The sequence below is a fragment of the Schistocerca americana genome, chromosome 7 (genome assembly GCF_021461395.2).
Source record: "Schistocerca americana isolate TAMUIC-IGC-003095 chromosome 7, iqSchAmer2.1, whole genome shotgun sequence".
Classification (NCBI taxonomy): domain Eukaryota; kingdom Metazoa; phylum Arthropoda; class Insecta; order Orthoptera; family Acrididae; genus Schistocerca; species Schistocerca americana.
The window spans coordinates 376,336,219-376,480,397 of NC_060125.1; the positions used below are offsets into that span (position 1 = coordinate 376,336,219).

Below are 144,179 nucleotides of genomic sequence, written 5' to 3' on the forward strand. Positions count from 1 at the left end.
TAGAATGATGCCTGTTGCGTTAAACAACTGTGATATATGTTTCTTTCTTTTTTTTTCTTTTCCTTTAACATGGCTGCGTTTCAGCAACTGTGCATGCAGGAGATTCAGTGGATTGAAAATAACAGCAAACTAGTTGCAAAATAAAGGTTTATTAAACATTGAGCATGGTTTCGACAGTTTAAAAGGGTCTTCTTCAGAACGTGTTATATGTAGGATCACATATGTGGAAGTCGTTGGCTCTGTCTAGTACATGTGGATGTTATTTAGGCCTGCTTAATCAACATTTAAAATACTCGATTTAATAGTAGTCTCTCTCTCTTGTAAAGCTTTGTCTGAAAACTTTTTAAATTACCACACACTGGACAATGGATCCAACAACGTGTAGTGGGCCACTTGAAAGATATGTACATATATGATATTTGAATATAAAACATGCCATTGGATCCTACAGAGAATAAGTGTGTCACGTACGCAGGTAGTGACATGCACCGACTGGCTAGAGAGTAGAAGCACTAGCCTCTGGTAGGTGACGTTTTTGCACGTTCTGTATGCACGTAGCTGCAATGGGCAGCCAGCATGTGTTATTTCACAAGCACACATTCACTACTCCAGTTAAACCTCGTTTGCAAGTCCGCCTTTCAACTTTTTAGCTAATATGTTAACTCTAGTAATGAACGTGTACTTGTGAAATAACACGCGCTAACCATTGCAGCGACGTGGATACAGAACATGTAAGAAGGTCACCTACCAGAGCCGACCTAAGGCTAGTGCTTCTACTCGCTAGCCAATCGGCGCATGTCACTTCCTCTGTACGTGACGTACGTACGCTCTGTAGGACCCAATAGCACGTTTTATATCCAAATATTATATATACATATCTTTCAAGTGGCACACAACACGTTGTTAAATCCATTGTCCGATGTATGTTAATTTAAAAAGATTTAAGGCAAAGCTCTAAGTCGGCAGACTTGCCAACACTACGCACACTAAATGAAAGAGGCGGCCAAGATGCACGCGCTAACTCACGGAGGCGGGCGTTAGGTCTGAAACAGGATACGTGATGAATGCTATAAAGAAATGTACGTAGCTGCTGGAATACTTAACTTTAATCCATCATTTGTATACAGCGTTCTTGATGACACAAGTGAGACTCTCTCTAGATAAATGCAATGTAATGCTAATGGCGCCTTGCTAGGTCGTAGCCATTGACTTAGCTGAAGGCTATGCTAACTAGCTGCTCGGCTAATGAGCGATGCTTCGTCCGTGTAGTCGCTAGCAAAGTCGTCCGTACAACTGGGGCGAGTGCTAGTCCGTCTCTCGAGACCTCCCGTGTGGTGGCGCTCGGTCTGCGATCACTGACAGTGGCGACACGCGGGTCCGACATGTACTAATGGACCGCGGCCGATTTAAAGCTACCACCTAGCAAGTGTGGTGTCTGGCGGTGACACCACACTCTACAACATAAAGATACTACTTTTAAATCGTGTACTTTACATGTTGATAAAGTAAATGACATGCACATGTCCTAGACAGAGTCAACAACATCCACATTGGTTACAGATGATATGTGATATTCTACGTTGTTGGTTGGTTGGTTGTTTTTGGGGGAAGAGACCAAACTGCGAGGTCATCGGTCTCATCGGATTAGGGAAGGACGGGAAAGGAAGTCGGCCGTGCCCTTGCAAAGGAACCATCCCGGCATTTGCCTGGAGCGATTTAGGGAAATCACGGAAAACCTAAATCAGGACGGCCGGACGCGGGATTGAACCGTCGTCCTCCCGAATGCGAGTCCAGTGTCTAACCACTGCGCCACCTCGCTCGGTAATATTCTACGTACAATACCTTCTGAAGAAGACACTTTTAAAACTGTCGAAACCATCGTCAAGGTTGATAAACCTGTATTTTGTAACTGGGTAGCTATTATTCATTGAAGTATGTGTTCATCAAAAGACTGCCAGTTTAGCCCGTGTAAATTGCTTGGGGTCTGTATGATGCTAGTGGTACTCAGAGAGAAAAAAGTCTGGTAGCAGGAGCGTTAAATAATACAGGCTTTTTCAACTCATATTTCTCAGTTATTTCAAATTTGCTAGAACAAATAGCCCCCAAACGGTACCATCGTCATCAAACGGCTACAGGGGGAAGCGGCTTCAGACTTTTCCGCACAGTGTTGGTACTGTTAGCGCAGTGGTACCAACTTTCGCTGCCGGCAGAAAAGAGGCGCAGGCCGCGGCAGGAGGAGGCCGAGCGGGGACGACAAAAGCAGAGCGCAATCCGGCCGCGACAATGCGCCCATCCAATCTGTTAATTGCGTTCCCCACTGACGCACTTCCCGGCAATTAATCAGCTGAACCCTAAAACTGTTAAGTGGATTTCCTGCGGTCACAAGGAAGGGATTGGGGACGGCCTGCAAATGAAACGGGGAAATTGCATGGGTCGCGAAATGCCGGCCTGCGGGAACGAGTGGAAATGCTCAATTTGTGACGTCACCGTGTGGCTTGCCGTGGGCTAGCGGCTGCTTTTACTTTCGTATTACAGAGTGCTTTATCGTCCGCAGAAACCTACCAAACCAGTACTCTTTTAATATCACGTCTCCTAACGCGATATCAATACCACGATAGTCGGTCTGACTGCTGCGTAATTGTTTGTCCAGAATCCAAATGGAAACGATGAGAATTAAGAATTAAAATAAAATAAAACGTATGTCACGTACGGTATCTTATTAGCTGTATTTTTTTAATCAGTGATTTCGTTGACATACACAGACGATACGTTTGGCATTGCGTTTGATCATAACATTAGACAAACCTGCAAACACTGACATCTAATAGAGTCTGTTGAGTGCATTATCACGACAGTGCTCTACAAGTATATATACAAACTATGTCCTGCAGCAATTCAGTGTTTCACTTTAGTACTATAAAGATTTGCAGAACAACACTGTCACTAAGAGGATGCTAGTGATCTGGTAGAAAGTGGGTGAGGTTAGTGGAAAGATGCTGAGCACATTAAACCCATAACGTAATTTAACGTCCTTTATTAAAACATCAGTTAAAGTATATTTGATCAAAAACAATACAGAATTAATCAAGATAGAAAAATTTTAAAAATTCCTATATAGCTTGCATCAATATTGAAATCTTGGAAATAATTATTACATAACTGATTGCTCAAAAGAGTAATTACATTGTTAAGGTATAGATTCAAGACAATAATTTTTCTATAACATTCACTGTCATACAACTCTGCCTCTATATCGATTGAAGTTCATCAAATTTTAAATTTAATACCATGACAATTAATCAAACTCAGATTCAAACTCGTGAAAATGGCAAGTTTGCGTAGCGCAGTTACACCGCTGCTCCCACGGCTCGCATTGAAGATATGTCAGCAATAAAAAAAAAAAAAAGTGATTCAGTTAAGAGATAATATACACTACTGGCCATTAAAATTGCTACACCACGAAGATGACGTGCTACAGACGCGATATTTAACCGACAGGAAGAAGATGTTGTGATATCCAAATGATTAGCTTTTCAGAGCGTTCAATAAGGTTGGCGCCGGTGGCGACACTTACAACGTGCTGACATGAGGAAAGTTTCCAACCGATTTCTCATACACAACCAGCAGTAGACCGGCGTTGCCTGGTGAAACGTTGTTGTGATGCCTCGTGTAAGGAGGAGAAATGCGTTTCCGACAGTTGAGCCTATCGCGATTGTAGCCTATCACGATTGCGGTTTATTGTATCGTGACATTGCTGCTCGCGTTGGTCGAGATCCAATGACTGTTAGCAGAACATGAATCGGTGGGTTCAGGAGGGTAATACGGAACGCCGTGCTGGATCCCAACGGCCTCTTATCACTAGCAGTCGAGATGACAGGCATCCGCGTGGCTGTAACGGATCATGCAGCCACGTCTCGATCCCCGAGTCAACAGATGGGGACGTTTGCAAGACAACAACCATCTGCACGAACAGTTCAAAAAATGGCTCGGAGCACTAGGGGACATAACTTCTGAGCTATCAGTCCCCTAGAACTTAGAACTACTTAAACCTAACTAACCTAAGGACGTCACACACATCCATGGCCGAGGCAGGATTCGAACCTGCGATTGTAGCGGTCGCGCGGTTCCAGACTGTAGCGCGTAGAACTGCTCGGTCACCTCGGCCGGCCACGAACAGTTCGACAACGTTTGCAGCAGCATGGACTATCAGCTCGGAGACCATGGCTACGGTTACCCTTGACCCTGCCACACAGACAGCAGCGCCTGCGATGGTGTACTCCACGTCGAACTTGGGTGCACGAATGGCAAAACGTCATTTTTTCGGAAGATATCCAGGTTCTGTTTACAGCATCATGATGGTCGCATCCGTGTTTGATGACATCGCGGTGAACACACAATGGAAGTGTGTATTCGTTCAAAAAAATGGTTCAAATTGCTCTGAGCACTATGGGACTTAACATCTATGGTCATCAGTCCCCTAGAACTTAACTACTTAAACCTAACTAACCTAAGGACATCACACCCAATCATCACGAGGCAGAGAAAATCCCTGACGCCGCCGGGAGTCGAAGCCGGGAACCCGCGCGCGGGAAGCGAGAACGCTACCGCACGACCACGAGCTGCGGACGCGTGAATTCGTCATCGCCATACTGGGGTATCACGTGGCGTGATGGTATGGGGTGCCATTGGTTACACGTCTCGGTCACCTCTTATTCGCATTGACGGCAGTTGAGCAGTGGACGTTACATTTCAAATTTGTTACGACCCGTGGCTCTACCCTTCATTCGATCCCTGCGAAACCCTACATTTCAGCAGGATAATGCATAACCGCTTGTTGCAGGTCCTGTACGGGCCTTTGTGGGTACAGAAAATGTTCGACTCCTGTCCTGGCCAGCACATTCTCCAGATCTCTCAACAATTGAAAACGTCTGGTCAATGGTGGCCGAGCAACTGGCTCGTCACAATACGCCAGTCACTATTCTTGATGAACTGTGGTATCGTGTTGAAGCTGCATGGGCAGCTGTACCTGTACACGCCATCCAAGCTCTGTTCAACTCAATGCCCAGGCGTATCAAGGCCGTTATTACGGCCAGAGGCGGTTGTTCCGGGTACTGATTTCTTAGGATCTATGCACCTAAATTGCGTGAAAATGTAATCACATGTCAGTTCTAGTATAATATATTTGTCCAATGAATACCCGTTTATCGTCTGCATTTCTTCATGGTGTAGCAATTTTAATGGCCAGTAGTGTACTTCCAGACAAGTATAGCTTACTGATTGATTATTTATTTCACATAAAGGGCCCTTTGGCCGTTATTGTAAGTGCATTAGTCACCCGGCGCCTCAGCTGTTTACACTCACCTCGTGCCTCCGATGCAACAACCAGCTGTCCTCAAACGGTTCAAATGGGTCTGAGCACTATGGGACTCAACATCCGTGGTCATCACTCCCCTAGAACTTAGAACTACTTAAACCTAACTAACCTAAGGACATCACATACATCCATGCCCGAGGCAGGATTCGAACCTGAGACCGTAGCAGTCGCGCGGTTCCGGACTGAGCGCCTAGAACCGCTAGACCACCGCGGCCGGCAACCAGCTGTCCTCTCTCGGCCTACGCAGCCGAGCTTAAAATCTTATTTTTCCCTCTACTGTACTGACCCCTTCGGCTGGCCATTTACCGCAGATATTCCAGCCTGCCGGAAGAAATTCCAGGAGAAGTAACCATTGTTAAAACAAATACTGAATTTGCTTACTTAATGTAAATTCCAAACGTGACTGAGCCTTAAATGTGGTGCTAGTCACTTGAGGCAGTAATACAGTAGACAGGTAGCAGTGCGTAATAGTGATTTACAATAACGGTCAAAGGGCCCTGTATGGTTCAAATGGCTCTGAGCACTATGGGACTCGACTGCTGAGGTCATTAGTCCCCTAGAACTTAGAACTAGTTAAACCTAACTAACCTAAGGACATCACAAACATCCATGCCCGAGGCAGGATTCGAACCCGCGACCGTAGCGGTCTTGCGGTTCCAGACTGCAGCGCCTTTAACCGCACGGCCACTTCGGCCGGCTGGGCCCTGTATGTGAAGTAAATAATCAATCAGTAAGTTATACTTATTAACACTATTTGAGGGAAAACGGTATAGAATTTTAATTTTTGGAGGCAACAGCTAAACGAAGATCATAACGCTGGTTACGTTGAAGAGAGGAAATTTTCAATCACGTAAATCCTTATTCACAGTAACGGCTAACTGCCAGTTTTAGGTTTGAGACAAGCGGGTGACTCATTATCGTAGGTAACAACAGGACCGGTTACAACTATAAAGTAATAGACCACAGTTAATGATGTGCTCAGTAAGATTTCAGTAGACAACTGCGCTAACACAAAACCAAGAATTTCGAGAAGCTATTTACAACGAAATAAATCTCGGGTGAACAGCTTAGTATGAGTGTGCATAGGACACAATGTTTTCGGTAATCGACGACGTTGCCAGCATCAGGTGCGCCTGGAGAAGTTGAAGAATCACAAGCTATTTACAGTCAACCTTTGAAATGAATGGAGGACAATAGTATGTGAATAAGTCAGATGACGGAAAATGTGACTCCGCAAGCAAGTAGTAGGGAAGACAGCAAACACATTTAATAATAATAATAATAATAATAATAATAATAATAATAATCGTATAGCGCCTACATATAAAAACACAATCCCTGAGGGTCAGGTCCTGGGGGAATAGCAGCGCAGTCTCAGGCGCCTTGTCACGGTCCGTGCGGCTCCCCCCATCGGAGGTTCGAGTCCTCCCTCGGGCATGGGTGTGTTTGTTGTCCTTAGCGTAAGTTAGTTTAAGTGAGATTATGTAGTGTGTAGGTTTAGGGACCGATGACATCAGCGGTTTGGTCCCATAAGACCTTACCACAAATTTCCAATTTCCTGAGGGTCGCACAGTGTAGTCACGTAAATCAGCTAATAATTTACATTAAACCCTACCTAAAGACTGCCCTAAACATATTGTTGTTGTGGTCTTCAGCCCAAAGGCTGGTTTGATGTAGCTCTCCATGCTACTCTGTTCTGTGCAAGCCTCTTCATCTTCGAGTAACTACTGCAACCTGTTTCCTTCGGAATCTGCTTTCTGTATCTATCTCTTGTTTCACTTCTACGTTTTTTACCCTCCACGATTCCCTCCTGTACTAAACTGGAGATCTCCTGATGTCTCAGAACGTGTCCGAGCAACCCATCCCCTCTTTTAGTCAAGTTGTGCCACAAATTCCTCATCTGATCAATTCTATTCCGTACCGCCTCCTCATTAGTTACATGATCTACCCATCTGATCTTCAGCATTCTTCTGTAGCACCGCATTTCAAAAGCTTCTATTCTCTTCTTGTCTAAACTGTTTATCGTCTATGATTCACTTCCATACATGGTTAAACTCCATAAAAATACTTTCAGGAAAGATTTCCTGACACTTAAATCTATATTCGATGTTAACAAATTTCTCTTCTTCAGAAACACTTTTGTTGCCATCTCCAGTATCCCTCCTACATCGACCATCATCAGTTATTTTGCTGCCCCAAATAACAACACTCATACACTACTTTAGGTGTCTCATTTCCTAATCTAATTCCCTCAGCATCAACTGTTTTGTTCGACTGCATACCATTATCCTCGCTTTGCTATTATTGATGTTCATCTTATATCCTCCTTTCAAGACAATGTCCATTCCGTTCAACTGCTCTTCCAAGTCCTTTGCTGTCTCTGACGGAATTACGATGTCATCGGCAGACCACAAGGTTATTATATCTTCTCCCTGGATTTTAATTCCTACTTCAAATTTTTCTTTGGTTTCCATTACTGCTTGGGCAATGTATAGATTGAATAACATCGGGGATAGGCTACAACCCTGTCTCACTCCCTTTTCAACCACTGCTTGCGTTTCATGCCCCTCGACTCTTATAACTGCCTTCTGGTTTCTGTACAAATTGTAAATAGCTTTTCTCTCGCTGTATTTTATCCCTTCCACGTTCAGAATTTTGAAAGAGAGTTTTCCAATCAGTATTGTCAAAAGCTTTCTCTACGTCTACAAATGCTGTAAACGTGTGTGTGCCTTTTCTTAACGTATCTTCTAAGATAAGTCGTAGAGTTAGTATCGCCTCGCGTGTTCTTACATTTCTCCGGAACCCAAACTGATCCTCCCCGAGGTAGGCTTCTACCAGTGATTCGAACGGGACTGCCTTCCAGATCAATGCTCTTACAGGTCACCTTCGTTTCTAGTGATTACTAGTATCCCTCTCCTGCTTTCCAAACCGCACAGAAGGATTCTAGCATAATCTTCTCGTCTATTTCTCTTGGAAGAAAGAGTAAGATGGAGAATGATATTACTCATGAAGGGCAAGGGTCTGGGTTCGAGCCTCGGTATGGGGTACTGTTTCGATCCGTCTGGAAATTTATTTCCAGTATTTTCTGTCTCTTCCTCTCTGTAAGTTTCGTTCGTTACCAGCGAGAAACTCGCTTATATTCATTCATCTTTTAATATTCTTGTACATTAAGTATAGAGTATCTGCAACGTGAAGATGCGTCACTTTTTTGAGACTTTACTGACATCTTGAAAATAGCTGTCTCGAGCACATTCTTCTAAATACCGAAGCCGGATGGTCACTTTCGCGTGAGTGTTCGGCCTTATAGTAATGTTACTAGGCCTTTGTACAAATGATTTCGGGAATGGAGAAATCTGTCGGTAGAATCTTCGTGGCGCCATCAGACGGACGGTCAAGTTCTAAGGCACTGGCGTTATGGGCGGAAACTGGTGGGTGCCTCTCACGGAATTGACTGGTCGATGGGTAGCAGTGGACAGCCGTTACCAGCATTGGTGAACAAGTAAACTGCTCGCCGCTCTGTGCATGCTATTTGTCGGAAAGCTTGTTTCAATATCTTCAAGGTTTCAGCAATATTTGTGGATATGTTAAGAGACTCAGCATTTACATTCTAGGTAGTCGGCGCCCAAGCTTGTTTCGAAAGCATCATCATTGGTTGCCGTCTGCAGTACTCGCTTATTGTTTTGTAACGTATATAACCCGTTGCAGGTAAATCTGCGTAGTACTACTCAGGCTTCAAGTTAATTACATTTGCTTTCATTTCATGATCTTGTACGTCGGGCCCACTCTCTGCAGATGTGGATGTTTCTTTTCGTGTCATCAGTCTTCTGACTGGTTAGTTGCGGACCGGCACGAACTCCTCTCTTGCGCCAACGTCTTCATCTACGAGTAGTACTCGTAACCTACTTCCTCAGTTACCTGCTGTAAGTATTCCAATCTCTGTCTTCCTCTACTATTTTTACCCTCTACAGCTTCATCTGATACCGTGGAAGTCATTCCGTGATGTAATAACAGATTTCCTATCATCTTGTCCCTTCTTCCTGTCTGTGTTTTCCATATATTCCTTTCCTCGTCTATTCTCCAGAGAAGTTCCTCGTTGCATACTTTATCAGGCCACCTAATTTTCAACATTCCTCTGTACACCACATCACAAATGTGGATACAAAAGACTAATATCTAGCCCATCCGGAATTCCCCGGAATGGTGTGTACTAACGATACTGTGCACTCACAGCAGAATTCCTAGATAAAATCTGAACATGGCCTTCCCCATCAAAGAAGTGGTGGGGAGTGGAGTGGGCAGAGGGGAGAGGCGGCAAGTAAAGTAGATTTCAAAACGTCGCAACTATCGGGCCATATCAGAAATCTTATTTCCTTTGACTTCGATTACACTATTTTACTGTTGATGTAGATATGGGGTTTTCACAGGTTGCCTTGTAAAGTATGGGAAATGATAAACTTGAGTGATGTTAAAAGCTCTTGGAAACATTTTACTGAGTCGAACCAACAAGAGCTGATTCCTCTTATCTGCAACGTACAACTCAGGCCAGTGCCGCTAAGATTACGTTGGGAATTTACGTGCTATGAAATTGAACACATGGTTCCTCTGCTTCCGTCCTTCGCAATTTGCTGAGAGATCTGTTCGATGAACACAGCGTAGACAGCTGAGTACTAACCTGGTCACAGTTGTCAGCCAAACTATTTTATCGACGAAAACTAAGATGTATCGTCGAGTATAAGGCCATTAGAGACGGTCAGTCCTACTGAGCTGCTGCTGTTGTGGTCCTCAGTCCGAAGGTTGGTTTGATGCAATTCTCCAGCAACACGGGCTAAGTAAATATATATAGCGGTGCCGGAGGCGCTCAGCCAGCGCTGAATACTCTAAGTCCAGTGATCAGACAAAAGTGTCGAAGACTCTTCATTTCTGCTGCTTTCTCATTCATTATTATCCCTACTTTTCGTTACACCTTCATGGTTTTGTGTTAATAACCCTGTACTCACCTGAATAGAAGTTCTGTTCCTCCTGCCAGAGTACGAAACCAACTGCCACTGTAACTAAGTTCAACCTATCAATTTGTATCTATACACTGCTTGACAATCGCTAAGGAACAGAGACATTGATAGGCAGGAATAATCACAGGCAATCATGGCCGACGCCAGACGAAGCACTTACGTGAAAGAGTTGGAGCGGTGTGTTTAACGAAAAATGGTACAAATTCCACCACATAGGAAAACAGGATAACAGACATGAATAACGTTCCGCATTCGGGAGGACGACGGTTCAATCCCGCGTCCGGCCATTCTGATTTAGGTTTTCCGTGATTTCGCTAAATCGCTACAGGCAAATGCTGGGATGGTTCCTTTGAAAGGGCACGGCCGACTCACTTCCCTAATCCGATGAGACCGATGACCTCGCTGTTTGGTCTCTTCCCCCAAACAACCCAACCCAACCCTACGCCAATGAACTCTTTCTCGATTATGGCGTGGGTGAAGTGGTATACATTCAAGAAGTTTCCGAGCACACAAAGCAGCCTGATTTAATCGCAGCGAAATATTCTGTCAGCGACAACCGTCTACTCCTGGTGCCTTTTTTCGACTTGCGTCTTTTAGTGGTTTGTCAACTTCTTCTGCCACTACCGTATTGTTTACCTCATCTTCACTTACTCTCTCTTTCCTTTCCATAATATTGTCTTGAAGGCTGATTTTTTTAATATAGTACTCCTATAAATCCCTCCCAAGTTTCAACCTTTCTTTATTTGCTTGCAGTACAGGCAAGTCGCCGAACTGGTGTCCAATTGAGTCCTGCACCAGGTCTTCGAAACACTCGTAATTAATGTTCTTATACTTAGTACTGCGTTTCTACCGGAGATCTTGACATTCATATAGCACATCGATATTAAGGTTATTGGACAAGATTTTCTCAGAATTAATCGATCGGAAAATTACGCAGAAACCGCGTGTATTGTAATTTTTAATAAAACAATATATAGATTATAAAGTACACTGTAGGACAACATTCACTTGTCTGACAGTAACCGATTCTGGGAGGTATATTTACCGATAAACGTGTTCGTTTCAAGCTCCATACGCATTTGCACAGCCCAGTCACATTAACATGACCACCGCCTGCATTCAAGGTCAACGGACACCTAACCACTCAGAGACGCTCTAGCGGTGGAGATTGTATGAAGCGCGTCGGGAGGGCGTGGAAAATAGTGCAGCCGTTGTGGTAATTCGGGAATAGAGCGATTTATCGGACGTCCAAAAGGGCATGATCATTGTCTTTCGAGCCAAGGATGGAATCATTTCCTAAACGGCTTAGTCTGCAATATGTTCGCGTGCCACCGTAGTTAAAGTACAGGGTGTCCCAAAAAGAATGACCTGATATTAACTTGTAATAATATTGAGACAAATGTCACTAGACGTAATCGGCATGGTCTAGAGTTTCAGAAAATATCCGCTTTATGTCGCTACGAGCGCTGACCTGGAGCGTGCAGCCAGTCTCGCGCAATATGGCGCCCGCACAACAGAAGGCGTATTGGGAGATTTAGTCGTACTCAGTGATCAGTTCAGCGGGCGTTTCATATTAGATTTCGTGCTAAACCACCGTCACCAAAGAACATTCGACGGTCGTATTAACAGTTTGAAGGAAGAGGGTGCCTCAGTAAAGGCAAAAGGCGTGGCCAGTCACGCGTTCGTGAACAAACAATGGAACAAATCCAACGACCATTTGAGCGGAGCCCCCGCAAGTCTACGCGTCGTGCTAGCCGAGAAGTTGCGTTACCGCGCATGACAGTGTGGCGTGTGTTAGGGCGTCGTGTAGCCCTCAAACCATACCAACTACAACTGGTACAAGCTCATCGATATACTGACAAAGCGAAGCGAGTAGACTTTAGCAATGCTATTCTAGAGGACATGGAAGACGACACTTTTATGTTATGGTTGATATTGAGCGATGAGGCAACTTTCCATACTAGCGGTAAGGTTCACCGTCATAATGTGCGTATATGGGGGCTCTAAAATCCTCATGAAAAAATTGACCATGAACGTGATTCAGCAAAAGTGAATTTTTTTGTGCTGTTTCGCAAAGCAAGGTTTCTGGACCCTACTTTTCTGAGGAAGAAACCATAACAGGACAATCATATCTTGCAATGCTATGGAACTGGTTATTCCCAGAACTTGACTCTGACAATTTCATCTGTCAGCAAGATGGGGCACCACTGCACTGCCACAACAACGTTCCAACGTGCCTCAACGTTGTGATTTCTTCCTGTGGGGATGTGTTAAACGATGTGTTTACGTTCCTCCCTTACCTAGTGACATTGATGAACTAAAAACCAGAATATCAGCTTCTGTAGCTTCAGTGACAGAAGACACCTTACACTCAGTTTGGCTAGATGTCGTCCATGCAGCTAATGGAGGACATATTGATGATTTATGACGGATTTTTATAAACTTCTATCTTTTCTGAGTAATTTAGTATGCAATTTGTTGGTGTAAAGCCCTTCTTCCTAGTAAATAATTCTACTTAAAATTGGGTCACTCTTTTTGGGACACCCTGTATACTGTGGATGGGGAAATGGCGCTATCCAAAACCGGCACCGAGGTAACTGTGGGGCACCAAGGCTCGAAGATGACCCGGGTGAACGATGGCTGTGGAGATGTGTGCAGGCGAACAGATGTGCAACTGTTGAGAAACGGACCACCCAGATGAACCAAGGGGCTTCCAACAATGTCATCTCAACGACCGTCCAGCGAACATTACTGCGTAGGGGCCTTTGCTGCAGCCACCTGGTTCATGCTCCCTTGCTGACTGCTGTTCATCGGCGATGAAGGCTGAGATTTGCACGCCAGTATCGCAGCTGGACGTCCAGTGAATGGCAACAAGTGGCCTTTAAAGATGAATCACGTTTCATGCTCTGTCGAACAGATGGCCATTGGCGTGTACAGTATGAAACGTATGGAAGCAAACAGTCAGGACAGAAGGCATTTCCTGGGTGATCTCGTTATTCTGGATGAGAAATTGGAGCAACACAAGTTGGGGACCATGTCAGAACCTATATCCAGTTTGTTTTCCCTTGGCACGATACTGCACCATACTTCCAGCAGGACATTGCAAATTTTCATACAGCTCGAAAAACACTAGGATGAGTTTACTGTACTCTCCTGGCCACCAAAGTTCGCAGATTTCAACCTGTCGAGGATGTGTGTGACGACCTCAACCGTGCTATTCGCGCCCATGGATCCTCAACGTACCGCAGTTGGCCACGGCACTGGAGTCAGTATGGCTCCACATCCCTGACGGCACCTTTCAGAACCTCACTGACTTTCTCCCAGCATATACCGCAGCTGTCTGCGCTGCAAAGGATGGTTCCTCAGGCTTGTGACCGATGGTCACACTATGTGATTGGACCGTGTATAAAGCTTACAATTATGCACTGCAGAAACCTTTGCATCTTAATGTGTACCCACCTTGTGTCTGGCGAGGAAAATATTGTGCTATAAATACAAGAACAAACCTCGTAGATGTGGTGTATATATAATAAACCAAAATGCCAAAGGTAAAATTAAGAAATATTGCAGGTCATTATGATCTCGGAAGAGCAGAGTGACCCTGTATGAATAAATACTCTATCTTCTTATGATAACTATCGTCAAAAGAGACACAAGTTTACCAATGAAAAACGGATTTTGCTAACAGTTTATTAGAAAGCGTTTGACACTGGAGAAGTACAAACTAAATGAAGGAAGTGTTATCCTACAGTATTTGACTTCAGTATGTGCATCGATAAAAATGCATACAGAAAAAGATAAGAGACAGTCATATCTAACATGGGATAAGACAAGGGTGCTCTTACTGTTCACTTTTGTGCAATCAATAATTTCCTTCCAAGTGATAAGCTACCCCAGAAAATTATTTCATGAGACATTATACCGAGTGAAAATATGCAAAATATGTCAGGACGTTGGTTAGTTTGTTTCCAAGATGAGATACAGTCAAATCTAACATGGGATAAGACAAGGGTAGTTTATCATAACCTCTTTTTTTAAATTATATCTTGAGAATTTTAAATAAGTAATTTCAAAGTTCCAAATTTTTATACAGAAATCGTGGTAAGTCGTTTTGTTCCCACCTTTGTGTTTGAATTTGGTCGAACTGTCATACCAAACCAAGACGCTAAATTGTAGCGATGACTTTATGCATTGCGTCAACTTACAGAAACATTTAATCTCGACCTGTTCGTACTTGCACATAACGTGCTGTCTGTCCGAAGTTCCTCACCAATAATCCAAAGAACCTATTCCATTATGAAGTTAATTAATTAAATCTTCCAGGTTTCTAGATATCTTATATCGAAGAAGTAGATATTGAATCGAAGATTCAGGCATTGACTGCAGGTTGGAGGATTTCAACTATTGGCATGAGACGCTTAGGAGAACCTAGGGCAGAAGAAATAATACAAAACAGCGGCAATAACGAGTTGGCTTTACCTTCATGACAGATTTGTATTAACGAGGTCAAAAATAGAATCGAAAGGGTTTAAAAGACGTTTTTGAGGCCCGCAGTGGCAGTCACAAGAAGATATAGAATGAAAGATAGCAGGAGCTAAATATCTAGGACTTAGAAATGACAAAATTATAGTTGGAAGAAATGAGCAAAGGAAGCACATAAAGAAGTTTTAATTAAATAAATTAAAAGAATACTCTAATACAGACCAGTGGAAAAAGAGTTGTTCGCAGACCAAATAGAACATCCAACTCATAGATACAATGAAATGTATTCGCAGTTTCGAATATAGACAGCCTCCAGCTGTGCAATGGAATGACGACAATGAAAATTTGTGCCGGACCGGGACACGAACCCGGATTTCCTTCTTTACGGTAGCCTTCGCTTTAACCGCCATGGCTATCCGAACTGGAGATACAGCCAGAGCCAAACTTTCATATATCGTCATCCCTGTGTCTACAACTTGTACTCGTACACGTCATGTAATGTGTACATGTGCGAAGTACCATAGCATCATATTTCTTACCAACACAGGTGCTGCAATATCGTATCGTATTACAGATAAAAAATTAAGCTCGCAACGTATCATGAGATATACTGTTTGGTGCAAGAAAAACAATAAGAGCAATGAAATTGAAGAAAAGACTGCCACATGTGAAATAAGATTTCCTCAACAATACACGACGACAGTTGTCAAATGCGGCTTATAAAACGTGAGAAAATTGAGGATCTGGACGTTTGGAGAGCAGGATTACAATACACCATATTGTTCTCCAGTCTTTTGGCTACGAAACCCTATTTTTCAACATAATCTCCATTCAATGCAACGGTCTCACGTCACATTATTGGAAGGGTCTGTATGCCCGCCGGGTATCACTCTACTGGTCGACTTCCAACCAATGTGTTGGTGCTTCATTAACCTTCCCATCATCCAAGTACTGCTTCCTGTGGAGTGCATCCTTCATTGGGCAAAACTTCCTTTGCAGACGCCATTTTGAAGGCTACTTATAGCGCCGCCATCTATCGGAACTTCATGAGACTATAGGAGCTGAAGCGGGAATACTCCACGATGTCGCACAACGAATTCCGCATTTCTTCAACCGAAATTGGCCGAAAAAAGTATTGCATTATTTATTGAATGCCCCTAGTACTAATCCAACCGTTAGACCAAGAACTAAAAAAAAGAAAATACGGAGATTTTGCAGCTGTAACGGCCGAACAAGATATAGTCAGGGCAAAAGCAGCACAGGCGCAAACATGCGAGCTGGTGCCAGTGTCATAGAGACTCGCTACTTGCGCCAGTTCCACAGCGCCACGGGTTGCCCTGAGGATGAAGATATCACCTTCACCTTGGCCAGTTGGTGGTCAAGTACAATCCGCCAATGACTGGACAACAGATGGAAGCCTACTCGGAAGATAGGAAAGCAGCTCTCGCCCACTTAGTTATAGGCCATCGTCCAGGGCTGACTTAGACAGGGAACGTCGTTTAGGGAACTCTTAGAAGCGGACTGACAGTTGCTGTAAATTGCATTTGCTATGTTCTGTGAAGTTTACCTACGAATATTTGCACTTAGACATCGAGGGCCTTTTTAGTGTTATATTACACGTAGTTCAAATGTTCAAATGTGTGTGAATTCCTAAGGGACCAAACTGCTTAGGTCATCGATCCCTAGACTTACACACTACTCAAACTAACTTAAACTAACTTATGCTTAGAACAACACATACACCCATGCCCGAGGGAGGACTGAACCTCCGTCGAAAGGGGCCGCGCAGTCTGTGACACGGCATCTTAAACCGCGCGGCGTATTACACGGAGTGTTGCAGACTTCATCATTCGACAAGTTACAAAGATAAGTAAATCTTTTTAACTGATTTGTCTGACTTTTTTACTAATTTTTTGGTTGTAGAGCCTACGTTCTTCTATCCCATTACCTGACCGTGGGGTATAGGTGTGTAATAATGGCAGGGAGAAATTGTCTTAGCGGTGTACCGCACCAGAAGCCGTTTCACGAACTCACAAACTCGGCCTACCGTAACAACAGTGGCATCTCGGCCTCCCCAGCAGTAGCGACGCGGCCTTTACAAAACTGGTGACGAGGGTTTCCCAAAGCTACAGTTGTAGATTGCTGCTTAATGTCGCCAAGGGCATCAACTTACCTCAGGGCAATTCGACCTTGACTACAGCCTTTATCAGCGCTGTCAGTAGATACGGCGTAGAATGCTTTGAGTACTCCACTGATAAAACCGGCTCATGGGCTATAACTTCCTCAGACGTTATAATTCCGACCATGAATGTTTCTATTCAGTCTGACTTGTGACACTGCCAACACAATATTACTAGGATGATCTCGTCGTTAGTAGCACTGGTGTGTGTGGCCACTATTTCGTCCTCACTGGTGAGCACCTTTTTCTCTCCTATTACTTCCAGTCTTTATTAGATGACTATTACCACATGTTACACTACTCTCAGGACACTGGCGTCAGAACAATTTCGGGCTTACAAGTATTCGTAACGACAGACTTATCTTTAAATGAAGAAATGAGGGATACTTTAGCTATCTTCAAACATACCAATTTCACATGAATGTGCTTAATATTTCGTGTACCAGTTCCATATTATACGATTAAAATCGTTGTTTTCCCATAGTTGACTAGCGTAACTGCCTCTCGATGTTTTGTTTTGTGTGGTGTTGCCAACAGTCGAATGTTATTGCCAAAGATCGAATGTTATTGCTAACTATTCAATGTATTTTTGTGATATCTGTGTTCTGTTTGTGTGTGCATGTATTATGTGTGTGTGTGTGTGTGTGTGTGTGTGTGTGTGTGTGTGTGTGTGTGTGTGTATATGTGTGAGTGTGTGTGTGAGTGTGTGTGTGAGTGTAATCGTATTTGTTTTGATATTTGATATGATTAGGTGATGGTATATGTAGTTTTTTCAGAGTATGTGTTAGTGTGTGTGTGAACAGCTCTTATTCATGTGCCAGAATGTATTTAATTTCCATATATTGGTTTAACCTGCTTTTGGTGCAGTGTTTCAACTCTTTTTCCAAACGATTTTTTCCCTTTTTCTTGTAGTTCTGACACTGTCAGGTTTAGAGGGAAACTTGGGTGAAATGTGTGTTGATGTTCTTGTGGTTTCATATTACTTCTGCAAATGTATGTCTGTGCCTTTTTTATTGTTAGTTACATTATTTTTTGTTTAAGCTTATTTTGTAAAGGTTTCACTGCCGTGTATGTGTTGTCTTCGGTTTTTTCTGTCAGTGCCATGAGGAGTGCGGGGTTTCCTATGTGCTGTGTTAACTCTAAATGTGTCTCAGTTGTTTTAACGTGTAATTAGACATTCCAAAAATAAAAATTATCAACGTACCGTAGTATTGTACGCAACTGAGTACGACAGGACTTCAAAAGTTGCAGATATTTGCTCGGAATTAATAAGTAAACACTCTGTTGATTACACTGAAGTTGTAACATACTTTATATATTACAACCAACAATCAACAAATAAGGTTAATTAATTAGTAGCGTGGCTGTAGTCGGTAGTTGGTCCACAACAAAACTACCTTTACTGTCTTTGACATCCTCATCTTAACGATTTTAGAACGTATTCTGAGCTTGCACATAATGAGATATCTCGGACAATAGGACCTTTTCCGCAAACATCGGCCATCTGCATTTCTCACAAGACATTCCGAATCCATTGATCGAGATAGTCATGTGGATACAGTATTTCTTGACTTTCGAACGGCATTTGACGCAGTATATCACCAATGTTTACTGACGAAAATACAATCACATGGGACATCAAAAGCAAACTGTGATTGGATTGAGGATTTCTTGTTAGGGGGAAAGCAACATCTCATCGATGACAGAGAGTCATCGTTAGATGTAGAAGTAACTTCGGGCGTACCCCAGGAGAGTATATTGGGACCCTTGCTCTTCATGTTGTGTATTAATGGCATGGCAGACAATATTAGTAATAACCTTAAACTTTTTGCTGACGACGAAATTATCTATAATAGCGAACAGTCAGAAAAAAGCTGCACAAATATTTATTTAGAGCTTGATAAGATTTCGAAGTGTTGTAAAGATTAGGAACTTGATTTAAATCTTCAGAAATGTAAATTTGTGCAGTTTACAAAACGCTAAAACGAAGCAACTTGTGACTACAGTGTAAACGAATCACTATTGGAAGCAGTCACCTGATACAGTTAAAATGGTTCAAATGGGTCTGAGCACTATGGGACTTAACATCTATGGTCATCAGTCCCCTAGAATTTAGAACTACTTAAACCTCATTAACCTAAGGACAGCACACAACACCCAGTCATCACGAGGGAGAGAAAATCCCTGACTCCGCCGTGAATCGAACCTGAGAACCCTGGCTCGGGAAGCGAGACTGCGGACTGATACAGTTACCTGGTTGTAACAGTTTTTAGGGATTTTAAATCGAACGATCCCATAAGTACAGTCGTAGATAATGCACATGGTTGGTTAGTTGCTAGGGTACTGAGATAAAGCAATGAACCTACAAAGGAGATTGCTTACAAAACACCGGCAAGAGTCAATATAATGTATTACTCAAGTGTACAAGACCCGTACCAAATAAGACTAACGGGAGATTTTGAAAGTGTACAAAGAAGGACAGAACGAAATGTTACAGGTCTGTTTGACCCACGACAGAGTGTCAGTGCAACGTTGAAAGCTGTGAACTGGCAGACGCTTGAAGACGGGCGCCAACAATATCGCGAAATCATTCCTCCAAAGTTTGTAAAAACGTTATTGAGGAATCTACAGCTCCCTAAGCATCGCTCTCGAAGGGACCGCGAAGACAAGATTAGACGCAATTAAACCATCATTCTTTCCACGATCCACATGCGAATCGATAGGGAAGCGACCTATCTACGTGGTCCAGTGGGAAGTGCCCTTAACTGTGCTCTTCATAGTGGTTTGCTGGGTATAGATTATGGTGCAGATTTAGATGGTAATATTGGGCCAGTTTCAGTAATTCTTCGCCCTAACCGTGTTTTTGTCAGGACGCGTAGTTTCTGAATGAAACCGAGGCGTAATGCAGAACGATGGTAAGAATGGAATGGAGCAATGTACGAACGTGAAATTTTATTTTAAAGTGGGGAAGGCAATGTCGCAACATGATGCGCCCGGTATATGGAAACAATTATTTGTTGAAAAAGTATGTGGACGAATGATACAAATACTTCCTCACGGCTGAAACTGAATGGAAAACTCGCATCGGCGAGGCAGCCTTTTGACGCGCACCTTAAACAGGACGGCATACGAAAATTCGTCAGCTCTTGACCGAAAATCATCGACGAATATTTCGAATTTTGGCGTAATTTACAGGAATGCCGCACGGGAATGCTTATACAACTGCCGTGAGAACACTGGATAACCGTTACTGTGTTCGCTGTTGTTGCATACAGACTGACTCAAAGACAGGAACAAGCCAGGATAAGACGGACAGTGACACCATTTTTCCGGATCCCCCACGCAACGTCACAGGCAAGCAGTCGTAGTTCCTGAAGCACGATCTGGTATCGACAAGTGAAATTGTCGGGTGATGTGGTCCAGGTAAGACGAATCTAGAGAAGTTGGGTGCGAGAAGTTGCACATTAAGTGCATTTTCTCCTGTATACCGAAAAACATTGAAGATTTTAGAGGGTTCCAGGAGAAAAATAAAACTGCGAATGGAAACCTGTGTCATAAACCGTCATTCATCAAGGCAACAGGGCATCAAATTCATAGGAGAAAAGGCCTGTCTACGCAGCAGCTAGCTCTATCTTCTCCACCGGCAATCGTGGCAATTAGCCGCGATCCTCACCGTCAGCGTACAAAGGGGTGGCCTAGTTGTAGGCACCGAAACCTATAAGTTAAACGCCCTGTAGCGTCAATGGGTTCCTATCCTCGATCTGTTCCGCAAGACCCCTCGAAGTTAATCGCAACATTTCTGGGACACCCTGTATAAAGAATACCTGCCACAAGGGATGACTATTAATCCAGCCACCTAGTAGAAGAATATCAATCAGGTCCTGAAGATCAGACATATGCATCGAGAATAGTTCGCGAATGATTCGTGTTGTCTTCTGCACGACAATGCACAGTCTCACCACCGTATCCCTGCAGCTGTTACGATACTTAAAGAGAGGTGGGTGGGTCTTATTATTATCCAAATGTTTCTCCTGCCCATCATTTCCGTTATCCTCTCATGATAAATGCTTATTAAGAAAAAAATTTTCGCAAAATTATTGATATTCAACCCAGTTGGAACGCTGCACTCAGTCGACTCCATCTGCATGTGTTGTCCGAAGTGTATATCCAGGAGAGGCGATAGTTTTGAACATTAATAATATACTATCTGATCAAAAGTGTTTAGACAGCTGTATGTAATGAGGAATTGACCACTAGATATCAGGAGAGGCGAATCTGCCGGTATATATGGAGGCTGGAAATACGGTTATGTCAGCAGAGAAACGTAACAGCGGAACTGATCTGTCAGGAGGGCTTAGAGTCTTCTAACATCGACTGTTCGTTGAGTAATAGATCTATCAGGGAAATTTCAACTCTTCTAAAACTGCATGTGTCGCTGGTTAGTGATACGACTGTGAAATGAAAATGCAGAGGAACAATCATACATAAATCAACACCAGATAGACCACATGACAGAGATCGTCAAGCATTGCGAGGGTGACTAAAAAAATCACATGAAATCAATGGAAGGGATGACTCGTGGGTTCCAAATTGCCACCATCAGAACAACTAACACAATGACTGCATGTAGGGAGTTAAAATGAATGGGGACAATGGTCGACTACCTCCTCACAAGTCATACGTTTCTGTAGTCAGTGATAAGAGACGCTTGAGCTGCTGTAAGGAGCGAGGCCTATGGACGATGGATAACAGGAAATGAGTGATTTGGAGTGATGTCACACTATGTTCTGTGCCACTTCCACAGAAGGTTTTGGGTTTGGTGAATGCTTGCCTTCATCTGAGTGCCAACACTGAAGTACAGAGCAGGTGGTGTTTCGATATTGGTGTCTTTTCATGGTTAGGGGGTTGGGTTGGGGTTGTTTTGGGGAAGGAGACCAGACAGCGAGGTCATCGGTCTCATCGGATTAGGGAAGGATGGGGAAGGGAGTCGGCCGTGCCCTTTGAAAGGAACCATCCCGGCATTTGCCTGGAGCGATTTAGGGAAATCACGGAAAACCTAAATCAGGATGGCCGGACGCGGGATTGAACCGTCGTCCTCCCGAATGCGAGTCCAGTGTCTAACCACTGCGCCACCTCGCTCGGTCATGGTTAGGGGGTGGGCCTCTTATTACACTTAAAAAAAACGCTAAAATGGAAAGGATACGAACAGACTTTACAACATTATACACTGCGTACGTTAGAGGAACTGTTCAGAGACGATGAGTGTTAGTATCAGCATTCCATGAAGCAGGATCTGTGAGGCGATGATTTGTGGAAAATAACGTCCCTTAAATGCACTGGCCTCCTGGCCTGAACCAAATGGAACATCTTTGGAATGTATTAAAACATCGACTTCGCTCCAAACCACAGCATCCGAAATAGCCACCTTCTCTGGTGTTGGTTCATGAGGAAGAATGGGCTGCCATTCCTCCACAGACATTCAGACACCTCATTGAAGCTGTCGCCAGTGGAGGTCGAGCTATCATAGAGGCTAAGAGTGGACACATTCCATAATAATGTCCACTAATAGGCAAATAAAGTCGTGTGGCATGAATGGCTGGTAGACCCGAAAAGGGATGTTCAGACGCCTGATTGAAAAGGTTTCACGCCCACAGGCACGTCTCCGTGTCGAACTATGAGATCTTGGGGGGGGGGGGGGTATGTTAAGTGTAGATGACTGGATTAGTGTGTGAATAGTCGAAGATTACCGTCAAACCTCCTTGCCTGGGGATACCAGATGGAAGTTGATGTCGTCAAGACCTGAATGAAAATTGCGCAACGGATAACTGGGGAGGGGAGCTTGAGAGCGCTACCGAGAGAGCGTGCCCTTTCTATGCGATACTAGGCAAGGGGCTGGAGGGCTCACACGCTGATGTGTGGATCCCTGCATTCTGTATCTTTTATATTAAATGAATTCCTTTAACTTGACTCCTTTGTGATTTTTAGGGTATGTTAAAGATTGATGACAATTGACTATTTATTTATTTTAAACATTATCACTCGAGTTTACAGCGATTGCAGCAATTGATCCAGTTTACAGATATTACAGTTTTACAACTTATAGCTTGGGTATATTATATACTAATCTGCACGCACATTTCTACGGGCAAGACGACTTGCGTTGGCCAAATGTATACCACCAAAGTCTCCCAATATTTTACATGGGACATCCACAATGTGAGGAGGATAACAGGCAAACTGGGGACCAGATACATTAACACAGGGGGTCAAATTTCCGAAATTAAAAGAGAACATTCATTTCCTTACACAGTCCGAAGCTGGAAATAAAAGAATTAGTGCAAATATTCAAATACCTCTCTTCCATGCGTGAACACCGAAACAGACGCATTGAGGGCACGTCTGCTCACTTACCCGTCTTCTGTAACACTCCCAGAATATCGCTGGCACCCGGAGGTCTTTCTGGACCCCGGTGGAGGGGATGGTCGAACCACTTGGCCGTATCCAACTTCTCCACCCCAAATCTTGTGACACTGGAACCTCTTTGACTTTGGCCTGCCTGTAATGTCTCTCTGATCCCCTAACCATGAGTAAGGTTGGCACTACTATACTACAGAACTACTTCCCAACTAAGATTTGGCTACGCTTTATGGGGAGGTGTGAGAAGGCTTAGGAAAGCTCATGTGCAGATTCACATTCACGTACAAGAAATGCATAATACACGACACATATAAATATGTTTTATGAAGCCTGACACATTTCTTTCCGCCCGTCCACATGGGTTCTGTTGCACCCGCGGCCGGCCACGTCGTGCAATATGGAGCGGAAACTACTGTACCGTTTCAATAGTACAGTGTGAGGTTCGTATTGGAGGTGACGGGAGAGGGGCAAAGCCAGTGATGGCACGCAGCCCATCCAATGGACAGATCAGTATCAACATTGCCGCTTGCCCCCACTTCATGAAAGGCTGCGAAGAGGTTTGGAATTTAATCCAGGAGAGTGGCGCGAAGACTGACGATCAGGGACTTCACGTCACTACTCCTCCTGTTCCCTCTGCTATAAAGGCAAAGGGGGAATGTTAACAGTGCTCGGTGAACCCAGACAGTCACCCATCCAAGTGCTAAAAGCGCCCAGCGGTGCTTAACATAGGTGATCTGACGGAACTGGTGTATCCACCTCGGCACAGCCGTTGACCAGTAATCGGTGTCCGGATACTTTTGATCAGATAGTTTATGCGGTCCTGCATAAATACTACCTTGTCTTCGACTACTGCATTAATAATTAGTTGTTAAGGATAATAAATACTTCAACTGGGCATCAAAATTGCAACAACTTGATGGCTGTGTGCAACAAAAATTAAATTCTTACGAAATTTGCTATATGCACGGATATGGACATCGTTAGCGTTTTAGTACAATTGCATAAAGCAGTTAGCACGCAATCTACAGACTGTAAGTAAGGAAAGCATACATAGCGGATTTATCATTCAGAAGTTGCATTTTGTGGAGGTTGTTGAAAGACTGTTTTACACCACGTGTAAGGGGATGAAACGTCTACCAGCACGTGTTCGAGAGGTGGCCTATTGAGAGTGCAATATTGCTATATTACAGCAGCTCTCGTCCGTTGCAATCCCGAACTGGCATGCGAGTATGCAGTCGATGGTTTTAGGCGAGCCATGCTCAAAGCTATGCAGAATCTCAACGACCACATGTGACTATCGCCTGAGAGGATATACATTTTGCTCACTTGTCCTTGCAGGATCGTTCAACCACGTAGCTCACTTGACTCAGGAAGTGGACCTACTTGCAGCAAGACAAGTATCCACTGGGACAACAGGACGCCACCTGGAGCACCACTGTCTGTCAGCTGAGTGACCATTGTTGTGCCTTTCCTGTAGGTGGCAGCAAAGAGGGGCGGCTCAACAGCAGTGCGCTGAGCCATGGGCGTATACAGAAGTTTATTTGGGGAGGGGCGGGGGGAGGGAGGAGAGGCGGGAGGACGAGACGTTAAATCTTCATTTTTAAAATAAATTAGTTGATTTGTTTCGAGACTTGTCCTACCAGAAGAACAGAATTTTACGGGGTCACAAAAAACTTATCATATCCTAGAGAAATTATTGTTAGCTACTCGCGGGAAATCAGTCCTGGAAGTGTATGATACCATAATTATGAAATAAATTAAAAATATTGTATTCCAGATTACACGACGGGTACGAGGGTGGGGGAGGGGGGGGGAGGGGGGAGGAGACACGTTGACTTCTCAAATAAGTTCCGTTTCTGGATTCTGTACATCAGTGGTCACATCGATGTTTAGAGGCTCTGAGGAAAACGAATGTTGTCGTATTGCATTCGTCACCGCCACAGGAGCCCACTAACTAACGTGATGCTATGGGAAGCCGTTAATACCACAACGCGATCTCCTCTGACTTGCATAGTTGGTAATTTGGGCAATGAGGGCTACGTTTATGTGTTATGGCTGGTGGCTGCGCCCTATATTTAAGGTCTTTGTGATGTAATATTTCAACAAGATAACGCAACACCCTAATTGTACCCGTGCTACCACGACCTACTTCGATACAAAGGATGTTCTACTATTGCTGTGATATGTCTCACCCTTGGAAATATCTGGTCACGGGTTGCCGACATCACTCACCACCCAGTACGACTGAGTGCTCTAACACAGGATTGTGTCTTTCAAGCTCAGATCGATTTCGTGCACTGCTTCGCAGAGCCGTTGTTACTGCCAGAAGTGAAGGTTTGTTGCTAAATTTCGCACTCAGTTTCTCCTCAAATCACCTATAAATTTAGTCACGTATTCTTGATACGTACAATATGTAAAAAAATTTTATTCGCTACGGTAAATTTGCAGAAACTTCAGTGACTGTGGAGAGTAGCGGTAAAAATTATTTACGTAGCAGAGATGTCTCCCGTTCTGCAACGGCATCACACCAATCATTTTGTAATTTGCTTCCAGGCTCAAGACGTGTATGTCACCGTGGAGCAGGGCACCCTCAGGGGTGCCGTGGTGACCAGCGCTCTGGGCACGCAGTACGCGAGCTTCAAGGGAGTGCCGTATGCACGACCTCCGACGGGGGAGCTGCGGTTCCAGGTGAGATTACTCACACGATCAAGCAGCGGCACTAGCTGCGGTGTTCTGACACCTCTTATTCAACCTTGACTGTGTAGTTATTTTTGTTGAGGAGTTAAAATACTTTTATGTAGCAAAATTTAAATTCATTGTCGAAATTTGCATTAGAAAGCTTGGATCCTTCACGAAGGACAGCCATTCTTTTCGTAAGTGAAGCAGGGAAGGCGATGGGTTAAGGGAAAAGGTGACTAAGGGTTACCACACCTACATATTAAATGCTGAAACACACATTATCATTGTTTCACTGTTAACATTTATTTTACATCTTGTTGAGGCTTGCGGCTTGCTAGGCTGTTGTAAGACAACTTAAGACTGAACAGACAGTCCGCACAACCATAGGGAGAGCTTCTAGCTGTACAAAGATTGTTATTTCCAAAGATATGTTTAGAGATTATTTATGCATACTAAAAAAACAAAGCTGGGAAAGCTTCATTTGACACAGAGACAGTACGAGAAATATTATGCAATGATATATTTAATGTTTAAGAATCTGAGGATACGAGTATAAAACTGAAAATACAATGTTTATCTACCCTAAACGAAAACGAAAAATTGCAGTGCTTTAATTTGACATTAGCACAAAACAAAAATAATGCAAAGACTTACTTAATGTTTTAGAATCTAAAGATATGAGTATACATCCGTGAACCCAATGTTCGACAAATCTAAACACGCAACTACTCAATTTATACAAATATTGTTTAGTATGCTCAACCTTTGCAAACTAATATTGATGTAACAGATAAAGAGTGTTTACCAAGAAACGTTATATTAAACTGTACTTAGACATTAAAAGTTCTTGGGAAGACAGGTCAAAGAAGTACAGAAAGACTACTATGGTGTATTATGCACAAAAATGTGATGGACTGGGAAAGTGGTGGGGAGAGAGGCAGAGGAGAGCAAGGAGACAAATCGAAGTGGAGAGAACGAAACAGTCACAAAATTTACTGCGAGAATGTCGTCTTGACGTGAGAAGATTATTAACCGCTGTTGATACTTCAGCAAGGCTGAATCATGGGACTGTATTTGATCATTAACTATTGCGTCAGGATTCTCTGTTGTTTATTGATAGCCAAAATTTCCATTAACGTTGATTTACTGCTTTCATTCGATCTATGGAGAACTTGATATTTAATGTCAAGCAAATGGCATTCACTCATGGCGTACTCGGCAAAGATGTAATCACTTCGTTTTAGCCTCCAATTTCTTTCACATTCAGTCAGCTTCGTAGGTACAACCCTGACTGATCTATATATGCTTTGCCATACAAACTGCAGGAAAACGTATAAAATGAACTCTATTCTGAGTATTCCTGGTGTAGAAAGCTAGTGTATATTTTCTAGATTTTAATTTGTTAACTATTGCCTGTGAAGTCCTGCCCTTATATTACTTGGGGACCCAATTCTGGGTAGGATTTAGTGCCTTCTCAGAAGAATACACAAGTGCTGTTATCCTCTGTCTACTCATTCTCTTAACTAAACCATCAGTTCGGTAGGATTACAATCATTACTGTATGTAATGTCTTTAATTATTTTCAATTAGCTTTAAATATCTGATATGGTTGAGTATCTCGATAAATCGGCTTTAGAGTAAGGGATAATAATAGAGGATTTTCTTTTAAACATAGCTGCTTAGTTCAGTGACCGTTTACAAATTAAAGTTAAAGCAATTACAGCCCTAGGTCACAAAATTTAAGCCTTTTGACCAGGTTTCAACACTTCTATGAGCAACAGACTGTTGCTACCTGTGGCTTTATTGGTGTGAAAAGCCAAAAGTGGCTCGCCTTCCATGTATTTATAAATTTTTGTGACTAAAGCCTTTCTCGCTTGATATCTATCTTATACGTGACATGTAAGTACTGTTTCTTTCTTGTACTCTTAGCCAGTACTTACACTCTTATATAAAAGTTTTTTCTCATAAATTTGTGCTTATGTTATAGGCCAATTTGAATATTCAATTTCTGATGAAGGCACTCATAGAATTGAAACCTGGTCAAAAGACATAAATTTCATGACCGAGGGCTGTAATAGCTTTAAATTTAATTATAGAGGATATTATGCTACAAATATGTACCAGCCCCGCAAATTACACCCTTTCCTGATCTATATAAATGACCTGGGTACAATCTGAGCAGTTCTCTTAGGTTGTTCGCAGTTGATGCTGCAATTTACCGTCTAGTAAGGTCATCCGAAGACCAGTATCAGTTGCAAAGCGATTTAGAAAAGATTGCTGTATGGTGTGGCAGGTGGCAGTTGACGCTAAATAACGAAAAGTGTGAGGTGATCAACATGAGTTCCAAAAGAAATCTGTTGGAATTCGATTATTCGATAAATAGCACAATTCTCAAGGCTGTCAGTTCAAATAAGTATCTGGGTGTAAAAATTACGAACAACTTCAGTTGGAAAGACCACATAGATAATATTGTGGGGAAGGCGAGCCAAAGGTTGCGTTTCATTGGCAGGACACTTAGAAGATGCAACAAGTCCACTAGTGAGACAGCTTACACTACACTCGTTCGTTCTCTGTTAGAATATTGCTGGGCGGCGTGGGATCTTTACCAGGTGGGATTGACGGACGACATCGAAAGGGTGCAAAAAATGGCAGCTCGTTTTGTATTATCACGTAATAGGGGAGAGAGTGTGGCAGATATGATAAGCGAGTGGGATGGAAGTCATTAAAGCAAAGACGTTTTTCGTCGCGGCGAGATCTATTTGCGAAATTTCAGGCACCAACTTTCTCTTCTGAATGCAAAAACATTTTGTTGAGCCCAACCTACATAGGTAGGAATGAACATCAAAATAAAATAAGAGAAATCAGAGCTCGAACAGAAAGGTTTAGGTGTTCGTTTTTCCCGCGCGCTGTTCGGGAGTGGAATGGTAGAGAGATAGTATGATTGTGATTCGATGAACCCTCTGCCAAGCACTTAAATGTGAAATGCAGAGTACTCATGTAGATGTAGATGTATTTGCCGGGAAGTGGCTAGACTAAATGTTTAGTGGCTGCAAGTTCATAGCTGATGAAAAAGCAACACTGGCATACTCCAGTCGAAAATTAAACTAAACTAAACTCCATCCGAACATGCCTCGAAAGACTCTTACGGTACTGACCTTAGCCTATAGGTGTCAGCGGATGCGGATATGTGGGGGGGGGGGGGGGGGGGGGAGGGGGGCGGGGTGGTCAGCACACAGCTCTCCTGGGCGTTGTCAGTTTTCGTGACCGGGGCCGCTACTTTTCAATCAAGTACCTCCTCAATTTGCCTCACAAGGACTGAGTACACTCCGCTTGCTAACAGCGTTCAGCAGACCGAGCGGTCACTCATCCAAGTCTAGCCGAGCCCGATCACTTCGGTGATCTGACGGAAACCTGTGTTACCACTGCGGCAAGGCCGTTTGCGTAATGATAATGAAAGTTTCCCTAAGCCAATTACAATACGTACTATGCGCCTGACACAGAGCGGCCCACTAATGAGCTCGACAAGTCTTTCCTCTACGACGGCGGCGATAAAGAGTGATTGTTCTAACAAAAGCGCTTACCTGCATTTTCAGAGGCTGATGCTGATATCACGTTCCCGACTTAAACATACCACGAAGTAGGCCATGTGGCTGAACTAAAGCCCCAAAAACATTCCGGTGTTACAAGAGATCGATTGTGAGGGAAGCAACGATCTGTTTCATCTTCAGACATTGGTACATTAGCGTGAACTGTAAACAGTGATGGTATGACGCTCATGTGGAGATATATTTTCAAATAGACCGTATTCATAATCCAAAACCGGCAGTGTCCACCTGAGACAAAGTTAACGTAGAAGCAGATCAAAAGGAATTTTAATGTATCGTCGACGAAAGCGTCGGTAGAGACGGAGTACAGGCTTCGACTGGGGAAAGAATTCCCCATGTCCTTTTAAAAGAAACGTTTCCCATATTTACATGAAAGTAACTTCGGAGTCTTGAAGGATCATTATGAGAGTTATACGACCATTACTTTTCGGTATGTACACTGGTGTCCAAAATTAAATTAATAAAAGGACATTTTGTAAGGTTGCGCTTCTATTGCCACAAAACAGTATAAACAGGTGATAGTAAAGTAGAAACAATGTAAAGAATACAGAATGTAATCAACTGCAATATACATAACGATACACAAAAGTGTTCTTCGCTTTTTTTCAACTTAACGGATTTGCACACACAGTCTGGCAGCTGATTAATGTTCTCAGTATGGGGTGTGACCACCTCTGGTACGAATACAGGATTGACAACGACAAGACATGCTGTGAATGATGTCATCAATCTCATGTTGAGGCAATAGCGTCCATTTTTCCTGCAGAGCTGCTCACAAGTCTTGGAGAGTGGTTGGTGGATGCCGACGTGGTGCAAGCCATGTCCCTAGTGCATCCCAGACATGCTCTACGGGATTCAAATCAGGAGAGCGAGCAGACCACGCCATGCGTACAATATTTCCAGTTCCCAACAAAACATCGATCATCCGTGCTCTATGAGGTCGAGCATTATCGTCCATCAATACGAAGTCTGGGCCCACAGCACCTCGCAACAACCACGCATGAGATCCCAAGATCTCTCCACGGTACCTGAAAGCAGTTAAATCTCGCTGATTCACCCGTACAATTTCCTGAAGAGGTGTTCGAGTGGTCAACATAATTCCTGTCCTCACCATTAGGGATATCCCTCGATATCGTTCCATCCAGATGCGAATCCGCCGAGTATCACTCTACAGACTAAATACGGACTCATCTGTGAAAAGAACATCGGCCCACAGTTCGACCGTCCAGGTGGCATCTTGATGGCTCCACTCTAGACGTTCCCTTCTGTGAAGACACGCCAGACGTAAACAGATAGCAGCTCTCCAACTATTGAGGCCACTCTGCTGAAGCCTACTGTACACCTTTTGCCTCGATGCTGCGAGGTCAGATGCCAGTTGCAGTGCCCTTAGAGCCAAATAACGGTCCAGTCTTTCTGATGTCACACGTGGCCCGGCCCTGTCCTGGTCTCCAGGATACAGTTTCGGTTTCTACAGACTGTCGCCTCATCTGAGAAACAACAGAACGATTCACATTAAGCCATCGGGTCACAACAGTTTGCTACTCTCCTGCTTCCTACCTTCCTACGGCCCTCCACAGCAGAGAGTGTATGTGCGTCTTCTCTGTGCCATTTAGCACCGTATGTGACTGTGTACATGTCTATTGTGGATGTGGGGCTATCCTACAAACCTCCTGCCCTGCTTGATAGGCGCCATGACGTCATTTCTGGCGTGGTTGTCTATTGATCGGAATGTCATCTTCCGCGCAGAACACCATCGTAACGTCATCTGTTGACAGTTTGTATGATTATGTCGTGAATTAGAAACAGGACGGGGAAATAGCAGTTTGTTTCTTCAGTTATGGGCTTATGAGTTCATTTTAACTGAAGAAATTGAGATATCTCGAAAATAACACATCGGATAAGAAAGTTATAATTCCAATTTTTTTGTCTCGGAGGGACCCGCACTCTCTATAGCAGATTACGATTCTACGGCAAAATCTACATACGTTTTGTCTGGAGCATTTTCCTCATTTCGCCACATAGGGCGCTTAATCGATGGAATAGAAATAGCTACACAATTATACTTTACGACATTCTACTCAATGGCCCTTGAATATCCAGTGGCACATTGGGCCCCAAGTCCATGCTGCAGGGATAGAACATTTCATAACTTCTATTTACAACTCCCATTCGTAACGTTGTATTCCTTCAAAATAGCGAACAGGTGACTACTCGACGCCCCACGTGGCCGTTGGCGAACAACGACGTATCATATCAGACAGTACTCTGCGACTGAACCTCACGTATCGTGCAGACGTAGAACTGATAGCAACTGTAAATATTACAACACTTTCACAGTGTTTATTGACTGCACACATACCTACTATTTGGAAAACAGATTTGCAAGTGGACGAATGAATGCTACAATCACAGAATAAAAAACTGAAATGGTCCTGATTTACGGAGAACGTAAGGTCGAGACTGTTGTTGCCCTGTATGCTGAGCGCTTTCCAGAGAAAGCTCTGATGCTACATGTGAAAATGAACCGAAAATGTCCCGTGAACATTTGTCCGATTTTCGATCGTGATGGACAGAATATTGGTGGGACAGAGACCATATCCATCTTGCAAGAGGTGTTCAGAAAGTTCTCCACTCACCTCAATACATTTGTCAACGCTTTGGAGGGCTTTAATGCGGCGACAGCAAGGGTGATGCGAGCGATCGGCGACGCGAGCGAAAATTTCTTCATGTGTATCCACCCTCGTAGCGTACGCTTCCTCCTATAACCAGACGCATAAACAAAACTTTAATGGAGTTACCGCCTGTGATCTGGGATGCCAGTTAATGGGTCCACCGCGGCCAATCCACGGCTGAGGAAATTTGTTATTCGGATACTGGGATACTTGTTTGGTACCGGTGATTCAACGTGTTGCTGTCGTTGCTCTAATGTCACGTCTTCCAAAAGTGAAAGAAGATCTTCTATTGGCAAATGTGCATATGCTGTGGCTGTCATGCAGTTTGATAGGACCACAGGCATTATCAACAGGTCATCAATCATACCACACCAGACGTTCGCTGAGAATCTAACATGGAATTTCGTTTCTCTAGTGCCATGTGGGTTCTCCATCGCCCATGTACGAGAATTGTGGGTGTTCTTGATAGCACTGCGTCTAAATGTGGCCTCATCTGTAAATAAAAAGCAATCAAAGAATTGTTGTCTGCTTACTGAGTCTCCTAGAGGCATATGTTTCATGGGTTACAAATGGAATGCGTACAGGCCCTCCGAATTTAACGTACGCCACACTCGCGTTTTTTGGAATATTGAGCTGACGGCTAACGTACCGTGTTGGTGTTGGGACTCCATTGTACGAGGTGCATTCAAGTTCTAAGGCCTCCGATTTTTTTTCTCTGGACTGGAAAGAGATAGAAACATGCGCATTGTTTTAAAATGAGGCCGCGTTCATTGTCAATACTTCCCAGAGATGGCACCACCGTACGGCAGATGGAATTTTACCGCCAGCGGCGAGAATGAGAACTGTTTTAAATACTTAAAATGGCGACGTTTTCCTTACTTGAACAGCGTGCAATCATTCGTTTTCTGAATTTGCGTGGTGTGAAACCAATTGAAATTCATCGACAGTTGAAGGAGACACGTGGTGATGAAGTTATGGATGTGCTGAAAGTGCGTTCGTGGGTGCGACAGTTTAATGAAGGCAGAACATCGTGTGACAACAAACTGAAACAACTTCGGGCTCCCACAAGCCGGTCTGACGACATGATCGAGAAAGTGGAGAGAATTGTTTTGGGGGATCGCCGAATGACTGTTGAACAGATCGCCTCCAGAGTTGGCATTTCTGTGGGTTCTGTGCACACAATCCTGCATGACGACCTGAAAATGCGAAAAGTGTCATCCAGGTGGGTGCCACGAATGCTGACGGACGACCACATGGCTGCCCGTGTGGCATGTTGCCAAGCAATGTTGATGCGCAACGACAGTATGAATGGGACTTTCTTTTCGTCGGTTGTGACAATGGATGAGACGTGGATGCCATTTTTCAATCCAGAAACAAAGCGCCAGTCAGGTCAATGGAAGCACACAGATTCACTGACACCAAAAAAATTTCGGGTAACCAGTGCTGAGAAAATGATGGTGTCCATGTTCTGGGGCAGCGAGGGCATAATCCTTACCCATTGCGTTCCAAAGGGCACTACGGTAACAGGTGCATCCTACGAAAATGTTTTGAAGAACAAATTCCTTCCTGCACTGCATGGGAAGGGCTGCGCGTGTGCTGTTTCACCAACACAACGCACCCGCACATCGAGCTAACGTTACGCAACAGTTTCTTCGTGATAACAACTTTGAAGTGATTCCTCATACTCCCTACTCACCTGACCTGGCTCCTAGTGACTCTTGGCTTTTTCCAACAATGATAGACACTCTCCGTGGCCGCACATTCACCAGCCGTGCTGCTATTGCCTCAGCGATTTTCCAGTGGTCAAAACAGACTCCTAAGGAAGCCTTCGCGGCTGCCATGGAATCATGGCGTCAGCGTTGTGAAAAATGTGTACGTCTGCAGGGCGATTACGTCGAGAAGTAACGCCAGTTTCATCGATTTCGGGTGATTAGTTAATTAGAAAAAAAAAATCGGAGGCCTTAGAACTTGAATGCACCTTGTACTATTGTAATAATGTCTTCCCTTTCCTCAACTGATTCAACTGCCTCACGTTCTGATGCTATATATACGCTGGGTAGTGTAATGTTTGAAAAACCCTGGGAAACACCTCGGTGCAGGGAGTTTGTCGATTAGGTAAACGTCTCCGGTATTCTCTCACAGTCACAAGGGCGCTGCGATTACAATACCTGTACAAAAACAACATGTCTGAGTGTTCCGCTTGGGTGACTGTATGCGGCATGTTGGTACTCACGTGCATAATGGAGTTGCTCAGTTAAACAACACCCAAGCACGACGCGCACATGACCCCACGACAGCGCTTAGCTTCGGTGATCTGATGGGAACCGATGTTATCACTGCGGGAAGGCCGTTGGCGCTTGAGGTGCATGTATCCTGTATCCGTGGAATTAACTAAGTGATGTGAGCTCTACTCCCGAAAAGCTTTTCTGCGGTTTATGTTACTAACATTAATGGTTGTACCCTAAAGTATTTATAACCGCTGCTTCCAGCCCCCTGGGACGGACAACATTAGAAGTATCGAGTACGTTGCGACGTTTGAGGGGCTGTTGCGCAACGGCCGCGATGTCTGCAGGCTCCGCAGGCGGCCGACAGCTGGGAAGGCGTGCGCGACGCCCTGGAGGAGGGGTCGGCCTGCGTGCAGGAGCCGGGAGGCCCCGAGGCGGGCTCCGAGGACTGCCTCTACCTGAACGTGCACGTGCCCCTCAACAGCTCCGCGCCCTTCGCCGTCTACGTGCTGATCCCCGGCGGCGGCTTCACGGGGGGCAGCGGCGCCACCCGCATCTACGGGCCAGACTTGTTCATCGAAGAGGGCGTGGCCGTCGTTGCCATCAACTATCGCCTGGGACCTCTCGGTAAAGCCCCTCTTACTCGAGCGACTTGCTTGTCTCAATCGACTACTCGTGGCAGGTTATGTCTACTGTGGAGCAAATAAGTGGCGCGTTGTTCCTGTACCGAGGCTCTCTATCACGAGTGGTTGTTTGTGTTTACACGTTGATGCCAAAATTGCACAGGTTCTCAAAGTCCTGTACGATATAAGTCAGGTTATAAAGGACCGATCTTCTTATAAAAGGTGCCCCCCCCCCCCCCCAGAGCCCCCCTTTTCCTTTCCCCTCCTTCTCCCAGAGCGAATTTTCTTCCCTTGCCTCCCCCCCCCCCCCTCTCTGAGTTCCTGTACCCCATCCTCAACTCTTTCCCTCCCACGACCTTCCCTCCTGGCCCACTTTGGCGCGCCCCCCACCCGTCTCCCCCCTCTCCCTTCTTCCTCATCTCCATCCGCCTGGCAGATCCTCGGTTTGCTCATCATCATCAGTGTGCTACGTCAAATGGTTCAAATGGCTCTGAGCACTATGGGACTTAACATTTATGGTCATCAGTCCCCTAGAACTTAGAACTACTTAAACCTAACTAACCTAAGGACATCACAAAACACCCAGTCATCACGAGGCAGAGAAAATCCCTGACCCCGCCGGGAATCGAACCCGGGAACGCGGGCGCGCGAAGTGAGAACGCTACCGCACGACCACGAGCTGCGGACTGTGCTACGTCAGTGTTGTGTTTGGTGCTGTTCTCCTGTGCGTCGAGAGCTGTGACTTTAATTGTGTGCTGGACTTGTACATAGTGTTACTATCAGTGATCGTTATGTGCTACGCCCTCCATCGATAATTTTACGCTGAAGCCATACTTCACCTTCTGTTCTTTTAATTGTCCCAGTGTGTGGTTTTTTGTGCTCAATACTTTTTAAGGTTTTTGTCTCCATTTTACAGTCGCCCCCTGCTTGTCTGTTCTCGTCCATTATGTTCCTCCTTTTTTATATTTTTGTCCGTCATATTTTCTCCTTTGTAATTTTAAATGTCTTCTGTTGTATCATATTGTCTTTTGGCTGAAGAACAGCGCATATGCTGCTGCCAGCCCGCCCCGTTGGGGAATTGAAATTCAATAAAGAAAAAAAATATAAAAAAATGTCAAAATGTGTGTGAAAACTTATAGGACTTCACTGGTTGGTTGGTTTTGGGGAAGGAGACCAGACAGCGTGGTCATCGGTCTCATCGGATTAGGGAAGGATGGGGAAGGAAGTCGGCCGTGCCCTTTCAGAGGAACCATCCCGGCATTTGCCTGGAGTGATTTAGGGAAATCACGGAAAACCTAAATCAGGATGGCCGGACGCGGGATTGAACCGTCGTCCTCCCGAATGCGAGTCCAGTGTCGAACCACTGCGCCACCTCGCTCGGTAGGACTTAACTGCTAAGGTCATCAGTCCCTACGCCTACACACTACTTAACCTACATTATCCTAAGGTCAGACACACACACCCATGCCCGAGGGAGGACTCGAACCTCCGCTGGCATCAGCTGCACAGTCCATGACTACAGCGCTTTAGTCCGCTCGGCTAATACCGTGCGGCAAAATTATAAAAAGTCGCAATATACACTGACGGGAAAAAAGTTGCAGCACCAAAAAATAATTGGTGTAGAGTAATGAAATTTCGGGAATACATTTGTCTAGGTAACATATGCAAATGATTAAAATTACGAGATCACAGGTTAATGTACGTGCGAGATAAGCCATTACAAATTTGAGATGCTGGTACATTAATAACCCGTGTAACCGTCACAATACTGAATGCAAACGTGTGTTCCACAGATGCCGGATGTCAGTTTGTGGAATGGTGATCCATGCTGTTGCACTTGGTCGGTCAGTATAGGGACGATTAATGCTGTTTGCGGATGACTCAGGACTTGTCGTCCGCTGACGCCCCATATGTACTCGATTGGGGTCAGGGCTAGTAATCGACCAGGCTAAGGTAACATGTCGACACTGTGGAGCATGCTGGGTTACAACGACGGTATGTGGGCGAGCGTTATCCTATTGGAAAATACCATATGGTGTGCTGTTAATGAACGGCAGGTCGCATCACCAGATTGACGTTCAGGTTTTCAGTTAGGGTGCTTGGAATAACCACTAGAGCGCTCTGATTTCTTACGAAATCGCACCAGAGACCATAAATCTAGGTGTAGTTCGCCGGCTGGAGTGGCAGAGCGGTTCTAGGCGCTTCAGTCTGGAACAGCACGACCGCTACGGTCGCAGGTTCGAATCCTGCCTCGGGGATGGATGTATGTGATGTCCTTAGGTTAGTTAGGTTTAAGTAGTTGTAAGTTCTAGGGGACTGATGCCCTCAGATGTTAAGTCCCATAGTGCTCAGAGCTAGTTCAGTTCAACCAGGTGTAGTTCCAGTGTGAATAACACGCAGACAAGTTGATTGCAGCCCCTCAACTGGCCACCTGCTAACCAATACACGGCCATCACTGACACAATCGCGAGACCAGTTTCCAATGGGCTCTCCTTTGACACCACTTTGGTCGCAAACGGCAGTATTTTGGGGTCAGTGGAATGCACGCTACAAGGCTTCTAGCTCAGAGCTGTCCTTGAAGTAACTGATTTGTAACAGTTTGTTGTGTCACTTCGGTGCCAACTGCTGCTTAGCTTGCTGTTGCAGAAGTAGTACGATGTGCCAGAGCCGCACGTCGAACACGATGGTCATTCCTCTCGGTTGTCTCACATGGCTGTCCGCAGTCCGGTCTTCTTGCGACCGTACATTTTCGTAACCCTTGCTGCCAGCAATCACGTACAGTGGTTGCATATCAGCCAAGTCTTTCTGCAATATCGCAGAGTGAACTTCCAGCTTCTCGTAGCCCTATTACACGACCTCGTTCAGACTCAGTGAGGTGCTGAAGAGTGTCTTTGTCACCTTTTGGCATTCTTGACAAATACACTCCTGGAAATGGAAAAAAGAACACATTGACACCGGTGTGTCAGACCCACCATACTTGCTCCGGACACTGCGAGAGGGCTGTACAAGCAATGATCACCCGCACGGCACAGCGGACACACCAGGGACCGCGGTGTTGGCTGTCGAATGGCGCTAGCTGCGCAGCATTTGTGCACCGCCGCCGTCAGTGTCAGCCAGTTTGCCGTGGCATACGGAGCTCCATCGCAGTCTTTAACACTGGTAGCATGCCGCGACAGCGTGGACGTGAACCGTATGTGCAGTTGACGGACTTTGAGCGAGGGCGTATAGTGGGCATACGGAAGGCCGGGTGGACGTACCGCCGAATTGCTCAACATGTGGGGCGTGAGGTCTCCACAGTACATCGATGTTGTCGCCAGTGGTCGGCGGAAGGTGCACGTGCCCGTCGACCTGGGACCGGACCGCAGCGACGCACGGATGCACGCCAAGACCGTAGGATCCTACGCAGTGCCGTAGGGGACCGCACCGCCACTTCCCAGCAAATTAGGGACACTGTTGCTCCTGGGGTATCGGCGAGGACCATTCGCAACCGTCTCCATGAAGCTGGGCTACGGTCCCGCACACCGTTAGGCCGTCTTCCGCTCACGCCCCAACATCGTGCAGCCCGCCTCCAGTGGTGTCGCGACAGGCGTGAATGGAGGGACAAATGGAGACGTGTCGTCTTCAGCGATGAGAGTCGCTTCTGCCTTGGTGCCAATGATGGTCGTATGCGTGTTTGGCGCCGTGCAGGTGAGCGCCACAATCAGGACTGCATGCGACCGAGGCACACAGGGCCAACACCCGGCATCATGGTGTGGGGAGCGATCTCCTACACCGGCCGTACACCACAGGTGATCGTCGAGGGGACACTGAATAGTGCACGGTACATTCAAACCGTCATCGAACCCATCGTTCTACCATTCCTAGACCGGCAAGGGAACTTGCTGTTCCAACAGGACAATGCACGTCCGCATGTATCCCGTGCCACCCAACGTGCTCTAGAAGGTGTAAGTCAACTACCCTGGCCAGCAAGATCTCCGGATCTGTCCCCCATTGAGCATGTTTGGGACTGGATGAAGCGTCGTCTCACGCGGTCTGCACGTCCAGCACGAACGCTGGTCCAACTGAGGCGCCAGGTGGAAATGGCATGGCAAGCCGTTCCACAGGACTACATCCAGCATCTCTACGATCGTCTCCATGGGAGAATAGCAGCCTGCAGTGCTGCGAAAGGTGGATATACACTGTACTAGTGCCGACATTGTGCATGCTCTATTGCCTGTGTCTATGTGCCTGTGGTTCTGTCAGTGTGATCATGTGATGTATCTGACCCCAGGAATGTGTCAATAAAGTTTCCCCTTCCTGGGACAATGAATTCACGGTGTTCTTATTTCAATTTCCAGGAGTGTATCATCTCAACATGCCCAATATCAAATCTGACTAACGTTCACGACAGTTGCAACGTATGTTTACAGAAATCTTGATTTGCATCCTTATAGAGGTGCTACTAGGTGCATTCTTTTGTGACTAGTGTGAAATTTTAAAAGGCATCATCTTTAATATATAGGAACTATCCTACCAATTGTCGTTTACGTCGCACAACTCCTTTTTGGTGTTGCGATGTTTTCCCCGTCAGTGAAATATCAGAATTAAGAAACTAGCCATTACTAGGGGTATTCGTAAACTTTCTTTAAAAAAATCTAACTAGTGCTAGCCCTTCTCTGCACAATCACCCATCAGTGAGACAGATTAATCTAAGTCCCGTACGAGTTGGGCGATAGCGTGTGCGTTCGCACAAGAAGGTCAATAACCGGGTAGCCATGTTTTAACTATATATGAAGGTAGTATCGTTGGGGACATGTTGAAAATGTGTGTCCCGACCGTGTCTCGAACCAGGAATCTCCTGCTTACATGGCAGACGCTCTATCCAACTGAGCCACCGAGGGCACAGAGGATAGTGCGTCTGCAGGGACTTATCCCTTGCACGCTCCCCGTGAGACCCCACATTCCCAACATGTCCACACCACTACATTCGTAGTGCGCCTAACAGATGTTTGCCCATCAAACTCATTACTCGTGGCTCAGTTGGATAGAGCGTCTGCCATGTAAGGAGGAGATCCAGGGTTCGAGTCCCGGTCGGGGCACACATTTTCAATATATCCCCAATGATGTATATCAACGCATGTTTGCAGCTAGGGTGTCGATTTAATTATCATTTCATTCTAGAGAAGCTGCACGGTCATCAATGGTATCTGTTCTATCGGGAACAGATACTACCTTCATATATAGTTTCCGCTAGTTTAAGTAGCGTGTAAGTTTAAGGACCGATGACCTCAGCAGTTTGGTCTCTTTGGAATTCACACGCATTTGAAACATTTGCAACTCGAAAATCATCTCGTTGTTTTTCTGCAAATACCTGCCACGCAATAGCCTCTTCATCCGAGGAGCAAAATACGGGAGGCCATATAGGAGGAGGGAGAAGGTGAGAGGGGGTTGCTACATTTGATAGTCCAAAAAATGAGCATGTGTTAACATGTCGTGTGCTGAATTATATGCGGTGTTGTCGTGGAGGAAAAAAACACTCCCTGCCTTGGACATCTTCCAACAACTCCATCTGATGCATGTGGACGCACTGCAATGTCTGCCAACACATCTCACGCGTGCTCGTTAGGATTAAGTCGGGGAAGCAGGAAGGCCAGTCCATTCGCCAAAAATCCTCTCGTTCCAAGAGTTCCTTGACCTGCGTGGTTCTATGCGGTCGCGCATTATCATTCATAAAAATGAAGTCAGGGCCGAATGAACCCCTGGAAAGACTCACCTGACGAAGAAGTACAGTGCGGCAACAACGTTTATTGGTGGGAGTATCGTGTTCAAAGACATGAACGTCAGTACAACCATGCAACATTACCGTCCTCACACCATAACACCTGGCCCACCAAATGATCTTCATGGGTGCATTACGTGTTCCCATCTCTCGCCAAATGAGGGCACGTCCACCACAAGAACTCCTTATCAGCTTTGTAGGGGCAGGTTGCAGGGCATGCACTGCCGTCCGTAGTGCCACATACCCTATTAAGAACCATGTCCTGCCAGTTTGTAATGACTAGGGGACCATCATAGACAGCAGTGACTTCAGTGTAATTATTTTCTTTGAATAAAAGTATCATTTCTGTTCGTATCATTCTTATTTCTTTGAGCTATCTTCTGTATTATATTGCAAAAGTTCTTTCTATGTAAGGTCCAAGAGTCATCGAGCTATGTTACTTGGCAGTGACACATCATGCGAAAGTTGTTTCGTCCTTAAGTTTTGCAAAAAATGGTTCAAATGGCTCTGAGCACTATGCGACTTAACTTCTGAGCTCATCAGTCGCCTAGAACTTAGAACTAATTAAACCTAACTAACCTAGGGACATCACACACATCCATGCTCGAGGCAAGATTCGAACCTCCGACTGTAGCGGTCGCTCGGCTCCAGACTGTAGTGCCTAGAACCGCACGGCCACTCCGGCCGGCTAAGTTTTGTACACTGGTGTTTTAGTATAATATGTGATACTACTCTATGAACTTTGCAATATTAACTGTAGAGAGAGTATATAAAATGGTGATTAGATTTACAAGATCAAATGACAGCTCTAATCCACCAGATAAAATCAATGCAGCAATAAGAGAATATTGTTGTCAGTGGTCACATTCGTATAACCGGTCTCCGTATTTTAAAATAGTTCTTTCTAATATTGTCCTGTCCGTAAGAGGAAGTTACGTTTTACTCTCCTTCTTATGAAGTTTCACCACGGGATTTATGTTCTGCTTTTACACAACGAACAGGATTTCTGTTGGATACCTCTAGTAGATTTATGACGGATACGCCATCTACAGCGGATGCCGAAAATTTAATTTCATTGCTAGATTACTTTCATTAACACAATGTTAGTAGGACCCATAGTGTTCACTCCTATTCACTCATTACCAGTCCTAGTATCTGAGATCGCTAAAGTGCGCAAGTGCTCCACAAGATACATACAAACTTGTTTCACTGGATAATAGTTCTATGGAACCCACGTGCAGTAAATCCTTTTCCAGTACCTTCCTCTTGCTCATGAATGCCACATTGTCTTCATCTCCCAGTGAGAAATGTAGACCTGACTATGTCTTTGATTAGTTACACGATTATGTATATAAAATTTCTTGCTTTTTCCAGGTTATCTAAGCACACAAGATGAAGTGATCCCAGGAAACGCGGGTATGAAGGACCAGGTGATGGCTCTGCGTTGGGTAAATCAGAACATCGCAGCCTTCGGTGGAGACCCTGAGAGAATAACTGCCGGTGGTTCTAGTGCTGGCGGCTGTTCAGTGTCGCACCACCTCTTGTCGCCCAGCTCTGCAGGTGAGCAGCTGCCGATGTGGACAACAGTGTCTCAATTCTGTGTTGAATGTTTTCTCAGCGCTGCAGTAAATGGTAGTGACAATTGTGACCTGCGACTATAAATGACCAAGTCATAAAAAGCGTTCACAATAACTATTACACTAAATAAGGTAATACTCTCTCTTGGTTCCTTTTAATTGTATAAACCTTTACAATTTTATCTTCGTACATCCATATTTAAATTGGACGATGGTGGAACATCAGCTGGTATAATTTTTATTAAAAATTAAACTCCTCCAGCTGTACTTAAGATTTCACATTTGTTTGGCTACTAGTTTCGACGTTGCGTCAATGCCATCTTCAGGCTCGTACACTTTGATGATATCAATTGTGTGTCGCTAAGTACTAGAAGTACGCGGTGAGACCAATACGTGCTTCACATGGATGGCGGGCAGTAACTTCAGACAGTATTGCCCGCCATCCATGTGGAACACGTGTTGGTATCACCGCGGACTTCTAGTACTCAGCCACACGCAGTTGATATCATCAAAGAGCCTGAAGATGGCCTTGACGTAATGTCGAAAGTAGTAGCCAAATAAATGTGAAATCTTAAGTACAACTGGAGGACTTCCGTTTTTAATTAAAATTTTCAATTTTACTCGTTTCGGCTTTAAACCACCTTCAGAATCACTTATGTAGTGAAACACAAATGAAAAATAGTTATCTTACAAAGTACTAAATGTCACAGCACATATACATAAAACCGATACATACCGTATTAAGAGGACACAGTATCTTGTCAAAAATTCCACTGTATAAAAGTGCCATGAGTACTTATACTGACAGTCACAGAGGTTGCCTGAAGTAACATAAGCAGTGGCAATTAGGTGCAGGCACGCTTTAGAATATGGTATCAGTAACTTTTAGTAATATAAATAAAGTAATTTTCTACGAAAGAAACAAAATCTATAAACGTAAATAAAATGTAATATACTCTAGTGTAACGACGGAACCGCTTTCCACACTAATATACGAGGGTTGGAACTTAAATAGTGGCAACTAATTATTCACAAATGATAAAAAAGAGTTACATGTTTGCACCTGTTACTGTCCTTCAAAGTAGTCACCAGCGTTGTGTAGAACCCGTTGCCACCGATGTGGAAGGCATAGTATACACTTAGCAGAGGTTGTTCTGTTGATGGTGCGAATGGAGCGGTCTAAAGTTATGGTAAATCTCGTGTACGACTGTGATGGTGTTATCCTAACTCATTACGTTTCTCCACGGCAGACTGTCAATGCACAGAATTACTGTTCGTTTTGGAGCATCACCTGCGACCGGCTTCGCGAAAGAAGCGGCGACACTTTCTGCGCAACCCACCCATCATTTTGCACGACAATGCGCGGGCGCATATGGCGCAAGCTGTGGCTGCTCTGTTCGGTCGATGGGACTGGGAAGTACTGTACCATCCACTATACTCCCCGGACTTAAGTCCTTGTGACTTTGATTTGATTCCGAAGATGAAGGAACCACTTCATGGCATTCGCTTCAGAACTGTTCCAGAGATTCGACAGGCAGTAGACCGCTCCATTCGCACCATCAATAGAACAGGCTCTGATAACGGTATACTACGCCTTCCACATCACTGGCAACGTGTTCTACACAAAGCTGGTGACTACTTTGAAGGACAGTAACAGATGTAAACATGTGACTCTTTTGTATCGGTTGTGAATAAATAGTTGCCACTATTTAAGTTCCAAGCCTCGTGTAAGCTGGAAACTTACAAAAGGGGACTCTACTTTTTCAGATCTACCTACTTAAAGAAAGCCATAATTATAAATTGCAACATGAAGTATTACAACATATCGATAAAGGACGGAAGATGAACCTTCTTGAGACAGTGGAAATTAATGAACATACGACCATCTCTCCAACCTTAGTACTGAATGATCGCAGTTACCTTACTCGCCACTTATAACTGCAGATACTACTCAAAGTCCCATCTAGACCATGCTGTAAATTACCCCCTCATACTGACATGACCCATTTCTTCTTTATTTCAGTTACTATAATTTCTCTAGTCGTGATAAAAATTGCTATGTACAGACATAGCTGCTTTACTTACCGGCTTAATCTTATCTATTTTTAATTTTGGACCTATTAAAGGCAAAATTATTTTGTGCAGCCACACCCTTAGAACATGTTACCAAAGTTTACCGTTAAATTTATTTTCTTCTATGGTCAGTTTTTGTCATTTGTATATAGTTCATCAGTTAATGACTCACATATTTTATGTTAGTTATACATGGTTTTTCAGGAGTGATGGTCAATGACAGGAATGATTATTCGAAACAAGAAAGTCAAGTAAACATAGGCTCAAAACGCAAACCCTAAGAGCTTTGAGCAATTCTTGATCTTTGGTACTGTGAAAAAAATCTCTTCTACTGCAAGCTCTTTGCGTTCCATATTTTGGGAAGTTGTAGTATGGACCAAAACAAAAAAAATATGTACAGTAAAAATGTGCTCTAAAATGCATACCTTGAAATTTATGACCACTTGTTTATTAGAAGAGTGGTGTTTCAAAGGAGAGAAAATGAACAAGTGTTCATAGTTCTGCAGTTACTGTGTATGTGCACTAGCTTAAAATCTTTGACCCAAAAAAATTTCACTGCACCACATGTGTATCTTTGTACCTGATGATGGCTTAACAGTCAAAACCAGTTTCTGAAATAAATAATAAATATTGTAGAATATTACACCCACGTTGTGTGTGTTTTGATTCATAATGCATTTTAAACATACTTAAAAGTTAAATTTTCGTAAAATAAGGTTGATGTAATATAATGGTAACTTTATTAGTGCGTTATACAGCAAAGACTTTAAAACAACAAAATTAAAATAGGTTGGACGTTGATATTGTCGCCATTTCGCCCCCGTTGTGTTTACTGAAGATGTCGTCACCGGCCAGACAAGCTCCGTCTTTTGGCAGACGTGAACATGCTGGGGGGACAGCTATATATCGACTACGTCCTGGTCCGCCGCACTCGCCGTATTCCTACAGTAAAAGGGCTTGAACGAAATACCTTTTTAGTAGTAATTATGGTACATGAAACAAAAGATGCGTAAATTTAGCGTTTATCTACCGTAAAAAAAAAAAAAAACTTACGCTTGTTTTTCTAATATTGTCACACACTGCCGGAAGAAAATCCCAGCGCCAAAAAACATGAATGTAGAGGAAGTTTCGGGTGTACGTTTGTCTGGGTAACGTATGTAAGTGTGTAGGTTCACAGGTTAATGCAAGCGCGAGAAAAGCCATTGGAAATTTGAACTGCTGGTACATAAATAACCAGTGTAATCACCGGAACGTTGAATGCAAGCATGCATTGCGTTGTACAGGTGGCGGATGTCAGTTTGTAAGTTCCATGCATGTTACACTTGGTCAGTCAATACAGGAACGGTTAATGCTGGTTGCAGATGAAGCTGGATTTATCGTCCGATGTTGTCCCATATGTGCTCGATTGGGAAAGATCTGACGATTGAGCGGGCCGACACTGCATAGAGCATGTTGGGTTACAACAGTGGCATGTGGGCGAGCGTTATCCTTTTGGAAAGCATGCCCTGGATACTGTTCAAGAATCACAGCACAACAGGTCGGATCACCAGCCTGACGTGCAAATTGTCAGTCGGGAGCATGGGATAACAACGAAACTGCTCCTGCTGTCATACGAAATCGCAACCCAGACCATAACTCCAATGAGCCCTCTCTAGACACCGCTGAGGTCACAAACTGCGTTGGTTTAGGGTCATTGGGATGCACGCTGCAGGGCGTCTGGCTCAGACCTGTTCTTGAAGTAACCGATTTTTAACAGTTTTTTGTGTCACTATGATGCCAACAGCTGCTCGCGTGACTGCTGCAGACGGGCTACAGTCGTATTCCGTACATGACGGTCTTCCCTCTCGGTAGTTCAAAAATAGCTCTGAGCACTATGGGACTTAACATCTGAGGTCATCAGTCCCCTAGAACTTAGAACTACTTAAACCGAACTAACCTAAGGACATCACACACATCGATGCCCGAGGCAGGATTCGAACCTGCGACCGTAGCAGTCGTGCGGTTCCGTACTGAAGCGCCTAGACCCGCTCGGCCACAGCGGCCGGCCCCTCTCCGTAGTGACACGTAGAGCCTGGTCTTCTTGCGTCCGTACATTCCTGTGACCGCCGCTGCCAGCAATCATGTACCGCGCCTACATTCCTGCCAAGTCTTTCTGCGATGTCGCGGAAGGAACATCCACCTTTTCGTAGTCCTGTTACAAGACTTCTTTCAAAGTCGGTGAGCTGTTGATAATGGCGTCTTCGTAGCCTTAAAGGCTTTTTTAACTAACATCAACTTGTTGTTGTTGTTGTTGTGGTCTTCAGTCCTGAGACTGGTTTGATGCAGCTCTCCATGCTACTCTATCCTGTGCAAGCTTCTTCATCTCCCAGTACCTACTGCGACCTACATCCTTCTGAATCTGCTTAGTGTATTCATCTCTTGGTCTCCCCCTATGATTTTTACCCTCCATGCTGCCCTCCAACACTAAATTGGTGATCCCTTGATGCCTCAGAACATGTCCTACCAACCGATCCCTTCTTCTGATCAAGTTGTGCCACAAACTTCTCTTCTCCCCAATCCTATTCAATACTTCATCATTAGTTATGTGATCTACCCATCTAATCTTCAGCATTCTTCTGTAGCACCACATTTGGAAAGCTTCTATTCTCTTCTTGTCCAAACTATTTACCGTCCATGTTTCACTTCCATACATGGCTACACTCCATACAAATACTTTCAGAAATAACTTCCTAACACTTAAATCTATACTCGATGTTAACAAATTTCTCTTCTTCAGAAACGCTTTCCTTACCATTGCCAGTCTACATTTTATATCCTCTCTACTTCGTCCATCATCAGTTATTTTGCTCCCCAAATAGCAAAACTCCTTTACTACTTTAAGTGTCTCATTTCCTAATCTAATACCCTCAGCATCACCCGACTTGACTACATTCCATTATCCTCGTTTTGCTTTTGTTGATGTTCATCTTATATCCTCCCTTCAAGACACCATCCATTCCGTTCCACTGCTCTTCCAAGTCCTTTGCTGTCTCTGACAGAATTACAATGTCATCGGCGAACCTCAAAGTTTTTATTTCTTCTCCATGGATTTTAATACCTACTCCAAATTTTTCTTTTGTTTCCTTTACTGCTTGCTCAATATAGAGATTGAATAACATCGGGAAGAGGCTACAACCCTGTCTTACTCCCTTCCCAACCACTGCTTCCCTTTCATGTCCCTCAACTCTTATAACTGCCATCTGGTTTCTGTACAAGTTGTAAATAGCCTTTCGCTCCCTGTATTTTACCCCTGCCACCTTTAGAATTTGAAAGAGAGTATTCCAGTCAACATTGTCAAAAGCTTTCTCTAAGGCCACAAATGCTAGAAACGTAGGTTTGCCTTTCCTTAATCTTTCTTCAACTTACCACATCCAATCTCAGACCGTCATATCGCTTATTTAAAGCAAAGCTTATTAGCATCCTCATGTCGGCGCTACTAGCACTACTCTCATGCGACTGGCGCAAAATTTGGATAGACGTCATCTTTCAGATGTAGAAACACGCCTACCAACTTCCGTTTATCTCACACTATTCCTTCTTGGTATTGAGACTTTTTTCGTCAGTGTATGTTAAAGTAGTTCAACTATCAAGCAAGTGTATCTCATTACTTATTTAGTAGAAAATGACTGTATACAAACTGAAACTTTTAGATGGTGTATAGGAAAGTGTGTTTGCACTAATGTCACCTAAGTGCCTCAGATTGCATACCTACGTGACTAAACAGTACCAGTAGTCCATGGCACTTGTGCAATGGAATTTTTGACGGGATGGTGTTGATGCTCTCGAATATGATATCTGTTGCTTTTGTAGATAAATACTGTAACAGTTTGCGCTCTGTTAGATAACTACTTCTCATCTCTTTCTTTTAATATGACAAATTCTAGTCACGAATTAAAGTCAAAATGTGTAAATTTGTAAAGTCTGTGCTACAAAAAAAAGCGATAGCGACGGAATATTACATTGTCTATGCGTGATGTCCAAAATCTAAACCAAATTTCTATAATTTTTTTACGATTTATGCTAGTTAATCTGAGTACCGCGGTAATGGTGAAGCACAAAGCATTCTACTTTTATTTTCACATGTCCGTCTTGATCACACAGATTTCCTTACACTTTATAACCGGTTTCGGCTTATCGCAATCTTCAGATCGTTAAAATATTCTGATGTAAAACATCGTCAAGTTAAACATGTTTAATTGACGATGATTTATAACAGAATATTTTAACGATCTGAAGATGACGATAAGCCGAAAATGGTAATAAAGTTAAAGAAATCTATGTGATCAAGACGGACATGTGAAAATAAAAGTGCTCAAAATAAAATGATCGCGGATTCATATACAGACTTTATTTCTTCAGTTGATAACAAAGCAATCCATCGATGTGACATAGTGTTGCTATCTTCAGCCATGTGCGTCGTCTTCGTCAAAAAAGTCAACTGCTCCCTAACATAGTCGACTGATTTTGTTTTCACTGTTAATTCTGAATTTCATATTTTCTGGCTGTGTTGCATTAAATCGATGTTGAGGCAAATACGTGTTGTGTACGACTTTGTACACAACGGAGAGGAGAGGTGGGCTGCAGAGCGGTGCGGCAACTCTCAAAAATTCAAATGGCTCTAAGCACTATGGGCATTAACATCTGAGGTCATCAGTCCCCTAGACTCAGAACTACTTAAACCTAACTAACCTAAGGACATCACAAACATCCATGCCCGAGGCAAGATTCGAACCTGCGACCGTAGCAGTCGCGCAGTTCCGGACTGAAGCGCCTAGAACCGCTCGACCACGGAACTCTCGTCGTAGGAAAGTTTGAGAGGAGTGGGAGTGTTTAGCGAACAAGTTAACACACTAAATAGAAGATTGATTTAACTTCTGTTACTCCAAGCGTATGAGGCCTCTTTGCAAATAATGGAGCAACCGAGTCCAGCTCATATAATAGCAGCATGGATGATGCTCTCAAAAGTAATGCACGAACGATGGTGCCGCAGCCGCGACTTGGCGGCGTCTGCCTAGCATCGTATAGCGAAGCAGTTCCAAGTCTGAGACGGCTATGTGGCTGCCGCTGGCCGTCCTACATCGCAGCGGCAGAGGGCACTCGTAGTCCAGAGCTGATGGAAACATGGCTCAGGGGGCGTGCACCATTGGGTCTGCCAGATCCTGCGTCTGACCAAAACTAGGAATTCCATTGACAGCTTAAAGACGCCGGTAGGGCAGTATCGAAATGTGACACCACAATATGAAGATCTAAAACCAACACTCGAATAGAAATAAATGGTTGGAGTAGTTCAATAGACTATGATAACTATTAAAACAAGAAAGGCTGAAGGTAATATGTAAAAAGTTATAAACTCGTGTTTGATCGGGTTGGTATCTGATAAATGTATAAAACTTTTTCTGCTATTGAAATACGTAAGTCTAAGTGCAGGGCAATAGAGCTGTGTTAAAACCACATTTTGGACGGAGTATGTGAAGCATACGCTGCACGATGCTAAGTCCAGGCTAGCCAGTGCATCAAACAAATCGCCTGCGAGAGATAAATCCGTTTTCAATGAAATTTACGTATGATGTTTGACTGAGAAACAAAATGATTCAAATTAAAATGTTGGACCTTAATACAGCTAATCTTTATCATCGTACCAGCATTGACTGAGGGAGGTGGCGCAGTGGTTAGCACACTGGAGTCTCATTCGAGAGGACGACGGTTCAATCCCGCGTCTGGCCATCCTAATTTAGATTTTCCGTGATTTCCCTAAACCGCTTTATGCAAATGCCGGAATGGTTTCTTTAACAAGGCACGGCCGACTTCCTTCGCCATCCTTCCCTAATCCGTTGAGACCGATGACCTCTCTGTCACAACAAATGAACACAAAATATACCGCATCTGACAAAACGACTTGAAAATTCACAAGGTAGCATTTTACCGAAATCATCTGCTGCTATTAAGCCTCTATACTGATACGATATTTTCACAATTGCATTCTCACAATCACTGTGCCTCACAATGGCATGATGTTTGATAATTAAATTCATTGGTCTATCTCTGCGCACGGAACGCTCATGTGTTCTGCAACCTGTTAGTATTAGGAATACTGATCTGACTGTCCAAAACCAAATTTCATTTTCGATGCTTGTGATGGGCAATGTAAGATGGTACCTTACTTATTTTCTCAAAATGCTTCTGCAGCACACAACTCGCGATGCGTAATGCGAGTATACAAACACATTGATAAACGTAAAACACATTGACTAAAAAATAAGGAATTAAACTTAACGACTGATAAATCAAAACAAACTATGCCTCATTAACAACAATACAGCCTTTCCTAAAGTTCTCACAATTAAAAAAGTTAGCAAACATCTTTCTCATCAATTTTACTGTTTACAATTACTTTCCTTGACACTTATTTCAATTATAAGACAAATTCATGTGCTCAACTATAAAACTTGTTACAGTAAACTTTGACCACACACAATGTTCTAACAATAAGATTGACTCACACACACTGACTGCCACTCTGACGTAGTAAAACTAACTTCTCTGACCAAGATCTGTGGTCTGAGGAATAGACTTAGAAAGAATATGATTATATCGATATATATTGATTTATCAAATCCACACATTCTTTCACATTTATGGCCAAAACTTGCTGAAGATCGACGTGGCAAATAAGACAGTCCACTTTCAAGGCTCTTATTTAAGTCGGAGTACAGCCGTATTGCACAATAATGGCAAATCCTGTACAATACTGATAAAATGGAAGAGAAAGAAAGTTATCGCTATTACCTGCTCTCAAATCGTACTGACATCAGGTGGTAAGACACACTATCAGAGTGAATGAGACAGACTTGGGAAGTAAGGGGAGATTAAACAAAATTTCTGGGAAGTGAAAAGTAAGGTTTTTAATGTGAGAAGTGTAAATGGGAAACCTATGTTGATGCAAAATGTTGGTCAGTTTGATGGCAGGAGGAATAGAAAGTCTGTACGATAGATAATATCTGTCCGTCTTTATGAGTTTCTGCAAGAGGAAGAGGTATAGGATATAGGAGGTATTTTTGTCTGGTGGGGTAAACCGTTTACACGTTGAAATAAACGACCAAGCGGAATGCCGTTAAGTGAGTTTTAGGCAAGAACTTGCACACCTGACGTACCCATAGGAACTGCAGGATGGACAATAGCGGCCGATCACACCTCCAGCGGCTGGCAACTGATCTGGTCCTACAGACGTGTATCATCAACTGACTGTCCTTCGGCTGTGTAGCATCGATCATCCTCAGTATAGTAGATCCATAACCCATTCGGGATATCACGAAGGTTTTATGAAACTGGAGAACATAATCTCCTACCCACCTCTCTGACTGTTAGCTATGATTTTAATTCCCATTGGTGTACTAACCAGTGGAACCACCACCTACAGACCGATCACTATCTCGTAATGAAATGAAGCACTCCAGTGTCAATTTATGTTTCTTGGATGCTGAACACAGCGACTGGGGTTAAAATAACGGATGATTTGTATTGAAACTGCGACCAGTAACTCTTATTTTACCACTGGCCAGCCTTCGAGACCACGTCTAGGGTACTCCAAAGTCCGTTCAGAACAGCTTTAGGACCGACACTTCACCAAGCGCTGAGGAGAGCAGAGCAAGGCTGACACATCCGGCACGGGACACAGTCGCAATCTCACATTTCATTCGACTCGCTCAAACTCGCAAACTATTCATAGTAAAAATTTGGAACTGGAATCAGTGTATTCTGGAGAAGGAGTACTAAGCCTTCATTTTAATGCTATTTACGGTATCAAAATTGTAAGATGATAGACGGGAAGAATATGAAAATGCATTTCCTGATAACGTTACGTGTTTACGACAAGGAGAAAATTTTTTTTAAGGTTAGCTGTACATACTGTGCGAACGAGGTCTTAAGAAAATATCATTTATTTATTCGATCCAAACCAGAACCCTTTGATGGATCTAAAACGAGATGCCGGAGTCAAATGCGACGCATTATGTTCCGCTCGCTCGCACGTCAACAGCGAAGCGATCGCTCTTTCGGTTTCATTACGAGAAACATATCTCTGTGTTTATTAACCTGTCACTAGAAGTGTAGTACGTTTCCTGATCAGCCACGCAGTTAAGTCTTCTCTATCCATCAGTAGCTTAGAGCCAAATGAATGTACTTAGCGAGAGCCCAGGTTGCGCAGAACTGAAAATAACTATTTGCAGGATCGTTGGAAAATAAAAGTACTTACTTCCTTAACGATGATCAATAATTTGTTGAGTGCTGGATATTTGTATCTTCAAACTATGAATAGATTTAGCTCATCCGCTTATGCATAAAGCGCTTTTCCGCAAAGCTTCCATCTTACTCTTCTTTCCTAACATGTTTGCAAATCTCCACAAAAGAGCATATCTTAATATTGAGAGCTACAGCAGTTCTTTCGATCTAATTGTTAACTAATAGAAGCGGACTACTAGCAAGTTTTTCTTTCTCAAAACAGACACGTAAATGCAAACCATTTGTCTCGTCCAAACTTGTACGGAACTTTCATGACCAAGAGAGCGACTTTGAACTTTTCCACTCATAACATTTGACGAACTAGCTTCCGACTTTGTTCAGTATGAAAAACACACAACAAATGAATGGAGGATGCCACGTTTACTTACACTGACGGCTCCAAGACCACCTTTGGTGTCGGGAGTGCCTATACTGTTGGAAACACCTCTATTAGATTTCGGCTTCCTGACCAGTGCTCCGTTTTTACTGTGGAGTTTTAAGGTGTCCCCCAGGCTCTCCAATACATCCGTCGCCATAAGCAGATACAGTATATTATATGGGCAGATTCGCTTGGCTCTCTTCTCAACCTCCTAGCTCTTTATCCCGTCTACCCTCTGGTCCATCGGATTCAGTACTGCCTCCACATGCTCCACTTGGGGGGGGGGGGGCATCTCTGTGGCATTCCCCAGAATCCCAGGGCATGTTGGTATCTGCGGAAACGAGGCAGCCGATATAGGGGCAAAGGCTGCAGTCTCTCTCCCTTGGCCCACTGTTGGCATGGTTCCCTTTGCCGATCTACAGAGAACTTTATGCCGTCCTGTACCTCTTTATGGCGCTCACATTGGTCTGCACTTCGAGATAATAAATTACGGGACATAAAACCTCTTCCATGTGCTCGGACCTCTTCTTCCCGGCCTCGTCATCGGGAGGAGGTAACTAAACTCCGGATTGGGCACTGTCTTTTTAGCCGCTGACATCTTTTAAGTAGCGATCCTCCCCCGCTTTGCCCCACTGCTCAGAATCGTGAATGGTGATACGCCTGTTACTTCAGTGCCCCTGGTTTCAATTTCGGTTTTTTTCCCTTCACTAAGCCACACAATCAGAAAGACAGCAAGGGAAAGTTGCAAATTGTACTTTTTTTATTCACTCGATGACTAGATCCGGGCCGAGACCTTTTTTCAAATCATTGTAACATTGCCAAAAATGGTATTTCCGAAAACGTGAAAACCACGCCAAAAATGTGCAATGAACAGTTGCAGCGCATACATTTAACTATCATCTGTGATGTGAAGTCATACCTGATGACCCCACACTATTACGCTAGGAGTAACTCCGCAGCACGTCTCCAAAACTTTGTAGTAATGGGACTTTGCCCATGGTGAATGCCACACTCACTGACGATACTGAGAGTAATGCAGAATGACGATTCCTTTTTGAACGCAGTATGACGCCATTCATGCTTCCCGGTCACAGTACCACTCAAAACGCAGCCGTTTCTCTTGTAGCAGTCTAGGCTTGTGATGGTAGTTCCCTACATTGGCTGCCGTTAGTGCCAGACCAAATGCGCAGGATGATACAGGACGATGCAGGGGCTCTATTATTTGTTCTCTGATGACAGACACAGATGTCAAGGGTTGTGAGGTAAGTGCACAATACGACATCCTCCTTTGTAGTGGTCAGACGTGGTCAACTGGAACGATGATGGCGATTAAGCCTGCCCTCACGTTCCCTTGTACTATATCGTTGGCCACTGTCACATCTGTACGCCTCCCAAATCCAAATGCTGTTCGATTCGACCAGCTGGCCAAATGTAAATCCAAACTCTGTCAGGTGCTGTTAATGGTGTCTGATATGAGTACACAGCATCCCCATGTCCTTCACAGTGATCAACATCCAATTCTGTTCATGCTGCTTACATACCCTACCAGACCTGGTTATAACAGTAAATATGAACAACGCTAATGCATTCTGGTGGATGTTCTGCCTCTCACAGAGAATTGCTGCTCTAATCATTTACATTCCCTCTGATGGTGTGTACATGTATGACATCCGACCATGTCTTCTGGGTGCTTGTTCTCTTTTTCCAGGCAGTTTAATTAGGAGTGACTGGAAGGCTCCTGATCGCCGTTGTGCCTGCAGGCCTGTTTCAGGGACTGACAATCCAGAGCGGAGACGCCATTAGCCCGTGGGGCATCATGGCGGACGCGAGGAAGAAGGCCTTCAGGCTGGGGGAGGTTCTCGGCCTCTCCACCAACGACTCCCGACAGCTGCTCGACTTCCTGCTGGCACAGGACGCGGCCGACCTCGTAAGCCACAACGACGACGTCATTACAGATGCGGTGGGTTCCGTCTGCAGCTGATGGATATCGTTTGCATTTATTACTAATTTCGAATTTGTTACGAGACTCGAGGTACCGTTTAGTTACTGCCTGGAACGTTTCGTTACTCATATGTTTCCTTCCCCGCTCGCTGTTCGTACCCAACTCGGACCGAGTCGGCTGTTTTCGTATTCCTCCAATTTCTTTTCGTCAGCAGACCCTGAGTAAAGTCAGTCCGGAACCGCGCTGTTGCTACGGCCGCAGGTTCGAATCCTACCTCGAGCATGGATGTGTGTGATGTCCGTAGGTTGGTTAGGTTTAAGTAGTACTAAGTCTCGGGACTGATGACCTCAGATGTTAAGTTCCATAGCGCTTGGAGCCATTTGAACCTGAGTAAAGGATACGTTTTGTTACTTGCATGATTTCCTTCCTAGAGCACAGCTGGTGTCTACTCGCTAGGTTTCGTATTCCTCAGATTTTTTATTCCCAGCTGACCAAGTCGTTATTGACAAGGAGTACCGAACACATTTTGTCACTCCCTACGTTTTCTTTCCGCATGCAGTTCGTGTCCGGTCCGGGTCGAGTCGAAAGTATTCGTTTCGTTACTCATGTAATTCAAACACCGTGCGTAAACAGCATATGGCTTGAGTCACTTGTGTGGCACTGTTAGGCCACAGACAGCAATTAGTTCCAGCTACCTTCGATTGTAAAATTAATTTGTGACCCGCACTGTGAGAAGAGATTAGTTATATTGTACAACGACTCATTATACAATTCATATGAGTTCACATTGACGATAATTTAATACACATTCTCATCGTTCAGTGAACTCACCATGCACTGGAAAAGAAGCTAACAGTGATTTTTTAATTTTGTCCAGAGAAGATGCATGCAATAAAGGAAATGCGATTTGTGTCGACTGTCATGCTCCGTCATGGGAGTGTCCGGAACAAATTAATATATACATAATGAGATTCAATATCGAAAGTAACGAGTAAGGAATACTTTGTAAGGGTATGCGCCTCGACGGTACCGAGTACATATGGTACAAAATTTAATCATCTATTTTACAACATTAGTTTTCTCTCACTGGATTTCCAAAATCCGTTTTCGTAGGCAATTGTGATGAAAAGTACCGGCAAAGCGCGGGAAAACGTAATTCTTTATGCGGTGACAAAACTCGTTGTGTGTAGGTGAACATGGATTTTGTTGGAATGTAGATGGATATTTCGTTTCACAGTTTCTGCTGAAGGGAACGAGTGGAACGAGAGATATCATCCATGTGTTCGAAGGTTAAGGGATGTCTTCAGATCTGGTTGTCTATAGAAAACGTACAGCCATTTTACTTAGTGCTGGAGCAGTCTTTGAAGAGTTCTGGACAGGGTTTGTGAGTCCGACAAGCATGTAATCTCTTCCAGTTCGAGACACTCAGCAACATGGTTTGGATATGCTAAGATGACATAAGGAGTGATTTCATAATGGATGTACCTTGAGGTGGGTATAGGGTTGCGAGGTATCCCGATTTTCACGGGATTGTCCAGAATTTCCAGCTGAAAATCCAATTCCCGACTACACCTTGCCGGTATAGATAAATATCTCGACCACACAAAAATTGACAATATTTCATATAATATTGCGATCTCTGCTTTAACTTTTTCATTTTGGGTTTACAAGTGAGGGACAATCTTATAAAAGTTGTTGAAACTGAAAATTCTTCTTAAGTTTTAGTCACAGAGTTAAGTTGACAAACCCGACTCAACAGCCGTTGTTTTTGAGGAGCGAGTCAGAAATAACACTGCTTAATCGTTCTGTGCAAGAACAACTGAGTAGTATTGTGCAGTTTCCTTCATGATAATATGGATTCATGACACAGTGAAAGCAAAGAAGTGTCATTGCCGAAAGAGAAGCAAATGAGGAAAACTAGGTTCCGTGGAGTATGGTATAAAGTTTACTCGTGGCTTCGACAATATAAAGATGATCATAATACTTACTGTACTGTGTGCCCCTCATATTTCGATGTTTGTCATGGATGCGAAAATAACTTTAGAAAACACCCAAACCCAAACATTAGCCACCAAAACGAAGACGAAAGCTGCGGAAGCATCCTTTGTGTTCACTCAGTTAAAAACAGCCGTAGTTATGTTTTTGTGGACTGATGCAGCAGTTTGTTCTTGCTCACTTTTTTCAAGATTCTAAAATATCTGATAAATATTCTGGATGCACGAATCTTCGGATAGTACATTATTTTTCTCTCGAAGAAAGTGTATGTACAAAACTTATTTTATATTGGTGATGATGAAACGTTTGACTCAGTTGCGCCAGGAACAAAAAGTGAGCTAACCACAGCATCTTTACCACTGAAGAATATCAGCAGCTTTTCCTGCTGATAACGCCTCTGTTAATTTTGGAAAAAACTAAAAATATATACTTCGAGTTACGCAAAGAAAATCGAAACTTGATTGCAACAGCATGTAAATATCATCTTTTGAATAATTCCGCAAAGCGAGCAGCATATGCTCTTTGAATTGATGTAGAAGACGTTGTTATTAAGATATATAATTACTTAATATAATCGGTAAGATTCAACGAACAAAAGGAACTTTTTGCTTGGATGTATATTGAACAGCAGGAAATTTTGAAATACTCTGGTCGTGAAAGGAAGAGTGAAAAACTTCGAACCAATTAAATCATACGCGCGAAAGACGCTCAGAGACATTTTCGAGTATCTGGACTTTATAATGAACATTAGTGGTTATTTCTCATCCTCAAATGCAAAACTTTGATCTGCTGATGCACTTATAACAGACTTATTTGATTTAAAAACACTTTAAAATCTCTCTGAAACAAAGAAAATATCAGTTTTATGGCTCGGTGGCATCCCCAGACATCTTGAAGTCAGTAAATGATGGCTTATGGTTTCAAACATTCAAAAGAGAAACTTCCGATTACTTACTGCACGGTATAGACTTTCTTGATAAAAGATTTGACTTTGAAAAGAGTGCGTACAAAGCTTTCATACCGTTTACATTAACATGGAACAGTGCTCAGTTTTAGAATTCATATAAGTGACTTCCCTGTATGGACTTCTTGTAGACGAGGATTTGCGCAATTAAACACCTTTCTCAAGGAAGAGGAGATAATTGTAAAGTTGAAGTTTGATAATAAGCGGATGAAATTTTTTCGTCCGTGTGAAAACTGTGGAAACCTGTCCAAAGTTGTTTGTTTCGTGTTTTCTATACCTCATTCCAATATTGGCCCAAAAAGAATTGTCAGCATCATGAGGAACACCTGGCGAAGAAACTGTTTGTCAATGGCTATGGTTACACTGGAAGCTGAATTACTGATGAAGATGAATTACTCATTTACGTGCTTAGAGTTTCGTAATTTTCTCGATGGGGAAGAAGGGAAGACCCTACTAACGACATTGAAAAGCGAGCAGGAATATCAACAAAATGAAATACAGTGCTTTCTTACATTGCATTTTGATTTTGGGCCTAAGTGTATTTTGTCTAAGTTCCGTAAAAAATCCCGATTTTGTTCGGACAAAACCTGGCAACCCTGGATGGTGACGACGTCTTTTTTGGAAACTGTCATTAAACGTCAGGCATCGAGCCCGAAGACTTTTGCGAAGTAACACTTCTGCAAAGCATGCTCCAGTCCACCACAGGTATTACTGGGAATTGGTTTTAATAAATGTTGCAAGGTTGGAAAAACGGCAATCAGTCACTTATTAATGCTAATTTATTTTGCCCTTATCTGTATCAGGCTGGTTTGCCTATTGAATGTGGGGGTATTGTTTGTGAGTTGGTGAATTTAACGAATACGGAAGAAAAAAAAAAAAAAAAAAAAAAAGGTCGATCGTTCAAATCTGCATCCGACCATCCAGATTTAGGTTTTCTGTGATTTCTTTCAAAAGGGCATGGTCGAACTCGTTCCTCATCCTTGAATTATTCCGATCTCGTACTCCATTTCTAATGACTAAGGTATGGACGGTACGTTTAACCATAATCTTCCCTGTTTCTGGACAACTGTCACAAACTCCTCAGCCATAGCCGGAATTCAGGGAATCGTCTATAGCTATCTAGGCAATTTTGTAGCTAAAAATGTATGCATATACGGATGACAAGGTCCTAAGGTTTCAAGAAAAGAATGCCGGATGGGGCGCGTGGAGTAGCCGCGCGTCTAAGGCATATACGGATGACAAGGTCCTAAGGTTTCTAGAAAAGAATGCCGGATGGGGCGCGTGGGGTAGCCGCACGCCTAAGGCATATACAGATGACAAGGTCCTAAGGTTTCAAGAAAAGAATGCTGGATGGGGCGCGTGGGGTAGTCGCGCGTCTAAGGCATATACGGATGACAAGGTCCTAAGGTTTCAAGAAAAGAATGCTGGATGGGGCGCGTGGGGTAGCCGCGCGTCTAAGGCATATACGGGTGACAAGGTCCTAAGGTTTCAAGAAAAGAATGCTGGATGGGGTGCGTGGGGTAGCCGCGCGTCTAAGGCATATATGGATGACAAGGTCCTAAGGTTTCAAGAAAAGAATGCTGGATGGGGCGCGTGGGGTAGCCGCGCGTCTAAGGCATATACGGGTGACAAGGTCCTAAGGTTTCAAGAAAAGAATGCTGGATGGGGTGCGTGGGGTAGCCGCGCGTCTAAGGCATATACGGATGACAAGGTCCTAAGGTTTCAAGAAAAGAATGCTGGATGGGGCGCGTGGGGTAGCCACGCGTCTAAGGCATATACGGGTGACAAGGTCCTAAGGTTTCAAGAAAAGAATGCTGGATGGGGTGCGTGGGGTAGCCGCGCGTATAAGGCATATACGGATGACAAGGTCCTAAGGTTTCAAGAAAAGAATGCTGAATGGGGCGTGTGGGGTAGCCGCGCATCTAAGGCATATACGGATGACAAGGTCCTAAGGTTTCAAGAAAAGAATGCCGGATGGGGCGCGTGGGGTAGCCGCGCGTCTAAGGCATATACGGGTGACAAGGTCCTAAGGTTTCAAGAAAAGAATGCTGGATGGGGTGCGTGGGGTAGCCGCGCGTCTAAGGCATATACGGATGACAAGGTCCTAAGGTTTCAAGAAAAGAATGCTGGATGGGGCGCGTGGGGTAGCCGCGCGTCTAAGGCATATACGGACGACAAGGTCCTAAGGTTTCAAGAAAAGAATGCTGGATGGGGCGCGTGGGGTAGCCGCGCGTCTAAGGCATATACGGATGACAAGGTCCTAAGGTTTCAAGAAAAGAATGCTGGATGGGGCGCGTGGGGTAGCCGCGCGTCTAAGGCATATACAGATGACAAGGTCCGAAGGTTTGAAGAAAAGAATGCTGGATGGGGCGCGTGGGGTAGCCGCGCGTCTAAAGCATATATACGGATGACAAGGTCCTAAGGTTTCAAGAAAGAATGCTAGATGGGGCGCTTGGGGTAGCCGCGCGTCTAAGGCATATACGGATTACAAGGTCCTAAGGTTTCAAGAAAGAATGCTGGATGGGGCGCGTGGGGTAGCCACGCGTCTAAGGCATATACGGGTGACAAGGTCCTAAGGTTTCAAGAAAAGAATGCTGGATGGGGTGCGTGGGGTAGCCGCGCGTATAAGGCATATACGGATGACAAGGTCCTAAGGTTTCAAGAAAAGAATGCTGGATGGGGCGTGTGGGGTAGCCGCGCATCTAAGGCATATACGGATGACAAGGTCCTAAGGTTTCAAGAAAAGAATGCCGGATGGGGCGCGTGGGGTAGCCGCGCGTCTAAGGCATATACGGGTGACAAGGTCCTAAGGTTTCAAGAAAAGAATGCTGGATGGGGTGCGTGGGGTAGCCGCGCGTCTAAGGCATATACGGATGACAAGGTCCTAAGGTTTCAAGAAAAGAATGCTGGATGGGGCGCGTGGGGTAGCCGCGCGTCTAAGGCATATACGGACGACAAGGTCCTAAGGTTTCAAGAAAAGAATGCTGGATGGGGCGCGTGGGGTAGCCGCGCGTCTAAGGCATATACGGATGACAAGGTCCTAAGGTTTCAAGAAAAGAATGCTGGATGGGGCGCGTGGGGTAGCCGCGCGTCTAAGGCATATACAGATGACAAGGTCCGAAGGTTTGAAGAAAAGAATGCTGGATGGGGCGCGTGGGGTAGCCGCGCGTCTAAAGCATATATACGGATGACAAGGTCCTAAGGTTTCAAGAAAGAATGCTAGATGGGGCGCGTGGGGTAGCCGCGCGTCTAAGGCATATACGGATGACAAGGTCCTAAGGTTTCAAGAAAGAATGCTGGATGGGGCGCGTGAGGTAGCCGCGCGTCTAAGGCATATACGGATGACAAGGTCCTAAGGTTTCAAGAAAAGAATGCTGGATGGGGCGCGTGGGGTAGCCGCGCGTCTAAGGCATATACGGGTGACAAGGTCCTAAGGTTTCAAGAAAAGAATGCTGGATGGGGCACGTGGGGTAGCCGCGCGTCTAAGGCATATACGGATGACAAGGTCCTAAGGTTTCAAGAGAAGAATGCTGGATGGGGCGCGTGGGGTAGCCGCGCGTCTAAGGCATATACGGATGACAAGGTCCTACGGTTTCAAGAAAAGAATGCTGGATGGGGCGCGTGGGGTAGCCGCGCGTCTAAGGCATATACAGATGACAAGGTCCTAAGGTTTCAAGAAAAGAATGCTGCATGGGGCGCGTGGGGTAGCCGCGCGTCTAAGGCATATATATGGATGACAAGGTCCTAAGGTTTCAAGAAAGAATGCTGGATGGGGCGCGTGGGGTAGCCACGCGTCTAAGGCATATACGGATGACAAGGTCCTAAGGTTTCAAGAAAGAATGCTGGATGGGGCGCGTGGGGTAGCTGCGCGTCTAAGGCATATACGGATGACAAGGTCCTAAGGTTTCAAGAAAAGAATGCAGGATGTGGCGCGTGGGGTAGCCGCGCGTCTAAGGCATATACGGATGACAAGGTCCTAAGGTTTCAAGAAAAGAATGCTGGATGGGGCACGTGGGGTAGCCGCGCGTCTAAGGCATATACGGATGACAAGGTCCTAAGGTTTCAAGAAAGAATGCTGGATGGGGCGCGTGGGGTAGCCGCGCGTCTAAGGCATATACGGATGACAAGGTCCTAAGGTTTCAAGAAAAGAATGCAGGATGTGGCGCGTGGGGTAGCCGCGCGTCTAAGGCATATACGGATGACAAGGTCCTAAGGTTTCAAGAAAAGAATGCTGGATGGGGCACGTGGGGTAGCCGCGCGTCTAAGGCATATACGGATGACAAGGTCCTAAGGTTTCAAGAGAAGAATGCTGGATGGGGCGCGTGGGGTAGCCGCGCGTCTAAGGCATATATACGGATGACAAGGTCCTAAGGTTTCAAGAAAAGAATGCCGGATGGGGCGCGTGGAGTAGCCGGGCGTCTAAGGCATATACGGATGACAAGGTCCTAAGGTTTCTAGAAAAGAATGCCGGATGGGGCGCGTGGGGTAGCCGCGCGCCTAAGGCATATACAGATGACAAGGTCCTAAGGTTTCAAGAAAAGAATGCTGGATGGGGCGCGTGGGGTAGCCGCGCGTCTAAGGCATATACGGATGACAAGGTCCTAAGGTTTCAAGAAAAGAATGCTGGATGGGGCGCGTGGGGTAGCCGCGCGTCTAAGGCATATACGGGTGACAAGGTCCTAAGGTTTCAAGAAAAGAATGCTGGATGGGGTGCGTGGGGTAGCCGCGCGTCTAAGGCATATACGGATGACAAGGTCCTAAGGTTTCAAGAAAAGAATGCTGGATGGGGCGCGTGGGGTAGCCGCACGTCTAAGGCATATACGGGTGACAAGGTCCTAAGGTTTCAAGAAAAGAATGCTGGATGGGGTGCGTGGGGTAGCCGCGCGTCTAAGGCATATACGGATGACAAGGTCCTAAGGTTTCAAGAAAAGAATGCTGGATGGGGCGCGTGGGGTAGCCGCGCGTCTAAGGCATATACGGATGACAAGGTCCTAAGGTTTCAAGAAAAGAATACTGGATGGGGCGCGTGGGGTAGCCGCGCGTCTAAGGCATGTACGGATGACAAGGTCCTAAGGTTTCAAGAAAAGAATGCCGGATGGGGCGCGTGGAGTAGCCGCGCGTCTAAGGCATATACGGATGACAAGGTCCTAAGGTTTCAAGAAAAGAATGCCGGATGGGGCACGTGGGGTAGCCGCGCGTCTAAGGCATATACGGATGACAAGGTCCTACGGTTTCAAGAAAAGAATGCTGGATGGGGCGCGTGGGGTAGCCGCGCGTCTAAGGCATATACGGATGACAAGGTCCTAAGGTTTCAAGAAAAGAATGCTGGATGGGGCGCGTGGGGTAGCCGCGCGTCTAAGGCATATACAGATGACAAGGTCCTAAGGTTTCAAGAAAAGAATGCTGGATGGGGCGCGTGGGGTAGCCGCGCGTCTAAGGCATATATACGGATGACAAGGTCCTAAGGTTTCAAGAAAGAATGCTGGATGCGGCGCGTGGGGTAGCCGCGCGTCTAAGGCATATACGGATGACAAGGTCCTAAGGTTTCAAGAAAGAATGCTGGATGGGGCGCGTGGGGTAGCCGCGCGTCTAAGGCATATACGGATGACAAGGTCCTAAGGTTTCAAGAAAAGAATGCAGGATGTGGCGCGTGGGGTAGCCGCGCGTCTAAGGCATATACGGATGACAAGGTCCTAAGGTTTCAAGAAAAGAATGCTGGATGGGGCACGTGGGGTAGCCGCGCGTCTAAGGCATATACGGATGACAAGGTCCTAAGGTTTCAAGAGAAGAATGCTGGATGGGGCGCGTGGGGTAGCCGCGCGTCTAAGGCATATACGGATGACAAGGTCCTAAGGTTTCAAGAAAGAATGCTGGATGGGGCGCGTGGGGTAGCCGCGCGTCTAAGGCATATACGGATGACAAGGTCCTAGGATTTCAAAAAAAGAATGCAGGATGTGGCGCGTGGGGTAGCCGCGCGTCTAAGGCATATACGGATGACAAGGTCCTAAGGTTTCAAGAAAAGAATGCAGGGTGTGGCGCGTGGGGTAGCCGCGCGTCTAAGGCATATACGGATGACAAGGTCCTAAGGTTTCAAGAAAAGAATGCTGGATGGGGCACGTGGGGTAGCCGCGCGTCTAAGGCATATACGGATGACAAGGTCCTAAGGTTTCAAGAAAGAACGCTGGATGGGGCACGTGGGGTAGCCGCGCGTCTAAGGCATATACGGATGACAAGGTCCTAAGGTTTCAAGAAAAGAATGCAGGATGTGGCGCGTGGGGTAGCCGCGCGTCTAAGGCATATACGGATGACAAGGTCCTAAGGTTTCAAGAAAAGAATGCTGGATGGGGCACGTGGGGTAGCCGCGTGTCTAAGGCATATACGGATGACAAGGTCCTAAGGTTTCAAGAGAAGAATGCTGGATGGGGCGCGTGGGGTAGCCGCGCGTCTAAGGCATATACAGATGACAAGGTCCTAAGGTTTCAAGAAAAGAATGCTGGATGGGGCGCGTGGGGTAGCTGCGCGTCTAAGGTATATATACGGATGACAAGGTCCTAAGGTTTCAAGAAAGAATGCTGGATGGGGCGCGTGGGGTAGCCGCGCGTCTAAGGCATATACGGATGACAAGGTCCTAAGGTTTCAAGAAAAGAATGCTGGATGGGGCGCGTGGGGTAGCCGCGCGTCTAAGGCATATACAGATAACAAGGTCCTAAGGTTTCAAGAAAAGAATGCTGGATGGGGCGCGTGGGGTAGCCGCGCGTCTAAGGCATATATACGGATGACAAGGTCCTAAGGTTTCAAGAAAGAATGCTGGATGGGGCGCGTGGGGTAGCCGCGCGTCTAAGGCATATATACGGATGACAAGGTCCTAAGGTTTCAAGAAAGAATGCTGGATGGGGCGCGTGGGGTAGCCGCGCGTCTAAGGCATATACGGATGACAAGGTCCTAAGGTTTCAAGAAAAGAATGCTGGATGGGGCACGTGGGGTAGCCGCGCGTCTAAGGCATATACGGATGACAAGGTCCTAAGGTTTCAAGAAAGAATGCTGGATGGGGCGCGTGGGGTAGCCGCGCGTCTAAGGCATATACGGATGACAAGGTCCTAAGGTTTCAAGAAAAGAATGCAGGATGTGGCGCGTGGGGTAGCCGCGCGTCTAAGGCATATACGGATGACAAGGTCCTAAGGTTTCAAGAAAAGAATGCTGGATGGGGCACGTGGGGTAGCCGCGCGTCTAAGGCATATACGGATGACAAGGTCCTAAGGTTTCAAGAGAAGAATGCTGGATGGGGCGCGTGGGGTAGCCGCGCGTCTAAGGCATATATACGGATGACAAGGTCCTAAGGTTTCAAGAAAAGAATGCCGGATGGGGCGCGTGGAGTAGCCGGGCGTCTAAGGCATATACGGATGACAAGGTCCTAAGGTTTCTAGAAAAGAATGCCGGATGGGGCGCGTGGGGTAGCCGCGCGCCTAAGGCATATACAGATGACAAGGTCCTAAGGTTTCAAGAAAAGAATGCTGGATGGGGCGCGTGGGGTAGCCGCGCGTCTAAGGCATATACGGATGACAAGGTCCTAAGGTTTCAAGAAAAGAATGCTGGATGGGGCGCGTGGGGTAGCCGCGCGTCTAAGGCATATACGGGTGACAAGGTCCTAAGGTTTCAAGAAAAGAATGCTGGATGGGGTGCGTGGGGTAGCCGCGCGTCTAAGGCATATACGGATGACAAGGTCCTAAGGTTTCAAGAAAAGAATGCTGGATGGGGCGCGTGGGGTAGCCGCACGTCTAAGGCATATACGGGTGACAAGGTCCTAAGGTTTCAAGAAAAGAATGCTGGATGGGGTGCGTGGGGTAGCCGCGCGTCTAAGGCATATACGGATGACAAGGTCCTAAGGTTTCAAGAAAAGAATGCTGGATGGGGCGCGTGGGGTAGCCGCGCGTCTAAGGCATATACGGATGACAAGGTCCTAAGGTTTCAAGAAAAGAATACTGGATGGGGCGCGTGGGGTAGCCGCGCGTCTAAGGCATGTACGGATGACAAGGTCCTAAGGTTTCAAGAAAAGAATGCCGGATGGGGCGCGTGGAGTAGCCGCGCGTCTAAGGCATATACGGATGACAAGGTCCTAAGGTTTCAAGAAAAGAATGCCGGATGGGGCACGTGGGGTAGCCGCGCGTCTAAGGCATATACGGATGACAAGGTCCTACGGTTTCAAGAAAAGAATGCTGGATGGGGCGCGTGGGGTAGCCGCGCGTCTAAGGCATATACGGATGACAAGGTCCTAAGGTTTCAAGAAAAGAATGCTGGATGGGGCGCGTGGGGTAGCCGCGCGTCTAAGGCATATACAGATGACAAGGTCCTAAGGTTTCAAGAAAAGAATGCTGGATGGGGCGCGTGGGGTAGCCGCGCGTCTAAGGCATATATACGGATGACAAGGTCCTAAGGTTTCAAGAAAGAATGCTGGATGCGGCGCGTGGGGTAGCCGCGCGTCTAAGGCATATACGGATGACAAGGTCCTAAGGTTTCAAGAAAGAATGCTGGATGGGGCGCGTGGGGTAGCCGCGCGTCTAAGGCATATACGGATGACAAGGTCCTAAGGTTTCAAGAAAAGAATGCAGGATGTGGCGCGTGGGGTAGCCGCGCGTCTAAGGCATATACGGATGACAAGGTCCTAAGGTTTCAAGAAAAGAATGCTGGATGGGGCACGTGGGGTAGCCGCGCGTCTAAGGCATATACGGATGACAAGGTCCTAAGGTTTCAAGAGAAGAATGCTGGATGGGGCGCGTGGGGTAGCCGCGCGTCTAAGGCATATACGGATGACAAGGTCCTAAGGTTTCAAGAAAGAATGCTGGATGGGGCGCGTGGGGTAGCCGCGCGTCTAAGGCATATACGGATGACAAGGTCCTAGGATTTCAAAAAAAGAATGCAGGATGTGGCGCGTGGGGTAGCCGCGCGTCTAAGGCATATACGGATGACAAGGTCCTAAGGTTTCAAGAAAAGAATGCAGGGTGTGGCGCGTGGGGTAGCCGCGCGTCTAAGGCATATACGGATGACAAGGTCCTAAGGTTTCAAGAAAAGAATGCTGGATGGGGCACGTGGGGTAGCCGCGCGTCTAAGGCATATACGGATGACAAGGTCCTAAGGTTTCAAGAAAGAACGCTGGATGGGGCACGTGGGGTAGCCGCGCGTCTAAGGCATATACGGATGACAAGGTCCTAAGGTTTCAAGAAAAGAATGCAGGATGTGGCGCGTGGGGTAGCCGCGCGTCTAAGGCATATACGGATGACAAGGTCCTAAGGTTTCAAGAAAAGAATGCTGGATGGGGCACGTGGGGTAGCCGCGTGTCTAAGGCATATACGGATGACAAGGTCCTAAGGTTTCAAGAGAAGAATGCTGGATGGGGCGCGTGGGGTAGCCGCGCGTCTAAGGCATATACAGATGACAAGGTCCTAAGGTTTCAAGAAAAGAATGCTGGATGGGGCGCGTGGGGTAGCTGCGCGTCTAAGGTATATATACGGATGACAAGGTCCTAAGGTTTCAAGAAAGAATGCTGGATGGGGCGCGTGGGGTAGCCGCGCGTCTAAGGCATATACGGATGACAAGGTCCTAAGGTTTCAAGAAAAGAATGCTGGATGGGGCGCGTGGGGTAGCCGCGCGTCTAAGGCATATACAGATAACAAGGTCCTAAGGTTTCAAGAAAAGAATGCTGGATGGGGCGCGTGGGGTAGCCGCGCGTCTAAGGCATATATACGGATGACAAGGTCCTAAGGTTTCAAGAAAGAATGCTGGATGGGGCGCGTGGGGTAGCCGCACGTCTAAGGCATATACGGATGACAAGGTCCTAAGGTTTCAAGAAAGAATGCTGGATGGGGCGCGTGGGGTAGCCGCGCGTCTAAGACATATACGGATGACAAGGTCCTAAGGTTTCAAGAAAAGAATGCAGGATGTGGCGCGTGGGGTAGCCGCGCGTCTAAGGCATATACGGATGACAAGGTCCTAAGGTTTCAAGAAAAGAATGCAGGATGTGGCGCGTGGGGTAGCCGCGCGTCTAAGGCATATACGGATGACAACGTCCTAAGGTTTCAAGAAAGAATGCTGGATGGGGCGCGTGGGGTAGCCGCGCGTCTAAGGCATATACGGATGACAAAGTCCTAAGGTTTCAAGAAAAGAATGCAGGATGTGGCGCGTGGGGTAGCCGCGCGTCTAAGGCATATACGGATGACAAGGTCCTAAGGTTTCAAGAAAAGAATGCCGGATGGGGCGCGTGGGGTAGCCGCGCGTCTAAGGCATATACGGATGACAAGGTCCTAAGGTTTCAAGAAAAGAATGCCGGATGGGGCGCGTGGGGTAGCCGTGCGTCTAAGGCATATACGGATGACAAGGTCCTAAGGTTTCAAGAAAAGAATGCTGGATGGGGCGCGTGGGGTAGCCGCGCGTCTAAGGCATATACGGATGACAAGGTCCTAAATTTTCAAGAAAAGAATGCAGGATGTGGCACGTGGGGTAGCCGCGCGTCTAAGGCATATACGGATGACAAGGTCCTAAGGTTTCAAGAAAAGAATGCCGGATGGGGCGCGTGGGGTAGCCGCGCGTCTAAGGCGCCTTGTCAGGGTCCACGCGGCTCCCTCCGTCGGAGGTTCGAGTCCTCCCTCGGGAATGGGTGCGTGTGTCGTCCTCAGCGTAAGTTAGTTTAAGTTAGATTAAGTAGTGCTTAAGCTTAGGGACCGATGAGCTCAGCAGTTTGGTCCCATAAGACCTTACCACAAATTTCCAATTTTCAATGTCGGATGAGGTGCTCTGTAGAAGTATTGTACTCAGTTTTTGGCCAAATAAAAATGTTTCTATTTCAACAGTTCCTGTGTCTTCTCTTGCAGGAAAAAGTACGCATGCAGCATTTAGCTTGGCTGCCAGCGATAGAACCAGATTTAGAGGGCGCCTTCCTCACAGACTCACCGATCAATATCTTGAGGAGTGGTGGCTTCAATAAGGTTCCCATCATCGAAGGCTACACGTCAGGAGACGGCGTCATCTTCGTTGACCGTGAGTATCTCTTTCACCTTCTAGCGCTTATCGCAATTTCCAGTTAGTCGCCTGTAGTCATCTTGTGTTCGCAATTTCCAGTTAGTCGCCTGTAGTCATCTTGTGAAATCATTGCGTACAGTGCCTGATAAAAGTTACAACACCATGAACGAACTGTCAGAAAAGAAGGGAAATAACCTCGCATGACAAAGAGAAAGCGACTGATTTACTGCAGTGTACTGGGAAAGCTGTAATCTATGGTCTTTCAGCTGAACAAATCACATCATGCTCGTGTGCGTGTTCGGAACGACGGCTGTTTGAATTATTTCTGTTCCATCATCCGCATGTATGTTTAAATTGGTTGTGGCGGATGCTGGAACGTCCCTTTGAAAAGGGAGAGCTGATTTCCTTCCCCATTCTTCTTCAGTCAGAACTTGGGCTCCGTCTGTATTGATCTCGTTGTCGGCGAGTCCATAAATCTTTCTTCCTTTCAGAATGAGATTTTCACTCTGCAGCGGAGTGTGCGCTAATATGAAACTTCCTGGCAGATTAAAACTGTGTGCTGGACCGAGACTCGGGACCTTTGCCTTTCGCGGGCAAGTGCTCTCTTCTTTTGTGTGTGTGTATGTGTGTGTGTGTGTGTGTGGGTGTGTGTGTGTGTGTGGGTGGGTGTGTGGGTGTGTGGATGTGTAGGTGGGTGGGTGTGGGTGTGTGGGCGCGCGCTAGAAGTACTCATTAATGGCTGTAGTCAAGAGCTCAAGTTCCAATCATTATTTCGGTCAGTCGTGCTGCATTTTATCGCAAATGTCAGTTCCTTAATAGAAGATACAAAAACTGAGGGGTGCGGGGATGTACAATTTGTCTCGAGGGCGGAGTGCATCAGCCCTTCCATGGCATATCTCCTCCTTAATGCAGAATATAACGGGGGTAAGCGCATATATTTTTATTAATGACTGAGGACAGTGTACTGAAAAACATCACATCAGTATTTACTTCATTTGGATACTAATAATAATTATTGCTATTAGGAGTGGTATATTTTTAGGTTGGTTAGTACCTTGAAGTACACGTTGCAAGAGCAAACGATTAATGATTACTTTCCCCAGGGTAGCAGGTCAGACGTTGTAGTGTGGTCGCATGTACGCAAAACGTTTACTCTATACTACCAGGCGTACTCCACTTATTGGTGTAGTTACGACCTTGCAAAGAAGATCAGTTTCTATGGTCTGAGACACGTTTGTGGGAAGACTGTTCCATGCAGAGAAAGAACCACCGTTACCCTGGTGTGTGTACGCATTAACGTACCACTTATACCTGTTACACGCTAGATATGCAGATGGTTCTGAAAGTTTCGGAGCGGTACCTCCTGCCTAGAGCGAGGTCTCTCTCAGCTGGTCATTCTCCATTAGTCTCCGAGGAAAATTTTGAAAGCGTAGCTGCTTCTGTGTGGATGATACTCTTCTTGGGATACATGCAAATGACACATTGATTCTCGTGGGGATAAAGATTCGGAAGCTGTGCATCTACACAAAGAACGACGAAACTCATCTTTATTGCTGTGTACTGTCAACTAGCTCGTGTAAATGTATTCGAAGCAGTGGGTGGCGTGTGAAGCTATTGATCCCCTTGTCAGAAGCATTACGTGCAGCAGCGGCGTGTACTGAACTTTTTGTTAAGGAAGCAGTTGCAAAATAATAAAATATTTTAAAAAAATATGAAACTGCCCTTCTGACAAACTGTTTGACTACCAGAACTTAGGCCTCAGTTGCCGCAGGATTTGCTTTCAGGTTGATAGTAGAGTTAAGATTGTATGCTGTTTTTGAGTTCGTGAGCTCCGTACATAGTTTTTTATCCTTCTTGTGGCTGAATTGCTCCTTCTGCCTGCGGCACTGGATACAGGAATAGTCAAAAGAGTTTTATAATTTCACAGTGTGTAGGCTAGAGTTATTTAACAATACAATTTAATAAATCACCAACTCTTTATTGACACATTTTCCTTAAAATGTACACAACCACCAGCTCGATCTTAAACAGGAAAAAAAGAGCCATAGGAATCAGGTAGTGATTGTGTGCAAGTTCTGGGTAACACCGTTTATGTGGCTCAGAATCATCTACCCTTAAAAGTTCCAAAAATAACAGAGTCAAAGTTACCGAATCTTTCTTATAAATGTCCCATCCCTCCGTCCAAAGTTTTACAGTATATTTTTATATCGTTTGTTTCCAAATAGACCACAGCATCATCCATTTGTTGACCGCGAATGACTATTTCCCATTTTCTTCCAAAACCGTCATATTTGCTTCTTAACATTGCTTGGAATTCTGTAATTTCTGTTTCGCGTCAACCAATATCATAAGCTCTGGCTCGCGATGCATCAAACGAGGTGTCAGTGACAGGGAAAATACCTGCAGAAACATTAGAACGAAACTGACTTGCCTCATGATTTCAGATCCACGAGCAGCAGTAGAGGCTTCTTAGACCCTCTTATATGGATCTATTATCTTGTTGAAAAGTGAGTCCAGTTGACTGTAACATGAGGTTTTCACCAAATATGCAGAACTCAATCGCTTTACAACTTTGGGTAGTAATTTCCTTACGTTCTCATCTACACCCCAGATTCTTTTGGTTGGATTTGAAAAAAGCAGCCCGCAACTCGTGGTCGTGCGGTAGCGTTCTCGCTTCCCACGCCCGGGTTTCCGGGTTCGATTCCCGGCGGGGTCAGGGATTTTCTCTGCCTCGTGATGGCTGGGTGTTGTGTGTTGTCCTTAGGTTAGTTAGGTTTAAGTAGTTCTAAGTTCTAGGGGACTGATGACCATAGATGTTAAGTCCCATAGTGCTCAGAGCCATTTTTTTTTTAAAAAGCAGCAAGACTATTCAAAGTCAGGGAAGAAAATTCTACGTTTTTTTTTAGTCGACTTGTGATAGCACCGTGCACAATTGAAACGGTGGATGAAGATTGCAGTAAAAAACGTTTTTGTCACTCTTGATCGCAGTTCATTCAAATAAGCAGCCATAACAGCAGCTTCATCGTACCTTTCAGCATTTTCTAGTATTTTAAAAATCTTCCGTCGAGTAGGCCTAATCAACAGCTGTGGCATAGCGAACTACTTAGGAGACCAACAAGAAATTAAATGCATGAATTACTTCATCCTGAATACTTGCTTGACTTAATTCATTTGGCCCTTATGGGGGCATAGGGCATCCAAAAGAACTCGCCATCTATCTCTGTCTTTGGCCATTTTCTTCAATTCCGCCGAGATATAGCCCACTCTCCTTGTTTGCCCTTTCACTGTCCACTTCCATGTATCTCTAGGCCCGCCACTCATTATCATTCTTTAGGGATTCCACTCCAATATCTTCTTTTTTATTGCTCTCTCTGGGTTTCTCAATGAGTGCCCAAGCCATCTTTACTTTCTTTCACGTATCTGTTCTTCTATAAGTGTCTGGTTTGTTTTTCTGCAGAGATCCCCATCACTTATTTTTTTCGGTCCACCAGCTGGTCATTATACCCCGAAGTCACCTAGTTGTGAGGCTCTGCACGTGATGTTTCTGTTTCTCCATACTGGATACAGTCGTGTGAAGCAAGCATTTGCCTTCTTTATGCGATTCTTCACGTTTTCTCCGGGTGCAGCATCTTCTGTCATCACATTACCCAGATACAGGAATGAATTGACAGTCTCCACTTGCTGCTCCCCCACAAGCAGTGGTGCAAGTAGCGTGAGCAAAAAAAGGAAGGAAAATGGCGTTACAGACTTACACTGAAAAGTTGTTTTGGAGTCAGAGTGGGCTGAGCCTGCCGTCGTTTTAAACGGCCCAAAACATTAATAGACTACTGTTTATGATTGTTTCTTGTTCACTGTTTCTGTCATGTGCACGCAACAACTGTTTTAAATACTAAAAATTACAGTGCTTACATGAATATCATAGCGTGAGGAAGGCAATTTCGATCTTTTTCTGTTCTTAAATATGTATTTCATCTAGTAACACGACACATTTGGCCTCGTTAGTGTAACTTGTTTTTTGTTGATATATTTCGAATAACCAAGAAGAGAAGGAAGTGACGTGAAAAGCTGTCTTTTTTAATCCATTTAATTCCACTTTTATTGCATTTGTATCAGTAGAAAATGAAGATGGAACCCCGAAACCAATGCTTGTTTGCTTACTGGTATTGCTTCTTGTTCGTCACATTTTCAGCTTTCAACTCATATGCACAATATTTTTAATGTTCACGTTTGCAAAGAAACTTGCCTACTTGTTCTTTGCTAGCTCACAGACGTGTGCGATAAGGGAAGACGCAAGGCATGCTATCGTATCTTTTGCATATCAACAAAGTGAACGATTATTGAAATGTCAAAGAAACAGAACTGCACAGAGATGTATCTCCATGCAGAGTAGAGTTCTTGTTTTATTAGATTGTCAGTGCATTAGTTTCACTGTAGTTTACATATCTCTTCACTTTGAAATCTTATACGATGCGAATATATAATTTTCTAAACAGCATTGCCAAATGCTATAAATTCGGTTAAGGAAACACTCTCAAACGCATAGGGCGCGTAAAACGGATATTTTCGATCAACATGCTTGTGAGTCACTTTTTTAGTAGTGTTAGTCTAGCCCGTGCTACACATAGGCCTACCTTTCGATCAGTAGCCTGTTTGCTTCTTTTTCCGGAATATTTCTCGTCAGCAGCTGTCAGTTTTTGAGGAATAGCCAATCATATCACTGTTGGAATGCACTTTGATCATCTGCCTTTTTTGAATTTCATTTTGAGGCTTTCAACGTATGGGACTCCATACCATGGTTTGTGATATACCAATAATTAATTAATTAGTTAGTTAGTTTCATATTACTTGTATCATTTGCGTGGTAAATGATAATGATGTGGAACGAGTTATTCTATATCAACATTTTTTTTTGTAAAAATGACTCCATGTAGTTAATTTATTAGTATTTTTGTTTTTTAATTAAAGACAGATGTTAGTAATTCGTAGTCATCACCATTTACACATTACAGTCTTCTGTGGATTAGGAAGAGCTGTCAAAGAGAAACGTTACGGTGAAGCCGTTAGATTGCTACTCACAGGCCGAGCAGCAGGCAGGCACGACAAAAAGTGTGATCGGCTAAAGCCTTCTTCTGAAAGGAAGCAAAGCACACACTCACGTTTATACAATCATACACACAGAACACATACACATATGACCGCTGTCTCCTAATATTCTAGTCAGAGTCTCTTTTAAAGAGGGAGGAAATATGAACAATGAATAATTATCGGCGGGAGGAATTCCGGGAATGAGTTACCGAACCAACAGTCAGCGCGCTCACGTAGCCTTGTATTGTGCGGAGACGAGGCCATCGACACAGTGTGGTTCGGACGCCTGAGCGTTTGGAGGACAATGAAAAACACAGGAAAGAAAACAAAGAAAACAGCAGAACTATAATTCATGTATAGAAGAGAAAATATTGCTTGAAAATCTCCACTTATGAATGAAATGTGACTCCTGTAAATTTTGGATTACGATCGGATCTGTTAGTACAGCCATAAACGGCGCAAGTTGGCATTTTTGACGAAACAACTACGTCTCGACGCAAAGTACCAGATGCTATTTGGGAGGCGACCACAAAAGTCGGTAGATATCCCCAGCGGTCGAAACTTGGCAGGAGCACGTCAGAGTGATATCACGGAGAAGTACTACCGCGGTGAACCGTGGAGGTATAAATGGGGTGAACCTAATGTTTTGGGCAATATAAGATGGCGGGCGCTTGTTTCAGATTTGTGGCGTAATGATAATTGATCCATGCGCAGAAAACGGCAAAGAGGTCAGCGATGTACAGGGTAGGGCAAATAAAAGTGGCCCGGAAGAGTGGATACAATTGGAGGTGAATGTATGTATATAACCACACCCCAAGAGGATGGAGCAACTGGCCACACAGCCGGTTGAACATCGGAGCACATTTACACAATTTTCACGCCTGACGAAGTTGTTAGCAGAGGTCAACCTGGTCGCTGCCCCAGTTGGCCATCCAGGACACAAGATCTGTCAGTGCGCGGTTACTTTGTGTGTGGAGCCATCAAGTGTAAGGTGTATTGCAAAAGCCCCAGTCTTCAGAACTGCAGCAGAACATTTCGGACGAGAGTGCAGCAATTTCAGCATTTCAGCTTTGATCCGCCTTCAGTAACTTGCTGACCAGGGCCCAAAAGTGTTAAGAGATGAATGGTGGTCACTTTCAACATCTGCTGTAGTCAGATTAGTTCTGTATTTCCTTTCCTCTTCTGTGGTTCTTTGTGCCCTGGAACTCTTTTCTGCGAGCCATTTTTATTTGCCCAACCCTGTATTTGGGAATACCAAAATGTTGTTTTAAACTGATCCATACAAGCAAAGACAATTTCGTGCACACTTTATAACTGACGATATAAATGTTATAAGTGATTATAAAATTTATTGAAATAACAATAATCATTATATAAATTTTCAAAATTATGAAATATGTCTGATCTTCTTTTGTAGTACAGTGTCCTATCTGAAACTACTTTCCATTACACATTTTAACATTTGAATACAAACAAATTGCCGGCCGGAGTGGCCATGCGGTTCTAGGCGCTTCAGTCTGGAGCCGAGCGACCGCTACGGTCGCAGGTTCGAATCCTGCCTCGGGCATGGATGTGTGTGATGTCCTTAGGTTAGTTAAATTTAATTAGTTCCAAGTTCTAGGCGACTGATGGCCTCAGATGTTAAGTCCCATACTCGTGGTTCTAGGCTCTCAGTCCGGAACCGCGCGACTGCTACGGTCGCAGGTTCGAATCCTGCCTCGGGCCTGGATGTGTGTGGTGTCCTTAGGTTAGTTAGGTTTAAGTAGTTCTAAGTTCTAGGGGACTGATGATCATAGATGTTAAGTCCCATAGTACTCAGAGCCATTTTTTTTTGTTAAGTCCCATAGTGCTCAGAGCCAATACAAACAAATTATACTTTACCATCAGCTCTTTCACAAATGTAAAAAAAAGGGGGTTGTGTGAGAAAGTCACTAAATCGGATGGTGACCTTATTGTATGTTTCGTGTTGTATACGAAATAAGTGTGCCACTGCCCGGTTCCATTATGGTCTCCATTCCTTGCCTTGCAGAGAAGGCCTACCTGTCGGAGCCAGCGTCTCTGCAGGAGCTGAACGACAACTTTGAGCTGGCGGTGGCGCCGCTGCTGCACCTGCCGACGGCCGAGGAGCGCTCTGCAGCCGCCCTCAGCATGCACGACTTCTACTTCGGACACGAGAACATCACCGTGGCCGATGGGCAAGCCCTGGTCAACGTACGTACCTCACTTGCTGACGGACTCAAACAGCGTCATGCGCCTTCCCAAAATTCGTGTCATTCCATGATTCAGGTTTCACCCACTGAATAACATGTACAACTGTGCTCTGCAAATCATATCGAAGTGCAGGTCAGGAGGCACTTCCCATTATATTAGACTTCCGGTTCCATTCGCGTATAGAGCGCTGGGAAGAAAGATTGTTAAATTGCCTCTGTCAGTTCAGTAATAAGTCACGTCTTACCTCCGAAGTCCCTAAGGGCGCGGCACGAAGCGGTTTGTAGTACACGCCTAGATTCTTCAATACAGCTACTTGAAATTTTGTAAGTTGGCCAAGTGTTTTGGCGTGGCCATTATCCCCAGCAAGTATATAAATATTTCTTTCACAAGTTGAAACGACGTTTTCTTGCTTCTGTCTTTACTATCTACGTTTCACATGTGTTTCGCCTTTTACATTAAGGCACCTGCAGTGGATTTAATCTGGAATTATAAAGTTTTTTTTCTGTAATATCTGAACAAATTGTTTAATTCTCTTGAAGAAACAACTTAAACTCATGTAGGTGCAAATGCACGCAAGTACACACACACACACACACACACACACACACACACACACAGAGAGAGAGAGAGAGAGAGAGAGAGAGAGAGAGAGAGAGAGAGAGACAGAGAGAGAGAGAGAGATAGATAGAAGAAACAGTAGTTAGGTTGGCAACTCTTAAGAAAAGTAACACCAAGTGAACATACAGAGATCGTTCATAATTCTCGTAACAAAAATCTGCAGTTAATGACAGACCAGTAGTGGGGTCTACTCCAGTCAGCTTACGAAGTATGAAATGACAAAAGAAAATGTGTCGATTTTTGAGTGAGGTGACAGTGCTACCGCTAATGAAAAATTAGATGAGAGGAAAATCAGATTTCGGCCTTTAAGACGAAAAATTGTAAGAAATAATTTATAAACGTAAAAATTTTACATTCAGTTGTTTTCTGATCTTCAAGTACCATATATATAAACAACACAGTACAATTTCAGATTAAATCCACTAAAGATACGTTAATATAAAGTGAGAAACGTGTCTTGACTATAAATAAATATACACGGCAGCAAGAAAAAGGCGTTTCAATTTATAAAACGAATATTTGTAAACAGCTTTCAACGGAATAGTTGGCGGTCTTCAATCGGTCTTCAAGCGTCTGTGAGTTCCGTTTTTCAGCATCTCTGTGACACTTCCTCGTGAATCAAACAAATACGTTGAAATTTGTGCTGTCCTCATTTGTATCTTGTTTGATATCGACACTTACACACTTGAATGATATGGTATGTAGGTCACAGGAGTGTTTTTTAGACAATCTCCTTTAATGACATTGCGGTCTTGCAGTAACCAACCAATGAAACGAAGCTTTATGAACGACTGAGCCTATGTGATCAATCCACTAATATACCCACAAATTGTTACTCCGAGACGTTAGTAATAGTTGATTGATTCAGTTGAGGTTCACTGATATTGTTTTCTTCATTTTGTGATGCGCAAAATTTACATTTGTGAGTGCTGAAAGGAACGTGCCAATATTTGCACGAGTACGAAGACTTATTAACATCCATTCGAATATTTCTGTGATTTTTTCGCGTAGTCCTTCATTGCAGATAGCTGCATCGAAAATGTTGAAATGTGTGTGAATTCTTAAGGGGCGAAACTGCTGAGATAATGGGTCCCTAAACTTACATTCTAATTAAACTAACTTATGCTAAGAACAACACACGCATCCATGCCTGAGGGAGGTCTCGAACCTCCTGTGGGAGCTGCATCACCTATAAATAGTTTGAGGTTACTATTAACATTCCCTGGCAGCTCATTAATATACGATATGAACAGCAAGGACCTCAACACACTTCCTTGGGATAAACCTGAGGGTAGTGCTACATCTGCCATTGACACTCCATCCAAGATAACATGTTGCTTCTTCCTACTGAGAAATTCTAAATCCTCTTATACTGCCAATAACAGTTATAAGACAGCAGACTAAGGATTATTACAGGAAAAAGTGACTGTTGTTCACATGGACGACGACGTTGCACAATCGTATTACGACACTTATTATTTATAAATTATCCAGGAAGACTCTGAGTTTAGATTAGATACATCTTTTATTCCATAGATAGAGTGTGCAATATGTCACAAAATGAAAATACATATATGTATTTACAGAAGAACTGATGTGCTAATCGTTTAAATGATTGCATTCCACATGTGATAATCAGCTCTAGTTTATTTGCTGTTCTACTGTACAATTTAGGTCTAGGCCATTTTGACGTACACTTACGTAAGTGACTGTTAACAATTTATTTCGTCACAATGATTTGAAAGTTAAGCACTGTGACAAACCAAGTCATAAAATCTGCTAAGATTAATAAGGAATTACTGCACTTTCGTGAACAATACCATGGGAAGAAAATAAGGTAAGTCATACTGGTATCTTGCACATGTGGCATTACAAGAGTGTCTTGAGCTATTGTACTTGTGAGCGTAACTGTCACATTTGTAATAAAAACCTGTACCAACAGCACCATTTATATGGACACAGGTAACACGTTTAAAATTTCGTGTATTGTTAAATAGCATCGCAATCGACTTTTAAATTTCGGACTTGCAGTCGCACTCACAAGCACAGTAGCTGTAGACACTCTTCAAATACCTGGTGATTTAATTAACGTGTAGCCACTTATGGAGGTTCAGTGTGGGCTGTGACTATCGTATGACAACGAAACGTGGTAGATATGCTGATGTGCTAATCCGGAACAGATTTACATTGGAACACAAATTAGTTATAATTGTGGCCACCTGGTGCAAATCTGGAGCTACATACTGTTTGTATGGCTATGACATCCACGCTGTCATCTGAGAAGCCATAGCGTGAGTGAACTGTATGGCTATCGAGAAGAGAGGCCGTGCTCTGTTAGCGAAACTGTTCTATGTGAACTGCAGCTTTTGTAGTGCTACATTCAGAGAGTATCGCCGACTGAAAGACCTGAGTACAGGTCTGATATTATTAAATGGTTTAAAGAAGATGATAATGCAATCTGAAAACACGGGTAAGCTGGTACATCTCCTGGAAGAGAAAGGCGTCCTGTGTCGGTGGAAGTTATTGAAGAGATTGTTGTTACAGTAACTGATTATGCAGCACATGTCCCAGGTATTGTTAGTGCTCGTGCAGTGTCACAATAACTGTCCATCCCATGGTCAACAGTACGGGAAGTTTTGCGGTCTATATTACACTAGTACCAGTACGAGATCCAGAAGGTGCAACAGTTGAAACCTCATGATCTGCAGCAACGTTCTCAATTTGATCTTCGGTTTCTGGCTGGGATCAAAGTGGATGACATGAGGCTGGGGCATTGTTCGGTGGAGTGACGAGGTACACTTTGCACCACAGTATGCAGTGAATACTGCCGAATTTGGATTTCTGTTTAAACCGCGTGTTGCGCACGAAGAGCCATTGCGCTCGCCTTACGTGGGCGTGTGCTTTTGATTCACGAGCAGCTTTATTCTCGGTTCAGTCTTCTTTGAAGAGAACATAGCCAGAAGCTCTGTCAGGTAGCCGGCCGGGGTGGCCGTGCGGTTCTAGGCGCTACAGTCAGGAACCGCGCGACCGCTACGGTCGCAGGTTCGAATCCTGCCTCGGGCATGGGTGTGTGTGATGTCCTTAGGTTAGTCAGGTTTACGTAATTCTAAGTTCTAGGGGACTGATGACCTCAGAAGTTAAGCCCCTTAGTGCTAAGAGCCATTTGAACCATTTCTGTCAGGTATAGCATCCAGTCTGCACGTTATCGAGACCTATTCGTACAATAGGTGATTCCTGCTTTGGAAGAGCACAACTTTGTGGAAATCACTGTTTTCATGCAGGACGAGGCAACGTGTCATGCCACTCGCGAAGTGAAAGATCTGCTTAACGAAACCTTCCACGAAAATGTTATTTCCAGAGATTTTACAGAAGCACGGCCTGCGAGATCATCTGATCTGAAATCTATGTGATTTTTCGCTATGGGGATACCTAAAGGAACGCGTTTACCGGGTACACGCTTGGTCTCCACCTGATCTGAAGGCCAGTGAAAATAGGAACACGCTGTTCATATTCCACCGTAATGCTGCAAGGAACTGTTGATAACGTCGTTTTATCGAAGCAGATCGTGTCGAAGTCAATGATGCTCATATGAACAAACTGCACTGATCCCACGCCCGTCCGTAACGCACCCAGGCGATGGCGGAGGATGAGCGCGACACAGCTGTCGGTCGGTCGGTCGCGATGGGACCCTCTGTGGACAGAGTGGAGGAGTTTATAAACCTTAGTATATCTAGTGATCTGGTTTGTCACTGTGCGTAGTTTTTCAAACGATTTTTTATAGCTGATTTCTTATCAGTCCTTTTTGTAAGCGTACTTGGAAACGGACGGTCGCTCCATTTGCACTACAGTACGACTGATAAAGTGAAACTGACAATTATAAGCGGGATGCAATCATTTAAGCAGTTTGTCGCAGCTGTGGACCCATGTTTAATGAAAATCAAGATATGCAAAATATTTCTTCTGCAGACTGTGAGACTCCTCTTGTTTTGGCATATAATATACTGCGAACTAGAACTATTGATATTTGAAAAAATATCACTTGTCCTATATATCAACACTTAAAAACATCAATATAGGGCCTTGATAGGTCGAATAAATTATCGATATATCGACGGAAAGGTATCAGCGTACTGCCCTATATAAATATCGCCAGCACATTGTAAATATACTGCAGATTTTAGTGCTATATATCTAAGTTTTAAGATATTCTACACATCAACAAGCTAGCAGCCTGCCTATCCCCCTCACAACAATAACTGTAAGGATAACGATGCACGTTCAGGCTTGGCGATAACCTCTTTGCTAATAATGGTAACTGCAATTCATGTCGACTTCTCTGTTTTTTCATTTCTGCCAACGCCAGCGACCCAGCAGCTGTAGTGTCAAAATTGCGTGGCGAAGCTAAACGTTGCAGTTTCCGTTGGTAGCGCCGAGAGCCGATTAGATCAGCATTTCCGCTCACACGTCTCCGTCCACCGTAAAGACAAATATTGTCATCTAGTTTTGACTCATTATTTTCAGCAACTGTTTCTGAAAACGCAACTGGTGTGCTACTTCTTTACATCAGAAATCTTGTTATTCCATTCACACCCACCAGTATACTTGCTTGATACAGAGGGAAAGACTGGTCGTGATGAAAGCCCAAAAGTAGTAATACTCCTTTACACAGCGAAAGTGACATTATGTTCTATTACAGTTTCAAAACAACATAAAATATTTACCAAAAACTGCGAAAAAATAGAACCCAAAATAAAAATATAGACATTCGAGTTTGCCATTTTTATATCGATGTATCGGAGAAAATAAAGTCGCAAATGTATATCCATACTTTATAGCAAATATCGATATATCGGTGTTAAATCGAAGGCTCTATTACAAACTATGGATGAAGGGGAACAGACAGATGCCATATTTCTAGATTTATCGAAGGCGTTTAACACGGTGCCCCGCTGGCTGTTAACGAAGGTACGAGCATATGGAATAACTTCACAGATACGTAAGTCTTTCGAAGACTTGTTAAATAATAGAACTCAGTAAGTTGTCCTTGACGGTGAGTGTTCATCAGAGACAAGGATACCGTGAGGAGTGTCCCAGGGGAGAGTAATAGAACCGCTGCGGTTCTCTGTGAGTCAAATGAAAACCTTAAATTTGTAATAACAAATCGAAATTTCACGCCGTTATCCTGTAAGCTGATAAGCGTGCTACAAACAGCGTGTAGAATGGCTTGTAGGTGGCAGCATAGTGCAGATGCACACATACCGTCGTAGTATCAGTATACAGATGGCCGCCCTACTTGCAACTTGCACCAGGGAAGAACAGCGTTCTGTTATTCGGTTTTTGCGTAGTGAAGGTGTGAAACCTATCGAAATTCATCAACGAACGAAGGTTCAGTACGGTGATGCATGTTTGTCACAGCAGCAAGTCTATGAATGGAGTAGGAAGTTCGCAAATGGTGTGACTTCAGTGGAAGATGCTCCTCGTCCAGGTCAGGCACAACGAGTTGTGACTCCACAGAATATTGTAGCAGTTGAAGTCATAGTGACGGAAAACCGCCGAGTGACACTGAATGACATTGAAGCATGTTTACAGATTAGTCATGGGTCAGCACACCACATTGTGCATGAAGTGCTTCAGTTTCACAAAGTGTCTGCAAGATGGGTGCCACGGCAGCTGACTCCTGAAATGAGAGAACGACGCGTTGATGCTTGTGAAGAACTTCTTCGGCGCTTTGAACGAGAAGGTGATGGCTTCCTTGCAAGAATCGTTACTGGGGACGAAACCTGTGTTCACTTCCACCAACCAGAAACGAAGGAAGCGAGCAAGGAATGGCGCCGTTCCTCATCACCAAAACCAAAGAAGTTTCGAACAGAATCATCAGCAGGGAAAGTTATGCTGACTCTCTTTTGGGACGGAAAAGGCGTCATTTTGGAGTATTACATGCCTAGAGGGACCACTGTCACCAGTGTATCATACACAGATCTCCTAAAAAATCATCTGCGGCCTGCAATCAAATCAAAGTGACGTGGATTGCTGTCAGCAGGTGTCCTTTTGCAACATGACAATGCAAGGCCCCACACTGCCCGTACAACAGTTGCAACAACCACAGACCTGCATTTTGAGTGTCTTCCTCATGCACCATACTCACCAGACCTTGCCCCAAGTGATTTCCATATGTTTAGACCACTGAAAGACGCAATGGGAGGAAAGAAGTTCCGTTCTGGTGAAGAGGTACGTCACGCGGTGCGTGAGTGGTTGCGCGGACTACCAAAAGGATTTTTTTTTCTGAAGGAATTTATGCACTTTGTAAGCGCTGGAGACTTGCATTGAGCATGGGGGAGATTATGTTGAAAAGAGATACAGCTTTGTATCACTTCTGCACAATAAATAATATTTTATAAAATAATTAATGTTTTCATTTGACTCACCCTCGTACACATATGATTTGGTGGGCAGAGAGGGCAACAATCTGCGGTTGTTTGCTGATGATGCTATGGTGTATGGTGAGATATCGAAGTTGAGTGACTGTAGGAAGATACAAGACGACTTAGACAAAATTTCCAGTTAGTGTGATGAATGGCAGATAGCTCTAAATGTAGAAAAATGTCAGTTAATACGGATGAATAGGAAGAACAGACCTGTAATGTTCGGATACAGCATTTTTAGAGTCCTGCTCGACATCGTCAAGCCGTTTAAATTTTTGGGTGTAGCATTGCTGAGCAGTATGAAATGGAACGACTATGTGAGAGCTGTAGCAGGGAAGGCGAATGGTCGACTTCAGTTTATTGGGAGAACGAGAGGAAAAAGTGGTTCACCTGTGAAGGAGATCGCATACAGGACGCTGGTGCGACCTATTCTCGAGTACTGCTCGAGTGTTTGGGATCCGTCGGATAGAAAGAAGACATCGAAGCAGTTCAGAGGCCGGCGGCTAAATTTGTTACCGGTAGGTTCGGGCAACACACAAGTGTTACGGAGATGCTTCGGGAACTCAAATGGCAATCCCTGGAGGGAAGGCGACGTTCTTTCGAGAAACACTATTGAGAAAACTTAGAGACTCGACATTTGAAGCTGACTGCCGAACGATTCTACTGCCGCCAATATACACTCCTGGAAATGGAAAAAAGAACACATTGACACCGGTGTGTCAGACCCACCATACTTGCTCCGGACACTGCGAGAGGGCTGTACAAGCAATGATCACACGCACGGCACAGCGGACACACCAAGAACCGCGGTGTTGGCCGTCGAATGGCGCTAGCTGCGCAGCATTTGTGCATTGCCGCGGTCAGTGTCAGCCAGTTTGCCGTGGCATACGGACCTCCATCGCAGTCTTTAACACTGGTAGCATGCCGCGACAGCGTGGACGTGAACCGTATGTGCAGTTGACGGACTTTGAGCGAGGGCGTATAGTGGGCATGCGGGAGGCCGGGTGGACGTGCCGCCGAATTGCTCAACACGTGGGGCGTGAGGTCTCCACAGTACATCGATGTTGTCGCCAGTGGTCGGCGGAAGGTGCACGTGCCCGTCGACCTGGGACCGGACCGCAGCGACGCACGGATGCACGCCAAGACCGTAGGATCCTACGCAGTGCCGTAGGGGACCGCACCGCCACTTCCCAGCAAATTAGGGACGCTGTTGCTCCTGGGGTATCGGCGAGGACGATTCGCAACCGTCTCCATGAAGCTGGGCTACGGTCCCGCACACCGTTAGGCCGTCTTCCGCTCACGCCCCAACATCGTGCAGCCCGCCTCCAGTGGTATCGCGACAGGCGTGAATGGACGAATGGAGACGTGTCGTCTTCAGCGATGAGAGTCGCTTCTGCCTTGGTGCCAATGATGGTCGTATGCGTGTTTGGCGCCGTGCAGGTGAGCGCCACAATCAGGACTGCATACGACCGAGGCACACAGGGCCAACACCCGGCATCATGGTGGGGGGAGCGATCTCCTACACTGGCCGTACACCACTGGTGATCGTCGAGGGGACACTGAATAGTGCACGGTACATCCAAACCGTCATCGAACCCATCGTTCTACCATTCCTAGACCGGCAAGGGAACTTGCTGTTCCAACAGGACAATGCACGTCCGCATGTATCCCGTGCCACCCAACGTGCTCTAGAAGGTGTAAGTCAACTACCCTGGCCAGCAAGATCTCCGGATCTGTCCCCCATTGAGCATGTTTGGGACTGGATGAAGCGTCGTCTCACGCGGTCTGCACGTCCAGCACGAACGCTGGTCCAACTGAGGCGGCAGGTGGAAATGGCATGGCAAGCCGTTCCACAGGACTACATCCAGCATCTCTACGATCGTCTCCATGGGAGAATAGCAGCCTGCATTGCTGCGAAAGGTGGATATACACTGTACTAGTGCCGACATTGTGCATGCTCTGTTGCCTGTGTCTATGTGCCTGTGGTTCTGTCAGTGTGATCATGTGATGTATCTGACCCCAGGAATGTGTCAATAAAGTTTCCCCTCCCTGGGACAATGAATTCACGGTGTTCTTATTTCAATTTCCAGGAGTGTACATCGTGCGCTAGGACCACGAAGATAAGGTATGAGGAATTGGGACTCATACGGAGCCATATAGACAGTGGTTTTTTCCCCCTTTTCCCTCGCTCTATTCACGAGTGGAAAAGGAAAGGGAATGACTAGTAGTGGTACAGGGTACCCTCCACCACTCACCGTACGGTGACTTCCGGACTCTATGTACGTAGATGTCTTAATCATGCTCTCGGTTTTTATTAACTTTCATCTTGAATTGTTTCGATGTTTAACTGTAAGCTGTTTTACGTTGTTTATTAGTAAATGCACCGTAATGGTATCCCGGGATTTATTTCACGTAGATTCGCTACCTGCACTCTCATAGTATAGCCACGCCGGTCACCTTCTTGCATCTCCAAATGAATCCACTTTGCCATAAGAACTACTTTAAGGGACTATATCAACGAAAGATCTACGGGAACGAGTAGGATGAATTCCTAAGCGCCGATTCATCAAGGCAATCCAGGAAAGGGTTAACTTATCTTTTGCAGTCTCGAGTGGAAAGGAACCATCTTTTCTATTCTGTGTCGCCTATGCCACTTTCTACAGACTCGTAGTTAAATGGAGAGTCATTTCTGGACGTTTGGTACCATGAGGGGATCTTGCAAGATCCGTAACGAAATTCTACTCGGGAATGTGCAAAAAGCAAATGATTTTATTAAATTTTTCAGTACACGTTGATGAGAACGTTCAGCACAATAAAATCGTAGAAACCAATTGTAAACCTTCTTTTATGAAGGTGATTTATTCCCAAATGCTGAACGAAGTGATTATTGTTGCCTTTGGTCTTTACCGAAGTCGTAAAATGTCATCCAGTGTAAGCTTTCACGTTAAAATTTCATTTTTTTCACAACATTGTTTCTCTCAACGCTGACTGAACAAACTACTCGGCCAATTTCTTAAATGTTTTTGTTTGAACAATACCAAACGATAAATTTCAAAACAATATAATGTCACACCTTAACAGTGCTATTTCAGGCCGCTTGTAATACTTAAAAGGCAACCCTCGCATTTTACCTGTCACGACAAACATAATTTTTCTGAGAAAGCGATCCGAGAGTTCTAGTTTTACGGTGGATGTTTTGTAACATACTTTGTGGCGAAAAGACACTGTTTACGGCAGTGTAGCTTTTAAAGATTTGTAACCATAGTTATATTGCACAACGGCAAAATTTTAACTGTAACACATGTTATGGATCACGAGACATGTATTTCACAATTCGCAGAGGATGAAGTGTTCAGTGTAAGACGTGAATTTTCTTACAAATAACTCTTGGCATCTGGTGACAGCAGCTTACTTTTGTAGCGTTTGGTGGAAACTTTCCTGGTAGCTTCAGAAACCTTGAACGACGTGTACCTATAAAGTCGTTAACCATCGTGCATGAAGATAAAACATTGTTCTTATAATGGAAGGATGCCAGGAAGACACTGTACCCTTCAAGAAGTTTGTGATATGATAACGTTGCCGGAACGATTTTTGGTTGGTTGTTTTGGGGAAGGAGACCAGACATCGAGGTCATCGGTCTCATCGGATTAGGGAAGGATGGGGAAGGAAGCCGGCCGTGCCCTTTGAAAGGAACCATCCCGGCATTTGCCTGAAGCGATTTAGGGAAATCACGGAAAACCTAAATCAGGATGGCCGGACGCGGGATTGAACCGTCGGAACGATTTTTGTATTACCCTCTTCTCCCACTTGCACGAACCTGGGAGTGAATCTACCGGTTGCCCTTCATGGCCGTCTTCATCAAAGACTTTTATAGAAAGAACTTTGGCCAGATTATTCTACTGTCTTGCGTCTACACTTCAGTCAAGTAAGTTTCTGCACGTAAACATCGTAATCTGTGTTCTACATTTTTCCTTATTATTTTGAATATTACTAAGATGATGATGCTGTTATCCGCTTAAAACAAACGTTGAATGTCACTTGAAACGAAATCCTTTGTTGTTGGCCTTACAGAACAGCAGGTGCTTGTGGGAAGTATTGGCTGAATTCAGATTTGTTCCGTGTCCTTTCGGACGTGTATTTACGTCAATGTAACGACTAGGCAACTATTCCAGAACTACTGTGATGAAAAATGAACACCTCAAAAAAACATAGTTGCGGTTTACAGTATTCCAGTCGGAACTTGTAAGAGGACGCTAATGGACATGAATCGAAGTGTTGTGCTCGGGGCAAAGTAGGAACTATGTTCATGAAGACTAAACTGGACTTGATAATTACATTGTTCTGAACATGGTGTGCGTTAGCAAACTACGCAGACAGGTCAGGATTATTCGTCGAATACCAGAGAGGGCGGATTCTCGAACTGCGAAAAACTGGTTGCACTTTCCGATGAACAAAATGCATTTATTGGCACTAACATATTTTTGGCAGAAAAAACCTCCAAGCGGCAAGCCGAAATAGCGGCCGTTCTTCTAGATGAGTTCACAATTTGTAAGACCACTATCAGATAAGGCATATGTAAAAACCAAAACAAATTTTCACGCTCCATCTTTCCTGGCTAATGTATTCGGCAGACGATTCATGAAACAGCGTAAATACCCCCCACTCTTACAGCCCAACAAGTCGGCTGTGAAAGAGCACTGCATCGATACTGGTCACTCTAAGCAAGTACTTGGCAACCTTTCTTAGACCATTACCCCTGAGCGCAATCAAGACACCAACTAGACCCCCGTCTGTTGCCCACACTTCCCTCCACCACATTCTAATCTGCAGAATGAAAGACTTGTATTTTTACAATGATGAAAGGTGAATGATATTTAGTTCGTGTGTGTGTTGGGGGGAGCGTTAGAATGAATGACGAAGGAATTCGTGGTGCATCGCAAATGCTGCCCACAACTCCTTCGCAGATAAGAAAGCTAACTATCCATAATGAAGATAGACACTTGTTACAAAACATACTTCCCCTGCATTACTCCTCTCCGTTGCGGCACTTGCTTGACCTGCACACTGCAACACTATTTAAAGTCAACCAAGTTAAAACGTGTGCACTTATAACTACTGTTCATAAATCATTTTATTGTTGCACTTCTTACTTTTGAACTGGCAGGAATTGGAAAAATTTAGGCTGATAGTGCTGTGTGTCTGACCACAGCCACTAATAGTAATAGCAGTTATAGTAACAATAACAATAATGGGTACAGCACTATAGTAGCCCTTACATAGTTATTGTTGTGTCGTATTGGCAATTAATTCTGTCATTAGCGACTGCAGTCTGTCACTTCGCCACGCATAAATTTTCTGAGCAAGTTACTCGCCTTTCTGCAAACAACAGAACGCTACTGATATTATCTGATAAAGCATTGGCATACTGGATGAACTTACTAAGCCAGGCGCACAAATGTTTTACCAAGAGGTTATAACGCTATTGATTTCATATGGAAAACTTATGGAAAGTTACCTCTCAACAATATTCCAGGCTTTTAGTATACTGTATTTATACACATAAAGGGCAATAACATAGGAGTTGAGACAGTGAAGTCTCGAGACAATACCAATACCCCCTAATTAATCATTAATTCTCATATTTTAAAGAAAAGATCATCTATACTCTTACGTTTGCCGTGCAAAATGAATACGGTAGTTCTTTCACTGTTTTACAGATGTCAACTGACCTATACTTTGCGGAACCAGCAGATTCAGCCATGAGGTTCGTCGTCAACCAGTCTGACGCTGGTCCAGTGTACTACTATCTGTTTGACTACAGAGGATCCGAGCTTTTAAACTCGACATTCGGTACGTACCTTATTTTTTAAATACCTTATTAGCTTCAGCATTACGTAAACTACAGGCGGTTCGCAAATATTTTCGGACGCTATGTGTTTAGAATATCGAAGAACAGTGACTACCTTTCGAATAGACATTTATTCTGTGCCCTGGGTATCCCTCTATAGCCTTACAGTATTTACTACTAGCTCAGTGTTCGCTGCTTCACTCGTGAAGTGTGTGGGAGCTACACAGATTTTTTTTCTTTTTCTTTAATGGAATTTTTATGTTCACAAATTGCAACATCTTTTACACTATTCAAGCTAATTAAGGCCATAGAAGCACGGTCTTTCCCCGAATGTACTTTTGACCGAAAAGCGATCTTGATAGCTGGACGATTTTGTTAATCCTGCCTTTTGAGTTCTTTTGGTTATATTTACACAGAAGCTTTCAAACCCTAACACATTTCTTTATTTCTAACCATGAAGTGAAATACCAGTTTTCATACATTTAGATTTGAAAATGTTTTAATACAACGAAATATTTTCTCAAACATTTTCCTCCCCTGTTTCACTTCTTTAGAGGTTGAGTTTCCAAAAACACTAAAACAAGTATTTCTTTAAATTTCTAACCGACCAGTCAAACACCAATTGTCATAGATGCAGCTTTGAAACGCTGTGGTAGTATTTTAATTATGATTTACACAAATCAAAACAAGTTTTGCATCTCCTCAGTTCATAGAGTTCCAGAACATGTACAGAAAATTAGAATAGAGATCAACATAAACATCATTCCCGCCTTTTTATTGCTTATTGCGCATGAAAACCACACATTGCACGTTGAACCACCATACAGCGAGACCTTCAGAGGTGGTGCTCCAGATTGCTGTACACGCTGGTACCTCTAATACCCAGTAGCACGTTCTCTTGCATTGATGAATGCCTGTATTCGTCGTGGCATACTATCCACAAGTTCATCAAGGCACTGTTGGTCAAGACTGTCCCACTCATGAACGGTGATTCGGTATAGATCCCTCAGAGTGGTTGAGGGGGTCATGTCGTCCATAAAAAGCCCTTTTCCATCTATCCCAGGCATATGCGATAGGGTTCATGTCTCGATAACATGCTGGCCACTCTAGTGGAGCGATGTTGTTATCCTGAAGGAAGTCATTCACAAGATGTGCACGATGGGGCGCGAATTATTGGCTATGAAGATGAATGCCTCGCCAATATGCTGCCGATACGGTTACACTATAGGTCGGAGAACGGAATTCACGTATTTTACATCCGTTACGGCGCCTCCCATGACCACCAGCGGCGTACGTCGGCTCCACATAATGCCACCCCAAAACAGCAGGGAACCTCCACCTTGCTGCACTCGCTGGACGGTGTGTCTAAGGCGTTCAGCCTTACCAGTTTGCCTCCAGACACGTCTCCGTCGATTGTCTGGTTGAAGGCGTATGCGACACTCATTGGTGAAGAGAAAGTGATGCCAATCCTTAGCAGTTCATTCGGGATGTTGTTAGGCCCATCAGTACCGCGCTGCATGGCGTCGTGTTGCAAGGATGGACCTCGCCACGGACGCTGCGAGTGAAGTTGCTCATCATGCAGCCTATTACGCACAGTTTGAGTCGTAACACGACGTCCTGTGGCTACACGAAAAGCATTATTCAGTATGTTGGCGTTGCTGTCAGGTTTCCTCCGAGCCATAATCCGTAGGTAGCGGTCATCCACTTCAGTAGTAGCCCTTGGGCGGCCTGAGCGAGGCATGTCATCGACAATTCCTGTCTCTCTGTATCTTCTCCATGTCCGAGCAACATCGCTTTGGTTCACTCCGAGACGCCTGGATACTTCTCTTGTTGAGAGCCCTTCCTGGCACAAAGTAACAATGCGACGCGATCGAACCGCGGTGTTGACCGTCTAGGCATGTTTGAACTACAGATAATTCGAGCCGTGCACCTCCTTCCTGGTGGAATGACTGAAACTGATCGGCTGTTGGACCACCTCCGTCTAATAGGCGTCGTTCATGCATGGATGTTTACATCTTTGGGCGGGTTTAGTGACATCTCTGAACATCAAAACATCAAAGGGACTGTGTCTGTGATACAATATCCACAGTCAACGTCTATCTTCAGGTGTTTTGGGAACCAGAGTGATGCAAAACTTTTTTTGACATGCGTTTTTTGGAAAAAAAGACTTTCGGCAACTATTTAACCCAGAACGCTAAAATACATGTTTATTTATTTATGACCGAGAAACCAAATAGCAATTTTCGTAGTTCTCGCTCATAATTACCTTAATAACGACAATTTTCAAACTGCCTTTCATCCCATATTTCACCCCCTTCCTAAGAGAACTTCGAAAAATCCCTTCTTAAACAATTCCAACGGTATACGATCAACAGACTCTTCAATTTTCAAGTTTCTGTCCTTAGCGATGATGAGTCAGCCAGTCAGGACACTTCTATTTACAAATAGAGACCAGCTGAGCGCCTGCCACTTCGCTTGCGTAGACTGTATGGTCTGCACAGTTTTTTAAATCATATTTTTATGTTGTTCACAAACTGCAACACCTAAACTTTCCACGCTAATTAAGGCCTTAGAAGTACGGCCTTCTCCGAATGTACTCCTTACCAAAAAGCCATTCTGGTAGCTGGAGTCCAAGGTTTTTCCTAATCATGCAAAATTTTTTTGGAAATTTGTGGTAAGTTCCTATGGGACAAAACTACTAAGGTCATCGGTCTCTAGGCTTACACACTACTTGATCTAACTTAAACTAACTTAAGACTATAGACAACACACACACCCATGCCCGAGGGAGGACTCAAACCTCCGACGGGGGGATACGCGCGAACCGAGGCTAGGCGCAAATTGAGGCGCGTGTTCCACACAAGTCGCGCGGGTCCAGCGCATATTGCGACGCGTACACCGTACTTTTCACGCGCCGACTGGCGGCGCTCGGCACAGACAGAACCGAAGCGCGCGCAACCTGTTTTCTTTCTCAAACGATTTTACAGAAACTATTCACTGAAAACATTTGATTTTTGCCTTACTTGTAGCGTTGTGTTTCAGCTTCGTGGCGAAGTGCCCATCATCTCGCTAATGGTCATACTTATTGTGATGTACACATTATAGTAAGACACTACGGAAAACTCAAAAAGTTTGCAACGAAAATTAGGGGTCGCTATGATTTTGCGTCTGGTGCGTATTACACCATATGTTGCTGCGTATGAAATTCAGCTAACATGTTGAATTTTTGTTTAGACTTGGGAGGAGGTCTCTATCTGCCTCCGATCTCGAGAAAATGGATCCTATGTAGCGCGCTCACTTCCGATCACAAGCCCGCGAGAATGAAATACTCGCAACATCTCTCATATCTCCGAAACCGCTCGAGGTATCGAAACGAGAGTTTGGCGAATGATAGCACACAAGGAGAAGAGTGTTTTGCCAATCCTTAAACACACGGAACTTTCTTATCTATGGCGATATATCAGTACTTATAATTCGCTTTTTATTTGTTTCACTCCAGTGACTAATTTTTTTAAGAGTTATCGACAGCTAGCGAAACAAGAGCTTCCTAGTATGAAAATAAACATCAAATTTCTTCTTTTATGTTACTACAAACCAACACTATGAGGTTTTTTGTAAGCTATTGAGCTTTGTGATTGCCAATTACTTGTTTAATGAGGCGGTCCGTTTCGGAATTCTGTCCCAATAACCGCTGTGAGATGAGTTTGGCAAATTACACTGTGACAAAGGAAATACAATTAAACCAGTCACCAAGAGAAATGTGGCCGTTACTCATAAACGGTGATGCTTCTTCGAATGCGAAAAGGTTAACAACTCACGCAAAAATAGATTGCCAGTTCTGTTGGAATTTTGGTGGAATCCCCGTAACCCATCGTATTTTTAACACTGAGCGACTGGAATGGAAACTTACCAAACGATTTTATTCCTTGTCTTGATCTGAGCAGTATTAAAATAATGACGAGCGATCCTTCAGGCGGAATGATAGGCACATGACAGATACTGGTTACTCACCTACGGCTTGCCAAACTGACAATATGTGATCGCGAATAAAATAGTTGTTATTGAGAAAAATAAACAATTGATCTGTCGCACAACACAATGGTCAGTGTACAGTCAGCAGCGGAAGGTGAATGCGCGCGACAGGAATGCAGAAGCTAGCTATGTGTGCCTTGTGAGCTGGAGTTCGAAAAACATTGTCATGAAAGTATATCTGCCTTCGTCAGCAGTACATTTCAACAAATTAAGTACATAATGAGATTTTCACTCTGTAGTGGAGTGTGCACTGATATGAAACTTTCCTGACAGATTAAAACTGCCTGCCGGACCGAGATTCGAACACGGGACCTTTGCCTTTTGCGGCCAAGTGCTCTACCAACTGAGCTACCCAAGCACGATTCACAACCCGTCCTCACAGCTTTACTTCTGCCAGTACCTCATCTCCTACCTCCCAAAATTAACAGATACTCTCCTGCGAATCTTGCACAACTAGCACTCCTGAAAGAGAAGAAATTGCGGAGACGTGGCTTAGCCACAGCCTGGAGGATGTTTCCAGAATGAGATTTTCACTCTGCAGCGCAGTGTGTGCTGATATGAAACATTCCTGGCAGATTAAAACTGTGTGCCGGAACGAGACTCGAACTCGGGCCCTTTGCCTTTCGCGGGAAAGTGCTCTAGTAGAGCACACAGTTTTAATCTGCCAGGAAAGTTTCAAATTAAATATATCTAATCATGACACTCTTTTAGGATATTCCTACTTTCGTAATAATACTGACCATTTTCTACATTTGTGTAGCCTGTTGTATAATTATTTTATTAATGCTGCTAATGTGCATGCAACAATTGAAATGCTTTTTCTCATAATTGGGAACCAATTAAAACACTGTTATTTGTGACTGCTTTTGGACTGTTTCTAGCTTGCAGTGGAAATGTGATGTTCACGTGCATGTAGTACAGTGTGTCGTATTACATTATTACATCCATATCGAAGTAATCACAGTGAGACTTCTATACTTCAGATCTTGGACGCTTATTACGAGGAGCACAAAGGGATCACACCTGTGGAGATTATGCCTTTCCAAATTTTTGTAACAATTCGTACAGATACGCCAGCATACTAGGGCGTGAGAAGATAACCTTGTTTTACTTCCTGCCTTGCTTCTTAATCACATGATTTTATAATATTCCTTGCTTCCTTATTCACTACCCTCTGTCCCTTCTTGCGATCTGAAAACATCGCGGATGCATGTGATACAATTCCAGCGGCCAATGGCTCACCAGTTACTGAAGTGTGCATTTTTCTTGACAGAAGAAACACAAAACAAAAAAATGGTTCAAAAGGCTCTGAGCACTATGGGACTCAACTGCTGAGGTCATTAGTCCCCTAGAACTTAGAACTAGTTAAACCTAACTAACCTAAGGACATCACAAACATCCATGCCCGAGGCAGGATTCGAACCTGCGACCGTAGCGGTCTTGCGGTTCCAGACTGCAGCGCCTTTAACCGCACGGCCACTTCGGCCGGCAAACACAAAACAAAACAAAACTATACAGATATAAATAACAGGAAATTATGATGTACTAACGAAGAAAGCTGGAGGGTTTAAATGGCGGAAAACGAAACACTACCCAAAGGCAATAAAATTTAGTGTACAGTAATGCAATATTTATCTTATGGGCAATACTACCACTGCTCATATGCGCCGTTCCGATGTGAGCATATGGCCGGGCTACTTTTCCGCTCCCCGCCTCAAATTTCCCACTGTGCTAGCGATGCGCGCGTGACGCGATGCGCGAGAAACTGTGCCACAACCACAACGCCACGCGACCTGGCGCAGGCGCGTGTCGCGTCCCACTCGCGTCAATCGCGTCGCAATTGCGCGGTTGCGTTTGAACCTGTCATGTTACAAAAAAAGCGCGCTGCGTTGCGCCGCGTCACACGGGCTGTACGCGTCCCAATTTGCGCCTAGCCTTACCGCACGGCTACCCAGCGCGGCACTAATCATGCCTTTGCTATCTTGTGGTGATATTTCCATAGAAGAAACTTTCATGCCTGTAATACATAGTTCTTTACATCTAACTGAGAAGTTAAGTACCAGTTTTCGTAGTTTCAGCTCTAAAAATTTTTTAACATGACGAAATATTTTCTTAAAAAGTATTATGCTCTATTTCACCCTCTTACGTTTCGAATTTCCAAACACAATGAAACATTTTTATCTTTAACAGAGAAGGTAAACAGAAATGTACATGGATTTAGCTTTGAAAATTATACAATTTTTCATCCCATATTTCGCTCCCTTATGGGGGTTCGGTTTCCAAAAAAATTGAAACACACATTATTTATTTGACACAGAGATGTCATATACCTGTTTTCATAGATGCAGCTTTAAAAGTGCTTTAGTAGTTCTTTAATCATGATTTATTTAAAAAAACATTCCCAAATATTTTCCCCCTTTGTGGCTGAATTTCAAAAAATTACGAAACACCTGCTTTTTTTTTAACTTCCGACTGGGAAGCCAAATACTAATTTTCGTAGTTCTAGCTTGCCTTAATAGTGACATATTTTCAAAAAACCTTTCATCTCGTACTTAAACCCCCTTAAGAATGTAATTTCAAACAGTCAATTCTTAAACGATGCGTACAACTTAAGAGTGATTTGGGCTGGGTGATGTTGAATCACCCATTTAGGGGCTGAATTTCCAAATACAGTGAAACATGTATTTTTTCATTTCTAATCAAGAAGGCAAATACCAATTTTTAAAGATTTAGCTTGAAAAACGTTTCACAATGAAGGGTTTTGTAAAGTATTTTATCGCTTTAGAGGTTGAATTTCCAAAAACTCTGAGATGAGTACTTTTTTATTTCTAACTGAGAAGCCAAATACAAATGTTCATAGATTTACATTCAAAAATAATGAATAATGAAATATTTCCATAAAAACTGTCATTCCCTGTTTCACCACCATAGGGGTTAAGTTTCCGAAAACAGCAGAACACATGTTTTTTTATTTCCAACCAAGAAGCCAAATTCACATTTTCGTGGATTCAACTTTAAAAATACTTTCATAATGAGATAGTTTCATGAAACGTTTCATCAAAGATTTCACCCCCTAAGGGTTGAATTTCCGTAGACATTGAAATACGTATTTTTTTAAAATTTGAAACCAAGGAATGAAAATACCAGTTTTCATAAATGTAGCTTTAAAAATACGTTAGTAGTTCTTCAATAATGATTTTCTAAAAAAAAAGCTTTCATCCACTTAACTTCCAGAAATGCTGAAACACATATTTCTTTATTACTCACCGAGAAACCAAATACGAGTTTTCACAGGTCTAGTTTTAAAACTACATTAATAGCGACGTATTTTCAAAAATCTTTCATCCCTATTTCACCAACTTAGGGGCTAGGAGCTGGACTGACAAGGATCCCCGTACTAGGAACTCACTGTATTTTAACGTTCCTTCCGTAAAGAGCATCTGTCGTTAATTTTCATGGAGGATGCTATACTACAAAGGGAAAGCAAAAGAAACACAGAGACCACTCTTACAAAGGAAAAACTAACAGAAATGCAAGGACCAAGTGCCACATGTTAGTAATACGGAATCAGCATATAAGGTAACTTTCGCGAAACTATGACAACTTTGTGATCTGACCAGTACTTTTCAGTAAATGCGAACTAAGCAAAGTCACATACATGAAAGTCTGGCCGTGTTGAATTGTACTCTACGGTGGATGGGATCTACCTAAATTTTACACTACGGGTTCACTCACTGAACACACGTATGGCCCTCGTGATGTCGCAAACGAAAAGCTTTCTCCTCTCAGATCTTTTGTCAGTAAATTCGGACGTCAAGGGTAATCAGCACTTTCTTTTAGAAATCAAGCTGAAATGCGTCCATAAAGTTAAGATACTACCATCACAACGGGGTGTACATGACTTCCTTTGTCTGTATATTGAACCCCTTTTCTTCCGCTGGACACAGATACAGATCCGTGAAGACGTAGAACTGCTAAAAAATGCGGTATTTAGTAAATGGATAATTCTAAACCACTGATTTTTATACTTGCTATTCGTGAATGAGAGTAAAAAAATTAGCATCCCTTTTCTCACTGTCCGTCAATCGTATACCAGCCAATTCCCAAAGAAAATTGACGATATATATAGGCCTTATTTTTAGCTTACTTTGCGAAGCATATGAAGTTGAATACTAAAATTGAAATCTACGAAATATATCTTTCGATTCGGAAATTTTGGTGATCGCTACCACACCCAAAATTGGTAGATGTGTATTGTCAGTCTACTGGGACTATTATACAGGGTGGTCAGAAACCGTCTGAAAAGTTTGTAAGGGTGTTGCGAGGTAGATTGTGCTGAGAAATCATTGTTAAGAAAAAAATTGATGCTTTGCGCCGTTTCCGAGTTAATTGGCATTGAAGTTAGCCAATCAAGTCCGTTATGCGCGCAAGTTCAAGCGGCCCGTCATTTACAATTAATGTCAGTTGGTCTCATAGCGTAGATGTTAGCGCCCGAGACTGTTCAGCCTTTGGCTCGGGTTCGATCCTTAGTACCTTCCCATGCCCAATTTTTGTATCGCTCTCTTGTTCGGTTTTAGGAAACCAAATGAAGAACACGTTTGGTGACACCGTTTCTGGCTGACCGCTTGAATTTCAGCGTGCAACGGCCTGATTGGCTAACTTCAATGCAAACTAACTCGGAAACAGCGCAACGTATCGAATTTTTTTCTTAACAGTTATTCTCTGCCTTTTACATTGTTCCTGATGACCCTGTACAAGGCGACTAATGTCTGTAGCTGACAATCGATATCTGTGGTTTCTGTTCGTGCCCCTCTAAATGTGTGAACGTGAACGTCAGACAGCGTGATTGTGCAAGAATATCCTGGACTAAAGTGTCGTCTGCATTGCTTATAGGTTCGTGGCATGCGGCGGAGACGGATGTGCTGTTCTTTGCTGGGAACTCTCAACCGCCGGATCCAGACAGCGTGTTTGGGCGCATGAGGTCCAACCTAGTCAGGCTCTGGTCCAACTTCATCAAGTATGGGTACGTATAACTACGTCTGCTTGGTTCCTGAGCTAATACCCTCCAGTAAATTTCTGTACACATTACAGTCTATTCAGATATTAAGCCACTTAACTGAACCCACAACTTTTTTAATCGCTGTATCAGAGCGGAAAGCAATGCTTGAACATCAGTCAGGATCTTTTGTCGGAAATACGCTAATTACAGTAGCAATGAGGAAGCTGTGAAGGAACACATACAGACAATAATATTGATAGTGTTAAATCAACACCATAAACATTGGCTAATGAGAAATTCGGTGTAGGAACATTTCTAACAGCTTTTCACAATTTCTTTCCATCTACTCAAAGCTGTTCCCCGAACATCGCCGTATTGACGAATCTTTGTCTGATCTTAAGGTTTATGTATTTGAATGTTAGCGCTGTCGATGTGTTTGCGCTATTCTGCCGATACATGAAATGTCATTTCATTAATCGTATAGACAAGCATTATACAGTCTCCAGATTACTATATTCTACTATGGTGTAGAATATCAGACGGTCTGTTCTTCCAAGTAGTGTGATAAAGTGAATTAAAAGCTGAATTTACATAAACTGATTTTTAACGCATGACTTTAACTATATATATTTATACCCTGAAAATATGAATGTATAAAAAGTATGCTGCCAAAGTTATTAAGAAAAAAAAGAAAAACTACTTTCACACTTACAAGATTGCATTGCAGTCAATGACGAAAACCACCGTCAGGTTCTGAATCGTAAAAGTGTGACAATTCCTCCTAGACAAGGTTCTGTACCGTGACAAAGCGTGTTGCATTGTTTGTCAGCTTTGATATTTAAATGAAGCCAACTACTTCACTGTGAATCTACCAGGAACCAATGCAAGAGTTTCATCGTTCAAATAACAGCAACAGTACCCTCTGTTTTGGAAACTTGGTTTCCGTCAAATAGGAACCGTCCGTCTTGCACAACTGCATCGCTCTTACTTCCGTCTACCTTTCTGAGACCTGCAAATACACTACCAAATTCGCATATCGCTTCAGTCAAAAGCAAATCAGAAGTTAATCCCAGTTGTTTGTGGAAGACTGTTTGATGGAACTGGGGACTGTCTAGGTCATAAGATAAAATGAAATAAATACGCGTGCATTTTTTTTTTATCCTTCACGATCCTTCTCAGGGATTTTCACCTTCGTCCTCAGATGGATACACAATACGCAAAAATTCAGATGTGAGCCACTGTATCCATTCGAGGATGAGGACGAAAATCCGCAAAACGCGTCACATTTCTAACAGTTTTTCACAATTTCTTTCCATTTACTCAAAGCTGTTCCCCGAACATGGCTATATTGACGAATCTTTGTCTGTTCTTAAGGTTTATGTATTTGAATGTTAGCGCTGTCGATGTGTTTGCGCTATTCTGCCGATACATGAAATGTCATTTCATTAAACGTATAGACGAGCATTATACAGTCTCCAGATTACTATATTCTACTATGGTGTAGAATATCAGACGGTCTGTTCTTCCAAGTACTGTGATAAAGTGAATTAAAAGCTGAATTTACATAAACTGATTTTTTAACGTATGACTTTAACTATGTGTATTTATACCCTGAAAATATGAATGTATTAAAAGTATGCTGCCAAAGTTATTAAGAAAAAAAAGAAAAATTACTTTCACATTTACAAGATTGCATTGCAGTCCATGATGAAAAATACCGTCAGGTTCTGAATCGTAAAGTGTGACAATTCATCCTAGACAAGGTTCTGTACCGTGACAAAGCGTGTTGCATTGTTTGTCAGCTTTGATATTTAAATGAAGCCAACTACTTCACTGTGAATCTACCAGGAACCAATGCAAGAGTTTCATCGTTCAAATAACAGCAACAGCACCCACTGTTTTCAAAACTTGGTTTCCTTCAAATAGGAACCGTCCTTTTTGCGCAACTGTATTGCTTTTACTTCCGTCTACCTTTCTGCGACCTGCAAGTACACCACCAAATTCGCATATTGCTCCAGTCAAAAGCAGATCAAAAGTTAACTCAAGTTGTTTGTAGAAGACTGTTTGATGGAACTGGGTCTGTCTGTCATAAGACAAAATGTAACAAATACGCGTGTATTTCTTTTTTTTTTTTTTTTTTTTTGTCCTTCACGACCCTTCTCAAGGATTTTCACTTTCGCCCTCAGATGGATACACAATACGCAAAACTTCAAATGTGAACCACTGTATCCATTGAAGGATGAGGACGAAAATACGCGAAACGCGTCATTGAGGATTAAGATAAAAGTGACTGATTGAGATTTAGTTTTTGTCTTAAGTCAGGAGCTACTAAAGTGAATTGTCAGCATAATATTCAGTGTTATTTAGCCACGGATCAAATTCTCCTGCCGATGGGACAACAGGGTAGGGTTGCTTCCGGATCCATGTTGTGAAAAAATTCATTTCTGTATGGTGCTTTAATAGAAGTTTTTGCCGTTGTCGGTCAGAGCGTCAGCACTGCCAAACATAGTCCATAGTTCCTCGCAGATACGACGCAACGTATGAACTCTGCAAAATACATGAATCACTATAGACTATCTTACTACTCTTGGCTGCTCTGTTCGTATGTGTAAGCCAATGACTGCTATTTTAGTGTATATAGCCACGTCAGTCGAAAGTAGAACAATATTTTTATATCATTAGACCACACTAGCTCTATTGATTCCAAAGTCTAGCAGTGGAGGAACGACTAACAGTTACTAACTCTTGACCATTTAGCAAGAGTGACAGGATTCTCCTTCTCCTGTCAATGTAACAGTAACGACAGTTCGAATATCCCAATCAGTCCAGTTACATTCCTCGCCATTTTGCACCGAAATATCTTTCTTACCGCATCTTTCACGAATTCTATTGACGGTTTAATTAAAACATTGTGACAGAACTTTCACAAAGTTGATTCCCGTAGTGTGATTAGAAGCGTAATATGTAACGTTATGCTCTAATAAATTAGGAGTATTCCAAAATATTTGTATATACCAATTTTCAGAGGAATGCTATGCATTTAAAAATAGTAAACAGATAGACTCTATGTCTTAGTTATACCGTACGGTCTGGTTTGGTTTTGAACAGAGTAAAATAATTGTTTTTTCTCCGGACCTTTAGCTAAAGAAGGACACACAACATCTTTATTATACCTACATTGTTTCTCCTAGGTCTCTGCTTCCACTAGTGGATCACATTACACAATCTCTTTGATTACGGAGTACACCCACCCACACACACACACACACACACACACACACACACACACACACTCACACACAGAGAGAGAGAGAGAGAGAGAGAGAGAGAGAGAGAGAGAGAGAGAGAGAGGGAGAGAGGGAGACACGAGAGCGGAAAAAATCAAAAGCAAAGACATAAGGGTATATGTAAATTATTGATACGTCCTTTTCTAGTGTTAACAATGAAGCTGGAAACAAATGGCAAATGACGAACAAATTAGAATTCTCATTCTACATTCCAAAGGTAAAGTACAATATAGACACCGGTATATGAGCTTTTTGCACTTTTGGAATTATTTATATATTTTGACTACACTTTTTACAGTTGTATCTGCAGAATACAAAAAATCACTGTTAATACTTTAAAACATCCATTTACTTATAAATTACACGAAAATAAACAATTACCTGTCATTCTGTAACACAATACTTTCGGCGTAAATTCTGAGGTAGACAGGAGCTCTATGCGGCACCATACAATCACAGCATGTCTAGAGGTGATTTCCTTCATTGTTGCAGAACACCGTCCCCCGACGGCGAGACAATTGACTGGCAGCCCTTCACGACGTCTGCGTTGAAGTACATGCACATCACGGACGATTTTCAATTAAGTGAGAATGTCAACAAGGAACGTATGGACTTCTGGCATGAAAACATTCCGTGGTGATCGATGATGTAGCGAATTACGTAGCGAATATATTTCTGTGATAAATTTTTCTGTCAACGTCGTAGACTGAGTCTCACTCAAAATAAAACGTTTCTGTGGCGTATTACCTGTTGGCTTTCGTCTCGAGATTTTCGGCCGACGCTTGATTGACGTTTTTCCTGACATTTCGCCAGCATGAATTGCTGACATTGCGAAAGATCTACTCTCCGTTGCTGGTAGCGGTTTCTTTGACAATACCAGCCACTCGTGCTCGCGAAACGTCAGGAAAATCATTAAGCAAACGTCAACCTAAGATTCCGACGCGAAAATTACAAGGCAAAGTCAACGAGCCTCAACAATTTTGTTTCTATTGCACTCATTCTATTCCCCTTCAAATTCCTCTCCGAAATCTGAAGGACTAGAAAAGCGCATAAGTCGGTTAATTTAACATAATGGACAGTTTTTGCTGTTCGAGCTGTGTCACAACTTTTGACACGACTGAATGAGAACAGTAGTGATGGTCTCTTTAGGTTCTAAAATTTTTTTATTTCACCATCACAAACCGCATTTTTTTCTCTCTATACATATAACTAATTACAGGCCATTAAGCCCATCCACGGGCGGCGGTCCGAAACTAGTAATCAAGGGTTCAAAAATTTTCAACCTTTGACAGTAAAATAGACTAGCTATATATATTTCGCATCGCTGTGTATAGACGATTATATAAGCGTTCATTAAAAAAGAAATACACTTTCGTGATCAATAAAAAGGTTTAATAAACCATTAAACATTCAAAAGTTTGCCACACTACACAGAGAGCATGACATACTTATTATAAAGAAGAAATGCAATGTTTATGGAGACCTTTGAACAACGGGAGTTGCAGAATGCCAGTAAAAGAACACCAAGGTGGTATCGTTGTGTCGATGATACTTTCATAGCAGGGACACACGGTACAGTGAGTTAGATACCTTCGTGATACATCTCAGCAGTATCAACCCGAAAATCTAATTTACTGTGGAGACGAAGAGTAATGGCCAACTGAATTTTTTAGACGTGTCAGTTGTCCATCGCTAGGGCAGGTAATTGAGTCACAGGGTATACAGAAAAACCAAGCACACTGACTGTTACCTTCATAAGGTTTCTAACCACCACCCCAGATAAAAAAGAGGTGTGATTAAAACCTTGGTACACAGGACATACACGTTTTGTGAACCGACTTATTTAAAAGATAATGTTGATCATCTATGATCGACATTCAAGAAAAGTGGTTATTCTAAGAAGAAGATGGAACGAGCTCTTTGCCCTATGAAAAAAATCAGGATCAACGAGGAATAACGGCCACCCATGGGGAAAGTTTTCATTTCGTTCATTAGTAAATTACAGAATGCACTGGAAAAGTGTTGAGCAAGTATTGTGTGTAAATTATCTTCAGACCCACCAGGACGTTAAAAGAATGTTTAAGATCGGCAGAACATATACAACATCTTCTGGCTACACAGAGTGTACATAGAATTCCTTGTACTTATGGACTGGTTGATATCTGGTACCCCCTGGTACCACGAAAGGTAGTGTTAGCACCCTTCAGGTGGAACACAAGAAGAACTGCCGTCTGGGACATACGTATAAATCGGTCATGGTGGAGAGGGAAATCATGGAAGAAAATATAGTGAGATGAGCGTCATATCGAAAACATTGCATTATCATGTGTAGAGAGGCTATTGAGATTTATAAACACTGTAGTAATTTTAACACAAAAGAGGAAACTGTTAAATTAGATAAAATTGGGTGTCATCGTTGCACGGTAAGAATAACGATCGATTACATTCAATCGAGGATGTTGGCATTACCAGAGATAATCTCGTAGTCGAAATGATCTGTTTCCCTACACATTGCCTCTCGCATTCGGTGCTCTGTCGAGTTATAATTCCAGTTAGCAGCTTTGCATCTGAAGCCGTCTCCCACAGTCGGAGATGAAACGTTAGGAGAAAGTTTTATGCATCCACCACGGCCTATTTGCCAGGAAGTTTCAAGTGAAGTCAATACCTGCCGTGACAGCTTAGACTGTACGATAAAATTCAATAAGTAAGTCGGTTTTAAAAACGTATACAAGACATTCCTTAAGCGAAACAATAATGTTATGTAGCTTATATTTCTTGATTCCTTAATTTCTAACTGCTTAGGGGTCTGAAAACTTGAAAAACATGAAATAAAGCCATCTTATTACATTAAATTTATATTCAGACAGTTAAATTCGTAATTCATGCAACAAATGAAATTTCCTAAGGCCCTAGTGCTAGTGGTCGTAGTTTTGCAGTTTTTCAAATTGGAGTGTAAAGGGAACAGGTTGTTTAGGGTTGTCCCATGATAACTGCAGATCGCGGAATCGCAACGTGTTGTCGCCCTTCCTGTCACATAACACTGCATTCAGTACGACTCTTCGAGTAATTGTACTCCTAACATTCTCCAAAGTTTCTGGACTACACCAGCTGAGGCTCCATTTGTGATTCTGGGAATATGTCCAGTCGATGTAACAGATACGTGGCTGCGTCATACTGGCTACATGTGGAAGATATAAACTCACTAAGAAATCACAGTTTTCAGGATCGCAGACAAATGCAGCCTAAAACTCTTGAAGATACTTTGTCAAAAAATCGTCCTACCTATGGAATAAAAAATTAAAATTCCTTCTTTGCATATTCATGGTTTTTCAACAATGCCTTCTTTTTTTTTACTTTAAGGAAACCGTTCGGTAACAATACTGATAATTTGGCAGCTTATAATCTCAGGTCACATATTAGTAACGGTCTGGCTACATTTTAGTTATTGGTCAATGCTACTACGCTGCTTCGAATTTAACCCACCACATATAAGAAGAATTTTCAGTAAGCCAGGAGGTCACTTGTTGCTTTTATTTGATGTACTTTAGGCCATGCACTGTTGTGTACGGAGTGGAGCTAATGTAGAAAGCATGTAACAGAGCCGGAGAGCTGTATTACTTAGTGATAATTCGTCGTGGTGGCGGTAATTTGCACTCTATGGTGTTTCAAACCATGCAGTGTGATGTGTCATATCATTTCAAGGTACCCAGACTATGTTTTTGGCAAATGATAGTACACAAAGGGTTGGCTACTTTGCTTTAATGCTAATACTGCAAAACATATTTTTCTATTGAGATACAGTATTGACCATAGTTTCTTTTCAAGGAATGATGACTTACGGCGTTCGTGAAAAGAGAAGTATAGTCACACATAGTGCTGTTCAGATAAGCAAATGTTATTTTAATTTCATAATTATGAAAGATGAAAACATATTTACTGTGGGAGCTTTTGAGTTTCCCACAAACTTGGACGAAACAAAAAGAAATGTGTCAGCAGTAACAAATGAAGATACCGGGCGACACAGAAAACGGGAAGATTTCCACAATCCAATAAAACTAGAAGTGATGAAGGAAAAGCCGGCCGGAGTGGCCGTGCGGTTCTGGGCGCTGCAGTCTGGAGCCGAGCGACCACTACGGTCGCAGGTTCGAATCCTGCCTCGGGCATGGATGTGTGTGATGTCCTTAGGTTAGTTAGGTTTAATTAGTTCTAAGTTCTAGGCGACTGATGACCTCCGAAGTTAAGTTGCATAGTGCTCAGAACCATTTGAACCATTTTTGATGAAGGAAAGAAATTTCATTCATAGTTATTGAAACCTTACAACTTTAACGTTTACGAAACATTGCTGGCATTTATCACTTTTTAAAAATTGCGTCCTTTAGATGGCGTCCTCTTGTACGAATACAATCGTCTAATCTGCTGTTGAAATTCCTCTTTGACCGCTGCAGCATCTCAGCTGGGATACTGTGAATTGCATTCTGAATTCTCTGTTTTGATTCATTCAGGGCTCTTGGTCGAGTCGTGGAGACTTTGCTCTTGAGGTAGCCCCACAAGAAAAAATCACAAACGGATAAATCTGGCGATCTACGGGGCCAGCGAATGTTACCGAATTGTGAGATCACACGGTTGCCAAATAATTCTCGCACATATTCCATTGACTGCCGTGCAGTGTGTGATGTCGCTTCGTCCTGTCGAAACCAAGCTCCTTGAACGTTTGGAAACTTGTTCAATGCAGGTGTAACGAAAGTTCGTAACATCTCCAAGTAACGATCACCATTGACAGTTATTGTGTTTCCCTGTTTATTTGCAAAAAAATCCGGTCTGATAATCCCACACCATGCTGTCACTTTACTAGCGTGTAAACGACGCTCATGAACGTCATTAGTATTTGTATTTGCCCAGTAACGGTACTTCTGTTTATTCACATAACTTGTGAGATGAAAATGTGCCTCATCTGACATCCACAACTTGTTTAGAAATTCATCGTCATTGTTCATTTTTGTTATCATTTGTAATCGGCATTCGTTGTCCTTCACTTGTTGCACCATATGTAGTTTGTACGGATAAAATTTTAAATCAAGATGAAGAATTCTTCGAACACTCTCCCGGGACATTCCAGCCACTTCTGTTTGCTTACGAAGTGAACGCCGTGAGCTCCGTAACACAGACTCACGTACAACATCAGTGTTCGCTGGAGAACGCACATTTCTTGGTCGTCCTGTTGGGTTTCTTCTTGAGGGCAGATCCAGTCTCTTCAAAGCTACTAATCTAACATTTTACCGCGTGTTTCGACGGAACAGAATCATGACGTCCTAAGTTATAAAAACATCGAAACTCCCTCTGCGCCGCTACCAAACTGCCATTGTTTTTATAAAACATTTTTATGGCTAACGCACGCTGTTGGCCGTTCCACTGATCTATGAATACCGAAATGGCGGACTGTTTAGTCGCTAACTGTCACGAACCCGCAGTGCTGCCACCTGCTCATAGCTGCCACTATTAATTTCAAACATTCCCATTATTCTGTGTCACCATGTACATTGGCTACTTAATTTTCAAATGACACTGATGAAGTCAGAAATGCTCCAATTACCTGCTGCTCGCCGGCCGGAGTGGCCGAGCGGTTCTAGGCGCTACAGTCTGGAACCGCGCGACCGCTACGGCCGCAGGTTCGAATCCTGCCTCGGGCATGGATGTGTGTGATGTCCTTATGTTAGTTAGGTTTAAGTAGTTCTATGTTCTAGGGGACTGATGACCTCAGCAGTTAAGTCCCATAGTGCTCAGACCCATTTTACCTGCTGTTCACTTGCTCTTACGCTATCCCACGAACCATTTTGGAGCAGTGCTTATGGCAAGTAGTTTGTGATGTCTGTCATTTTATTCGAGCCAAGTTGCACTCTTTCTAACTACATTGTTGTCTAAAGCTAACACATGGCCTGGTTTATGTGATACAAATGAACGGATGCCACTTTTGCTGTTTCTAAATGAAGAATGCGTAGAACAGTAATATTTTTTCGCATCTTCTACTAAATAAAATTGGATGACGAATTTGCATCAGAGAGTCCGTGCCAACATTGCTGATAATTGGATTCTGCATCACGATAATGCGCCATCCCATACTGCTCTGTCAGTACAGTAATTTTTAACCTCAAAACAAATTTCAGTTTTACCACAGCCACCTTATTCACCAGATATCGCCTCGTGCGACTTCTTTCTATATCCAAGACTCAAAACGGCGGTCAAGGGACACCATTTTCAAACAACGCAAGATATTCAAAAAGCCGTGACGAGGGTTTTGGAGGATATTACAGAAGATGAGTCCCAGAAATGTTACCATCAATAGCAGAAGCGCTGGAAGAAGTGTGTGCAATCAGAAGGGAACTACTTTGAAGACGACAACACTAAACTTGACTAAAACGGTAAACAACATGTTTTTTCACATCAGTCTCATTACTTTATTGTCGCACCTCGTATATACACAAGAGCCATGTGGCTCGCCCCTGTTTGTTCTCCATTTTTCGCCTGTTTGTTTTTTCTCGCCTATGGGTCCATGTATGTATAACTCGCTGCCTGTACTTTTAGGTCACAATATATTGTTAACGAAAGTCTCTTACGTCTCATTTCCAAAAAACCTCTCCCCCACGTCGAACTTATTTAAAGATAACAATAATATTGCTGTCGATTACTCATCTGGCTTCGACTGTTTTGGTGGCGGTGAATACGCCATTATGTATACTAAAGAAGCTTCACTCGGAAAGGAAAATAATTCTAAGTGTTTTTATGAGTTTTTAGTCAATTTTCAATTCTAAAGTTAATTAATATTCTGATTACGAAACTGATTCAGAGATTTAACACCGCAAGGCTTAGGTGAGGTTTCACCTCTGATTTAAAATATTTTCAGTTAACTCATTTCTTAAAGAAATACAATTAAAGAAATTCTTTGCAATGAATTTAACGCAGGTGTTTGTGCCATTATTTCTTTCTGTATAAAATTAGATTTCTTTACTGGGAAAATAAATCATTTCATGCTCTATCTTATCGCTGGGTTAGTTGCAGGTTACGTTACGTTGTCATTCATTGAAAGAGCGCGTAACAGTTCCGTTAATAATAAATAACTTTTTGTATGCTTTTTGAGATTAAGTCACGATCAAAATATACGTGGCGTTCCCAAAAATAATTTGCAGAATTTGAACGGCTACGTTACGTGATCGTCGCTGTAGGTTGCGACTGACGTCTGCGCATGTTTTCAAACCGCACATAGCAATCTGCAGTGACTTATTCGGAATAACTAAATTAATTCAACACCACAACAACCGGTACCTGAGTGGTCAGAGAGACAGAAAGTCAATCCTAGGGGCCCGGGTTCGATTTCCGGCTGGGTCGGAGATTTCTTCGCTCAGGGACTGGGTGTTGTGTTGTCCTTATCATCATCATTTCATTCCCATCGACGCGCAAGTAGCCGAAGTGGCCTCAAATCGAAAGACCTGCACCCGGCGAACGGTCTGCCCAACGGGAGGCCCTAGTCACAGTACATTTACATTTACCAGAACAATTACGCAGAAGGGAGGGACTGGTACAAAACAGAGGACAAAAGTCAAAATGTCGACATTATGCGCTGTGTCTTGTTACCATCCTCTCACGGTAGCTGCTGTTGACAACAGCAGTATCCATATTACCCTTCGCCTTTAGTACTACTGATAAATTCACCTGTGAAAAACTGACCGCTATGGCTTCACTGAATACTGCGACAGAGCACCACAACGGCGCTGTGCTGAACTGTTCTCACAGCCACCAACCACACCAGACTGCAGTGTTTCGTTTGAAAAATGTTGCGTTATTCTGTGTTGTGTGTCGTACGCCTCTGTTATTGCATATCACAGGTTGGGCGGTTGATTTTTTTTCGGGGGAGGGAAGGGGGGGGAGGCAATCAAACGGCGAGTTCATCGGTTCCATCGCATTAGGGCAGGATGGAGGAGGAAGTCGGCCGTGCCCTTTCAGAGTAACCATCCAGGCGTTTGCCTGGATCGATTTAGCGAAGTCACGGTAAACCGAAATTAGGATGGCCGGACGCAGGCTTGAACCATCGTCCTCCGAATGCGAGTCCAGTGTGCTAACCACTGCGCCACTTCGCTCGGTGCATGTTACAGGCGTCTTCACTGCTGTGAAAGAATTTTCACAGAAGCAAGGGCGATTACGGTAACAAACAGAATAAGTCATAATTACATTATTACTCCTTAATGAACTGGGGGAGACCACAGGCCCCTTATGCCAAAATTTTCAGAAAGCATCCCCGAACAAAACTCAGAAAGTTTGTCGGTGGGGTTCTGGTTCACCCTGTATCTTACATGAATGTTCTATAGCTCTAGTACTTTTGTCTGACCGATTCTAAATTCATGCAGATATAAAAAAAAAGATTGCCTCCATGTAATTGCGCCATTTTGCGAATTGAAGCGAAACAGTATTGTTTGACCCTTCAGATTACGTGTCTTTGCATTGAAGCGCTCTCGGCGTGAGGAAAATGAAGCAAGGATTATGCCAGTATTAAACCATCCAGTTTTCTTTGACAAAGTAATTTGATTAAATATCCATGATATTTTCTTTGATAAAGATATTTGACGTGGCGTAAATAGGGATACTACACCGCCATTACATTTTATTTGACAAAGTACTTTGACGTCATAGTTCCTTCAGAATGGCCGACGAAGACTTATTAGTGTGATCTACAGTTGCGTGTACCACAATTGCATTGAATCTACAGAAGAACAGAAAAAGGAAACTACTTGGGTACAGCTGTCGATTTCACGGCGAGATGCCAAAAGCATCCAATAAATTTAATTACGGTAGCTGCAAGTCGAGGACGTAAAGTCGTATGAAAATTACTTGCGAATGGAGGAGAGTGCATTTCAATACGTGTTCATGAAAGCAACTCCTCATATTACGCACCAGAAATGCTATATCTGCAAAAGACAGTCTTATCGTAATGGTACGATTTCTTGCAACAGGAGAAATCTACTCTACTATATAGTGCAGCACTCGAATACCTGTGCGCCTCCGTAGGCTAGAGGTAGCGTTACCGCCTACCACGCAGGGGGCGCGCGTTCGATTCCCGGCAGAGGACTGGGCATTGTGTGTCCATCATAATTGACTCGCAAGTCGCCGAAGTGGCGTCAACTATAAAGGACTTGCAACACGGCGGCCGAACTCCCCCGAATGGGGCCTCCCGGCCAACAACGTCATACGATCATTTCATTTTTACTCGAATACCTCAGTGCATATTGACGAAAATAGTACGGGAAAAGTATGAAGCTATGTACAAAATACCCAAGGAGGAAAATCTGAACATAAATATTTACTATACAATGTAGCCATTACGAACTATTTTCATTTATCAGCAGTTGTAGGCCATAATGACACATCAGTAAAAAATTCACGAACTTTTCACCGTGTCCTCCTCCTCTACCCGTGCCTCTTAAAATGCAACTCGAATCAAACCCGAGGCACAAGTGAACGGCTGTTGCGATACCGCCACTAACAAGTCCCATCTGCATATTAACACGCATTAATTTCGTTCATTGTGCCTCTCGGAAACGCATCCACCCCCACAGCACTCTTTTTTCGCAGTTCACATGCGTTGTGATTCCAGAGGGCACAAAAGCAAAGTTCTTTGATTGGTTGAGGTGGTTGAGCAGGGCTCCAAGTGAATTCGGCCATCACCTTCAGCGTTTTGGTACCCTCCAGAAGAACATCAGAGGATTTCCCTGGTTTCCTTCTTCGGACTGGAGTTCCTTCTGGCCAACTTTACCTTCCTCCACCTGGTGCTTCTGAGCCTCTATTGCTGTCTACAAATACAGAAACGAAAACCATTAATTACATATTACGTTAAATGTACATTTAAAAAAAATCGCTAGATGAGATGTACGTCTACGGACAAACACATGATTATAACTTCCGAAAAATTGGATGATTTATTCAAGAGAAAGAGCTTCACAAACTGGGCAAGCCAGTAACCCGCTGGTCCACCTCTGGCCCTTATGCGTGCAGTTATTGGGCTTGGCACTGATTGACAGACTTGTTGGATGCCCTCCTGAGGGATATCGTGCCAGATTATGTCGAACCGGCGCCTTGCACAGTGAAAATTCCCAACCGTTTGGAGGGCCCCGCCCATAATGCAGCAAAAGTTCTCAACTGGAGAGAGATACAGCGACATTGCTGGCCAAGGTAGGGATTTGCAAGCTCGAAGACAAGCAGTAGAGACGCTCGTCGTGTGCGGACGGGCATTATCTTGCTGAAATGTAAGGCCAAGATGACTTGCTACGAAGAGCAACAAACAGAGGCGTAGAATATCGTCGACGTACATCTTTGCTACAACGGTGCCGCGGACGTCAACCAGAAGGGTCTTGTCATGAAATGAATTGGCGCCCGGACCATCACCTCTGGTTGTCGGACCTTATGGCGGGCAACAGTCAGGTCGGTATCCCACCACTCTCTGGGGTGTATTCGGATACGTCTTGCTCAATTCGAAGCGGGACTTATCACTGAAGACAGTTCTACTCCAGTCAATGATTATATACATATATCATATCTACATAAATACTTCGCAGTCCACCAAAACTCGCATGACGAAGTGTACCCCGTACTACTACTACTAGTCATTTCCGTTTCTGTTCCACTCCCAAATAGAGCCAGAGAACAACGATTTTCTACTGGCCTCTGTATGAGCCCTAATTTCACGTATCTTACTTTTTTTATCCTTAGGCGCAATGTATATTGAAGGCAGTAGAATAGTTATGCAGTCAGCTTCAAATACCGGTTCTCGAAAAGACTGTCGCCTTCCCTCCAGGGAATCCCACTTGAGTCGCTGAAGCAGGTCCGTAATACTTGCGTGTTATATCTACAGGACACGTTGCCCGTAATTTAAAAAAAAATATCGCGATGATCTGTCCGTTGGCAAAAGATTCTGTATCAGTCCCCATTTGGATCTCTGGGAGAGGACTACCAAGGGGGAGGAGATCATGAAAAACAGAATGTATGACCAGTGGAAGGGTAACACTCTGAATGGCGCGTGGGAAAAATGATTGTCGGTAAACCTATGAAAGTGATCTTATTTCTTTGATTTTCTCACCACTGTCCGTTGGATCTTCTCTCTCTTCTAGTAATCCCGCCTGTTAATAGTCGATGAACAGTTCTCGACAATCGGTCTTACAAGTGCGTAGTGAGACACTTCTTTTATGAATGCATTACATATCATTAAGATTCTCCCAACAAATCTTAGCCTGCCATATGCTTTCCTTACAATTTATTTTGTGGTCATTACACTTTAGGTCGCCCCTACTCCTAGGCCTCTATGGTGCAACATTTATAGACGGAAAGTCCATGAATCGGTTGAGATTTGTAAGAACGAAAGTAATTTCAATAAAGGCGAGGGCTACAGGCTTTCAGCTTCGGGGGATTCCCGCCGTCAATGAAGTAAATGCTTACCCACGACGCACGAGAAATGCACACAATCACCAAGAATCCACCTCTGCGGTGTGACAATAGTACACTCTGAGACATAAAGAAAAGTTGCATCACAATGGAGTTATGGAAGTTGATCACAATCTGACTTTCATACGGGTATTGAACGAAAATGCAAAATTGTGATCTTCGGCAGCCGATGAATGTGTGATGCTGTAGCGCCATTTCACCGCTCAGCTGGTGAGGGAGTATATCGATAACGGGCATAAAGTCTTTCCGATTTCATTCCGTGTATTCAGTTGGACAGTAACCATGCCCCGCACACAGGCGCGTGAACAATACAGGCAGATATCAGCATTGGAAATACGTGTAGTTAGGTTCAAGGAGGCCGGAAGGAGTAAACGGCGAATCGCTCTACGTCTGAATAGGAGCGATGCCACTATTCGGTGATGTTGGCACGAGTGGGTGAACCATGGCGGAAAACAGCACCAAGAAGGAAGCGGTCGACCTAGAGACACGACACCATACGAGAACCGAGCAGCCGTCAGAGAGACACTCAAAGCCCCAGATTCATCATTATCATCTATTCGACGTGGATCTGATGATTCACGTGGCACACAAAGATGTGGCTGAGCTCTCGGGGCCCCTTGGTCTGACTACCATTGACCAATGTACACCAATGTAGCAGTGTGGGGCACATTCGGCCTGGAATCTCATTGACCAGAGTAGAATTGTATTCTGTGAAAGTCCCGCTTCGAACTGAGACCCGAGAGACACTGGAGACAAGGGAGGCAGGACAACTATGAGTACAGGATGACGGTATCACCATCAAAGCGAATGGAAACTTGATAAACAAGAAGCCGGAAGTCGAAAACATTTTGAATAATCATTTTTGAAATGTTGTAGAGAAAATAGGATCTAAATGTTCATTAGAAGAAGCAAGGCAGTTAATGGAAGAGCCCTTACCCACACCATTTGATACAATTGAAATTCCATCCACCTCTCCATCTGAAATTGGAAGATAATAAACTCTCTCAAGAATAAAAGCTCACATGGGATTGATGGCATTTCCAGCAGGATAATAAAAGCTTGTTCCCAAGAAATAAGTGGGATTCTTAGCCACATACGTAATAGCTCTCTGAAGCAGGGTATTTTCCCAGATAGACTGAAGTATGCCATTGTTATACCACTGCATAAAAAAGGGGATACGTCTGATGTCAACAACTACCGCCCAATCTCTCTTCTGACTGCCTTATCCAAAATTATTGAAAAAGTAATGTATTGTAGAGTAGCTTCACATCTTTGTAAAAATAAAGTTTTAACAAAATGTCAGTTTGGTTTCCAGAAGCGTTTTTCAACGGAAAATGCTATATATACTTTCACTAATGAAATATTAAATGCTCTGAGTAACCGGAAGTCACCCATTGGGATTTTTTGTGATCTATCAAAGGCTTTTGATTGTGTACATCATGGAATACTTCTAGATAAGCTCAAGTATTGTGGTATGAATGGGACAGTGCTCAAATGGTTTAAATCATACCTAACTGGAAGAGTGCAGAAAGTTGAAAGAAACAGTTCACATAATATGCAAAAAACTGGTGATTTCTCAAACTGGGGAACAATCAAGAATGGGGTGCTGCAAGGTTCGATCTTGGGTCCTCTGCTGTTCTTAATATATATTAATGACTTGCCATTCTATATTCACGAAGATACAAACCTGGTACTTTTTGCCAATGATAGCCATCACACCAGACAGACAAGAATTAACTGGTGAAATTGTAAACGATGTTTTTCAGAAAATCATTAAGTGGTTCTCTGCAAATGGGCTCTCATTAAACTTTGACAAAACCCAGTATATACAGTTCCACACAGTAAATGGAATGACCCCATTAATAAACATAGAGTTCGATCAGAAATCCGTAGCTAAGGTAGAATGTTCAAAATTGCTAGGTGTATGCTCTGATGAGGGGTTGAACTGGAAAAAACACACTGGGGATCTGCTGAAACGTTTGAGTTCAGCTACTTATGCTATCAGGGTCACTGCAAATTTTGGCAATATACATCTGAGTAAATTGGCTTACCACGCCTATTTTCATTCTCTGCTTTCGTATGGCATCATATTCTGGGTAACTCATCATTGAGTAAAAGAGTGTTCATTGCACAAAAGCGTGCAATCAGAATAATTGCTGGAGCTCATCCAAGATCATCCTGCAGACACTTATTTAAAGAGCTAGAAATCTTCACAGTAGCCTCACAATATATACATTCTCTTACGAAATTTGTTATTAACAATCCGAACGAATTCAAAAGTAATAGCAGTGTACATGGCTACAACACTAGGCGAAAGGATGATCTTCACTATTCAAGGTTAAATCTAGCTTTCGCTCAGAAGGGGGTAAATTATGCTGCCACAAAAGTCTTTGGTCACTTACCTAATAGCATCAAAAGTCTGACAGATAGCCATATAGCAATTGAAAGGAAATTACAAGAATTTCTTAATGGCAACTCCTTCTACTCATTAGATGAATTTTTGGATGTAGTAGGTGGGTAATTTCCCAACCTCAAAAAATAAATAAATAAATAAAATAAAATAAAATAAATAAATAAAAAAATATTGAGTGTCATGTAATATTTTTTCTAATGTAATATCTTGTATAAACACCTTTTATTAACCTGGCACGTTCCACATCATTACGAAGTGTCTTATTCATGATCTATGGAACAAGTACTAATCTAATCTAATCTAATGCCCCGAACAAAAGTGGTTTACCAACCTGACTGTCACAAGCCATACGGCCCGACAACCAAGACTGATGGTCTGGAACGCCATTTCATTTCATAGCAGAACCATTTTGGTTGTCATCCACGGTACTCTTACACTACAGCGATACGTCGACAGTATTCTACGCCCCCGTCTTGTTGCCCTTCATGGCAAGCCATCTAGGGCTTACATTTCAGCAAGATAATGCCCCCTGCACACAGAAAGAGTTGTACTCCTTGTCTTCGTGCATGCCAAACCCTACCTTGGTCAGGAAGGTCACTGGATCTCTTCCCAATTGAGGACATTCGGTGGATTATGGACAGCCCCCCCCCCCCCCCCCCCCCATTAGCTCAGTATTTTGATGATCTAATGCGCCAGTTGGGCAGACTTTGGCACAATATTCGTAGGGACATCCAACAACTCCGTCAGTCAATGCCAAACAGAAATAACTGTTTGCGTAAGGGCCAGAGATGGACCTACGCTTCACTGAGTTACTAAATTTGTAAAGCTTTTTCTACTGCTTAAATCATCCAGTCTTTCTTAAATTATAATCATTTGTTAATGTGTACGTGTGTACATGTACATCACTTTTACCGATTTCCGTCCTATTCGGATAATTCCTTCATTTTGCATCGTTATATATCTTAAGAGTGTATTCTGGTAAACATTCCCCCTCTCTTTCGCTGCTTCTTATCGCTACCTATGTAGTGATGCGTGAACCAATTATAGCTGAAAAATTTCGCTCCAAAACAGCACTTCTTCAGTACACGCGCAGGAGAAGTCTCTTTTACAGGTGAACGTGACAGTAGTCTCAGATGGTGTTCATCTAACTAGGGACACGAGAAGATCCTTAAAAAAAGATCTCAGCAGAGGGGTTCAAATGTCGATTGTGTACGAAAAAACAACCTACAAGACACGCTATGTGCTCAAAAGTATCCAAACACCTGGCTGAAAATGACTTACAAGTTCGTGGCGCCCTCCATCGGTAATGCTGGCATTGAATATGGTGTTGGCCGACCCTTAGCCTTGATGACAGCTTCCACTCTCGCACGCATACGTTCAAACAGGTGCTGGAAGGTTTCTTGGGAACGGCAACCCATTCTTCACGGAGTGCTACACTGAGGCCTGGCACAAAGTCGGCATTCCAAAACATCCCAAATGTATTGTATAGGTTTCAGGTCAGGATTTTGTGCAGGCCAGTCCATTACAGGGATGTTATTGTCGTGTAACCACTCATTGCATTATGAAAAGGTGCTCGATCGTGTTGAAACATACAATCGCCATCCCCGATTGCTCTTCAACAGTGCGAAGCAAGAAGGTGCTTTAAACATCAATGTAGGCCTGTGCTGGAATAGTGTCACACAAAACAACAAGGGTGCAAGTCCCCTCCATGAAAAACAGGACCACACCATAACGCCACCGACTCCGAATTTTACTGTTGGCACTACACACGCTGGTAGATGTTCACCAGGCATTCGCCATACCCACACCCAGCCATCGGATCGCTACATTGTGCACTGTGATTTGTCACTCCACTGTTCAATTCTGCAACGTTTACGCTCCTTACACCAAACGAGGCGTCGTTTGGCATTTACCGGCGTGATGTGTGGCTTATGAGCAGCCGTTCGGCCATGAAATCCAAGTTTTCTCACCCCCCGCCTAACTGTCATGGTACTTGCAGTGGAATTACTGCGTGATGGTCTGGATAGATGTCTGCCTATTACACGTCACCACCCTCTTCAACTGTCAGCAGTCTCTGTCAGTCAACAGACGAGGTCAGCCTCTACGCTTTTCTGCTGTACGTGTCCCTTCACACTCCTGCTTCACTATCCCATCGAAAACAGTGGACCTAGGGATGATTCTTCTTCTTCTTCTTAAGTTGCCAATCCTAAGATTGATTTGCAGCAGCTCTCCATTCAGTGCGATTGTCGGCCAGCCTCTTCAATTCCGTGAAACTTCCGCATCCTAGGTCCTGCATTATCTGGCTTATGTGCTTGATTAGGACTGTGTAAATCACGCGTACAGACGTACGACACAAGTGACACCCAATCAGCTGACTACGTTCGAAGTCCGTGGGTTCCACAGAGTGCCCCATAATGCTCTCTCACGATGTATAATGACTACTGAGGTCGCTAATATGGAGTACCTGGCAGTAGGTGGCACCACAATGCACCTACTATGAAAAACGCATGTTTTTGTTGGTGTCTGGTTACATTTGATCACATAGTATACTACTTTCAGTGGCAATGGCCACGAAAGCCGACACACTTGCGTATTTTATGATTGTTGCAGTGTGCTGTGATTTTTCGCCTATGCTGCAACCCATGTTGTCAAATTAGCTGTACTTGTAAGGTAAAAAGTGATGGAGCTCTTTGCAGAATCTGCGATGATAGAGATATGTGGAAAACACTGAAAAGAAGAGGGAAAAGTTTGAAAGGACAGGTGTTAAGACAACACGAAATTGCGAGAGGCGTTCAATAAGTGACGTAACACATTTTTTTCTGAAAGCAGGTTGGTTTTATTCAGGTTTTCAGTGCGCTATATTATTCCCAACTCTTTTCGCTACAAAACCCAATTTTCAACATAATCCCCGTTCAATGCGACGGCCTAACGCCACCTTACTGGAAGGGCCTGTATACCCTCAAGGTTCCACTCTAGTGGTCGACGTCGGTCCAGCATCTTGCTGTGTCAACATGTCAACAACCCAGCCCACCCTTCCCCCCCCCCCCCCCCCCCCGGCTCCATAATCCACGCGTTGTGTACCACGGAGTGCGTCCTCCATTGTGTCAAACGGATGGAAGTCGAGAGGTGCGAGATCTGAGCTGTAGGGAGGACGAGGAAGAACAGTCGCCGACCGCTGTGGTCGAGCGGTCCTAGGCGCTTCAGCCCGGCGTCGCGCGGTTGCTACGGTCGGCAGGTTCGTATCCTGCGTCGGGCATGGATGTGTGTGATGTCCTTAGGTTAGTTAGGTTTAAGTAGTTCTAAGTTCTAGGGGACTGATGACCTCAGATTTTAAGTCCCATAGTGCTCAGAGCCATTGGAACCATTTGAAGAATAGTCCGATGAAGTTCTGTGAGCTCCTCCCGGGTGCACAGACTTGTGTGGGGCATTTCGTTGTCACGGAGAAGTAGTAGTTCATGCGCATTTTCGTGTCAATGAACAAGCTGAAGTCGCTACTGAGAGTAGCAAATTACCTCCAGAGTTGATCGTTGCACTATGAGGGAGGACATCAAACAGAATAGCCTTTTCAAAGTTCCAGAAAAGAATCGCTGTGATTTTACCGGCTGAGGGTGAAGCTTTGAAGTTTTTCTTCGGAGGAAACATGCCATATTTAAAAAGACGCAAAATCTCCAAGATTGGCGATCTTTTACAGAAGTTCGAAATTTAGCGTGGACTTCAATGCGAGATGCTTATATTAGTTTCCAAAACGAAACTTTGTCTCGAAACTTGACAGATAATCCAAAGAGATTCTGGTCGTACGTGAAATATGCTAGCGGCCCGACACAATCAATGCCTACTCTGCGGGATAGCAATGGAGATACCATCGAAGACAGTACTGTCAAAGAAGAGTTACTAAACACAGTCTTCCGAAATGAAAGACGAAAGCCTTCCGAAAGAAGACGAAGCAAATATACCAGAATTCGAATCAAGAACAGCTGCCAACATGCGTAACATAGAAGTAAATATCCTTGAAGTAGTGAAGCAACTTAAATCACTTAATAAAAGCAAGTGTTCTGATCCCGACTGTACCAATTAGGTTCCTTTCAGAGTATGCTGATCCAATAACTCCATACTTAACAATCATATGCAATCGCTAACTCGATGAAAGACCCGTACCCAAAGACTGGAAGGTTGGACAGGTCACACCAATATTCAAGAAAGGTAGTATGAGTAATCCACTAAATTACAGGCCCACATCATTAACGTTGATAGCAGCAGGCTTCTCGAACATATATTGTGTTCGGACATTATGAATTATCTCTAAGGAAACGGTCTATTGACAAACAGTAAACAGGGTTTTACAAAATATCATTCTTGTGAAACACAACTAGCTCTTTATTCGCATGAAGTGTTGAGTGCTCTTGACAAGGGATTTCAGATCGATTCCGTATTTATGGATTTCCGGAAGCCTTTTGACACTGTACCACACAAGCAGATTGTAATGAAATTGCATTTTTATGGACTATTGTCTGTTATGTGACTGGATTTGTGATTTCCTGTCAGAGAGGACACAGTTTGTAGTAATTTATGGAAAGTTTCCAGAATGAGATTTTCAGTCTGCAGCGGAGTGTGCGCTGATATGAAACTTCCTGGCAGATTAAAACTGTGTGCCTGACCGAGACTCGAACTCAGGATCTTTGCCTTTTGAGGACAAGTTCTCTACCAACTGAGTTACCCAAGCACGACTCACGCCCCGTCCTCAAAGCTTTACTTCCGCCAGTACCTCGTCTTCTACCTTCCGCTGCAGAGTGAAAATTTCATTCTGGAAACATCTCCCAGGCTGTGGCTAAGCCATGTCTCCCCAATATCCGTTCTCTCAGGAGTGCCATATTGGAAAGTCTGTGACGTGTGTTTCAAAGTATTCTTCATTAAAATGAGTTTATTACAAAACGTTGTTAACATTTAACAACTGGCATCACGGCATACCCAACTTCAGCAGGATCATAAACCTACAATGAACCTGACGCCTGAAGCGCTACTACCGTTCGACGAGGGACAACCGAAGCAGCAAAACACCAGGTTAGTAATACAGAAACCAGAGAAGTAAGGCAGAGTCGCTTCCTTCTCGCTACAATGCCACAGAGGGCATTGTAAGTTCATGGACTTAAATCATAGTATTCTTCGCAAAGATTTAAAGTGACTTACTTTGCTTCACAAAGAGGTCCATTACTCAGGAATACACATTTTCAATAATTTTCCAGCAGCGATAAAATTTTTAACTGCCAATAAAGCTCAGTTTAAGAGGAGCCTAAAGGATTTATTGGTGGCAAACTCCTTCTGTTCCACTGATGAACTTGGTAGTAGAAACAATAGATGTGCGTTCATGCACGTGTATTGATGTGTGTGTGTGTACTAATAATAAAAAATAATGCGAATATTAGTACAATCTGACTTCTGTACAAATTCAGTGTAGTAACGCGATCGTTGGAAATAAATGTTAAAAAGTTTTTGATTCATTCCACATCACAGATGATCATTACACTTCGAGTCTGTGGAAGGTACATTAGCACTCTCGTATTTGTTTTTCATTGTAATTATTTGTTGTGTATTCTTGTTCTCTGATATGTTCTACACCCTGGAGGATCTGCTCACTATGGATCAATTGGAACGAAAAGTACAAATAGTCTAATCTAATCTAACAGCTGTGTGCTGACGGCCGGCACGCGGGAGATAGGACAGGTTTGCTCGACCTTGTTGCCATAATGACGGACGTCTCATCCAACGATCCACCGTGGGTTTGTTCACTGCCAGATCTTCGTAGACATTCTGCAATCTCCAGTGAGTATCTGCGACTCTCTGGTTTTCAGTGAAAAGAAACTCAATGACAGTTCTCTGATAGGAACGCATCTCCCTTGCGGTCGCCAATTTGAAGGACAACTACAGCGCCGCCGCCTATCGGGAACTTCACAGAACTATAGGGACTGAAGCAGGAATATTCCACGATGTCCCATAACAAATTCAGCAACCGAACGAAAGAAAGTGTTGCATTACTTATTGAACGCCCTTCGTCCTTTCATGGTACTTAACTAGAGGGTGCTATGGAGAGTAAAAACTAAAGCGGAAGAGAGAGGTTGGAATGTAGCCAAAAAACAAATAAGTAATGTGAATCTTCAGGTTTTGGCGGTGCAAAGACTGTTCCATTAAGTTTCGGGTGTGCAGCCGTAAGAAATCTCCTTCTTCTTCTAATATTTCGGCTGTATAACGTTCAGACATCTTCAGAGTGAGCCACAAGATTGCCGCTCTAGTTTTTTTTTCTTTATTGTGGTTTCATTCCCCTGCCCCATATGGGCAGGGGAGGGCTGTCAGTGGCACAATCCGCCGCTCTTCAGCCGAGTGACATAACTTAAAATAAGAATAAAATGTTACATACATAAGGCGAGAAAGGGGAACTTAAAACAGAATGATGGGAGAAAATGGAGGTAAAAAAGAGACTAACATGGAGACGTTCATGGAGGACAGTTAAAAGTCACCAGAAAGTTAAAAAACACAGTTGGCGAGTCTTCAAAACTCAGAGAAGACACTGAATGGACATGCACACGTTAGAAGTCGGCCACAGTAGTAAAAAATGAAATGTCGTGTGGCTAGGGTCTCCCATCGGGTAGACCGTTCGCCTGGTGCAGGTCTTTCGATTTGACGCCACTTCGGCGACCTGCGCGTCGATGGGGATGAAATGATGATGATTAGGACAATACAACACCCAGTCCCTGAGTGGAGAAAATCTCCGACCCAGCCGGGAATCGAACCCAGGCCCTTAGGATTGACAGTCTGTCACGCTGACCACTCAGCTACCGGGGCGGACAAAAGTAGTAGTAAAAACACTTTGGAACAACACACTTAAAACCCACTTGGAGCACACACGACGAAGAATAAAACTGCCAGGCGGGACCTGCCGAGGGAAAGGGCAGAGAGGATGGAAAAGGAGGGAAGAGCATGGGGCCGCTCCAGTTTTTTTTTTTTATTTAGTGTGATTTCATTCCCCTGCCCCATATGGGCAGGGGAGGGCTGTCAGCGGCACAATCCGCCGCTCTTCAGCCGAGTGACATGACAACTAAAACAAGAATAAAATGATACATACATAAGGAGATAAAAAAGGGGAGAAAATGGAGGTAAAAGTACACTGACATGTAGACGTTCATGAGGGACAGTTAAAAAAGTCACCAGAAAGTTAAAAAACACAGTTGGCGATTCTTAAAACACAGAGAAGACACTGAATGTGCATGCACAGGTTAAAAGTTGGCCACAGTATTAAAAACACTCCAAAACTACACACTTAAAATCCACTTGGAGCACACGTCGAAGAATAAAACTACCAGGTGGGACCTGCCGAGGGAAAGGTCAGAGAGGATGGAAAAGGAGGGGAGAGCATGGGGCAGCTGGGGAAGCGGCGTGATGAAGAGAGGAGGGGCAACCGTGGGTTCACGAAGAGTCAGGAGACACATGGGGTGGGAGAGGAAAAGGGAAGACAGGGCAGGAGAGAGCACAGAGACACTGAAAGAAGGCACAAGAGATGGAGGGGGAGTAGGAGGGGAAATCCGCTCAGAAGGAGGGAGGGGGAGGGGAGGGAGCCCGGAGGAGGAGCCAGGAAGAGGGGGTTAGAGTTGGTAGGAAGGGTAGATGTCAGGGCGAAGCTCATCATCCGGGAGGGGAAGACGGTGGAAGTTGTGTTGGAAAAGGAGGTGGAGGGTGTGGAAATGGAGAGAGGGAGGGACACAACGGTAAAGGCGCGGCAACTGGTTGGGAGTGGAGAGGAAGGGGGACACCAGGGGGTAAGGGGGATCAAGGCAGCGGACAATATATAGTGTGCGGATGTGTTCAAGGAAAAGGAGAAGGTGGGGGAAGGGGATGAGGTCATAGAGGATGCGTGTGGGGGACGGAAGGCGGATGCGGAAGGTGAGGCGGAGTGCATGGCGTTCGAGGATTTGGAGGGCTTTATAGAACCGGGGAGGGGGCCGCTCTAGTGCTCGCTTCGTCCCTTTATACTCGTGTACCGCGCGACTGCGCATGCGGCCACAGATGCAAATGCGCCAGAGACGTTGGTCGGCGGCAGAGACGTGCATAATGCGCTAGTGGTATCTATGACTCCGCAGTTGATCTGTGTTGGCATATCGATATATCATTCTGAGCTGCACTCTGACGACGTCTTTGCGAGTTTATTACAGAAAGTGCCGGATTCCATAATTTATCAAGATTGAAACCACTATCTCTATTAATTAAATTCGTCGTCAAGCGAATTTCAATTACCTCCTTCACTATCGAGTCCCAAAAGGATGATGTAGTTGCCAAAATTTCGACGTTGTCATACAACATAATGTGACCATTATCAATACAGTGCTCTGCACTGCCGACTTGTTAGGTTGTAAAAGTCGTATGTACCTCCAGTGTTCTGTACATCTTTTTTGGGCAGTACGAGTTGTTTGTCCGATGTAAGAAAGGCCACATTCACATGGAATTTTGTAAACTCCAGATTTTCGGAGCAGCAAATCATCTTTGACGGAGCCCACGAGTGCAGTTGTCTTTGGTGGAGGTCGAAAAATCACTTTTACTTTGTGTCTGCCGAGAAAGCGTCCTATTTTTGATGAGAGGCTACCCACATATGGCAGGAAGGCCATCGATTTAAAGGTTTCTTCATCTTCTTCTGCTTTCTTTGTGGCCTCTTTCGGTTTCATTTTCAGTGCCCTCTGTATTTGTTGTGGAGAGTACCCATTGTCTTCAAACACTCTTTGTAAGTGGGAAAGTTCATCTTGCAGACTGCTTTCGTCAGAAATAATATGCGCTCTGTGAGTCAAAGTTCGAAGAACAATCATTGTCTGGGCAGGATGGTGGCAGCTATTTGCACGTAAATATAGATCGGTGTGCGTCGGCTTCCTATACACTTCATGTCCCAAAGTGCCATCCTCTTTGCGCCGGACCAAGACATCCAAGAATGGAAGGCATCCCTCCTTTTCAGTTTCCATTGTGAACTTTATTTGATCGTGGAGGGAGTTCAGATGTCTTAAGAAGTCTTGCAAGTTGTCTTCACCATGGGGCCAAACTACAAAGGTGTCATACCTCTGGAAGGGGAACCTTTGTAAATAAAGCAACCACATCAAAACTAACTAATATATCAGACGGGTTCATTTTCAATGATTTCAGTTTACTAATGAAGTCAGCCGAGTTTCTTGTGTGGTGAGTACATTTTCCCACAAGAGGCGTCAATATTGATGCCAGATGTTTGGCAACGTCATAGGTCGGAGAGCCTATGTTACTCACTATGGGGCGTAGAGGAACATACCTCCAGAATACTGTGGGTTTCAAGTCAGCAGATTCAAGCGCCTTCTCCTCGAAGTCCTCCATAAATAAATTGGCCACCAGAGGGGATAAGGGACTACCCATGGCGACTCCGTCCGTCTGTTCAAAAAATTCGTTGTTAAATAAGAAATATGTGGAGGTCAGAACATGTTTAAATAAAGCTGAAATCTCTTTGACAAAACTTCTTTCAATAAGTTGTAGAGATTCTGGAAGGGGAACCTTTGTAAATAAAGCAACCACATCAAAACTAACTAATATATCAGACGGGTTCATTTTCAATGATTTCAGTTTACTAATGAAGTCAGCCGAGTTTCTTGTGTGGTGAGTACATTTTCCCACAAGAGGCGTCAATATTGATGCCAGATGTTTGGCAACGTCATAGGTCGGAGAGCCTATGTTACTCACTATGGGGCGTAGAGGAACATCTTTCTTGTGGACATAAAGTCTAGGAGGCACCGGATCACTTGGTTTCAATCTCCGAACAACTTCTGGTAAAAAGGGAGAATCATTCAGAAGAAAAACAGTTTTCTTCGCCACTCGATTAGTGGGATCCCTGCTGATCTTCCGGTACATGCTATCACTCAATGAATTATACATTTTATCATGGTATTCGTCCCGAGACAATAAAACAGTAGCGTTACCTTTATCTGCTGGGAGTACCACCGTCTGAGTATCCAGGCGAAGCTTGCGTAGAGCAGCCCTCTCAGCTACAGATATATTGCTCCTTTGTGGGCGAGCCTTCATAATTGCACTGCATGTTTCACGTCTTATTTCCTCTGCTGAATCAGAGGGAAGTGGTTGAATTATAGCTTCTTCAATGGCGCTGATAAACGAAGGCAATGGCAGAACCTGTGGCGTGGGTGCAAAATTCAGTCCCTTACTCAAAACCATCATCGTAGCATCGTCCAAATCTCTACCTGTCATATTAATAACAGGGCGTCGAATAACAGTTTCTCGCTGCGATGTCGTCTTCAGTCGACTAAATTTTGCAGTCTGTCGGGATGTGGCCACCTCACGAATCCAGCCTGATTTGGCCCAAGTTGTACCATCAATCCAATTCCAAGAATCATAGGGTATATTAGAAGAAGAAGGAAATTTCTTGCGGCTGCACACCCGAAACTTAATGGAACAATAAATAAGTAAGTCTGATGAAAGTGGTGCTCCGAGATAAAGAGGTTGGCATAGGAAAGGGAGTCGTGGCGGACCGCATCAGACCCAACTGGTGACAAAAAGAGTGTGCATCTCTATGTGTAATACGTCACATTTATTCACGTTCAGCGTCAACTGCCCGGCCTTGCACCAATCGTCGAACCTCTAATAGGTCTACTTGCACTTCCCTACAGTCTTCCATCGTTACTGCCTTACTGTACACATCAGCATCGTCCACGAGTGGAGCCAGTAGATGATAATGTAACGACTTGGACTATTCCGGGCAGCTACACGTCTGGATGGGTGAGAGAAGTGGTGGGGGATTGGGCAGATCCACATCTATACGTGCAATTAAACAGTGGTAGCGTTGACAGGTGTTATTCAAACAGTCTTTACAGCACTCCGGATAGCCTCAGGGCCAAACTGTGTGCGTAGAAATGCAGTAAGACTGCAGGGTGCGTTGTTGCCCCGATGGCGCCTGTGATGTCTACATCTACATTTATACTCCGCAAGCCACCCAACGGTGTGTGGCGGAGGGCACTTTACGTGCCACTGTCATTACCTCCCTTTCCTGTTCCAGTCGCGAATGGTTCGCGGGAAGAACGACTGCCGGAAAGCCACCGTGCGCGCTCGAATCTCTCTAATTTTGCATTCGTGATCTCCTCGGGAGGTATAAGTAGGGGGAAGCAATATATTCGATACCTCATTCAGAAACGCACCCTCTCGAAACCTGGACAGCAAGCTACACCGCGATGCAGAGCGCCTCTCTTGCAGAGTCTGCCACTTGAGTTTATTAAACATCTCCGTAACGCTATCACGCTTACCAAATAACCCTGTGACGAAACGCGCCTCTCTTCTTTAGATCTTCTGTATCTCCTCTGTCAACCCGACCTGGTACGGATCCCGCACTGATGAGCAATACTTAAGTTTAGGTCGAACGAGTGTTTTATAAGCCACCCCCTTTGTTGATGGGCTACATTTTCTAAAGACTCTCCCAATGAATATCAACCTGTCACCCGCCTTAACAACAGTTAATTTTATATGATCATTCCACTTCAGATTGTTCCGTACGCATACTCCCAGATATTTTACAGAAGTAACTGCTACCAGTGTTTGTTCCGCTATCATATAATCATACAATAAAGGATCCTTCTTTCTATGTATTCGCAATACATTACATTTGTCTATGATAAGGGTCAGTTGCCACTCCCTGGCCGGCTGCGGTGGTCTCGCGGTTCTAGGCGCGCAGTCCGGAACCGTGCGACTGCTACGGTCGCAGGTTCGAATCCTGCCTCGGGCATGGCTGTGTGTGATGTCCTTAGGTTAGTTAGGTTTAAGTAGTTCTAAGTTCTAGGGGACTGATAACCACAGCAGTTGAGTCCCATAGTGCTCAGAGCCATTTGAACCATTTGAAGCCACTCCCTGCACCAAGTGCCTATTCGCTGCAGATCTTCCTGCATTTCGCTGCAATTTTCAAATGCTGCAACTTCTCTGTATACAACAACATCATCTACTAGGTCATATATATATATATATATATATATATATATATATATATATATATATATATATATACACAGGGTGTTACAAAAAGGTACGGCCAAACTTTCAGGAAACATTCCTCACACACAAAGAAAGAAAATATGTTATGTGGACATGTGTCCGGAAACGCTTACTTTCCATGTTAGAGCTCATTTTATTACTTCTCTTCAAATCACATTAATCATGGAATGGAAACACACAGCAACAGAACGTACCAGCGTGACTTCAAACACTTTGTTACAGGAAATGTTCAAAATGTCCTCCGGTAGCGAGGATACATTCACCCACCCTCTGTCGCATGGAATCCCTGATGCGCTGATGCAGCCCTGGAGAATGGCGTATTGTATCACAGCCGTCCACAATACGAGCACGAAGAGTCTCTACATTTGGTACCGGGGTTGCGTAGACGAGAGCTTTCAAATGCCCCATAAATGAAAATCAAGAGGGTTGAAGTCAGGAGAGCGTGGAGGCCATGGAATTGGTCCGCCTCTACCAATCCATCGATCACCGAATCTGTTGTTGAGAAGCGTACGAACACTTCGACTGAAATGTGCAGGAGCTCCATCGTGCATGAACCACATGTTGTGTCGTACTTGTAAAGGCACATGTTCTAGCAGCACTGGTAGAGTATCCCGTATGAAATCATGGCGGTGAATCGAGGAAGTACAGTACATACTGACGAAACTAAAATGAGCTCTAACATGGAAATTAAGTGTTTCCGGACACATGTCCACATAACATCTTTTCTTTATTTTTATGTGAGGAATGTTTCCTGAAATTTTGGCCGTACCTTTTTGCAACACCCTGTGTGTATATATATATATATATATATATATATATATATATATATATATATATATATATATATATATATAGTGAAAAACAATGCTCTCATAACACTCCCCTGTGGCACGCTAGAGGTTACTTTAACGAGTAGACGTCTCTCTATTGAGAACAACATGCTGTGTTCTGTTTGATATAAAACTCTTCAATCCAGCGACACAGCTGGTCTGATATTCCGTAGGCTCTTACTTTGTTTATCTGACGACAGTGCGGAACTGTATCGAACGCCTTCCGGAAGTCAAGGAAAATGGCATCTACCTGGGAGCCTGTATCTAATATTTTCGGGGTCTCATGAACAAATAAAGCGAGTTTGGTCTCACACGATCGCTGTTTCCGGAATCCATGTTGATTCCTACAGAGTAGATTCTGGGTTTCCAGGAACGACATGATACGGGAGCAAAAAACATGTTCTAAAATTCTACAACAGATCGATGTCAGAGATATAGGCCTGTAGTTTTGCGCATCTGCTCGACGACCCTTTTTGAAGACTGGGACTACCTGTGCTCTTTTCCAATCATTTGGAACCTTCCGTTCCTCTATAAACTTGTGGTACACGGCTGTTAGAAGGGGGGCAAGTTATTTCGCGTACTCTGGGTAGAATCGAATTGGTATCCCGTCAGGTCCAGTGGACTTTCCTCTATTGAGTGATTTCAGTTGCTTTTCTATTCCTTGGACACTTATTTCGTTGTCAGCCATTTTTTCGTTCGTGCGAGAATTTAGAGAAGGAACTGCAGTGCGGTCTTCCTCTGTGAAACAGCTTTGGAAAAAGGTGTTTAGTATTTCAGCTTTGTCATCCTCTGTTTCAGTGGCATTATGATCCCTCCGTTGTCCTGGGTTGCGGCCGGCAGCTACCACAGCGACGTTTGTGCAACCCTCTCAGATTCTCCGCAGTTGCGCTGGATAAGCACCCCGACGCGAACTCGTAGACCCCAAGTCGTGCGCTTGGATGCGATAGCCCACATTAGATATCCTGATGCCGTGCAGCAACGTTCCGGTCGCCCCAGCTTCTCCCTCTCCCATCGGGATCGACCAGGACAATGGCGGATGTCTTCTGGGCGGCTAGGAGGCCTTCTCCAGCTGGATCGTAGACAGCTTACAAACTGTCGGCTGAAGTCCCTCAGAGGACGGAAGCTGGTCGCACACCAGCTTCGCTCATCAGTGAAATTTCACGAAGTCTCACGGCCGCCCCGCCATAGGTTCGGCGAGCCTCGTGCCGAACCTGACTTGTTAATATGAGGGTAGGTGGCCAGCTCATCTACATCATCAAGTGTTCACCGTGGTTTCTCTGAAACTCAAAAGCCTGTCATTTTCTCTGGGTCAAGACGCAAACAGAATGGCGGCAGAACTGAATGTTTTGAGCTCCTAAATTTGATTACTTTTACTCTTAGAGTTATGTTTCTGACATAGTCCTAATGTTACGGAGCGGGGTAGTCGGCAGTGGGTTTGGTCAAAACAGAACACGTACCACAGATTTTAATCATCAATAATACAATAATATATTCTCGTTCACTGTTTACAACAGTATGCCAACGCTAGCGTAACGATTCGATTCCGCGACTATAGAAATCACATGGCTGTAAGGCCAAGCACATTTTCATCCGGAAAGGAAGTTCCTTGAAGAGCGGGATAGGCGCAAGATCAGGGAATCGGGTGGGTGCGGAATCATATCCCAATGCAAATATTGTATACTGTTTTTTGTTGGTGAAGCAGAATGCGGGCGAATGTTATCGTGGAGTGACATCACTTCATGCAGTCTTCCTAGTTGTTGTACTTGGACGCGCTTTCGGAGGAAGCAGTTCATAGTACATCACACCGTCGCTGTTCCTTTCAGATACAAAACATTTTCTTCTGTGGATGCGCACAGGTCTTGGTAATGGGAATTTCTGCTTCTTTGGGCTAAGTCCTTTCTTTTCCTTATGTTAGCATAAAGACATTTCTCGTCACCACTAATGATACAGGATAGCAATGATCGGTGTTGTTCACAAGCCGATTGATGAACGGATTGATTCACATATGGCCAACAGCAAATTTTTGTGATTTGGGCTTAAAACATGCGGTGCCCATACATTCAATTTTTGAACGTTTCCCATTGCATGTAAATGTGGTACGATTATGGAATGTTCACAGTTCATCACATTTGCCAATTCTCGAGTACACTCACGTGAAACATTGTGGATTAATGCGTTTAAACGATCTTCATTAACCTCGAAAGTCTTCCTGAACGTGGAGAGTCACTAATGTCAAAACGATTCTCCTCAAGAGGAGAAAACCATTTTCTTGCGGTGCTATGTCAAATGGTATGACGTTCATACATGGCACAAATGTTTTTGATTGCCTCCGCTGCTGTTACCCCTCTATTGATCTCAAACAGAAGAATGTGTCGGAATTGTTCAAATTTCTCCACTTGGCACCCCATTTAGTAGAGTACTCTGCTCCATTTTATACCTTTAAGCGACAAAATGACAATATGTAAACTCAAACAGCAACAGTGAACGACAAATTAAAAGTGACAGTCGATTAATAAATCCATAGGAACCAGAATACCACCATGCAAAAAAAAACTGCTACGAACATATGCACCAGTCTAATACTTATCCTGTTAGCGTTTCCGAGCTTCCTATGCCTCGATCAAGGGTTGCTAGTCCCGTTTAAACTTGTTTCTTGTGGTGTCCTCGGTAGCACGCAAGTGCTCCGAGTTTCCGAGTTTCAAGCCGTGACGTCACTTAGTCACACTGTGTTGCGGAGCTGTTCTATGCGTGTGGATCATGACCGGAGTGGCAAACACCGTCTGTTCAGGGTGTTTTGACGTAATTGCACAATACTATCCAGTGACGTACTTGATTATCACATCGACCACGCTGGCCTCTACACTGCCTGGCTGGAAAAAAAAAAAAAAAACCTTTAAGAATTTGCAATTGGCGCATCGAATATTTTCGGGGAGCAGCAGTTAATATACTCGCTTACTGTACACAATAACTTCCATATCCCTCGGACACTGCGGAAATTACCTTTACATTTAACAATTTTGTTCCGTTGAGAACGACATGTTGAGTTCTATCTGCAAAGAAGTTCTGAATCTATTCACAAATCTGGTCCGACAACTGGTACGTATTTTGTCCACTAAAAGACAGAGCTGACCTGTATCGCACGTTTTCTGAAGGCAACGAGCACATCAATCTAGGAACCATAACCTACCGCGCTCTGGATTTCACGGACGAAAAGAATGGCCTGAGCTTCGCAATAACTGTGTTTGCGTAATCGATCTTGATTTTTATAGAGGGATTGTTGGTCTTCGAAAGTGTCGTAATGTGCGAACATAGAACATGTTCCATCAAGTTTGCAATATTGACGTCAGTGATATATGCGTATAATTATGCGGGCCAGTTTGACAACCCTTCTTGAAAACGAAAACGACCTGTGCTCTTTTCCAGTCGTTTGGTACCCTTCATACTCCTGCGCGCATCCTTAACTAATGCCGGAAGGGGAGCAACTTCTTTCTCATACTTTCTGCTGAATCTCACACGTATCTCATCGTTTCAGATGCCTTTGAATTGTGGAGCACCTTAGGCTGATTCTCTCTTCCGCGGTAGCTTGTCTCCGTATTTGCTTTTCTCTGTTCGTGGTATGATTGAAAGGAGGAGTCATTTACGATCTTCTGCGGTGAAACAATTTTTAAAGACCGAATTCCGTGTTTCCGCCTTCGCTGAGGCACCTTCCGTTTCGGTGCCAGTAAGGTCAATCTGCGACTGAATAGATAATTTCAATGTCCTTACGGAGTTTACGTAAGGCCAATGCTTCTTATAACTTTGAGTCAGAGCCATTTACTAATTAATTTCACTTTACGCCTTATTAACGTTTATGCAGTGTTCCTCGACTTCCGGAAGGCTTTAGTTACAGTTCCGCACTGCCACTTCGTGAACAAAATACAAACTTTTCGAATATCTGACCAGCTTTGTGACTGAACAGAGGACTTTGTAGCAGATGGAACTCAACAGATTGTGCTTAAAGGGGAGATTTAGTGGGTGTAAAAGTAAGTCTGGAAGTTTCCCTAGCATAACGTCGGAAACTTCATGAGGCAATTCGCGGATGATGCTATTTTACGGAATTAGCGAAGTCATAAAGTCGTAACAAATAATTGAGGACGTAGGTTGCATGTGCTACTCTGAGATGAAGAGGTTAGCACAGGAAAGGAATTTGTGGCGGGCCGCATCAAACCAATCAGTAGACAGATGACAAAAAAAAAAAAAAAAAGTCGTAACAAACTGCAGAAATATCTCCTAGGTGCAAAGATTGCCGATAGACCGTTCAAACAGTAAATGGCAGTAACAAGGAATTAACTATCCGGGATGACCTGAAGTGAATCGTAGGAAATCAGATGCCAGACTCAAATTCACTGGATTGAGTCAATGCATATGCAATTCACCCATGAGAGACGTTGTTTATAAAATTATTATCGGACAAATTCTTGAGTATTGCTCCCCAATGTGCAAGCCTTACCAGGTGGGATTTCAGAGAAGATTGGCAATACCTCATCATACTCCAATTTATGAAATTACAAGAGAGGCGTTATGCATGGTGGAGAGGTTTGTTTTTAAGAAGACCATATGTTTCACGAAGATTCATGCTATACATTGCTTCCTCCCACGAGCATGACATGAAATGAACACGACGAGGAAATCAGAGACAGTCCAGTTCCTATGAATGTATCTTTATTACTAAAAATATGGACTTTACGGTGCAGCACCTTTCCGAAAATATGGCTGTTTTCACACAGACAAGTCAATATATGCATTTGGGGGATATGAAACGAAGCAAAATAAGCGCAGTTTGTTGCGTCTTTTTTTGCACCTTTCTGGCACATTTTTTGTGAGGCTACAACATTTTGCACCTTTTGCCTTCTATTCCATGCTTAAGCCTCTTTCCCCCATTTTTATCTGCCTTTTCAATAGATTTGATAGACTTTTTTTCTCTTCTTGAACAGTATTTTTAGATTTTATTTAATTTGAACAATGGTCAATAAATACAAAGACGTGATTTATGGAAAGCACCAGTAATTATTCATACGTCCACCAACAGTGGCCAACCTCAGCAACAACAATCAACTGCAGTAACGATGGTCAATCTGCAGCTGTGAAATCAAGTTTAATATAATCAGTGATGCTGCAACAGTTGAAACCTAAATTCAGTTAGTGCTGGCATGAATTTAACATTCATATCTATCGACTGCATACTGTCTTGCTGGCTATGTTAGTGTTTTACCAGAACGGATTTTTCACAACAAAGCCATTCCGAAGGTTAAGAAGGAGAAGTAGTGTGCACTTAACAGAAAAATTCAAGAGTCAGTTTAACGATATGCCGTCTGCGAAGTAAATACTGCAACTGATGTCAAGCATTAAAAAAATCCAGAACAACAAACATTGAAAGAACACTGAAGTTCGCAAGTCGAAACCTAAGAAAACTACTTTGATTTACGCCTTCGCTTCAGGATCTGAAATGCATCTGTCTTTGAATGAGATCTGTGCGGACCTCGACAAGGCATTAATCCAATCAGGAATTCTAATCTACAAGATAAACAATCCCGTATTCGAATAATTTCTTGAGAAGTACACATAAAGGTCAGTCCTGGATGAGGAAGCACTCTGAGAAAAAATTACATACAACCAATTTTTGAAAACTTTTCGGAGAAAATAAAAGAATTGGTCGGCAAATATATATTTGAATGAGCTGTTTTTTTTGCATTATCTGGTGAATGGATAAACCCATGCTTTTTTTTTTTTAAAAAAATGTACCAACTCGAGAACACAAATCGCTGCATGATAATGGAATGAAACAACGGCTCATGTATGAACCTTTGGCCCTTAGGCATACAATACGAAAAGGTCATGCTTGTGGTGACTAATCAGGCAAGCTACATACGTTCGGCTTGCCAACACCTGAAGAGCTTGTGCCTCAACCTGACATGTATTGCACACGGTCTACAGCGTGTTTGCGAAAGTATCAGGGAGAATTACTGTAGGTTATATGTCTTCAGTGCTACTGTGAAGAAGATTCTGGTAAAGGCTCCCCATCTTCAAGTTTCGTATCAAGAAATGACAGGACTCAACCTTCAACAGCTTCCTTGGATAAGATCAGTTTTCTTGTGCGAAAACTTTGATAAAATCAGACACTTTATTTGCCCTAGACTCAATAGACGCAGCAGCCTTCTAGCAGGTCCAAAATTCGTCAGCAATAAAGGTCTAGAACTGGAACTTTTTGCAGTGGATGGCTACCAGTATCTGCTCGTCGTAATTCAGCGTTTGGAAGAAAAGATATGAAGGAGGAGGAACAATGGAAGAAGTTGATGTGTGTTAGGGACATCGTTCATGGATTTCCTACAGACAAATTAGAATTAAATTTGAAGATCAAATCAGATGCGGAAACCTTTGCAACTCTGACTGCACTTCCTTTATGGGTGCTGAAAAATATACTGCATTTATTGTAGATGTCAAGCGAAGGTTCTCCATACATAAGGTGCTATTGAGCTCGAGGTGCCAGGAACTTAGTATCAAAACAAGTGTGTAATCCAGTATAACACGACCCTGTAAACGGGAAAAAAGAATGTATCTGGTTTAAACCTAAATAAAGTAACTTGACCAGAACCGTGTATGCACCTTTTTATATGCATTTTCAGAATCTCTTGAATTCCATTTACTACCTATGACTCTCCAGCACATATCCAAAAGTCACTTGATGAGGGGCATAAATCTTCCTAGGGTCCAACACGCATAAATTTGAATAGTGCTCAATGGAATTTTAAAATTTCTCTTTTTCTTCTTTCGGCCTTTATCCGCTATATTCACTGGTTTGCTCATTAATCATCGTATTTGGCACTAGTACTGGTTCAAATGGCTCTGAGCACTATGGGACTTAACTTCTGAAGTCATCAGTCCCCTAGAACTTAGAACTACTTAAACCTAACTATCCTAAGGACATCACACACATCCATGCCCGAGGCAGGATTCGAACCTGCGACGTAGCGGTCGCACAGTTCCAGACTGTAGCGCCTAGAGCCGCTCGGCACTAAAGTGCGCGTCATATATCTTGGCGGCCGAGTTTAGGTTCGTTCTGCACATCTGACATCACAAAACACAGTCAGCCAATGAACAGAGAACGACGTTGCCAGATCTCGACAGCAGTGCAGAGCACGGACGAGTGTCTTCAGTTTTAGAAATGTTCAGTCATAAATAAAGTAATAGAACAAAAGCAATGTCTTCATAGCAGACTTTCTTTTACAGAAAGTTTGGAAAAAGCATTCTTTATACCAATTGCTTCATATTCCATTAATTAATTAAACCAAACAAGCAATAAGACTCCTAATTCAGGCGATAGCAAGGAAAGGTGTTTGTTTCAATCTCACGAACTGCTTTTTCGCAATAAAGAACAGCGGTAATTGTTTATTTCCTATTGTACTTCGACGAAGCGGGAGTAATTCCTAGTCATACCAACAGTGTTTATAAGTAGTTGCGTGGGATCTTAAAGTCCAATCGCCGGCACGGTAGCTCAGCATGTTCGGTCAGAGGGTTAGCACCCCTCTGTAATAAAAAAACTGAGCTAATCGACCAACAACGAACTTAAACGGATGTCTTACGACGTCCGTCCCGAACAGATGCAACGATCAGACGCGAACAAAATGAGATTAAAAAAAAATAAAAAAAAAATAAAAATAAAAAAAAAAAAAAAGTAGCGGAACGGTTAAGGTGTTGGGCTGCCAAGTGTAAGGTTATGAGTTCAAACCTTGTGCGGTGCTTAATATTTTTTTTATTTAAAAACAATATTGGAGTGCCTTACTTCACGAATTTTATTCGTTTGAATGAAATTTCTAGTGCTTTACCTCTTCATTAACTTTTTCGCTGCTGCAGACACGTGCTCCCCGCATTCCGCGCTGTGCGCGATTTTGTCATCACTGCACTGCTCGCCTGTGCAGACACATGGTGTTCCCACTGCTTTGACACACTTATCATTCGATTTCACAAAAACTATTTGGCCCAAAAATTAGATTTTTACACATCTTGACTGATACCTTCCCCCCATAAATGACTTAATTTTGTTTCGATGTTTAACCCAGTTATTGTGCAGCATTAAATGTAGTAAACCATTGCACGAAATTTTGTTGAGTTTGCAGAGGTAAAAGTCTATAGCGTATACTTTCCGTATGGTCGATTTTAGTTGCCACAATGTTGAGAATGAAATGTGGACAAGGCACCTAAATTTCATATAAAATTTACTGTATAACAATATCTCATTTAATTTAAGTACCACATAAGTGTCGTATGTAATATTGAGAAATATTCCGTCTTTCGCGACTGTAATAAAAGTTTTATTTACACCGGGCGCATTTGGATTTGTTTTAAAGCAATTCAGTCAGTCAAAGGAAGTGGGGGGAAGGTATCAGTCAAGAAGATGTGTAAAAATCTAATTTTTGGGCCAAATAGTTTTTGTGGAATCGAATGATAAGTGTGTCAAAGCAGTCGGAAACACCATGTGTCAGCACAGGCTAGCAGTGCAGTGACAAAACGCGCACAGCGCGGAATGCGGGGAGCACGTCTCTGTAGCAGCGAAAGCGTTAATGCGGCCGTGGTGGCTTAACTTCATAAACTGCGCGCCCCCCCCTAAACGTAAGCTTGCGAACTATGCTATACTATGGCGCTGTTTCTATTGGCGCGTGCGTCGTGTGCAACTGGCAACGCAGCAATCTCCCGCGTCTGGGCGGGCATGCGCGAGCCGCCAAGATAAAAGAATTCAACTATAGTACTCTCTCAGGTGAAGATGTGTGAACGTTTTCTAAATGTTTGCTACTTGTGTAACTGAGATGGAAGGTGTGTATCAGCCCGGTGTTCATTGGGTCAATGAGGGAAAACGCCTAAAACCACATATGGGATGTTCGGCAGACCGGCCCTCGTCGTTAATCCATCGGGTGGATTCCATCCGAGGCCGGATATCTAACGTGAGCGGCTATAATGGAATTTTATACTGCTCTTTTGAAAGGAATTTTACCGGTTACTGAAGAGGTGCTGGGTAAGGCTACCGGAACATTAATTGTTTTTCCAATAGAAACCTCATATACGTTATTTCTCCAACAAATATAACGGGAAGGAGTGTCATGTTCATCATATTTGAAAATTCAATTAATTGTTAGGAACAGTTCATGTGCTACTGAATGAACAAAAGTGTTTTAACTGATTTCAGGGACTTTATTAGTTTCCTGTAGTTTCAATGTGCTTATACAATATCATGCTTTAGAGTTGGAAAAAGACTACGTGGCCGAACTGTGCGCTTTCCTGAACAGTCTCAAAGCGGACAAATGGTTCAAATGGCTCTGAGCAGTATGGGACAACTTCTGAGGTCATCAGTCCCCTAGAACTTAGAACTACTTAAACATAACTAACGTAAGGACATCACACACATCCATGCCCGAGGTAGGACTCGAACCCGCGACCGCAGCGGTTCGCGCGGTCCCAGACTGTAGCGCCTAGAACCGCACAGCCACCCCGGCCGCCGGCAAAGCTGACATATTCGCTACTTTAAAGAACAGCAGAAACTAAATTTTTCAGGTCCATTTACATGAAACCATTGGCAACTGGTTTAATATTTGTATTCTGCGGACCTTCCAAGTCTTTGCTATGATTTCATCTGAACTTACAAGAAGCCATCAGTAGCAGCACTACCACGAAAGGTTTATTTACAACACAATGGTTGCGCCAGCGCTGTGTAAAGCATTAAACTGATCAGTCACATTTGTTTGGTATTCGTAATAGAGGTAATAAATATTATAGTTCTTACCTGACCGTATCAGTAAAGCTTAGCATTCCTGCCGCCCGTATGTTGAGCAGAGTACGTTTACCAAACAACAGCGTAACTTATCGTGACGTCAGACACAGTCAGTGTCGACACGCCTAGCGTGGCCTACTTCACGAACCGGGCATTCACCGCGTGGGTTCCGCGTGACGACGCAGAACGTTTGTGGGCGGAGCCGGTTCGATGAAGGTACGTGATATAATTATTTTTGTTATAGCAGTATTAACTACACTGAGGTGACATAAGTTATGGGACACCGATATGCACATGTACAGACAGCGGTAGTGTTGCGTACACAAGGTATAAAATAAAAGGGCAATGCATCGGCGGAGCTGTCATTTGCACTCAGGTGATTCATGTCAAAAGGTTTCCGACGCGATATGGCCGCACGACGGGAAGCAACAGACTTTGAACGCGGAATGGTAGTTGGAGCTAGACGCACGGGACGTTCCATTTCAGAAATCGTCAGGGAATTCAGTATTCTAAGACACACAGTGTCAAGAGTGTGCCGAGAATACCAAATAAATTTCGGTTATTACCTCTCACAACGGGCAATGCAGTGTCCTTCACTTAACTGACAGAGGACAGTCACGTTCGCGTAGAGATGACAGTACTAAAAGACAAGCAGTAGTGCGTGAAATAATCGCAGAAATCAATGACGGACGTACGGCGAACATACGTGGGGGAGTTGGAAAATAAGTTTCCCCTGTCGACTGTGGTCAGAGTTGTATGTGGAAGAAAAAAAAACAGAGAATGAGACATTAAAGATAAGACAAATGTTCAAATGTGTGTGAAATCTCATGAGACTTAACTGCTAAGGTCATCAGTCCCTAGCTTACACACTACTTAACCTAAATTATCCTAACGACAGCCGGCCGATGTGGCCGAGCGGTTCTGGGCGCTTCAGTCTGGAAACACGGTACCGCTAAGGTCGCAGGTTCGAATCCTGCCTCGGGCATGGATGTGTGTGATGTCCTTAGGTTAGTTAGGTTTAATTAGTTCTAAGTTCTAGGAGACTGATGACCTCAGATGTTAAGTCCCGTAGTGCTCAGAGCCATTTGAACCATTTTTTTCCTAAGGACAAACATACACACACCAAGCGGACTCGAACGTCCGCCGGGACCAGCCGTACAGTCCATGACTGCAGCACCTAGACCGCTCGGCTAATCCCGCGTGGCAAAGATAAGACATTTCTTTATTTATCTACATAATTGACAAGTACATTGAGACATTTGTCATACCGCTTTATAAGCTTCAAAAAGCCTCCCAGGCAAAAATCAGGGCGTTGCATACGGAAGAAGCGTTGAACGGCTTGTTTGACGTCAGCATTGCTGCCAAAGCGCATTCCGCTGGGAGTCTTCTTCAAAGCAGAAAACAGATGGAAGTCACTTGGTGCGAGATCCGGAATGTAAGGCAGATAGTGTAGGCGCTCCAAACCAAGAGATGCAATACGGTTTTGCGTTGCCGTCGCGCGTGTGGTCTCGCGTTGTCATCCAACAGCAGAATGCTAGATCTGAGAAGGCCAGGCCGCTGTTTCCCAATCACCTCTTACAATATGCACAGAGTGGCACAGTACCGTGCAGCATTGGTGGTTGCATCCTCCAGAAAGTCCAGCAGCAAAACTCCTTTGGCGCCCCAGAAAACGGTGAGTTGCACTTTGCATGCAGACGGAGTGCTTTTGAACTTCTTTCGGACAGGTGATGACGGATGTTTCCACTCCAGGGATGCGGCTTTCGATTCGGGAGTGTAATGGTGGACCCACGTTTCATTATCCGTCACAATCCGAAACAGAAGGTCATTGCCAGGTTCATGGTAACGCACGAGCTGTTCCAGGCTCAACGCCATGCGTTGTTCCATGTGTGTCGGGGTCAGTCGGCGGTGGCACCCATCGTGCTGACACCTTCCTGTATCGAAGAATGTCGTGGATGATCTTGCGAGCTCGCTTATGTCCGATTCAAAGTTCTACCGCTACTCCATCGCTGGTGATTCGCCGGTTCGCTTTAATCATGTCATCCAGATTCCTGACATTTGCATCTGTAGTGGCTGTGCGCGTTCCTCCAGGTCTCCGTATGTCCTGCACTTGCTGACGTCCTTCACTGAATTGCTGGCACCATCTCCGCACCGTTTGCCTCGACATCACACCTGACCCATACACCTCAACAAGGCGGTTGGGAATTTCTGTGCCTGATACCCCACGTGCCCATTCATAGCGAATAACAGCTCTCACTTCCGCCTTTGACCACGACTCCAAAACGCACCTTTCCTCCATTGCTCCGGGAAAAGACTGAGCGGCTGGCCTCCGCTCTGCGCAGGCACTGCTACTGCGCCATCTCATTGATCGCGGCCGACCTCTACCCAATGGTTTATCGGTGTCTTGCACGTGCGTGTTCACCTGCCGTATCGTCTTTGGCCCATATCACACAACTCTGCCCACAGTCGACAGTGGAAACTTTTTTTCCAACATCCCCTCCTATGTGTTAGGACAGTGCGGCGAAATCTGGCGTTATTGGACTATGGCAGCATACGACAGACACGAGTGCCTTTGGTAATAGTACGACGTCGCTTGCAGCGCCTCTCCTGAGCTCGTTACCGTAACGGTTCGACCCTAGTCAACTGGAATGGCGTGACGCGGTCGGATGAGCTTCGATTTCAGTTGATAAGAGCTGATGTTAGGGTTCGAGTGTAGCGCAGACCCACAAAACCATAGACCCAAGTTGTCAACAAGGCACTGTGTAAGCTGGTGCTAGCTCCATAACGGCGTTCACATTGAATGTACTGGTCCTCTGATCGAGATGAATCGATAATTGACTGGGAATGGTTATGTTCAGCTACTTGCAGACTATTTACAGTCATTCATGGACTTCTTGTTTCCAAACTACGATGTAATTTTTGTGAGTGACAATGCCCCATGTCACCAGGCCCCAATTGTTCTAAACTAGTTTGTGGAAACATTCTGGACATTCGAACGTAAGATTTGGCAACCCATAATGCCCGACATGAATCCCACCGAATATTTACAGGACATAATCGAGAAGTCAGTTAGTGCACAAATTCCTCCACCGGCTATAGAGGCAGTGTATTTCTGCAGGGACTTCCAACGAATTGCTGAGTCCATGACACGTAGGGTTGCTGCATTACGCAGCGCAAAAAGAAGGTCCGACACGATATTAGGAGGTATCCCATGACTTTAGTCACCTCAGTGTATTTCACACAGTCGCCGTCTCTACATTTATCCACTTATACACACACACACACACACACACACACACACACACACACACAATCGCGAGCGCCCGCGCGAACGCGAACGCGCGCGCACCCACGCACACCTAAATGTCAAACATCGAACGTTATTAAGGAACTTGTGTTTATTTGTGGTTCACAAATGTACTACGACGGAGTTAACCTTTAAAATCTCTGTATACTCTGTTTTATTTTCTGATGTATTTTTCAGGAATGAATGATCACTTCAGTGTTTAAAACACCAAGTTTACTACAATACACTGAAGTTCTAATTTTGTCTCATCAACAGTTTTACTACGATTCTGAGTGACGGCAGTGTATCTAATATTGCAGTTGATTAATTCGTCCTGTGGGATTCCTACAGCTGTCACCGCATGGTCCAAGTCTATCGCCAGTGATTTCTGCCTTTCCATGCTTCCTTGTCTTTTGCTTTTTCTCATGGCTTCCTTTATCCCACCTAACCAGGTAACCTTCGACTTTCCTCTTCTATCTTACCTGAGGATGGTACGTCGAATCTTCTTTGGTCACCTGTCAAGTGTCATTTGCATTGTGGTCCATACCAGGCGAGCTACCATTCTCCTGTTCTATCTGTGATGCTTTCCAGAGTGTATGTCATTTCCCTAACTTTGTATTTCTTACGTGGTCTCGCCGAGATATTCTACACGATCCTCTGAGATACTCAGTTTCTACTTTTGTATCCCGCCTGGGAGGCACGGAAAAGATAATACAAGTCGGTACTGCAGGAAAGTGGTTTACTGGTGCAAAAACAAGGTGATAAACGATTACATAGCTTTGTACGTAGGTGCGATGCTGAAGCGAAGTGTCCTGGCTGGCTGCACCTGATGAAATGGGCAGACGCAGTCGCGGAGCTCGTAGACCTCGACAGCACCAGCTAGAGGGCGCTGTCGTCGGTGTCTCTCGTAGTGCCAACCTAGCAGAGCGGACCTACGTTGTGGCATCGATACCACATCTGCAAGTCTAAATTTGGTTTTATTTTTCCTAATAAACTCCAAAAATTCGCATCCTCACGTCGTTATAGGTTGTACAATACTTCTACAGAGTATCTTCTTTACTTTCCAACTCACCTTAGTAGACCATAACAGAGAGTTTAGCTTCTGAATTGTTGCTGTCCTATGGGCTACTCGTTATCGTATTTCCCAATTACTTATTCGAATTTTTTACGTGCCTTCTGCTCCATAACTATTAAGTCTGCTAAATTTTCTCCACTAGGTAAATATTCAGTCATTTGAAAATTTGCGTTCAATTCCCACTTATTTTTCTAATGATTTTATTAGCATAAAGCAGATATCTTCTTCACTGGCCGCCACTACCTGATCTTCTGTGAAGAACAAGATGTAAAAACATTATTCCCTTGTTATTGGAATGTCCATTCCTGCACATTTCCTACTCCACAGATCTAAGGCTTTCTGGATGTGTGTTTAAATCAACGAAAGGAGGCAAGCGATGGCCTTGTTTCAACCCTTCTGTAATTCTGAAAGATTGTGATGAAATTTTATCCCACCCCTTTTATTACACACTTTGCAAACTTATATATCTCGCATAATTTCTAATATGTCTTTTTCGGGCTAACTCCTTGTCAGGGCTTCAAACAGCGGCACTGTGTCATAGGACTTCTGGAGGTCTACGAACACTAAGTGACTAGTAGGATCCCTTTCCAATCTCTTCGCTATTAGTTGTATTAAAGTAAATATATTCTCGTTACAAAATTTTCCCTTCCGGAATCCATTTTGCTCTTCAGCTTCAATCAACATCCGTTATATCCTGTCTTCTAGGATCTGAGCATACAACCTACCAATAGAGTTTGTAACAATGAATCCACGACAATTTCCAGGTATCTTCGTAGTAGCTTCCTTATGTATTGAATATAGATATGTCAAATTCCATTCCTTGGGCACTTCTTCTCCCTCTAACATGCATGCATTAAAAACTTGATCAAGCATTCCCATAACGTATTCGGTCCATTCTTCACCAATTCTTTTGCTAGGTTTCCTGGTCCAGGCGAGTTTCTGTATTTCGCATCATTCACAGATCTTCCAACTTCTGCTGTATTTATTGGGTTTACATATCCAACAATTCAATCTAGAAATCCGGTTCTATGTCCTTATCCCGGCACTCTCTTGCGTTAATAGTGTCTTGAAATATTTTTCCCATTCTCTAATGCCAATAACTGTTATATTTCTCAATCCTTTCACGCCTCTTCTTAAACTCTTCACTGTTTTTCAAGCTTCTATTACCTTTGTTGCCTCCACAGATCCATCTGTCTTGTCACATCTCTTTCCCCACAGTTCATGTTTCCTATTAAAAATTTCTTTTCTAACTCCCCTGTTTATTTCCACATAGGTTTTTCTATTCTCGAGGTCTCTCGTGCTCTTCCCGTTGTATACTTTTCTGTCGACTTTCATCTTTTCCCCCGTGCTCTCCTTCCACCACACTAGACTTTTTTTTCTTTCCCACCGCTTTATATGTTGCCTCGTGAATGCATCTTTTAATCTGATGATATTCTCTTCACGATTTACCCCTTAATAAAAACTTTCTAGCTTGCTAG

General features: G+C 43.9%; 1 protein-coding gene across 1 annotated transcript; it reads left to right on the forward strand.

Moving 5' to 3' along the window:
* Positions 1-17,156: 17,156 nt before the first annotated feature.
* On the forward strand, positions 17,157-102,744 carry LOC124622429 (acetylcholinesterase-like). The gene is made up of 10 exons (XM_047148124.1): positions 17,157-17,277; positions 26,015-26,149; positions 34,990-35,269; positions 42,398-42,583; positions 55,129-55,328; positions 69,132-69,297; positions 76,394-76,575; positions 89,333-89,465; positions 98,389-98,518; positions 102,274-102,744. The coding sequence occupies exons 1-10, from the start codon at positions 17,224-17,226 to the stop codon at positions 102,419-102,421; spliced, it is 1,614 nt and encodes a 537-aa protein (XP_047004080.1). The 5' UTR covers positions 17,157-17,223; the 3' UTR covers positions 102,422-102,744.
* The last annotated feature ends 41,435 nt before the right edge of the window (positions 102,745-144,179 follow it).

What these genes read in the sequence shown, in the direction of transcription:
- LOC124622429 (XM_047148124.1), top strand. Translation starts at nt 17,224, where the DNA reads ATGATCTCGTCGTTAGTAGCACTGGTGTGTGTGGCCACTATTTCGTCC. An exon ending in CCACTATTTCGTCCTCACTG is followed by an intron (nt 17,278 to 26,014) that starts GTGAGCACCTTT and finishes ATTTGCTTCCAG; the next exon opens with GCTCAAGACGTGTATGTCAC. An exon ending in CGGGGGAGCTGCGGTTCCAG is followed by an intron (nt 26,150 to 34,989) that starts GTGAGATTACTC and finishes CGATGTCTGCAG; the next exon opens with GCTCCGCAGGCGGCCGACAG.